The following is a 142,446-nucleotide window of genomic DNA, read 5'->3' on the forward strand; positions in this document are numbered from 1 at the left end:
GGTATCTCCTAAATGCATATCCGAGCTGGTAAAATGGGCTCATATGAATGGACACCTTCAGGAGGTGGCACTGATGTTCACTGTAGCCGAATGTCGAGAAATAGTCGACCATATGTGGGACTTTGTTATCTCCAAAAATAAGGAATACAAAATAAATACACTGAAGAATATGCAATCCGAGCGGCAGTTCGCTGCTGCTGTGGTACAAGCTCTATCCGAACCTAGTGCTCAGTCAAGGTCAGAACTTGACTCCCTGTTACCAGGAGTTTCGTACTCCGTTTGCTCATCAGCCTCACAAGTCAGGGCTGCCGCAGAAGCCCCGAATAATCCCCCGTCCTCGACCTCTTCAACGTCTCTGGCAGATCCGGTTTTGGCTGGTGAGGAAGGTGCGGTGGGGGGGGGGGCTGAGGGGTGTGCAGAGCAGCAAGAAGCTCCTGAGAGTGAAAGCGACTCGGATAATGGTGGGAATGAGAAAGCGTTGGAGGAACATAATAAAACATTAACTGAGGAGCTGCAGGACTTAGAACTGTGTATGAAGGAGGCATCAGTCTCTTTGAGCGTTTCACCGATGTCTTTACAGCCCCTGTCTATGCGATTCCCCCCCACATGTAGCGATCCTCCACCTTTGCGTTGGTCTGGAGTCATTAGAGACATGATATTGGAGGGACCGTGTCAAGCTGTGTTTCAGCTCGCTTGCCCGCTGATAGACGATCAGCAGGGAGCTGCTCGGTGGGAAGTGCATCATTGGAAATTGTTACAGCAGGCTGGTAAGACTGTGACTGACTATGGGATACGATCTGAAGCTTCTAAGCAAATCATTCAATGGATTTTCACTGAGGATACTCATATGACACTAGACACTTCTAATCTTGTGCAGTTGTTACTAACACCACCAGAATACGTTGTTGGTCTCATCTCAAGGCAGAAAATAGCATCCAGCCTTTATAATAACTGTGTTTGTGTGTTTCTTTCCTAGTGGAATTGCTTTGTAACTTGCGGTGTTATAAATAATATTAGTAATGGTTTGACATAGTGTGTGATTTTCTGTTACCAATGCAGTTCTAAGAATTAGAATTTTAGGCATTATCCATAGATCAAATGTGTGTTAAAGAAAGGATTTGATGTAATCAGTGCTGTAATCTATGGGAATAGCTCTTTTAGTATGTTAGTACTGCTCACTCATGATGTTATTAGCCTATTAATTAGCTTTTCTTAATTTGCAAAGACAAAACCTGGAAAGGAATCCCAGGCAAAGGGATGACCCTGTATTGTAGAATGGATACGTCTCTTACACCCAACTAATTGGGATTTTAAAAATATGACCATGCATCACTTGAGACAAAAGTGCATACTAATAGAACTAAATTTGATAGTTTATTCTGTTTTCCAGGCAGCTGTTCCACTTGGGCTCTGTATCACGCACTGGCCATGCGGATATGGTGTACAACTGGAAGAAATCCTTCAGACCCTGAATGCAGGAGAGAATCTGTGATGGGTGAGAGAGGAAAGGTGCACTTTGAAGCAGGGAAGGCCCTGCTGGCACCGCCTGTCGCAGCCACCACCAACACGGTTTGCTGTTTCTCAAGGGTCAATAAGTAATAATGCCCCTAGTGATACTCCAGCACATTTGTCCTCTAAAACTGGTTCTATCTGACATGCAACTTCATAAAGTTCAATTATCAATTATTAGCTCAAAGGCATGGTTATGAGCATCCTAAAAGCATTTGTTGCACAAATTTTAGTGGCCATTAAAAATCAATATATCAGAGTATATGAAAGTTGAAGACTTTTCCTAACTAGTTACATGTGAACACAATGGGACCCTCATGGATTTATTTCCAGGTTGCAGAAACTTAGGTTGCAGAGCAAACGAGTTTGTTCTTTTTAGTAGGTTTAACAGTAATGTTGTTATCTGTGTTTGACTTGTCTCTTTTTTCACTTCTAGAGGATTGTCAATCGAGGTCTTGATTGAGTTATAATGGTTATGTTATTAATATAAGTAGTGTTGTTATTCTATAGGCAGTAGCTTGCTAATTAATAAAAAAGGGGGGGTCGCCGCGCTCCGACCCCGCAGAGCTCCACTCCATGCGGTACTTGGAAATAGGGATGACGGATTCCGGCCCCGAGCAGCCCTGGTTCTTTGAAGTGGGGTACGTGGATGGCGAAATCTTCGTGCACTACAACAGCTCCGGTCGGAGGTACGTGCCCCGCACGGGGACAAGTACCAGTGCTGCGTGGAGCACGCCAGCCTGCCCCAGCCCAGCCTCTACTCATGAGGTGAGTGAGGGGATGTGGGGCTGGGGGGCTCTGGGCTGCCCCTTCCCCTGCTGACAGCCCTGCCTTCCCCCAGAGCAGTCACAGTCCAGCCTGGTGCCCAACGTGGTGGGGGTGGTTGTCGCCGTTGTGGCCATTGCCATCATGGCTGGCGTTGGATTCATCATCTACAGACGCCATGCAGGTAAAAGTGGAGGGGTGTAGGAGGACAGTGGGGGCTGTGGGGGGATTTGAGGCTCCCTCAGGAGCCCTCAGCCTGGCTGTGATGTGAACCTGTGCTGATGCATCTCTCTGTCTGCAGGGAAGAAGGAGAAAGGCTACAACACGGTGCCCAGTGAGTGATGAGGGCAGCGCTGTCCCCCACCTCTGCCCAGTGCCAGGGCAGCATTGAGGTCCCCGATTTCTCCCAGGGTTCCCCTTCCTGGTGCTCAAAGCTGCTCCATGCCCCACAGCATGAACAGGGCTGGGGCTCATGGCTGTGAGAGTCCTTCCTTGTTTTCTGGCTCCAAGCTTGCTTCCTGAGGTGTTTCTTGTGAGAAGACTCTCAATGATTTATTGAAGTGGCAAGTAATGGGTGCTACCGTGTGACAATCAATATCACTTTTTGGGTATTTGAATATTTGAAAGCACCTTCCTTCAGAGCTGTTTGCCTCCAGAAGAGTGCTCAGGACTGTTTATGAGCGGACGATCTGGCCCGGGACTAAATAGCTCCAGCTTGGTGTGGGAAATCTGGGTAATGAAGCCATCGTGCCCTGTGAAAAACAGGATGCGGATGGGTATCCCTGCTCCCTCTTATCTGCTGGCAAGGCTCAGAAGATGGGAACAAAGGAATTTCTGCTAAGATCCCAGAGCCAGAAGCTTCCATTCCAAGGAGTGCTGACTCAACTACTTTGGATTTGAGCTGTCACTCCAAAGAGCTGACTTGACCACTTTGGACATATAAATAAGTTGGTGCTACCATTGGAAATTGTCATCGTGGTCACCATTAACAGAACAACGCCTGACGACCCACCACGACTGAAGACCAATGACTGAACTACAAACCTCGATGGATCCATGGTGGTGAATATCTCCCTCTTGCTTCCTACAGAGACTCCTTGCTTCTATTTCATATTTTTACTGCATTCCCTTCCCCATCACCCTACACCATAATAGCGTCCGTCCTCCCCTTCCCCATCTCCCTGATAAAGTCTTGTAATAAACTGGTCGGACCAATGTTTGAACCGTTGTTTCTTACTCCCGCACCAGGTATACGCATATCAAAGAACCTTGCCTCCCTCCTACAAACTGGGCTGAGACAATGGCTCTTCTTACCTTACAGGCCAGGAAGGTGGAAGCAGCAACTCGAGCACAGCTGCGGTGTGGGGCTGGGGGTTGGAAGGGGTCCCTGTGCTCCTTGTGCTCCTTGTGGTGCTGCACCAGGGCTGGGCTGGGACTCTGCAGGGAGCTGAGGGCTGGGATGTGAACGTGGCCCTATGGGACACCATCTCTTCTTCTTCACACAGGAAGTAACCAAACCGTCTGAGTGCTGTGCTTCAGCCTGCAAGGGGCAAACTGGCCACACGAGCATTTGGGGTCGGTGATGAACACAGCCCCATCCCCTCTACCTCTCACATCTCCCTCTGCTTCCTATGCTGTTATGCTTTTCCTGTGCTGTTTCTTGTGAAATAAAGTGTCGGGCTGTTCTGTGCTCAGCCTGCCTGCATTCTGCTCTGTGCTGTGCTCAGGGTTGGGGTGGATGAGGGGACCTCTCCTCATCCCTCCTCCCCCCACCCCACACTCTTTGCCCATTGCTCCATTTCACACTGCTGCTCTCCTCCTCCCCTTTGCACTCCCTGTGCTATCTGCACCGCTTTGGCATGAAGACATGACTGGAAAGTTCATCTAGTATTGGGCTGAGCTGTGCTTCCCCCCCATAACCCACAGTGCTGCCACAGCCACATTCTGAGGGCAGACACCCAGCTTCCATAACCAACCATGCACTGAGGCTGAGCTGCCCACACCCCCCATCCCAACCTGCTCCTCTACAAAACATCTCCACTTTATTCCATACAAATCCCAGAGCATCCCACTCTTCCCATCCTGCAGCGGGGAGCGGAGACAGCCACAGCTCCCCATGTCCCATCGCATCCCACTCCAGCTGCCCTGTGGTCCTCAGTGCTGCAGCAGCCGGCTGTAGGGTTGTCTCGCTTCAATTTAGGAGTGAGGCAAAGGTTCTTTTGATATGTTATGCCCGGGTGAGATTAAGAAGAAGAACATTCAAATGTTGATCCGTTTATTGGAAATACATTCCAGTTTATTGGAAATAATAGACAGTTGATTCCAGTTTATTGGAAATAATAGACAGTTGATTCCAGTTTATTGGAAATAATAGACAGTTGAGGAGATGGGGAAGGGAGAGGGACAAATGCCAAAATTAGGGTGATGGGGAAGGGAAAGTAGGCGATAGAAAAAGGTAGAAAAGAGCAAGAATTACGTTACAGTGGGGAATAGTCACCTCCTGAATGCAGCAGCGTCCCATAGCACGTTGTTAACGTTGGTCCGGGGCAAAATAAGCGTAGGGGAGAGCAGCAGCGAAGTAGCAGGCCACAGATCGATGAAACGCAGAGAAGATGGTCAGAATAGCGAGGTCTGAGGAAGTGGAGTCTTGGGCAGCGAGGTCCCTCAGAGCAGAGTCTCGAGCAGCAATCCCAGAAGAGATAATAGGCAGCAGTAGGACAACGGTGGAGGAATCTGAGGTCAGATACCTAGATGCCCACAAAGGTCCTTCAGCATGCAGGCATCTTCTTCAGCATGCAGGCGCTCGCGTAGAGAGGCATCTGATGACAGAAAACATCCTTGTTTCCATAGTGAGGCATCTGGTGTCAAAAAACCTCAAATTTGGGGTTTGTCCGTGCCCTTTTTATCCTTCTTTCCAGCCTTCGAGACATTTCGGGACCGCTCAGGTCAGAGTCCTGTGATTTCCTCAGAGTTGTCAATCTTCCTTGAGATGGGCCAACATGGAAGACCACTTGAGGGACATTAGTCCTCAGAGATGGCCATCTTCCTTGAGATAGGCCAACACAAAAGACCACTTAAGGGCCATTAATCAGTATCTTATCTCCCTTTGGTAGCTCCCCGACTTGTCCATCTCCTAAACAAAGGGATTTCTCGAACCTTGGTTCCTGTGTGTCTCAGTCCTGGAACCTTGGTCAGGACTTGCCTGAACTTGTCCATTTCAGCAAACTTTGAGACAGTAATGTAAAAAGCATGGCCTCTTACAAGGGTCCATTGCGGGTCCTCAGTTCGGTGGGTGTCCCCATCTCAGCCATCGTGTCATGCTCCAGCACCACAACATGGTCTGCCTTCTCCAGCATCTGGGGTTGATGGCTGATGAGCAGCATTGACTAGTCCCCCCTGTTGGGCATTGGGTAGGTTTGTGGCGTGGCATTAAGCTGGTACATTCGGTGTTACACACTGTGTGTGAGTCCCGTCTGTTCCCGTGTGCGGAGGCACGGTACTTTCACACAGCAGCCTTGATTTGTCGCCGGATCGGGAGGCGACAGCCTTCATGTCAGAAATGTGGACAAATGCTTCTGTTGTCTGAACCGTCTCTTGGCCCTCAGCACAATGATGCGCTGCCTTTCCATCCCTTCACAGCACTGCTAGGTGCCAAGTGCTGTGCTTTAAGTCTGTTGTACGATGAGTGGCAGCAGAGACTTTCCAAGTGAAATGCTTCATGCTGTAGATAAACAACAACAACAAATACAGCTGGGTTAATGTGGTCGTCTTCCTGTGGCATATTAGTTGAACCAAAAAAGAAAATCCCCATCCCTTCTTGCTGGTGCTCTTGGCCACCCCCAGGAAGGGCTGAAAACCACTTCCAGGTCCTTTCCTTTGAGCCTTTGATGCAGAGGGTCCCCACAGATTCCATTCCAAGATCTCCCTAAGCCTCCCTGTTTCCTACAGCTGTAGGCACTGATCCTAAAACAGCTGGGCTCTGTTTCCAGCCTGTGGGGCCCCAGGAGTTCCTCACACCATCTTCTGCAAAGCCAGAGCTGCTCACAGTCCCCCACAGCCACTCTTCCCACTACATACGTCAGGGTGCGGATGCAGTGCGCTGAGTCCCGGATATCCCACACTTTGATGTACGACGTGGACACGGTGAACACCAACCCCGTGTGGCTGCAGTACTTGATGGAAACGACATTATTTGAGTGACCCTTGAGGGAAGCAATTTCCTGACCCGTCACCAAGTTCCACATCTTACAGCTCCGGTCTGTAGGAAGAAGAACGTGACTGAGAGAGTTGGGCTGGGGAGTTCCTCCGTGGCGTGGAGGCACCGACTCCTTCCCAAGCGCTGCCTCCCACCACCCACAGCTCCTCTCCAGGGCAATGGAGCCAGCCTGCTCCAGCACCTGGAAATCAGAAGGCAGGGACAGGGGAGCAGCCCAGAAGGAGCCATCCCTGCCATGCACCCCAATTCCACACGCCAGCCTGGGGAGATCTATGAGAATAGCGCATAAAAAGCCAGCAGCCCCCACACCTGTTCTGTCCAACATATACCTTTTTAGGCAGTGAAAAGCAGTTCATCGGTGGCATCCAGGCAGAGCACAGGCTTGGTGTGTCCTTCTGCCACAGAGACGCACTGCAGTGGGGCTGTCCTGGAAATCTGCTGCCACCCACTGGATTAATGATGCCCCCTGCATGGGAAAGAAAGAAGGTGGGGTAGGTATGTGGAAAGGCACAGCACTGTAAGGTCCTACAGGCATGGGAAAGCACGAGCTGCCTCACCTCCAAGCATCTTCCACTTCCTGGTAGGGCAATGGGCCCCTCCATCTGAACTCAGGCATATCTGAGCAATCATCTTCATGGAAATTTTGGCATCTCCCCACTGGCAGCCCCTGCCTAACGGCTCTGCCCAGGTGACACAGACTGTGAGACATGATGCTCACGGCCTCTGCTCTGAGCCAGGAAACTCAGCTCATTGGACCTCAGCTCAGTTGAGGACAAACTGCAATTTCTCCATCCTGAAGCTCTGCCAGGAACGCTTCATTAGACCAATTTCATGGCAGTTCCTTCAAGCTGCCAGCCAGCCTGTGGTTGGCAACGTTTGGAAACGGAGCTGTACTCCTTTTAAAACCAACAGGATGACAGGGGGCAGCACTGGCATTTGCACCCAGCACCCTGTGCCCGATGCTGGCTCAGAGGATCCATCCTCACCAAACCTTCTTCCAAGGGACGCCCTGCAGGCACCTCATCCCTCCGGCCACAGCATCTGCCAATCACTTCCACATCAGAGTGTTCAGAACACTGAGGTCCAGCAGCCCCACTGCTGCAGTCCTGAGCTTTGTGTACACCAGCAGCTCTTTCCTGCTGGCATTCCAAGCGCCGCCTGGGGCTCTGAGCTGTGCTAAATCTTTTCCTATGAGTAGGCAAAACAAGGCAGGAGGCTGGAGAAGGGCAGGCCCAGGGCTGCATGAGGTCTGCATTAGTCAGGAGGGTGAAGGTAAGCTCATTAATTCGGGTTTCGAAGTCACACGCCTGCGATCTCCTTCTCAATTAGCAGCTTTGCTCACACATTCAGCAGCTCTCCTCTGACCCCTAGTGTTGCTACTGGTCTCGAAGTGACACCGAGACCAAAGGGAAATCCCGGCTCCCCAGGGTGAGATGCGATCAGAGCAAACAGCTCAAGGTGACAAAGCACACACGCGCCTGGAGCCGTGTATCCAGTGGTTGCTGAGAGCAGAGAACCCATCAGCACCAGAGGTGCTCCTAAAGGGCAATGAGAAGGCTGTCCTTGCACTGGGACAAACTCAGGAGCACATTCACCCCGAGGCTGAGCTCTGCACAGCAGTGACTTGGCTTCTGGGGCAGAGAACTCTGATCACACAGGACCCAGCACTGCAGAGATACAGCCAAGAGTGGGGAACGCCTGCACGTATTTCCCTGGAAGATGCTTGCAAGAAAAACACACTGACAGTGCCCAGTGTTGCTCACCCCAGCATTACAGTCCTGCTGGAGAGCCAGGGATGGGACAGGACATGCTGACAAGAAATGACACAGAGTGTGTGATGAGGACCTCAATCTGCTTATTATGTGGATGATGCGGAGAGGTCTGGCTGATGGAGCTTCTCACTGTGTGAGTCGGTCAGCATTAGAGAAAGCCAGCATGGAGTTCTGTGAGCTTTTGCAGGGGACGAAGAGGCGCAGAAGCTGCTACCCACCCTTGGTGCTCTTAGAAAGGTAACTGAGAGAATTGGAAGGGAGACCATCAGCTGACCAAATGGACACCAATAGGTCAGGTCCTGATCAGACCCGACGGAGGGCCATGGCTCCCAGACCCTATGCCACTCCTTGTCAAGGGCAGGAAACACGTCTGTGTCGGGACCCCAAGTGGGCCCTGCTGGCTGCTGGCACGTTGGGTTAAGCCGGCACCAAATGATGAGCCATCCTGTGCACCGTGAGGATCCGAACATCTCAGCACCAGTTTTGGTCAACAACTCCTTGGTTAATGTCTCCAGTGCAGCCAGTGATTTGACGTCAGCACTGGGCAGCGGCTGCTGGTAAAGGCACATGAGACAGCGTTGCTCCCAATGTGCCTGAAGGTCCGAACTGGGAATCCAGCCTTCATGCCGGACTGATCGTTCGTGAGTGGGGGAGACCTTGTTCCTGGATAGTCCCCCAGTGGTGGACATTCAGAATGATTCTGCACAGCCAATATGTTTTTGTCTTCTTATTTGGTTATGGAGTGTGACATTATAATGCACACTGGACAGAACTGGATTGCCACGAAGATTCTGTACAATAGTGTTACATTGAACTTGGAGAAGTTGTAACTCCATTGTGTACTGTGCTGTTATCTTGAACTTGATTGCACCGTTCTCTACAAGTTGACTAAGTGTTGCCATACAGCATTTCACAATTTTTAGGCAGATTGCTGTTGTGTGCTTTCAGGTTTGTAGTCACTGCAGCTGCATCTCTTTGGTATGTTATTATGACAGTTTCATTGTTTTTCGCATATGTTTAATGATTGATTCATTTGCGGAATAGCCTTAAATGTGCAAATCACCTTTGGGGTTACAGGGAGTACGTGGGGGAACCTTTACAGGGGCTGGAGATGATAAAGAGGGGGGAGATGTTGGGTATTGGGCAGGTGGTGCCTGCGTGCACCAGAGCTGGAGTCATGGAGGTCATGGGTATCTGATAGGGGCGGTCACCTGCACCATTAAATAGGGTTTGTGGCATGGCATTAAACTGGTACTTTCGGTGTTACACACTGTGTGTTCTGGTTAGCATTTGGGCTGCTGTGCTAACAGATGTGTCTGGGCTTATCTTGTTTTAAAATGGAAGGGCTTGTAAGGAGCAGAGGGATGTGAGGTATTTCTAGTCCGCTTCATGCTCCCAATTCCAGAACCCTTCCAATTGTGAGGAAACAGAAGTGCTGAGCTGTGTGCGTGTTCCACGGTGCAGAGTCCAGTGACAGTTGGTGCCCGGTGTCTGTGCTGAGCAGCATTGAGTTCTTTAGGAACGTAGGAATCTGCCACTCTGTTGTGAAGGTACTAAAGGTAAAAGGCAGCATTTCTATCAGTACTGGAGGAGGGAAGGGAACTTTGTCCTTAAGTGCTGTTTTTGTTCCCTTTGTCATGCAGTCAATCCAGCAACTAACTTGAGAACTCGACTTCTCCTCTCTTTAGTTTAGATTTGGGGAAATTCCCTGGAAAAAAAAAAAAAAAAAAAAAAATTTCCTCGAAAATTCACTAGTGTCTGTGTGAGTAAAAGGTTCCAACCTTTATTGACTATCGGAAATGCTTAGCTCAGAAATGTGCAGCACTTTAATGAAAGAGTTCTGAATCACTTGAATTTGATCTTCTGTCTGGCCTGGTTGCAGGTTTTACTGCATTTGGTACCTTAAAAAATACAACAACAAAACAAATCTAAAATATCAAAATATTTGATTTTTACATCAGAAAAGAAAAAAAAAAATGAACCAACCCAAGCCCTTGTTGTGGCTGAGCAGATCGTGCTGCAGCTCCATGCAGTGCTGAGTTACAGTATACAGGCACATGTGTGTGGATTTGTGTATTGATACGCACTGTCATGCTTTTGCTGTACAGGTAATAAAGACGGAGGATGGTTTTTGTGGATTCTTCAAAGGTGAAGAATCCTTGAAGACCAGAAATTCCAACTTACAGAATTTGACATAGGCAAAGTGAGGAGGAAAATTCTTCCTAACCTGTTATAATTAATTAATTCACGGATTCAGTGTTGGTTCGGCCTACAGGAGAAGTGAACTGCAAAGCTTTGAAGATCACTGTATTTGCTGAGGTTGTCCAGGTGGTTGAGCTTGAAGACCTGCAGCGGTCAGACAAATGTGTTGGGGTTACTCACTGCTGTCACTCGTGGTGTTGAAGGAGGGGCTCCATTGGAGGGCTTGCAGCCGTGCAGCCCAGGGACTCCGTGCTGAGTCAGGGTGATGTTACTAGAGTTTGACCAGTGTTGAGGAGGGCAATGTTTTGAAACAACTGCTCCTGAGAGACTGATTGAATGAAGAGAACAAAGCTGGGAAGACGGGTGGGCATTCCTCATTCTTTTCTGCTTTTTGGTGTTTTGCTTAGGGTTCCTTTTCAAAAGAAGATTTCACTGATCAAGACTGTAGAAGACTTTCAGTCCAAGGAAGCACGAGCCAGCTCTTTGAGAAGCACAGGAAGAGCTGCACAGAGATCCCCGAGACCAGAACTGCTTCTGTGCGCTCATCCAGCATGTCGATTAAAGGAAATGATTGCTATTTCTACTTCTATTCCACTTGTAAAAAGGTCTGCTTGGGTTTTTTCCTTCATTTTTTCTTTCTTTCAGTTCTGAAGTTAAGAGGAATGGGTAGAATAAGTAGAAGTATTACTGGTCTTCAGCAAACTTCATAACTAATTGCATTGTACAATAGAGCAACTCGCTAAAAATGAGCTCAAAGCATGGCCAGTTCTCAGGCTGTACTATTTCATTTTCCTCTCTTGGTTTCCATTGGGTTACAGGGAGACAACTGTCCCTTCAGGCACTGTGAAGCCGCTTTGGGCAATGAAACCATCTGCACGCTGTGGAAGGAGGGCCGCTGCTTCAGGAATGTCTGCAGGTTCAGGCACATGGAGATCAGTGTGAGTGTTGGCTCCTCAGAGTTTATCACCAAACCCACTTCTCATTTCTTTAGGTGGGCTGAATGTGCTTTTGCAGATTAGGTTCATTTGCTTTGAAATGATGATGGTTCCTACGGTTAAGAATAGGGGAGGAAGCAGAGGGAAGAGAGCTCAATGGCATTGGTATATCATAGCAGAATATTCTTGTAGTTGATACCAACAGTGTTCTATCAACAGATACTAAAGAACCACATCAATCAGACAAGCATTCTGCAAGGTGTGTTAGTTTAACCCCTTCTAAACTGGTGTCCTCACCCACAGAATGCTAGGAAAGCTCAGTGAGCCTGGTGCTCCCAGCCTGCGCACGCTTCAGAGTGGTGTTTGAGTGCTGCTTTGTGGCAGTCTGCTCACTGGCACCATCTGGAGCTCAGTCTCCCTTTGCAGATCTTAGGTCCACATTACCATCAGCTCTTCTTCCTTTCTGTCTTCAGAAAAAACGCAGCATGATTTCCTGCTACTGGGAGAACCAGCCAGCAGGCTGCCAGAAATCCAACTGTGCCTTCCATCACACCAAGGGACGTTACCTCAATGGGGTTTTCTTTCCACCAAGCCAAAGTGAGTTTGTCTTTTTTAGGTACGAAAGATTAACTCTATTACTCACAGGTGGGTATAGTGTCATAAAGAACGCCAGGTAACGTTCACTTGTGAGCTGATAGATAGGTTCAGAGCTGAACTTTGTGCGCTTCTGATACCTCAGTTTATCTTGCATGCTCAGCTTCTCTCTGCTCCTGTGGCCTTTGCCTTGCAGGTTGTTCTCCTGCATTTAAGCTTTTTCTGGGTGTCAGGGAGATGAATGTTGTGTAGGGGGGGATTTCTTTGTTCACAGAGAAGCCATTTGGATGGGCAAGTGGAGACTCAGCATTTATCTGTGTGGGTTTTCAGCCTTGCCTGCCATCTTTGTGCAGTGGATAATCTGATTGAATTCCTACCGCATAACTGAAGAGACTGATTTTTTCTTTGCTTGTACAGACCAGCTTTCTAAGGAGGGAGAAGAAACAAAAACACCTGTCCAGCAACCAGCTGAAGAAAACCATCTTGGATTGCAGATAATTTCCACTACAAAATCTGATGCTGATACAAAACAAGGTATTCCAGGATTAATCAGAAGCACTTGCCAATTAACTCCAAAGCAATTCATTGTACAAACACAACAGAACATAGGGTTGCTGAATGGAATCAGCTATTTCCATGATCTTGTTCCTACCTTGTAACTTCATGTGCCTTTCAGATTAGGAAGGTAAACTCCTTTGTTTACATCATTAGAGCAAGACGAGGCCACAGCATGGAGTTTAAGTGCCTGTATGTGCATCTTTTCAACCAGTGGTGAAAGCCACATTTGCTGATAGAGGAATCTAATGTCATATGGATGGGATAAAGTAAGGGATAAAGCCTACTTTTAATATCCAGAAGGATGAAAGGAGGGCAGCAGACAGACATCAGGTCCATGGTGCTCTTAGCTGTGGGGAGAGCTGACAGGGTTTGTTCTGCATGCTTCTGAGCAGGAGGCAGTTTGCAGAGCTGTGGTCCTCAGCGTGTGCCTCTGTCCCTCAGTCTCATTTACTGCTCTGTGTTCCCAGATGACAGTTTGAATGCTGGAATAAAAACACTTGGATCAGAAGGACCTTCAGGAGCTCCTGCTCATCGGCTCAAATCTCAGATTGTTCGTGTGCCTAAGAAGGAGAATGTGCGGACACTGGTCAGCACTGTGATGCTGCCTGCAAAGCAGGGTAATGATGAGTACCTTTGCTTCCATTTGGTGGCTCCTAAGTGGAATGGATAAATTACAATTGGGACTTACCCTGAGTGCATTACAGTTGCAATATAATTTTGTGTCAGGGCTGTCAAAGTGGTGTCTTTTGGTTGTATTTGTTTTGGGTGGGAAATGGGCTCACAAGACAGTAATTCTGTTGGTTTCTGTCAAATAAGCACTTTGTTTTTCTTTGTTTTAGGGGAGTTGCCTGTGAGTCAACCGAATACTGCTGATAAACCTGGAAAACGGAAATCCTCTGTAGGTAAGGGCTGCTTGTGAGCTGCTGTTTGGCTGCCTCCACGTAAATGGGAGGGCACTGCTGAAGCAGGAGGGAGGAAAGTGTGTCGTGGGTCTGTGATGACTCCAAGTGGCACACAAGTGTAGCAGCTGAAAGGTGAATTTGAGAACATACACTTGGAGAAACCAAAGTTTGTGGTTGACTTGTAAAAATCTTTCTCCAAAGGAATTATCTTAGGAATGTTGTTGTTTTCTCTCTGTAGCTGATGTCAGTGGCCTTCCGCTGAAGCGCAGCCTCGTAGAAAGGCTGGGGAAGAAGATCGAGGTTGACAGAGCACCAAGGAGAGGTAAATGGTCATCGGTGTTTGCTGCACAGATTCTCTAGGCTTTCTGCTTATTCTTTCTCAGGAGCGTTGTTGTTGGGAACACGTATATTCTGTAATATTATGACAAATCTGGAAACTTGAGCTCTCGTTGTAATTTCTTGTAATCCTTATGCTTCTCCTTTCTTGATGATGACAGAGAAGGGTGCCAAGCCAGCAGGGGAGATCTGGAAGAAGAGACGACTGGAAGAAGAGAAGCAAAAAGTAGAAGAGGTTCTTACTGAGAAGAGATCTAAGGATAAGCGCAAGAAGAAGAGAATTTTCCCTCCACCTGAGCCTGGTAACGTGAAACTGGAAGAGCCACCGCGTAAAATCAAGCGATTGGAAGAAATGCATATTAAAAGCTTGGAAGAAATCAAGCAGGAGAAAGCCCTGCGGATGCAGCAGATCGCAAAGCCAGCAGGTAACGAGGTGTTTCACTGTCTGCTCTGCTGAAGTGCTTCCCCTGTCAAGCAAATGGAGTTTGCTTAGAATTGCCTGGGCTGTTTCTTACCAAATGCAAAGGCAGGAAGTGCCAGGATGTCCATCCATGTGTTTTTCCATTGAATCCGTGGTGTCTGCCTGCTTCATTCTGGAGAATTCATTCGCTGTGAGGTTTTGTAATTCAGTTTCTCCTGTACTTTCTTTCTGCCATGTTTTTGGTGTGGCATGTTCTGTGTGTTGACGCCAAGGTTATCTTCATCTTTGGCGTGTTGCTTGTTTTAATATGTAAATGTGTTTGTAAAGCATGGATTGAGTTTTTAACATGGGGGCCAACCTCTGTCAGAAAGGTCAGGGGGGTGAGTTATTCATTGGGGAGGTGAGAGAGGCTTCGTGAAGAGACAGCATGTGAAGGAGGGAAGAGCTTGGATACTGTATGGACTGCGAGATGTCGCCTCTCTCGTGTTCTTTGTTATTGAATGTGAGGAAATAAGCACATGGAGGAAACACTGGCACTCAGGTTTCTTTCTATGCTTGCTGTTGACCAAGTGATTTTCTTTTTCCTTGTTTTAAAGCACCTGGAAGAGAAGAGGAAAAGACTGTGGAATGGAGCAGGGCTGCTCCCAAAGCTGTCTCTGCACCCGCAGAGGTGAGTCCCTTCTGTAGATGGACACAGTGACACAATTTCTTCACATGTTCTTGTGTCTCACTGCTCACCATGTGCCACCATCATGAGTGCATTCCTACCTTCCTGCCTTTGGTGAAGAGCTGCAGCCATGTTTCACAATCCTGATACTTTCAATGGCTTTCCCAGACAGCTTTGCACTCCTCAAACTCAGAATTGATCTGATTGTATCTGGCAGTGAGGCAGTAACCCTGCTGGCACCAGGTACAACTTGTGAGGTTAACGTGGGAGCACTGGATACAAAAAGGTCACGATGGCTTCGTGTTCAATGAAATCAGACTGTGGGTGGATGTTGTGTAGGGGAACAGGAATGACTTTCTGTTGCTCAAATAAAATGTGGTATGTAACAGCTCTAGCACTGTGCTGATTTAAACGAGCACTGAAGAAGAGGAGCCTCCAGCTAAAAAAGCAGCTTTGGTAAGGAGGGGAAGAAGTGTCAGTGCTGTCCTGGTCAGGCTGATACTGAGATACAACTCCTGTAGAAAGTGTGGAGAACTGAAATGTTCTGCAGGTTTCCTTTCAAAGTAGTCACTGTGTGCAGGATGCTGGATGAATGACAGTGTGTGCACAATGCTCTGCAGCCCTGTGATTCCTCTGTAGTGTGAAGGAATTTGTCCATTAATGCTGCATTGTTAAAAAGACCTGAGGTGCTCTGCAGACTTCCCGTGGTTGTTAACATCCTTCAGGAGCCCCTTAGCCCCCGTGTTGGGTTCAGGATCAGCAGTGCTGAAGGAGAAGCACTGCAGAGGAAGGATCTCCTGAGCAATCATTGACTTTGTCTTCCTTCTTCCCAGACTGCTGCTCCAGCCCTGCCGGAGGTCAGCCTGCTCACCAAGGCTGTAGAAGATGACACTGAAAAGTTCATCTTGGAAATCTCAGGAGGGGAAATGGTAGCAGAAATTGACTTGGACCTGGAGAAGGATGAGGATGATCTCCTTCTTGAACTTTCTGAGATGATTGACAGTTGAACTGCATAGTAGTTATTATAGTATGTTTAAAAAAACAAAAAACAAAAAAAACAAAAAAAAAACCCTTTAATTTAATAAAAACCTTTTCTTTTTGGTTGGATACCCCAGGGTGGTACTTTACTAAAAGAGTCTTTGCAATAATGAGTCATAAAGCACAGCTGAACTGGTAAAAGATTGGCAGACTGCATTCCATTGTCCTGAGTTTTCCTGCTGGTCAGAGTTGAGGTCCTGTCCCTGATCCTGGTTGGCTCCTTTCAGCAGCAAGAGAAGAAAGCAGTGGGGATCTGTGCCCTGGGATGTGCCCAAGCCTCCAGCCTGGCACCCACCTGCCTGGTGCTGCCCCTGGCACGTGTGGTGCTGGGATGAGGGGGGAGCCCAGCGGGTTCTCCCTGCTGCTCCCTTCAAACCAGTGTGCGAGGTATGACCCACTGACGCCATCACCCCGGAGTGGGGCACAACGCGGTGCCAGCATCATCATCTCTGCGGGCACTGCAGCGCAGTCAGCGCGGCTCGGGGGCGGGGGGGGGCAGAAAGGAGTTGGGAGGGAGGGAGGAACCTCACAACATCCCGCAAACGGCCCCGGTGCCAACACCGCCCACCGCCCGCCGTCCCCGCACCGCAGCCCGCGCTGCCACCTGGCGGCTGTCCCCGCAGCGCTGCCGGGGGTTCCAGCAGCCGGGCCGCCCCCAGGATGGGACAAATGCGGGGGCAATTAAATTGGATGGAGGAGCCGGAAGGGACCGAGCGGGTCCTGAGCGCTTCAGGGCTGCCCTGAAGTTAAGCACCACATTCGGGGCATTGTCCAAACGCCACTCGGTCAGTGACGGGCTCGGGGCATCCACCACCCCCCAGAAGGGCCCGTGCCTGCGTTGGACCACCCCCACGGCAAAGACGCGTTTCTCAGCCCTCCCCCGCTTCCTTCATCAGTTACGGGCAGCTCTGTGCCATTCCCCTGCTTAGGAAGCCACAACGAGCAACGGGACGGATTCTCAGCCCCATCTCCTGCAGCTCGGACGAGCCGGGGGTCCTCAGCCTCTCCTACAGGATGAACCTCGTAGCCCTTACCAGCTTTGTCGCCTCCTTGCGATGCTTTCAAGGACCTTTTTGTAGGGTGGAGTGCCCCAAAATGCACTTTGCTCCCTGAGCTGGCTCACTGAGCCCAGGCAGCTGCTCAGGTACATCCCAGAGCCACGGGGACATCCCTGCAGTCCCTGAGGACCCTGTTCCCATGTGCTCACTTCCTCACAGCACCCACGGCACAGAAGGACAGGATGCACATCAGGACGGGCGGCTCCCAGCTCTGTTCTTCCCCATAACAGTCAGCACTGCTTTGTCTCTTCCTTTCAGTAACGCTTTATTTGTGAAGACAAAGAGGCGAGGAACAAACACATCCATCGGGAAACAATTCAAACCAACGTACATCATGAGAGCGAAATAAGTTACACTATTTACAGGAACACATCGAGGGATCAAATATTTGTACACACCTTGACAAACCCAGAGCGCAGTGCTGGGCTGCACCACCCAGCAGAGAAAAAAAGCCTTCACCAACAGGAGTTGGGCTCTGTACAACAGCTCTGAGCAAGAAAAGGCACCTGCTGCTGTGTGGGATGGGCTGATGGAGCAGGCAGTGCAGCACTGCAGAGCAGGGAGCAGAGTGCAGGGTGGTGGTGGGATGCAGAGCAGTGAGCAGCTAAAGGGGCAGAGCTGCTCCACTGGGAATGGGGACAAAGGCCCGGGGTGGCAGGAAGGTGAAGGGCAACGCTTTGCTGGAAAGGCCTGGGGGGGGAGTGGGACTGTGCTGGGATCCCTCACAGTTGGGGTGGGAGCAGCACGGGGAGAGAGGGGCAGCTGGTGGGAGCCCTGGGGAGGGTGATGCTGCCTGCAGGATGGAGCAAAGCAGGGGTGAGCACGCTGCAAGGCAAGGGGACAAGTGACAGGTGCTCTGTGGGATCGTACCTGGAGCCCATCCAGTGTGGGATGGGAGGGCATCCCTGGGAGCAGACTGCCCAGGCAGGGAGCCCAAAGCAGCTGTGCTTTTGGAGGCGCTGGGGAGGAACAACGCATCCTTGTGCTTCTCGCAGCTGGCCAGGCTGGGGACAGCCCTACAGCCTTGTCTTTTGTGCCGGGAGAGCTGCAGCTCCCTGGAGGGGCTCACAGTGGTTGGTTTGGGGGCCCAAACATTTGGACTTCTGGGTCAACTCCAGCCCTTGTGTGCAAAGCTCAGCTCCAGGCAGTGCAGTGCCCTTAGCAGAGCATGAAGCTGGCTCCTGTGTGCTGGGAGGAGGAGATCCAGGAGCAAGAGGCAGAAGCCAGGAAGAAGAAGTCCCCCAGCTCTCAGCAAAGGAAGGAGCTCCCTCCCTGGACAGCAGTTATTATCTCCATGCTTGACACCACCAAAGGCACCGAGGGAGAAGCAAAATTAGGTGCACAGAGGCTCAGAGACCACAAGAAAGCAGTGCAAGTCCTGAGCCCTAAAGGAGCACCCAGCACAGTGCGAAAGGACGGAGCCCATCTGCAGCCCAGCCCTGAACCTTCACCCTCTGTGGCCAAAGCCCTCAGCCCCAGCACGGGGCCTGCAGGCACCGTGCTCTGGGGCATGGAACAGATGGCAAAACAGGCAAGTGCAGCCCCAGGGCCTCCTGCTGCCTGCCCACAGGCAGAGGCAGGGCAGCAAGGGAAGGATCTGAAGAAGCAGAGGCCAAGAAGCCACGCTCACTGGACTGCAGCTGAGTTGGGACTTTGTGCTTTAGCATTTGGGGGACCTGCCCCCCCAACCTGACAGCATGGCTCAGAGCTGCCCCCCCACAGCTCCCCTGTGATGGGGAGCAGGGCAGAGCTCTGTGCCAGCTTCCTGGGGCTGTCCTCATCATGTTCAGTGCCTGGGACAGGATCTAGATTGAACTGCATTTTGGGGACAACAACTCTTAACAGCATTACGAGATTCAGTTTAACTCAGATTGCCTCGACCTCAGGCAGAGGCTGTTACAACACCAGAAACCCTTGAGCTCCCCAGCCCACCCCCAAAATGAAATCAATGACAACAGCACCCAGCTTGAACCGTGAGGTAGCTACACCAAATCAACACACACCCTCCATCTCCCCAGATCAACACCCCCCCACTCTTCCACATGGGAGATACCGACCCACACAGGTACTGAGACACCAGTACCTATGGTACACCCAGCTACAGCCACACGAACGCAGACATACACATCCCAATGGAAAAGAACAGGCTGAGAGGGCAGCATTGCCCCCACCTCCCAGTGCTGTGCGTCACAGGGCAACCATGGGGCCTGTGATCCATCCTGCCCAGCCCCACAGCACAGGGCTCAGCTGTGACCCAGGAGCAGCCACCATCCTGTCCATGGCAGGGTGACCCTGCGCATGCTTACATCCAACTAATTGGGACCTGAAAATATAACCATGCATCATTTTAGAGGAAAGTGCACGCTAATAGAACTAAATTTGATAGTTTATTCTGTTTTCCAAGCAGGTGTTCCACTTGGGCTCTATATCATGCACTGGCCATGCGGATGTGGTGTACAACTGGAAGAAATCCTTCAGACCCGGAATGCAGGAGAGAATCTGTGATGGGTGAGAGAGGAAATGTGCACCTTGAAGCAGGGAAGGCCCTGCTGGCACAGCCTGTCGCAACCACCACCAACACGGTTTGCTGTTTCTCAAGGGTCAGTAAGTAATAATGCCCCTAGTGATACTCTAGTACATTTGTCCTCTAAAATTGGTTCTATTTGACATGCTATTCCATTAAATTGCGCGATCATTAATCAATTATTAGCCCGGATAACTCAGTCAGTAGAGCATGGTTATGAGCATCTTAAAAGCATTTATTGCACAAATTTTAGTGGTCATTAAAAAATCAATGTATCAGAGTATATGAAAATTGAAGACTTTTCCAAATCAGGTACAGATTAACACAATGGGACCCTCACAGATTTATTTTCAGGTTGCAGAAACTTAGGTTGCAGTACAGACATATTTGTTCTTTTTAGTGGGTTTAACAGTAATGTTGTTATGTTGTATTTGACTTGTCTCTTTTTTCACTTTTAGAGTATTGTCAATCAAGGCCTTGATTGAGTTATCATAGTTATGTTATTAATATAAGTAGTGTTGTTATTCTATAGGCAGTATCTTGAAATTGTTGTAATACAAGAAGAATTTTATGGAGCAGCAGCCATGGATCAAGATAAGGAGTTCACAGAGCAGCAGCTACGGAGCAGGATAAAACTACATGAGAACTAATTGAACAAATGAACTGAATTGCTTGTTAAATATGGTTAGTCGGTCGGTAAACTGAGCCTTTTCAGCCTAAAAGAAAACGAGGGAAATGTAGAGAGTGTTTTTTACAGCTAGTTAGCTGAGAAGGGTCGTAAACACGGTGCAGTTAATCAAGCAGCCATAACACCTGCAAGGACAGTGAGAACAACAGGATGCCCTGGGATGGTGAGAAACTAGCCATGGTTCTGGGAACTCAGCAAGGGAGTAGCTTTCAGGATGATAACAAGAAGCTGCAAAGATACTTGGGGATGGTATGTAATTGGGAACCAATGATGAGCTCCACTTTTGCAATATGTATGAGCTAATTATCCGTATTATAAATGTACACGCAGCCAAGGAATAAACGAGATTAGCTGATCATATGTCAATGACAGGTGTGATCGTTTGCTTTTCTCCCGCCGTTCTGCAACAGGTGCTGTTCTTTAGAAAGCTCTGTCTGATTATGCACATCTCTCTGCATAGAGTTGGGCTTCTTTTGACAGAGGGCCCTATTACAATCTTGAAAAAAAACACAGAACATGATAACTGGAAAACTCACGTTGTAAAGCTAGATAACACCAATTTTTAACAAAGCTTGCAGCTGCACTTCCCCACAGAGAGCATGGCAAAGCTTTGATGACAGGGCTTAACAGACTTAGGAAAACTCACTGCAAGAGACTGAATGTGTCTCACTTTGTCCATTCTTCATAGGTGCCCTGCCCGCAGCAGGAGCAGAGCAAGAGGAAGACTGAATCTCCCCAGTACTCTGAGGTACTTTCTCTGAAGGATGTGCAGGGACCCCTGTTGGCTTGCTTACTTCTTGGCTTGCTTACTTCTAGGCTTGTCACCTCTGGACCCACCTCCCTCTGCTGCTGCCTCTGCCTTATGCTTCTGAACAATGAGACCTTGAAATACTTAAGCTCTAGGCCAGCTGTTCAAGGTACATAATGCTGCTAGCAGGCCTGGGTGCTTTTCACAAGCTGGAGAGGCAAAGCACTGTGTTAGAAACAGCCTTCTAGTGGATACACAGAAACACTTTGCTCCCCCTGCAGGTTTCTGCACGGAAGCTGACATGAACCTAACAGTGGATGAGCAATGGGTATTTCTGAATTCTCCCCATCCCTGATTCTAGGAGGAGCCCAAGCTCCTGCCTTCAATGCCCAACTGTGAATTGGCCCTTTTGCTAAGCTTGTGCCACATGAAAGACTGCAGCCATATTGGGGATGTTTAATGTAAACAGGCACCAAATTACACGACAACACAAGCCATATACTCACATCAAAGCTCTGGACTCTGAGGTTTCTCCATGTCCGTCCTAAGTTTCCACGTAGTTCCCAGAGAGTGGTGCTCAGGTCTTTGCTGTAACAACCCAGAGTGGAGAGCTGATTCCTTCTCTGGGACATTTCTGTAGCTCAGGATGCTTCAGCGTGCACTCAGCTATGACAGTGACTGGGAAGGAATGGGGCTGCTGCATTCCGTGTCTGCTCCTATGAGCAGCTTAAGGTTACAGTGGGGGCATGAGCTCAGGTTGCTGTAGCACACTGAGCATCGTTTCAGCAGGGTAGATTCAGTGATATGAAAGTTGGTTGCCTTGTTTTACTAACCTGTAATTAGGAGGGCTGCCAATCAAGAAGTTGCTTTTTCCATGCTGGGAGAATTGTGTGCATGTTCCTTTCAAAAAGCTATTTTTTGAATTCTAATAGAAGGGAATGCAATGAAGTAACGTGAGTTTTTGAAAGTAGAAGTTGTCAGTTTCCCTCCATAAAGACTGCTCTTTCAGAAGTTGTGCTCTTGTGAATGTCCACAGCAAGGCCTGTCTCTCTTTCAGGCTCAAGGCTGGAAGTGACAGACTGGAAACCACAGCTCAGCAACAAAGCAAAACGAATGAAGCCCCTCAGGACAACCTTCAAGCCTTTGCTTCAGTAAGCTAGTTAAAAACCTCTGTGGGTTTTGCAAGCTCCTGAGACTAGTTAAGTAATTCTGTGAGGAAAATGCATGATGACATTTTCCTGGAGGGCCTAGGAGAGCTGAATTCCCAAGCTGTGCTGACCATAGGCTACTCTGAAAATCCTGCCATTCGTTATTTCCCCACGTTTGTGGTTTTGAGACTTGCCACGATGCTATGGCAAGCCGTAGTTAACACTAGAGAAAGTAAGGGTTTACACTAACATGCTGGTGTAAGTATTTTCAGGTTTAGATCTGCTTTAGTTGTGGTATCGAAGACCTCAGGCTGCACGTTAGACATTCCTCCTGCATTAGAGGTATTTGCCAAGTTTGTAGAACTGCACAGCACTGCATTAAAGTGTCTCACTGTCCTTAACGTGGTTAGAGTTGTTATAAAATAGTATTTTCATCTGAGGCCTATGAGAAGCAAATGATTCATGGATTTGGTCTGGGGAGGTAGGGAGGTGACTGCAGGCCCTGTGCTGTACTGATACTGGCAAGAGTGGCAATAAGGTGTGAACTTCAGGAAGAAACACTGCATATACAAAATAACAAAACTTAATTTTTAGTCTTTATTATTAAAGCATGTAAAAAAGAGACCAAAAAACCCACAAAACTAGTGGGATATGTGATCTTGTTTCTGTGAAACAACCACATGAGGCTGCTTTAATGGCAGTGATTGCCATTCTCAGTGAGAACTCCAGGTTTTGATCACAGTTTTGATGAAATTTTACTCTTCCTGTGCTTCAGCCTTGAAAAACAGTCACTCACAAATGTATTTACTGCCAGAAGCGGTGACACAAGCAAGAAGGAGGATATTTCTCTCTGGTAAAATGAGACTTGTAGAGGTCTGGTAGAGAGACATGATCAAACTTTTAGTTGCAACTCCATATATTCCATTTGAAAATCTGCAAGTCATGTATTTATGTCAACTGAAAATGGAGTCATAAAGAAAGCAAATAAATGATATATTTTTTTTTTCAATCTTGAAACCTATTCTTAATTTTCATTGTTAAAATGGGAAGCATAGCTGCATCTTTTTCATTTAGAGTAAGCCAAAAGGAATTCTTTCAGCATTATCAATAGAAACTAGCTGTTAATCCAGCTGAGGATTAACAGACCATGTGCATGAGATACAGTGTGAGAGCTTCAGACTGGACCAGGAACAAGCAAAACTGTATTTAAGCATACACATTGGCTGCATAGGGAAGCAAGAGTGTAACATCAAAAGCACCACCTCAGCTCCAGCTCTCCAACCTAGACAGAGCTGGAGCTGCTATAGTCTCTACCTGCAACTGCCCAGTTCTCTTCAAAGCCCTGGAGCAAGCAATGCAGAAACATGCTATCTGCCCAGCCAGATTTCCCAGCTTGTAAACACATCAGCTGCAAATCAGGCGTAGTAAATCACCTGTGGATACTGATAGGACAAGGGGAATGGTTTGAAACTAAGGCAGGGGAGGTTTAGGTTAGATATTAGGAGGAAGTTTTTCACACAGAGGGTGGTAACTCACTGAAACAGGTTGCCCAAGGGGGTTGAGGATGCCCCATCCCTGGTGACATTCAAGGCCAGGCTGGATGTGGCTATATCCAGGGGGGTTGAAACTAGATGGTCATTGTGGGCCTTTTCAATCCAGGCCATTCCATTCTATGATTAAAAGATTCTATGACCAGACAACACGCAGCACACAAGCCTTTACTGCCATTGTTACTCTTCAATAAGCAAAATACACACAGTGATTTAATAGGGGAAAAATAAAGACTGCAGAAAGAGAGCTTCAGACTGCCATTTTGTACCTCAGAGCTGCAAGGATTGTGAGCTAAATTATCCAGCCGTATTGTTATGTCAAAGGAAAGGTGAGTCTTTAGCAGACTAACCCAAATGCCAATGCTTACGCAACACTTAAGCCACACGTAAGCCCTTACTTGAAAATCTTACTGTGCTACGTGGATCTAGTACTGGGTAAGAGAAGAGGAATCACCTCATGCAGACAGCAACAGGAATAGCAATTGCTCAATGGTTCTTAGAGAAAGCTCCAGATTATCAAAGAGAACACACTGAGAATATGAGGAACCGTGACAGGAAATACCAATTTCTGAAGAAAAATAAAAATTAAATGGAACTATTTGTTTTTAACAGGAATGAATTAAAAATATTATTCAAAATCACCCATATTAAAGATTTAATAAACAGTATGAACAAAGGTGGAGGGGGGGAGGGGAAGATGGGAAAACTGAAGACAGAAAGCTGACAACTGGTTTAGTAACAGGTTAAAAACGCGTGCTTTGAGATCCCTATTAAATAATACCCACAAGTAGGGCAAGAAATAACCCTGCAGACGGTTATCCCCGTGACTATTCCAAAGGCAACGGCCCCAGGACACACCGTTGCCAACCGCTTTCTGAGGCAGCCGAGCCTACAGACGCGCACACTCCTGCTCTCCGCGGGTGTGTATCCTCTTGATATCGCTTACTATCGCTTCATATCGCTTAGTATCGCTTAATATCGCACGTATAACGCATACGTGGGGCTCCCGGCTCCGGCTGGGAGCCTGAGGCTGCCCTGCAGCCTGTGGGTTGGGCCGCGGCTTCCCTGAGCGTGCGCCGTGTTTCCGCGTCCTGCTCGGGGCTCGGCCCGGCAGAGTTTTAAGACGACATGAAGAAGATACTCAGCTTCGTAAAGAAGAAAAAACGGGATCCGCCGCCCGGCAGCGCCGCCTCGGCGTGCTCCGCCGGTGCGTACGAGATCCGCCGGAAGGAGCTGACCAAGCTGCACCGGGGGGCCGCCGCCGGAGACCTGGCCCTGGTGCAGCAAGGACTGAAGAAGCACGACATCGACGAGCGCGACAAGGTGCAGCGGTAAGGGCGGCGGGCCGGGCCGGGATCCCCGCTGCATGACCTGGGCACAGAGGGCTGCTGTTAACGGGGGCCGCGCGTGGCTGGGACGGCCGGTAGAGGCCGCTCCGATGTGCCCTCCCGGCCTGGATCCCTCGTAGGGCTGCTCGGCATTCCTCCGAGCTGAGAGCTCTGTTGGGGGCTGGTGAGAAAGGGCAGCGATAAGGCTGCTGGCTTCATGAAGGCTTTCTTGCTTGCGAAGCTGATGGTGGTTCCTTTAGGTTGTCATATTCCCCAGTGCTTGGTAACGGCTGCTTTTGGGTGAGGAGGGGCTCCTGCACAAAGTTGTGTTTGTTACAGTTAAATTACTCATTCGAGCTCTTTGCGGTACACTGTGCTAAGTAAATAATAAATACAGTGCTCAGATCAATATTGTCAGGCTTCTATTCGGAGGTGAAGGATCTTGTATACTTATTTGGGAATTTCTCAGTGGGGACAGTCACCCTCGAGTTGTTCCATGTCTGTGACAAGGCATGATGAGTTATTTGACGTTCTGCCTGTTATTTCGTCCTCATCTTCTCTGCCTTGGAGGAAGCTGGTCTTATGGAGGGTACTCATCAGCCTGCCTGTGATGGGAGCTGTTAGGACAAGAGGGAACAGCCTCAGCTTGCACCAGGGGAGGTTCACGTTGGATGCTAGGATAAGCCTCTCCAGAGAGTGGTTGTGCACTGGAATGGGCTGCCCAGGTTGGTGGTAAAGTCACCGTCCCTGGAGGTGTTCAAGAAACATGTAGATGTTGTACTAAGCGACATGGTTTGGTGCACGCTGGTAATGGAATAAGCTTGTTTTTATTTTATTTTGTTTATTTTGGGAGGTAATTGGGATAAAGAAATGCAATTTGCCCTGTTCATGTACCACAGAGTGAAAATATTTATTTAGCTGTCTGTTTCAATTTACACGTTTCACTTTTAGGACACCACTGCATCTTGCTTGTGCAAATGGACGTGAGGATGTCGTTACGTTTCTAGTAGAAAACAAGTGTAAGCTAAATCTTTTTGACAGTGATAACAGATCTCCACTGATGAAGGTAAGTAGAACATACTATGTTGCTGCAAGTAGGAATTATTGATTATGTATTAAATGATGTCTTTCCAGATTCTTTAAGTAAGTCTGTGTAGAAGCATGCATGCTGTAATCAGTGTGGCTTTGGCATGTGCTAGCTAATCTTGGCAGATGCTTTTATATTCCAGGAATGGGAAGTTGTAGTAGTAGTGACACAGTGAAATATGACTGCTGGAAATTTTACCTTTTTTTTTTTTTGTGTGTGTGTGTGTGTTGTTTCCAGGCAGTACAATGCCAGAAAGAAAGATGTGCAGTGATCCTGCTAGAGCATGGTGCTGATCCGAACCTGGCAGATGCTGGTGGCAACACTGCCCTTCACTTGGCTGCTGTAACTCCTAACACATTTCTAGCAGGGATGTTAATTGAGCACAGTGCCCGTATCAATGCTCAGAATAAGGTACATTTCGAGATTCAATAGAGAAGTTCAAAAAGTTGCATTGATATTTTTATTGTAGATTTTTTGTTTGTTTCTTTTGATTTTTAACTTGAATTATTTCTGTTCTTTCAGGACGGATGTACTCCTCTTACTCTTGCTATCTCTGAAAATCACAAAGAAATGGTAGAGCTCCTTCTTAAAAAAGGAGCTGATGTTCACACTCGAGATCCGTGTGAAAGGTGAGGAGATGGTCTAAACTCTGCAGGTCACCTTAGTTGTCTTCAGGTTGGACTGATGGGAGGGATGGGAATGAGCATTGAAGTAGAAAGACACAGAGAAAGAGCTCGTTGAGTGACTGGCGAAAGCAGGTCTCAGCTTGGCAGGTGGCATGCATTATTGCATGTTTTCTGCATTGAGAACTGCAAGAAAACATTGTTTCTGGTAGCCGCTGTGGCAGGAAAATTGCTATTGTGCCAGCAACATTGCTGTTATGCCAGAGAGAGTTTTTCAAATTGATGCCAAGTTTGTATGCAAGTGTTGTTAATATGGAAGCTTTTTTTTCTGTTCATAAAGTGATTTTCTTTGAGATTGAGCAAATGGGAATTAAAATAATTACAATGTCTGACTAAATTGTATGGTTTGTCTTGTATTTTGGATGCTGTAGAACCCCACTTATGACTGCAGCAGCCAGTGGGGAGCTTAAGTTGGTAGAAATACTTCTTCGCTATGGTGCTGAAATTTTCCATAAAGACGTTAATGGATGGACAGCTGAGGACTATGCTATTCTTCATGGAAATGCTAGATAAACTTTTAAATTTATTGCTAGGTTTTTAGTTATCAGTGTTGAGTTTGAACCTTTTTGGTAACAGCACCAAGTTTAACGGTGCTATTTTGAAGATGTGTTCATTGACATCTTCTCACATATACTGTTCATGTGTCTGGTGTTAATTTGAAAGTTGAGAAAAGGGCTTCTGCTCAAAATTCTCTGTAAGATTTCAAGTGTTTGTTTCTAAGCTGATGTCTGCCTGCTATACACTATTAAAATGTGTCTGTAGCCCACAGACGCAGAAGTTCAACTTGAAAAACTGAAATGTTTGTAAATTCTTCTCAAAACAGAACCCTTGTTATTACTGTCTTCTGTTCCACTGACCAGGAACCACCTGTTTTGTTTCAGAGGAGATCTAGCTGTTATTTCTTTTGTTAAATTACTAAGCAGTTTAACTCCTCCTACACATAAGTATTTTACCCATGGGTGTTCATTCATAAGAGTGGTTGTATTTGTAAAAACTGGACTGCAGAGGGTACCGAGCAGAAGTAAATAACTTCATAGATCTGGATGTGCATCTATAAAATAGATGTGTCCATTATATTTGAGTATGTTACGGTTTGCAAAAAGTAGAGTATGTTACACTTACTGAATATGAAAATTGTTTTGGCTATGGTTATGTTTAGGATGGATAGTATAAGGCTCTTATTATCCCATTAAGTGTTTATGTAGCTATGGGATTATTTTTCCCAAATGCATTTCCTTTTTTGCTCTCCGTAGTCTTAGTAAAACACTGGCAGAATATGCAGACCATGAGAACGCAGGGGAAGCTTCTGCAGGTGCTAAAGGAGGCATCCCTGTGCCAGTGACTCCTCACCAGGCAAGAGCTGCTGGCTTTACGTTGGGTGCAGCTGCTTCGAGCAGAGGAGGTAGGATACTTAACTGTGGTAGAGCTAATGGGCAGAATCGTGGTGGCCCCTTCCTTAGGTTGGTTTGCATCTTTTAAATTCACCGTGCTCAGTGTGGACTTCAGTGGAAGCATCAGGTGGACTGTAATAAGAAGTGTTATGAATGTGTTTGCTTGCTGCTAGTTTACACTGCATCTCCACAGGCTGTGGGGACAGTTGTGATTTGTGTGCACTACATCCATCTGCTCATACAGTTGTCACTTTCAGCACATCAAGTTGCCCATTTATTTAAATTGTCCCTTTAGCAAGGGGGAGGAGGGAAGAGAAGAAACAAAATAGGTTAAAGTAGCCTTGTTTTATGGGTGTGCAATTTTTCTTAGAGATGCTCATTTAGATTGTTGTTCAGAAAATCCAATTGCAAAAGCTGTAGTTTCATCCCAAATAGTAGTTTTATCTTCTGTAGCAGCGAAGCAGCAGATAAATTGCAAGAAGATGCATCTTTTGTTGATTACCACTGGATTTCTGTCACTTTGTTTTAATTTTAATAGTTTCACCTGCATAAAGCTCCTTTTTTGGGAGACATAATTTCTCACCTTCAATTACAATTGCTTTTGTTTGTGTTGTGGAGACGTAACAAAAATTGTCTTGGAAAAATAACTTCATAAGCAACAACAGTACATTGTTTGTATATACCGTATCTTTTTGGACATGGTTTGATTTATAATCAAATAATGTTTTTTTCAATTACTTTTATTTAAAAAAGAAAAAAAACAAAACAACTGAGAAAGACTTTGTGATCCAGAAAAACTGTTACATTTTCTCATTGCCTTGTAAATAAAAGAAATACAATCCTTCAATGAATTTGTAAAATCCAGGCAGCGTTTATAAGCTCAAATTGCCCTAAATGAATCTTAGAAAGTTGCTATTTTAGTATGAATGAGATTGCCTTGCAGTTTACGTTTCAAGCCCCAACGTACGAGGTTTTATTTGTTCCTTATTTTTAAGGGTTTTGTGAGAATCATGTGTCAGATGGGCAGCAGACTGTTCAAACACAAGTCATTACTTTTTTATTATAAAGACTGAGAAATATGATCAAAGAATACATGGCATATTTTTTCTTCCTGGACTTATCCCAGATGGAAGTATAGATTTTAGACCCAAGTGATGTTGCCTTTGACTTAGGAGCAGTTACTTTGAACTAGAGAGTGGTTGAAAAAGTTTCTTCGTAGCTTGGTTTTGAAGTTTTGTTTGCTTGTTTTTCAGTGGGGCTCGATACAGTTGGTTTAATCATTGAAATACTTTTTTTTATCCAAATCCACTCAGTTGCTACCTTCCATGCACATAGATAGTTGCTCTGGTACCCCATTGTAAGGACTAACAGGCCTGGGTTAATTTAAAATATGTGATTTGAGGGTTTCTTCTTCCAAGTAGAGGGTACATTTAGACTAGATATCAGGAAGAAATTCTTTACTGTGAGGGGGATGAGACACTGGAACAGGTTGCCCAGAGAGGTTGTAAATGCTCCCTCCCTGCAAGCATTCAAAGCCAAAGGTGCATGGGGCTTTGAGCAACCTGGTCTAGAGGGAGGTGTCCCTGCCTATAGCAGGGAGTTGGATTTAGATGATATTAAAGGTCTGTTCCAACTCAAACCATTCTGTGATTCTCCCTGTGCTCAGTCTCTTAAAGATGACACCAGCATGAGGAGTAGGAGGGAGCAGAGAGAAAGTTCAGTAGCGTAGTAGAAACAATATTGGAATTAATTCTGCAGTCTCTGATTGCATCCACACCCTGAATCATGAGAGTCCTTTTAATATGCCACAGTAACAGTCTTAAAAGTGTCCTTTAGAGAAGCCGGGATGTTGAGAGAGAGACCAGAGAAATACCCACTTTGGAATTCTTTTATTGTCTTTTGCTCTTCTGTTTTATTTTTCTGCTATCTAAAATTTTGACCTTATCCTTTCTGCTACTTTTGTACTTTCTAATTAGAAGAGGAGATTCTGAAGAATGTTGAACAGGTCAGCATTTTTCAACAAGTTTGCTCATGATTATTTGGATGTCAGAACATGAACCCTTTTATTAATCACGTACAGATTGGCTTCCAGAACATATTGAATGACCGATCTCTTAGATTTTAAGTAACAATTTCTTTTTGAGGAAAACAGTAGTTGTGCTATTTCTGTTTCTAGTATGTTTGCAGTGACAGTATGTTTGGCCACTGCAGCACATACTAGTGTATTGTTCAGCGTTTCCCTGAGTCATTTGCAATTGGACTTGATAATCTTTTCCAACCTTAGTGTTTCTATGATTAGAGGAATTGTCTCAGCATTGTAAAACTCTTTACAAAAGTAAATTATCACTTCTGTGTGATTTTTATCTCCTGAGGTCAGATAAAACTTTTCCTGTATTCCCTCTTAAGGAAACAGAGAAAAGCCAGAAGGGATGAGAAATCATCTTGAGGTTCTTTTCAACCCAAGCCATCCTATGATTCTTTTAAACTTTCTCTTAAGTGTATGTTTCTGATAGTAGCTGTTTTTCCACAGCACTGCATGTGTATGTGATAAAATCCATGTAAGTAGGACAATCTTCTGCTCCAGAGAAAAGTAACAGATTTATTGTGAAAGAATTTGATGTCAAGGTAGTGTTCCACAGTTTCTCTTTTGACACACAGATGTACACATGCACACAAATGCATGTCATAGTCACAGCGCATTCTCCCAGTGCTGTAGCTTTGTGTGTGTGCTTTTTGTATTTTCCAAACTTGTGAGATTCCGCATTTATTCTGATGTCATTGTTGTCTGTCCTTTCCATGCCTTTCCCTTAATGGATATAGAAATGCAACGGTGCCCTGAGCAGACTCTGAGAACAGGAGAATCGAGTGAAGGTATTCATTCTGCACAGCAGTATTTTAAATACCACACATGTCTTGTGATACACAAATACTTATTCATCATAGGTGCTTATTATCTTGCAGATCTGTATCTTGATGATTTAAGATCTATGAGTTAGAGTGGATTTGGGGCAGCTTTTGTTTCTTTGCATGTTTTGCATGAGTCCCTTATTACTGAATTCAGCATTTGCTTTTATCACTTGTGATAGTGTTGGTTTTGGGGTTGTTTGTTTTGTAATCTGTTCTCCTCTTGCTCAGAAATGGTGATATAGGCTTCAGTTAAAGTGGAAACGGGTCCCTGGAGACTAGATCTCATTTCTGTGTCAGTGCATCATGGCTGTGGTTTTGGTCTAGCTGAAAGCTATCTCATCAAATTCCTGTCTCGCCTTCTAAAGGATAGCAGGATCATTGGCAGTATTTATATGTTGAAAGCAAAAGTGTAGGTAATTTAATGAGCTGTTTTCCTTACTTCTAGTGGTACTCATTGAAGATGTAACTGAAGTCGTTCGTCCAGAGTTTAACTGTTCCACACAGCAGCAATTTTCTGTTCTGCGTGGAAAGTTAGCAGATAGAGTCATAGTACTGAGTTAGTTATTTAGCTTTACATACAGCAGGATTCCATTAGCATTTAAGAATATTCTGTGTTTTCTGTAGTGGAAAACATCAAAAATCAGATTGTTAGCATTTGAACCATTTAAGATGCCCTCAGATGGGAAGTTTCAGCCTCTAGCTTTTTTCTCCATGAGATTTCTTTGAACATTTATACTGTACTGCATCTCAGAAAGCTGTGTTCAGATCAGGGAATATTCTCGCATACTGTGTTTAGGAAAGGCAAAATTTGTACACTCATTTGTAGGTTGTTAGTAGTAACCCTTCTTTTTGTTATAATATTTAACAATTCAGAAACTTCAGGAATTATGATTTCTATGTGGAGATCAGATATGTCTGTTTTCCCTTCTGTGCTGGGAATCAGAAAGTCCTTCTATTATGTTTTAGTTGTTAAGAGGTGTTAGCGCTTCAAAAATTGTGTTCCTAGACTGCAGTTTTCATTAGAACGGTGACCTGAAGGATTTACTGCAGGGCGCTCTCATCAGGGTTGCTAATGATCTGAAGTAAGAGCGATTGTTGGATATGCTTCAGCACAGAGCTGGCATTCAGAGGGACTTCAATGAGCCAGGGCAATAGACTGGCAGGCATCTTAAGAAATCCATCGGGGGCAAATACCAAGACCCATTTGGGGTGAAAAAGCCCCTTCCTACAAAACATGATGGGACTGCACGGCAGGGGAGCAGCTCTGCTGAGAAAGGACACAGACCTGTCAGAAGGCAAGCTGAGCATGAGGCAGCAGGGTGCTCTGGCAGCTAAGGGCTGCAGCTTGCACTGTGCTAAGAGTAGCAAAGCCAGGAGACTGAGAGAAGCGATTGTCAGCCCCTGTTTAGCACTCACTTGACTGTGCCTTGGCTGTAATTTTGAGTTCCTTCTACGTGAGAGGTCGATGGATCAATAGCAAGCTAATTCTCTAGGGAGCCATCATATTTGTGAAGGAGTATTTGCCCTGTGAGAGAGGGCTGAGAAAGTGGACTTACTCAGCCTGAAGAAGAGGCAGCTTTGAAGGGCCCTAACTGCAGCGTCCAATGCAGATGAGAAGACAAAGCCAGATGCTTCCCTGTGATACTTGACAGGAAGCGAAGATGGCAAGAGGTATAAATGGAAGCAAGATGGTTTCTAGCTGGAGATGAAAAGTGTTGCCATGATAAGGATGGCAAAATAGAGAAGTTGTGAACCTTCTCTTGGAGGTGTTCAAGACTAGACTGAATAAAACCCTGACCAACTTTTCCTGACCTCAAAGCTGAGCTGGCTTTAAGTAGTTGGTTGAGAGACTTCCAGAGATCCCTTTTGACCTGACCTATCCTATAGTCTTAGGTGTGAGTTACTACCTTCACTGAACTGATAAAAACTTGGGGGTGTAGTATAGCATGCCCTGCTAATGCTCCTTTTGTCTCAAGTATATCATTTTTTGATTCACTGTAGAGAAATGCTGGTGATTCTTCTAGCTAGGGATAACCTATAGCTCCTGAGTATGCTTTTTGATTTTCTTTGTATTTATAAATATACTTTATATTTATTTATAATCCATAGCAAGGTACGGCAGCAAAAAATGGTAGATATTGTAGATATGTCTGATTTGTTTTTCAGTATAATTTGAAAAAGCATTTGTTTTGTAAATACTTTCCTTCATGCTGTTCTTATTGAATTGGCCACTTCAGCTTCTGTACTCTTATGAGCTGTTTTCATGTTAAATGTCTGTATTGGTTAATTTTTAGTATGCAAAATCTAATCTCAACATGTCGATTTATATTTGAACAGCAATGGATGACTTTTTCGAAGGATACTCAACAAGGTGAGTCTTATAAAAATACCAAATGCTTATTTGAGGAATTATTTGAGAGGACCAGTACTTACTTTTCGTTGTTTTTGAAGTTCTGAAAAAGAGGGCAGTAATGGCACCTGGAATAATTCTGAGGAAGAAGAACTGGATTTTACAGCCAAGGTATGGTGCCTTTATGGGAAAATAGTTGTGTAAAATAAGTGATTTGAAGGCAATTTCCTATGAGATAGAAGGAAACTTTTTTTTCCAGCCAATTCTTTGGTTTTTTTTTTGTTTTTTTTTTTTTTCCTCCTTAAGAAGAGTCTCTCATCTGCCAACCTTTCTTCTGCTGTAAGTTTTTCCTAAAAATTGTTGCTTTGGCAGAACATGCAGTAGATTTGTGGTTTGAGGCAAAAGAGTAGATATTAAGATAAACTACCACATTGTATTAGTTGTTCATTGAGTGAGATTTGCCAACCCTAGGAATTGATAAGTTAATAAATAACCTGTTCTGTTCTCTTTCAAACTTCACAATTGTTTCCCCTAATTTACATGATAGGATGATTAATGAAAAAGAACACGATAATGAAAAAGAACATTTATTTATCAAAATCTAGTGAAATTGTTCATCACCTGGTTCTCTTTCCTTCCTCACTAGGTTCCTCAAGTGTTCGATACTTGAGTTGCTCAAATAATTATTTTTTCTTTCTTTTTTCCTTCTGTGGGATGACATTCCGTGCTTGTATATAATCTCACGCTGCATGACTGTCTTCATTTTTTGAATATTTGGACTTTTCTCTTTATAAGCTCCATGTGCTTATCCTGCTGTTTTTATGAATGTTCCAAAGGATTACCAGTTTTTTCAATGGCGTCTGGAGTATTTAGTCTGTTGCACTGGGATTCTGCAGTGATTAGGAACTTTAGTTTGTTAGTTCAGCACACTCTGTAATGCTGGAGATGTAAGCATGTGTACTTTAAAATTTTTTCTATTTTCTTACATTGATTTTAGGGGAAGTGATTGAAATTTCTAGCATTATTTTGAAATTTACAGATATTTCACTAAGTGGAGTTATATTAACTAATTTATTCTTCAAGCTTCAGGAACTTTAATTGATACTTGAGTTGTGCATACTTACAAGTAAGTAATCGCGAGTGTAGTTGTATTTTACCAATGGATTAAAATACCTTTTTAGAATTGTTACGCATTTACAGATAGTTTTGAATAGTCACTGACTTGTACACAAGAGGAGAGGAATGTTTGTGTAATTAAAGTTGAAGGATCTAGCAAGTATCTGAGTCCTTTCAAAAGGGGACAGCCTGGTTGTATTTACTGTTCAAGATTTGATGTAAGTAAAGGATTTGCTTTAAAACAAAAAAGCAAACAAAAACAGATCAAATAATTCTTTTAAAATGTGTTTTTATTTGCAGAAGCCACAGAAGCCAAACTTGACATCGTTAATGAATGTTCCCCAAAAGTTCAGAAATAATGGTAAGTTATTTGGAAAGTACTTCATAATACAATGACATACAAAAGTAAACTTACTAAGTAATTTCATTTCGGTTTTTGTTGTTGTTGTTTTCACTTGGCTGTAGTAATTGAGGAAAGTAGTGTTATAAGAACAGAACAGATGGTCATGTCAGAATAAAATAAGTAAGATAATGGAAATGACCATACTGAGTCCCCTCCTAAGCCTTTGTGTCTGATGTGTCCTTCTCCCATCCTGCCCTTACCTGGCTTCTTTTCCATACAGTCCCAGATGACTACTTTCCTGTGTTTTTAATGGGTAAAATGCCTGCTGCTATTTATATAACCCATTTGATTCATATTCCTCTTTCCCTTTCTCATGCTTTAAGGTGGTGGTGATAGTTCTAGAATTGAAATTCCTAAGTCACAGAAGAAAAGCCTCAAACAAAAAAAACCAACAGGTGCAAATCTGAGCAGAGGAGAATGTGGAGAGTTGTTGAAACAAGATGTCTCAGATTCAGGCAACCTTGAGGAAGATGAATTGGTGGAAGAGGAAGAAGGGCAGTGCAAAGAGGTACATAATAAATTCCATGAAACACTAAAACAAGAAAGTGAAAACCTGGGCCTAAATAGATATGAGGAAAATCTATGGGCAGCATTTCCCTCAAGCACAAAAGTAAGTGTACAGGGATGATTCAATTGGAAGAGTTTGTTAAGGGTAATACAGGTAAGCGACAGTAAACTATTTTCCTGTTAATACTCAATCACGTATCTGTATTCAATCATTGTATTTTGATACTGAAAACATCTTGTTTATAGCCAAACTCAGACATTATTTTCAATATTTTTATTATGAGATTGGAGAGTTTTGGAAGGAGAAAGACAGGAAACTTCATTCTTTCTGGAATCTGTGCACTTTCTGTTATGTAAAACTGAGGGAATGGATAATATCCATTAGAAGTTGTAGCCATTTAGTAGAATTCATGAGGTAATGACTGGAAATGAAGAAACAAAAGGAAGTTTTGAATGAAATTGAGGGCAGGAAACTAGTGAAATTGTGAGATATGTAGGCAGAAAGAAGACTTTCTGAATAATATCAATGAAACTGCATTTAGATTGACACAAGGAAGTGCTTCTCAGAGGTTTTGCATAGCCAGAGATGAGGTTTACAACATGAGGCACTGCAGTTTAATTGTGCAGATTCCCACTAAAAATTGTAGGCCTTTAGAAACCATGTTGCATATTGCTTCATTTAAGTCTTACCCAAGAAAACCGTTTTCCAAGTTGTTAATGGGTGGTGAAGTAGATATTGATTTCTGTGCTTTTCAGCTGTTTTGGTCAATCTGTTTTAGAAGGAGTCACCTAAATGGAAAGAAGAACAGGAGAAGGAAGATACTAGAAGGAAGCTGCAAACGACAGTTTTGGGGGATGTGAAACATTCTGTTTCTAGTAATAAACATCAAGTCCGTAAAGTTTCAGAAGACACAGCTTATGCGAGAAGTGAGTTTAAATATGATCCTGATTGCTCCTCTATAAGTATTAATGTTCAGTAAATAAAGTAAAATGATGATTATCCTCAAAGATGATAAACTTTCCTGTTACCTGTGAACCCTAGCCTGCTGTGGTAGAGAAGGTCTGCAGCTTTTGTTTTTTTTCGTTCTTACCTAACGGTCACAAATGGTGGTGCTGGATTCCTAATGATTACGTATGATGCAAGTTTCTTTATTAATTTTGTTGCTGTGTTCTCCTTGATGCCGTCTGAACAAAACAAGAAGCTAATCTAATCTATCTTCTGTGTGACAATATTGTTTCCCTTTCCGATGCTACTATCTGATTGAAAAGCTGTGGTTTTTCAGGGCTTCAGCCAAAAGCAGACCTGAGTCAAACTCAGAGAAGACTCTTCCAGTACCTCAACTTGTTCAGTTGTAGAATGTAGGAGATCTCTCCTTTGCTAAACCTTTGTGGGCTTGAGAGCATGACCAGCTCAGAGAGAGTTGGGTAATTTGGCATAGACCCCAGGGTGTGAAAACAGAAGATACTATTTCCATTGTCTGACTCCAGAGCACTGCTTGTTGCAGTAGACTTCTTCGGAGCATGTGTAGCTATTGGTCAGATGCTGCACAGAACATTGTCCAAACATGGTGAATGTAGCCATGTCAGCTGTCCTGCTTGGGCATCTTCTGCTGGAAAACAGATGAAGAGGAGTGAAGAGAATACTGTGATGTGACTGGATGTAAAGTTACCCTTGAGTGGGACTCACTGTTTGGTTTGTTCTTTGCTGTAGAATTACTGCTCGTCTTTCAGATCCTTTATTTGACTGATGGGGTATAAAAGTGTAGTGCAGTATATTTCTCAGTGTCTGTATTTCTCCTTTTTTTTTGTAGAAGCCCAACCCACAGTAGGAGCAGAGAAAAAGGAAGAGTCTGATTCTCCTTGGGATTCTGAGGTACTTTCTGTGAAATGTGCATCTCCCAGGACTGTGGGAGAGCCAGATGAGAACTACGTGAGAGCTTGCCTTTGCGTTGAGCCCTGCCCCTGGTGAGGCTTATTTACCCCATATTGCTGCTGCTCTATGTCCTGTATCTGAGGGTCAACGAAATACTTGTAGTGTAGGTTCTGTGTGGAGATAGTACTGGGACAAAGTTAGGTTAAGCTTCTTGTATCGGCCCTTTGGTTGCAGGCTTTTGAGTTGATTTTCTAGCACAGTAGTGAAACAGAATAACTACTTCCCCTCTAGTCTTTGTTGTTGGGAAAAAAACTAATTCCCCACTCCTTTCTTAAAAATACAAGACTTTCTAGATAGCTTAATCGCTATCAGCTTTGCCATTTTGGCCTTTAAGCAAATCAAATCTTGCTTTTGCAACGTAGTGATGCACTCACTCAACATTGTGGGACATGTGCCCCAGCAATGTAGGCTGATATTTGAATGCCAGGTGCAAATTTGATGCCAATGTTCAATCAACACAGAGCTGCAGCTTCTTGTTCACAATCAACATCTTGATTTCCTGTGTTAATTTCTTGTGTGGCTCTGTGATTTGCCAGCCTTAATCAACATTATGGAATAGTTTAGATGAATTGTGAGGATTTTTTTGCCCTTTTATTTAAAATGCAAAAGCCTTTGTTAGATTTTATTTTAAAAAAATTGTTTTGTACAAATTCTTACGCGTATGTACTGTATTATACAGCCGTGTTCTGAAGGTTCGAGGAAAGCATCTCCTCCTGTGTTTCTCCCACCTGCAGTTGAACATGGAGTACGCTTGCAGAGTGTTTCAGGGGAGCACAACAAGGGTAACTATCTCATAGATTGGATTTGTCTGTGTTTATAGACAAGTGAACTTTTTCTTTTGTTTTCCTTGTTAGTCCTGTTGTTCAGTGAGTATGTGCTGTAGCAATGAAGTGCTTGGCTGATGTTAATTAACAGCAGTGAACACTGAACTTGCTGGCCTGCTTGATTAGTCCAGGCGGTTCTTGCGTTCATTATGTATACTTTTTGGATATGTGTTTGTTCGGGTGTTTTTCTTTGCTTTAGGTGGTTGCTTAAAGTGGTGGGAGGTGTATCTGGTTTAAGATTTAGCTGTGAACCCTAGCCTGCTGTGGTAGAGAAGGTCTGCAGCTTTTGTTGCTTTTCGTTCTTTCCTAGAGGTCACAAATGGTGATGCTGGGTTCCTAATGATTATGTATGATGCAAGTTTCTTTATTAATTTTGTTGCTGTGTTCTCCTTGATCTGCACAAAACAAGTAGGTAGTCTAGTGTGCCTTGTGTGTGACACTATTGATTCCCTTTCTAATGGGTACTATCAGATTGAAAAGCTGTGGTTTTTCAGGGCTTCAGCCAAGAGCTGACCTGATTCAAAGTCAGAGAAGACTCTTCCAGTGCCTCACCTTGTTCAGTTGTAAAATGTAGGAGATCTCTCCTGTGCTACTCGTTTGTATGCTTGAGAGCATGACCTCAGAGAGAGGTGGGTGCTTAGGTACTCACCCCAGGGTCTCAGAGCAGAAGATAGTATGTCCGTCTCCAGAGGATATCTTGTTGCTGTAGATGTTTTCAGAGCTCGTGTAGCTATTGGTCAGTTGCTGCTCAGAAGGTGTGGAAGCAGCACTCACGGTGCATTCACTTTTCTCTTAGTGCATTTTATGTGCAAAGAGTTTATTTTGGAAAAGCATGAATAGTCAGCACTCAGGCTGTAATCAGCAGTTATGGTTTTCCAGAGTGGACGCCATTGCTCCTGTCTGGCTCATTCCTGTAAATTTTCCTTGCGTTTCTGTGTGAGTCAATGCTGAGTTTGTTTTATATAATGGAGTAGCTTAGAAGAGAGAACTGACTGTGGTCTGCTCTAGATGGGAGTTTGGTGGTCAGAAGATACTAGACTTTGAAGTGATAAGATTTAAAATGCTTGCAGTGTTCTGGACTGTATTGGAGCTGTGAGCTTCTGTTTCATTCCTAAATGTCAGTTTCTTATGTATGTACTGGTCAGAAGTTGCAGGATTATGAATCATGGTCAGGTGAGGTCTCCCTTGATAGCACTAAGCAAGGAGCCGTGTGTGTTGGCAGCTTCCTCTTAGTGTGAGGTTGTTTTGTATCGTGCTTTTGTGGTATGTCCTGTAGAGTGGAATGTGATAGTAAGTGCCAGATGATGGAGGTGTAGGCAAGAGGGAAGATGACTCAGGGTGTCCATATGCTGAGACTGAAGCATGCTGGAGTTTCTTCCTTAACGTTGTCCCAACACGAGGGACATTGTCATGTCAGCCACCATTCTTATGCATCTTTTGCTGGAAAAGAAATGAAGAGGAGAAAACAGAATACTGTGATGTGACTGGGTGTAAAGCTACCGTTGAGTGTAACTCATTTCTTGGTTTGTCCTTTGCTGTAGTACTGTTACTCATCTTTCAGATCCTTTGTTTGACTGATGGGGTATAAAAGTGGAGTGCAGTAAATTCTCAGTGTCTCTCTTTGTCCATTTTTTTGTAGGTGCTCTGCCAGCAGTAGGAACAGAGAAAAAGGAAGAGTCTGATTCTCCCTGGGATTCTGAGGTATTTCTGTGATATGTGCATCTCCCCGGTCTGTGGGAGAGCCAGATGAGAACTACGTGAGAGCTTGCCTTTGCGTTGAGCCCCGCCCCTGGTGAGGCTTATTTACCCCATGTTGCTGCTGCTCGATGTCCTGTATCTGAGGGTCATTGAAATACCTGTAGCGTAGGTTCTCTGTTGAGATAGTACTGGGACAAAGTTATGTCAGACTACTTACGTTGGCCTCCTGGCTGCAGGCTTTGGAGTTGATTTTCTAGCACAGTTTTAATACAGCAGTTTATTGCTGCTTTTAAACTTATGAACTTCTCAGGCATATTTTTGTGAGGATTTTTTTTTTTCCTACTATTCAGATCTATTCTGCTGATCCAGTCAGAGTTTAACGGATGCCAATACACTGAGCAACCCAGACATTTAGATTTTTCTGTATAGAACCTCTGTCTTCTCTAGATAGACTTAATCCGATTTTGAAAATCATGTTCAGCAGACACCAAGTGTGCTGGCTGTGTTTGTCCTTTCTGTCTGATAATTCTCAAGATGAGAGTGAGCAGGGTCTGTAGCTACTTCCCCTCTAGCCTTTGTTGTTGGGAAAAAAACTAATTCCCCACTCCTTTCTTAAAAATACAAGACTTTCTAGATAGCTTAATCGCTATCAGCTTTGCCTTTTTGGCCTTTAAGCAAATCAAATCTTGCTTTTGCAACGTAGTGATGCACTCACTCAACATTGTGGGACATGTGCCCCAGCAATGTAGGCTGATATTTGAATGCCAGGTGCAAATTTGATGCCAATGTTCAATCAACACAGAGCTGCAGCTTCTTGTTCACAATCAACATCTTGATTTCCTGTGTTAATTTCTTGTGTGGCTCTGTGATTTGCCAGCCTTAATCAACATTATGGAATAATTTAGATGAATTGTGAGGATTTTTTTGCCCTTTTATTTAAAATGCAAAAGCCTTTGTTAGATTTTATTTTAAAAAAATTGTTTTGTACAAATTCTTACGCGTATGTACTGTATTGTACAGCCGTGTTCTGAAGGTTCGAGGAAAGCATCTCCTCCTGTGTTTCTCCCACCTGCAGTTGAACATGGAGTACGCTTGCAGAGTGTTTCAGGGGAGCACAACAAGGGTAACTATCTCATAGATTGGATTTGTCTGTGTTTATAGACAAGTGAACTTTTTCTTTTGTTTTCCTTGTTAGTCCTGTTGTTCAGTGAGTATGTGCTGTAGCAATGAAGTGCTTGGCTGATGTTAATTAACAGCAGTGAACACTGAACTTGCTGGCCTGCTTGATTAGTCCAGGCGGTTCTTGCGTTCATTATGTATACTTTTTGGATATGTGTTTGTTCGGGTGTTTTTCTTTGCTTTAGGTGGTTGCTTAAAGTGGTGGGAGGTGTATCTGGTTTAAGATTTAGCTGTGAACCCTAGCCGGCTGTGGTAGAGAAGGTCTGCAGCTTTTGTTGCTTTTCGTTCTTTCCTAAAGGTCACAAATGGTGGTGCTGGGTTCCTAATGATTATGTATGATGCAAGTTTCTTTATTAATTTTGTTGCTGTGTTCTCCTTGATCTGCACAAAACAAGTAGGTAGTCTAGTGTGCCTTGTGTGTGACACTATTGATTCCCTTTCTAATGGGTACTATCAGATTGAAAAGCTGTGGTTTTTCAGGGCTTCAGCCAAGAGCTGACCTGATTCAAAGTCAGAGAAGACTCTTCCAGTGCCTCACCTTGTTCAGTTGTAAAATGTAGGAGATCTCTCCTGTGCTACTCGCTTGTATGCTTGAGAGCATGACCTCAGAGAGAGGTGGGTGCTTAGGTACTCACCCCAGGGTCTCAGAGCAGAAGATAGTATGTCCGTCTCCAGAGGATATCTTGTTGCTGTAGATGTTTTCAGAGCTCGTGTAGCTATTGGTCAGTTGCTGCTCAGAAGGTGTGGAAGCAGCACTCACGGTGCATTCACTTTTCTCTTAGTGCATTTTATGTGCAAAGAGTTTATTTTGGAAAAGCATGAATAGTCAGCACTCAGGCTGGAATCAGCAGTTACGGTTTTCCAGAGTGGACGCCATTGCTCCTGTCTGGCTCATTCCTGTAAATTTTCCTTGCGTTTCTGTGTGAGTCAATCCTGAGTTTGTTTTACATAATGGAGTAGCTTAGAAGAGAGAACTGACTGTGGTCTGCTCTAGATGGGAGTTTGGTGGTCAGAAGATACTAGACTTTGAAGTGATAAGATTTAAAATGCTTGCAGTGTTCTGGACTGTATTGGAGCTGTGAGCTTCTGTTTCATTCCTAAATGTCAGTCCTTATGTATGTACTGGTCAGAAGTTGCAGGATTATGAATCATGGTCAGGTGAGGTCTCCCTTGATAGCACTAAGCAAGGAGCCGTGTGTGTTGGCAGCTTCCTCTTAGTGTGAGGTTGTTTTGTATCGTGCTTTTGTGGTATGTCCTGTAGAGTGGAATGTGATAGTAAGTGCCAGATGATGGAGGTGTAGGCAAGAGGGAAGATGACTCAGGGTGTCCATATGCTGAGACTGAAGCATGCTGGAGTTTCTTCCTTAACGTTGTCCCAACACGAGGGACATTGTCATGTCAGCCACCATTCTTATGCATCTTTTGCTGGAAAAGAAATGAAGAGGAGAAAACAGAATACTGTGATGTGACTGGGTGTAAAGCTACCGTTGAGTGTAACTCATTTCTTGGTTTGTCCTTTGCTGTAGTACTGTTACTCATCTTTCAGATCCTTTGTTTGACTGATGGGGTATAAAAGTGGAGTGCAGTAAATTCTCAGTGTCTCTCTTTGTCCATTTTTTTGTAGGTGCTCTGCCAGCAGTAGGAACAGAGAAAAAGGAAGAGTCTGATTCTCCCTGGGATTCTGAGGTACTTTCTGTGATATGTGCATCTCCCCGGTCTGTGGGAGAGCCAGATGAGAACTACGTGAGAGCTTGCCTTTGCGTTGAGCCCCGCCCCTGGTGAGGCTTATTTACCCCATGTTGCTGCTGCTCGATGTCCTGTATCTGAGGGTCATTGAAATACCTGTAGCGTAGGTTCTCTGTTGAGATAGTACTGGGACAAAGTTATGTCAGACTACTTACGTTGGCCTCCTGGCTGCAGGCTTTGGAGTTGATTTTCTAGCACAGTTTTAATACAGCAGTTTATTGCTGCTTTTAAACTTATGAACTTCTCAGGCATATTTTTGTGAGGATTTTTTTTTTCCTACTATTCAGATCTATTCTGCTGATCCAGTCAGAGTTTAACGGATGCCAATACACTGAGCAACCCAGACATTTAGATTTTTCTGTATAGAACCTCTGTCTTCTCTAGATAGACTTAATCCGATTTTGAAAATCATGTTCAGCAGACACCAAGTGTGCTGGCTGTGTTTATCCTTTCTGTCTGATAATTCTCAAGATGAGAGTGAGCAGGGTCTGTAGCTACTTCCCCTCTAGCCTTTGTTGTTGGGAAAAAAACTAATTCCCCACTCCTTTCTTAAAAATACAAGACTTTCTAGATAGCTTAATCGCTATCAGCTTTGCCTTTTTGGCCTTTAAGCAAATCAAATCTTGCTTTTGCAACGTAGTGATGCACTCACTCAACATTGTGGGACATGTGCCCCAGCAATGTAGGCTGATATTTGAATGCCAGGTGCAAATTTGATGCCAATGTTCAATCAACACAGAGCTGCAGCTTCTTGTTCACAATCAACATCTTGATTTCCTGTGTTAATTTCTTGTGTGGCTCTGTGATTTGCCAGCCTTAATCAACATTATGGAATAGTTTAGATGAATTGTGAGGATTTTTTTGCCCTTTTATTTAAAATGCAAAAGCCTTTCTTAGATTTTATTTTAAAAAAATTGTTTTGTACAAATTCTTACGCGTATGTACTGTATTGTACAGCCGTGTTCTGAAGGTTCGAGGAAAGCATCTCCTCCTGTGTTTCTCCCACCTGCAGTTGAACATGGAGTACGCTTGCAGAGTGTTTCAGGGGAGCACAACAAGGGTAACTATCTCATAGATTGGATTTGTCTGTGTTTATAGACAAGTGAACTTTTTCTTTTGTTTTCCTTGTTAGTCCTGTTGTTCAGTGAGTATGTGCTGTAGCAATGAAGTGCTTGGCTGATGTTAATTAACAGCAGTGAACACTGAACTTGCTGGCCTGCTTGATTAGTCCAGGCGGTTCTTGCGTTCATTATGTATACTTTTTGGATATGTGTTTGTTCGGGTGTTTTTCTTTGCTTTAGGTGGTTGCTTAAAGTGGTGGGAGGTGTATCTGGTTTAAGATTTAGCTGTGAACCCTAGCCTGCTGTGGTAGAGAAGGTCTGCAGCTTTTGTTGCTTTTCGTTCTTTCCTAAAGGTCACAAATGGTGGTGCTGGGTTCCTAATGATTATGTATGATGCAAGTTTCTTTATTAATTTTGTTGCTGTGTTCTCCTTGATCTGCACAAAACAAGTAGGTAGTCTAGTGTGCCTTGTGTGTGACACTATTGATTCCCTTTCTAATGGGTACTATCAGATTGAAAAGCTGTGGTTTTTCAGGGCTTCAGCCAAGAGCTGACCTGATTCAAAGTCAGAGAAGACTCTTCCAGTGCCTCACCTTGTTCAGTTGTAAAATGTAGGAGATCTCTCCTGTGCTACTCGCTTGTATGCTTGAGAGCATGACCTCAGAGAGAGGTGGGTGCTTAGGTACTCACCCCAGGGTCTCAGAGCAGAAGATAGTATGTCCGTCTCCAGAGGATATCTTGTTGCTGTAGATGTTTTCAGAGCTCGTGTAGCTATTGGTCAGTTGCTGCTCAGAAGGTGTGGAAGCAGCACTCACGGTGCATTCACTTTTCTCTTAGTGCATTTTATGTGCAAAGAGTTTATTTTGGAAAAGCATGAATAGTCAGCACTCAGGCTGGAATCAGCAGTTACGGTTTTCCAGAGTGGACGCCATTGCTCCTGTCTGGCTCATTCCTGTAAATTTTCCTTGCGTTTCTGTGTGAGTCAATCCTGAGTTTGTTTTACATAATGGAGTAGCTTAGAAGAGAGAACTGACTGTGGTCTGCTCTAGATGGGAGTTTGGTGGTCAGAAGATACTAGACTTTGAAGTGATAAGATTTAAAATGCTTGCAGTGTTCTGGACTGTATTGGAGCTGTGAGCTTCTGTTTCATTCCTAAATGTCAGTCCTTATGTATGTACTGGTCAGAAGTTGCAGGATTATGAATCATGGTCAGGTGAGGTCTCCCTTGATAGCACTAAGCAAGGAGCCGTGTGTGTTGGCAGCTTCCTCTTAGTGTGAGGTTGTTTTGTATCGTGCTTTTGTGGTATGTCCTGTAGAGTGGAATGTGATAGTAAGTGCCAGATGATGGAGGTGTAGGCAAGAGGGAAGATGACTCAGGGTGTCCATATGCTGAGACTGAAGCATGCTGGAGTTTCTTCCTTAACGTTGTCCCAACACGAGGGACATTGTCATGTCAGCCACCATTCTTATGCATCTTTTGCTGGAAAAGAAATGAAGAGGAGAAAACAGAATACTGTGATGTGACTGGGTGTAAAGCTACCGTTGAGTGTAACTCATTTCTTGGTTTGTCCTTTGCTGTAGTACTGTTACTCATCTTTCAGATCCTTTGTTTGACTGATGGGGTATAAAAGTGGAGTGCAGTAAATTCTCAGTGTCTCTCTTTGTCCATTTTTTTGTAGGTGCTCTGCCAGCAGTAGGAACAGAGAAAAAGGAAGAGTCTGATTCTCCCTGGGATTCTGAGGTACTTTCTGTGATATGTGCATCTCCCCGGTCTGTGGGAGAGCCAGATGAGAACTACGTGAGAGCTTGCCTTTGCGTTGAGCCCCGCCCCTGGTGAGGCTTATTTACCCCATGTTGCTGCTGCTCGATGTCCTGTATCTGAGGGTCATTGAAATACCTGTAGCGTAGGTTCTCTGTTGAGATAGTACTGGGACAAAGTTATGTCAGACTACTTACGTTGGCCTCCTGGCTGCAGGCTTTGGAGTTGATTTTCTAGCACAGTTTTAATACAGCAGTTTATTGCTGCTTTTAAACTTATGAACTTCTCAGGCATATTTTTGTGAGGATTTTTTTTTTCCTACTATTCAGATCTATTCTGCTGATCCAGTCAGAGTTTAACGGATGCCAATACACTGAGCAACCCAGACATTTAGATTTTTCTGTATAGAACCTCTGTCTTCTCTAGATAGACTTAATCCGATTTTGAAAATCATGTTCAGCAGACACCAAGTGTGCTGGCTGTGTTTATCCTTTCTGTCTGATAATTCTCAAGATGAGAGTGAGCAGGGTCTGTAGCTACTTCCCCTCTAGCCTTTGTTGTTGGGAAAAAAACTAATTCCCCACTCCTTTCTTAAAAATACAAGACTTTCTAGATAGCTTAATCGCTATCAGCTTTGCCTTTTTGGCCTTTAAGCAAATCAAATCTTGCTTTTGCAACGTAGTGATGCACTCACTCAACATTGTGGGACATGTGCCCCAGCAATGTAGGCTGATATTTGAATGCCAGGTGCAAATTTGATGCCAATGTTCAATCAACACAGAGCTGCAGCTTCTTGTTCACAATCAACATCTTGATTTCCTGTGTTAATTTCTTGTGTGGCTCTGTGATTTGCCAGCCTTAATCAACATTATGGAATAGTTTAGATGAATTGTGAGGATTTTTTTGCCCTTTTATTTAAAATGCAAAAGCCTTTGTTAGATTTTATTTTAAAAAAATTGTTTTGTACAAATTCTTACGCGTATGTACTGTATTGTACAGCCGTGTTCTGAAGGTTCGAGGAAAGCATCTCCTCATGTGTTTCTCCCACCTGCAGTTGAACATGGAGTACGCTTGCAGAGTGTTTCAGGGGAGCACAACAAGGGTAACTATCTCATAGATTGGATTTGTCTGTGTTTATAGACAAGTGAACTTTTTCTTTTGTTTTCCTTGTTAGTCCTGTTGTTCAGTGAGTATGTGCTGTAGCAATGAAGTGCTTGGCTGATGTTAATTAACAGCAGTGAACACTGAACTTGCTGGCCTGCTTGATTAGTCCAGGCGGTTCTTGCGTTCATTATGTATACTTTTTGGATATGTGTTTGTTCGGGTGTTTTTCTTTGCTTTAGGTGGTTGCTTAAAGTGGTGGGAGGTGTATCTGGTTTAAGATTTAGCTGTGAACCCTAGCCTGCTGTGGTAGAGAAGGTCTGCAGCTTTTGTTGCTTTTCGTTCTTTCCTAAAGGTCACAAATGGTGGTGCTGGGTTCCTAATGATTATGTATGATGCAAGTTTCTTTATTAATTTTGTTGCTGTGTTCTCCTTGATCTGCACAAAACAAGTAGGTAGTCTAGTGTGCCTTGTGTGTGACACTATTGATTCCCTTTCTAATGGGTACTATCAGATTGAAAAGCTGTGGTTTTTCAGGGCTTCAGCCAAGAGCTGACCTGATTCAAAGTCAGAGAAGACTCTTCCAGTGCCTCACCTTGTTCAGTTGTAAAATGTAGGAGATCTCTCCTGTGCTACTCGCTTGTATGCTTGAGAGCATGACCTCAGAGAGAGGTGGGTGCTTAGGTACTCACCCCAGGGTCTCAGAGCAGAAGATAGTATGTCCGTCTCCAGAGGATATCTTGTTGCTGTAGATGTTTTCAGAGCTTGTGTAGCTATTGGTCAGTTGCTGCTCAGAAGGTGTGGAAGCAGCACTCACGGTGCATTCACTTTTCTCTTAGTGCATTTTATGTGCAAAGAGTTTATTTTGGAAAAGCATGAATAGTCAGCACTCAGGCTGGAATCAGCAGTTACGGTTTTCCAGAGTGGACGCCATTGCTCCTGTCTGGCTCATTCCTGTAAATTTTCCTTGCGTTTCTGTGTGAGTCAATCCTGAGTTTGTTTTACATAATGGAGTAGCTTAGAAGAGAGAACTGACTGTGGTCTGCTCTAGATGGGAGTTTGGTGGTCAGAAGATACTAGACTTTGAAGTGATAAGATTTAAAATGCTTGCAGTGTTCTGGACTGTATTGGAGCTGTGAGCTTCTGTTTCATTCCTAAATGTCAGTTTCTTATGTATGTACTGGTCAGAAGTTGCAGGATTATGAATCATGGTCAGGTGAGGTCTCCCTTGATAGCACTAAGCAAGGAGCCGTGTGTGTTGGCAGCTTCCTCTTAGTGTGAGGTTGTTTTGTATCGTGCTTTTGTGGTATGTCCTGTAGAGTGGAATGTGATAGTAAGTGCCAGATGATGGAGGTGTAGGCAAGAGGGAAGATGACTCAGGGTGTCCATATGCTGAGACTGAAGCATGCTGGAGTTTCTTCCTTAACGTTGTCCCAACACGAGGGACATTGTCATGTCAGCCACCATTCTTATGCATCTTTTGCTGGAAAAGAAATGAAGAGGAGAAAACAGAATACTGTGATGTGACTGGGTGTAAAGCTACCGTTGAGTGTAACTCATTTCTTGGTTTGTCCTTTGCTGTAGTACTGTTACTCATCTTTCAGATCCTTTGTTTGACTGATGGGGTATAAAAGTGGAGTGCAGTAAATTCTCAGTGTCTCTCTTTGTCCATTTTTTTGTAGGTGCTCTGCCAGCAGTAGGAACAGAGAAAAAGGAAGAGTCTGATTCTCCCTGGGATTCTGAGGTACTTTCTGTGATATGTGCATCTCCCCGGTCTGTGGGAGAGCCAGATGAGAACTACGTGAGAGCTTGCCTTTGCGTTGAGCCCCGCCCCTGGTGAGGCTTATTTACCCCATGTTGCTGCTGCTCGATGTCCTGTATCTGAGGGTCATTGAAATACCTGTAGCGTAGGTTCTCTGTTGAGATAGTACTGGGACAAAGTTATGTCAGACTACTTACGTTGGCCTCCTGGCTGCAGGCTTTGGAGTTGATTTTCTAGCACAGTTTTAATACAGCAGTTTATTGCTGCTTTTAAACTTACGAACTTCTCAGGCATATTTTTGTGAGGATTTTTTTTTTTCCTACTATTCAGATCTATTCTGCTGATCCAGTCAGAGTTTAACGGATGCCAATACACTGAGCGACCCAGACATTTAGATTTTTCTGTATAGAACCTCTGTCTTCTCTAGATAGATTTAATCCGATTTTGAAAATCATGTTCAGCAGACACCAAGTGTGCTGGCTGTGTTTATCCTTTCTGTCTGATAATTCTCAAGATGAGAGTGAGCAGGGTCTGTAGCTACTTCCCCTCTAGCCTTTGTTGTTGGGAAAAAAATAATTCCCCACTCCTTTCTTAAAAATACAAGACTTTCTAGATAGCTTAATCGCTATCAGCTTTGCCTTTTTGGCCTTTAAGCAAATCAAATCTTGCTTTTGCAACGTAGTGATGCACTCACTCAACATTGTGGGACATGTGCCCCAGCAATGTAGGCTGATATTTGAATGCCAGGTGCAAATTTGATGCCAATGTTCAATCAACACAGAGCTGCAGCTTCTTGTTCACAATCAACATCTTCCTGTGTTAATTTCTTGTGTGGCTCTGTGATTTGCCAGCCTTAATCAACATTATGGAATAGTTTAGATGAATTGTGAGGATTTTTTTGCCCTTTTATTTAAAATGCAAAAGCCTTTGTTAGATTTTATTTTAAAAAAATTGTTTTGTACAAATTCTTACGCGTATGTACTGTATTATACAGCCGTGTTCTGAAGGTTCGAGGAAAGCATCTCCTCCTGTGTTTCTCCCACCTGCAGTTGAACATGGAGTACGCTTGCAGAGTGTTTCAGGGGAGCACAACAAGGGTAACTATCTCATAGATTGGATTTTTCTGTGTTTATAGACAAGTGAACTTTTTCTTTTGTTTTCTTTGTTAGTCCTGTTGTTCAGTGAGTATGTGCTGTAGCAATGAAGTGCTTGGCTGATGTTAATTAACAGCAGTGAACACTGAACTTGCTGGCCTGCTTGATTAGTCTAGGCGGTTCTTGCGTTCATTATGTATACTTTTTGGATATGTGTTTGTTCGGGTGTTTTTCTTTGCTTTAGGTGGTTGCTTAAAGTGGTGGGAGGTGTATCTGGTTTAAGATTTATCTGTCTGAGGATTTGGATATTTCTGGATAATCAGCAGAAGAAAAATATCATTTGGTTGATCTTTTTGTTTGTTTATTTAATTTTTTTTAGTTTCCTGTTTTTCTTTAAAAACTAAAATATGTGGGCAAATTCTTGTTATGTTTCTGCGGGTTTCCACCTGCAGCTCATGGCATTTGCTTTATGACCATCCTGATTGATCATAAGTGTGCTGGAACGTTTTGCTATTGGAATAAAGCTTTTATCTTTTTGAGAGTGCTTTGGCAATGTGGCTTATAATATGGATTCAATGACATAGCCTAAAAGGCAAGTCCAATTTTATTTTTGTAAGCAGACACCAAATCTTAGCAAGCTTCTGGAATCCATAAATCAACTTACCAATTGTCTTTAATGTCTGCTTCATATGATTCTGCTAAGCTTGAAATCAGTGTGGGAGGGGGGAAGAGGTGACTGTGGTAGTCTTTCTAATGTATTTCCATGTTACTTGACCACCTAGTGTTCGAAAATCAAGTCTTGATGATTTGTTTTTAGTATTTATTTAAATCTAAAAATTATTTTGTGGAACAATTCGTAGAAGCATTTTGTATGCTTGTTTCATGAATGGAGTCGTAAAGTATAAGATGACTGCAGCACAGGGCAGTAGGTTGTGTGAGTTAGGAAATAAAATTTGACACTAAACTTGAAAAAGATTTGGAATAACGCACATGTTGTGCATTACAACCAAGCAATGTTTGTATCATTTATTTCCTTGCAAACTGATCCAGAGAGGTCAGTTGAGAACCAGATTGTTTTTACCTCATTGAATGATGTTTGTATGAGGTTGCTGTGTCTGTACCCTTGCTCTCCATAAGCTGTTAATGAGAAAGTAGCCTCAACATTATGCACTGCTAGAATAGAAGTAGTCATAGTTCTGCTGGGTTCTTTCTTGATTGGTCATTAAGAAGCCAAAGCTATCTGCTCTAATTAATTTTTCCAGAAAGCAGAATTCAGCTTCCAAAAGGAACAAAATATTTTAATCTTGTTCTCTTAATAGACATGACTTAATGCTTCACATGAATTGTTGTCATTCTGTGATTTGATTCTTTTTTTTTTTTAAATAAAAGTTGGATGATGGGAATTACTCTGTATTTCTTATATACTACTACAAGTTCTGTGTGATAAGATAATTGGATATTAGCTATTTCACTCTCAATGAAGTAATTTGTGCAAGAAACAATTACAGAGCTTACTAATGTTGTAAAGAATAAAAGATATCTTCAATTAAATAAAATAACGCTTTCATTTTTCATCTCCAGGCTTTTCAGAGAAACCCAGTAATTTGCAGGTAAATGCTTTTCATTGAAATCTACTTGTCCTGCTCATTAATGAATATGTGGTTACTTTGAATGTATGGGTGTTTATTTTTCATTGGTTTGTCTTTCATAGTTAAAGGTTTCTGCAGTTTTAGAGATGAATGAAACATCTTCAAAAACAGAAAAGAAAAAATCAGGTAATGATGTCTTTTATATTCTGATTTTAGCTTCAAAATCTTTCTGATAAGCATATTTAATTAAGCATTTGATTCATTTGTTTTGCAGATCCACAGGAGAAATTGAGTGTAGATGATATTGAAGGTATTTATAAATAGTTGTTGTTTTTTTTTTTGTCATGTCCCTTTGTGGGCAGATACATTGTAGTTGTAAATTCTTCATATTAAATTAATGTTTTGCTAGCAAGATGTTATTTCAGCAGCAGATTTAATGAAATATGGCTCTATCTTTGGGTGTTTTCTCCACTACAGCTCCATTCAACATTTCTAAACATCCTTCTACAGTGTAAGGTTCCTCCAGCATACCTGCTATCATCACCCCTTGTCAGGCAGTCCACATTTACTCATTTCCTTCTCATTGCCAAATATACCAATCTGCAGAGGAGCAATAGGGTCATGTCCTGTGTCTGATTCCTGGCTAGGGTCTGCAGGTGGAGCTGTCCAGGAGCTGCAGGTGGGACAGAATGGGTGATTCATAGGCTTATGCTTCATTAGCATGATTGATTATTTACCTGGCTTTTTCTTTGCCTCTCTGGCAGTTGTATGAAAACATGTATTACATATGCTCTTCCAAAGCCATCCTCTCATGTTTTGTTTAAACTGGCCACTGAGTTTAGAGCTAGTGGAAGGACATGGGAAAGAGAGTGTAGGTGGGAGGTAGTGAGTGGAAGTATGTTGGCAGGTATTCCTTTTGGTTGGGAAAGATAAATAAAAGTGAAGCAGCTAGATCATTTGTTATACATGGGAGGGAGTATATCTAACCTCAGTGGGTTCTTAGTTTCTTAATTCTGATATATGTGAATTTAAGTATTTGTTAGCGAGATACAAAACAGTTCCCTATTAAGGTCTTAGAATTTCTACAACGAGCCCTGAAAATTACAAATCAGGTGAAAACCTATATAAGCAAGCATATGAAGTAGATGATTAGATAAGAGTTCAGAAAACTATTGCAACTTCTAAGTATGGAATGGAAATTGCTCCAAGCTGTTTGACATCCATGTCTTGGGAAAAAAGGTACTGTTTCTTTTGATGACAATAGAGGTTAAACTTCTTTCTAGAAAAAAAATGTACGTGTGTTTGCATAAAGAAAAGGAGATTCTCTACTGCAGTGATATTGTTTCTGTAAGATGCACAAAAGGTGGTTAGAATCATTGAATTATAGAATTGGGCTGGAAAGGACCTTTAAAAATCACCTAATTGAAACTTCCCAGCTGTGGGTAACCTGTTGCAGTGCCTCATCACCCTCATCAAGAATTTATTCCTTATATCTAATCTGAACGATCTTTTAGTTTAAAACTGTTACCCTTTGCTCTGTCACTACAGGCCATAGTTAAAAATCTTTCGTGTAAGCCCCCATTAATTATTGAAAGGCCATCATATGGTCTCTGCAAACTCTTATATTCCCCAACTCTGTCAGCTTTCCTCATAGGAAAAGTGTTCCAGTCCTCAAATTGTTTTTTGAGACCCTTCCCTGGACCTGCTCTAGCCAGAGATTTTTTGTGCTGGGGGCCCCGGAGATGAACTCGGTGCTCCTGGTAGGGTTTTGAAAGAGTGGAGTAGAAGGGGACACCACCTCTCTTGGCCTGCTGGCCATGCAGTGCTTCTTTTTTTGTGGCCCAGGGTGCAATTGGCTTTTTGGACTGCAAGCATGCATTCTCAGCTTATATGTAATTCTTCATCCAGCATTATCCCCAAGTTCTTTTCCACAGGACTGCTCTCAGTCTGTTCATTGTCCAGCCTGTGCTGAAGCTGATGACTTCCCAACCCAGGTGCAGGATCTTGCGCTTGGCCTTGCTGAACATCATAAGACCTGCTTCTGTAGGCTGTCAGTATCTGTCTGAATGCGATCTCTTTTCACTAACATATCAGATACACCACTTGGCAGCACTTCCCTGTCTACCAAAGAATCCATCCATGATATTTCTCCAATTTAGAGAGATGAGCTCTCTAGGTAGCTAACATCAGTTGCTATTTCTTTATCCTCCACTCTAGTCACTCCATAATAGAAGGTTGTCTGGGCCTTGGAAAGTACCTCCTTTCTTAAACTCTTTAAAAACAAGTGTGATGTTTCCCTTTCTCCTGTCACTAAGGGTTTTACCTGACTGCCACAACTCTTTAAATATGGTGGATAGTGACTTAGCAACCTAATTTACCCATGATCTTGGAGGTCTTTTCCATCCTTTGTGTTTCTGTGATTCTGTGAGTTCTTATTTTGTCTGTTTTATGTAGTCATGTGAAATGTAGTCCAGTGATGGTGTGGGACGTGGCAAAGTTAGATAGGAAAAACAGTCTTTTCATAGCTCATTTTATGTCATCATTTCATGTATTTTCTGTTCATCCTTCCTCGTGTCTGTTTTTTTTCTATAATCCATGTATTTGCTCAAAGATCAGGTATTAAGAAATATATGTGAAAGTTTGTCTCAAACTCCTATGTTTGGGTTTCAGCAAGCTGTATTTCTTCTGCAGAGTGTTATAATTCCTATGGTACAAGTATTTCTAACTCTAAAAGGGTTAAACGAGACCCTTTGTGGCACAAAACAAGGAGAAATGAAAGTAGCTAGAGGAATCTAGCCGATTGCTGTCTAGCATACAGTGTGTCATGTATGTATAAATATAGTTCTACATGTAAACCATTTGAGATTCTTAAAGGTGTATTTCTGACTGATTTTCATCAAATTTCCCTTAGGAATGAAAGAGAAAATGCCCTGAGAGGGATTAGTTCGCACAGAGGCATCTTCAAACTGTTTTGTAATATTATGTTCAAATCGTAAATAATCATACGCTTGAGAGGCTGTGTTAGTTTGTGCTATTTTCTCACAAATGCAATGATTCAGGATGTACTCTAGGTATAATTAATTTGTAATAAGTCATGTTCGTTATAAAGATGTAATTTTTTCACTGTAGGTGAGCGCTCAGAATCTACCGTTCATGTGTCATCATCAGCTAAAAAAGAGATGGTCAAGGATGCCACTGAAAACTTTGGGAGGCAGGTATGTGAAACCAAATATTGTGTTTTTCCTTGCGTGCAATTCTGAGAAACAGTGCAGTCATGTGGTGGGTTTTTTGTTTTTTCCTATGCAAAATACATACTCATTTGGGAGCAAAATTTTATATCATGTGATTATTTCTTTGACAAAACACGCCAGATTTTCCTCTGTGTATTAGAAAGATTAAGTAAAAACCTGAAATATGATCTGTCAGTGCTTTCTCTGTCTCTGCAAAATATCTCCTTATCTGATCAAGTTAGTAAGTGTTCGAAAATATTTTTTGAAGGTCATTATGGAGGAATATAGGCTAGGCGTCCTGTTTGTATTGAGCATACAGGACTGGGTAGGGATCTTCATTGAGTGTCTGGAGTCTTCTGTAATACCTCAAGGGAAGTGGAGGAAGTAATATCATCATACATCCAAGGCACTGTGGAAGAGGGATGTGATTCATTTCAGCAGGTAGAGAGCGGAACTTAAGTATTGGAAGGTGGTAGCAGATGTGCAAAGTGAATGGAGCTTGGAAATGAAGTGGCTGAGGCAGGTGGTGACTGAGATGCTCTCCATTGTGAAAGATTTTTGTGGAGTTACGATGTAGAAGGAGAAAAGGGCCTCTATAACCAGAGTAAGAAGGACAATAGTTGTGGTTCCTTGGGATGCCAAGGCTGCAGACCTTGTTCAGAAGGGAACACAAACCAAGGGCAACTTTGCAGGGACTGTGAAGTCAGAGATAGTGAGAAGGCTGGAGAGAGGAGCTGGTCAGTGAGCTTGAGGCATGGTACCGTTTGGATAGATGTCTCAGTTCTTGATTTTGGGCTGAGGGCAGGAATGAACAGGTATTCCTTGTAAATATTTGTCTTGGGAGCTTGGAATAGAATTTAATAATTCTGACTCTGAGGAGCATAAGTGATTGTAATGTAGCCAGTCCCTTGTTGTGGTTAGTAAAAAAGCTTGTTATGATCACTCACGCTTGTTATGAACGCTCACCAGCAGGGGGTTTAAAGGGACAGTCAGTAGAAAGTTGAGTATGGGAAAATTTGGGCAGTTGTGTTTTCTGTTGTTACTGATTGGTTTTGATCTGTTTGATTGGTTTATGTTTCTAAACTAGATCCTTCTGTTTTGAGGAAAAAATAAATAAGGTATCTTTGTTTTGTTGTTGTTGTATGATGGGATGAGTTTGCAATGTAAATTATATGGCTTAACGGTAATTTCATTTTTCTTGGTAATTTTTCTGTCTTTACCTGCTTACTTAAGGATAAATATGTTTTAGAAACTTGATAGAAAATACAGCACATGAAAAGCAGACTGACAAAGCAGAAATTTCTCATCAGGAAGCCCTAGCAGAAAATGAGGAATCCCACAGTGCTGACAAGCAGTTAAGTCTAAAGCTGTGGGAAGAAAGATACAAAAAATGTGGATTGAAAAAGAGAAAAGGGAGTTGAAAAGAAATTTTACAAACATTACAGCAGAGCTGAAGCAGCTGTTTGGTGAAATTAATGAATCTGAGAAAGCTCCATCCCTTGTGGCAGAAGTGTCAGAAGATGACCTCATTGAAGAATTGAAGAGTCTTTGTGTTTCGTCTTGTGTGACAGAATCAAGTGATAAGTTAGAAAGTAAAGGTGAATTTGGAGATGTGAAACTTAATGTAGACCTAAAAGAACCCAAACCTGAAATAGTTATTCTGAGTCTCTGTGTCCTTCCTGATCACAATAACTTAAATGCGAGCATGGAAAATACCTGGAGAATACCAGATGAAGAAGGCTGCACTAATTACACAGATAATACAAAAGTACATCTATCAAAAGCAGAGGAAATGGAAGAGAATGAGAATGGGATTAGTAGAGATGTAGAGGGAAGTCCTGAGTATTCCCTGAGACATTGTTTAAAAACAAATATTTGGGATGACATTTCTAATAATCTTCCTAATATAAGACCTGTTTCCACAAATGGTGAAAGTACACTTGGCTTTATAAGTGAGAAGAAAATTGGCAAGGACATCTGTCTTAGTGACAGTGTTCCCAGAGACTGCCTTATCAAAAACAAGGAAATAGGAGAAACAGAAATCGAAAATCTTTTCCCGCATGCTCAGCAACCTTGTGGCATGCTGAAAAGGAATCTGGATGAAGAACTAAAACAAGATGTGGAAAGATTTAAGAGTAAGGTAGGAATGCTGCAAATGGTATTCCTGGCTTTGGAAAAAGAGAAGGTAGAGCTACAAAAAGAGGTAGAAGTTCACCTGCTTTTCCTTATTCTTTAGTCTTTCTCAGTATCGGTGGTCCTGTTCATGTTAGCTATTGATCATTAAAAGAAGGTGCTTTGTGCAAATTGGTTTTTTTGTCTTAAGAGAAGAACGTTACTCATAAATAAGGAAAGCAGTGGAGAACTGTGCTTTTCCCCATAATGTAATCAGAAGGTTTTGAGAAAGCAAAGTGTATTGTTTCAGTTTGACAATAGGTGGCAGTCATTTCCAGTGTAAGTAGTTATCACCTCATTACCATAAAAAGAAATTCATACAAGTACACCAGTTTTGATTGTCGATCAAGGAATGAAAATAGCTTCTGAACAGGGTCTTGATTTATCTCTTCATTTGCTGTGGTTTGTGCATGGTGTGCCTTCATTGCCTCTCACTAAAATTCCTGATTGCTGTGAAGCTGTTTCTGCTTTTGAGTTCAGTTTGCTTTTTTCCTCATCATTAAGGAAGTACAACATCATACATCCACTCATACTTTGTGTTTCTACAACTACTGTTGTGTAGTCCATCTGATTTCTTATCCATCAGTAATGCTTCTATTGTTTGTTTCCTTAGGGCTGCTTTGCTTTTTTGTTTTTGTTTGATTGTTATACTTCAAATCAAGAGTGAATTCAGAGTATATTTGTAGTCTTGGTACATTTTGTAGAGTAATTTTGGGGGAAAATCTTTTTTATTTTACATTATTTTAAAAGTCAAGCTTAGATTATTTGGTCTTGGATCTCCTTTAGAATCAGAAAATATATGAAGCTTAATTTTCTCTTCATAGGTTGAGAAGGAAAAAAGGAAGCAGAAACATTTCAAAATGCAAGCAGTGGAGAAACAGGAAAGTCTTGATAAATCAAATACACCAGTGGGCAATATTACCCATCAACCAGTAAAAGAAAAGCTTGCTCTAAGGAAGAATGAAAAAATGATAGAAGAAAAACACACAAAGAATTCTTCATCTGAGGAGAGACCAAAATTACTTGAAATGCCAGTAAAAGGGTAAGCTAATAAAATAATCCGTAGAATTAGATTGTTTTAAATCTTGTAATTGAAGCACTTTCCTCGGTATTGAAAGCTATGCTGAGTAGTCCCCTGCTCCCCAAACTGTTTTAAAAGTATATTTTTCAAAGAACTAAATGCGCAGTGGAGGTTCAGATTAATTTTGCTGGAGGTGATAGAGGTCTTAATCACAGAATCATAGAATGGCCCAGGTTCAAAAGGACCACAATGATCATCTAGTTTCAACCCCCCTGCTATGTGCAGGGTCACCAACCACCAGACCAGGCTTCCCAGAGAATTTCTTCCTTAACACTGACTCTAATCGTGTCTTTAGAATCTTACCTCCTATGCCTAATAAATTAATCAAGAACGAATTCAAAGCCCTTGCACGTGGGATGGAGGAACCCCTTGTGTACACAGTGAAATGCTCTGGCTGGTGAGCTGATTCGCTGAGAAGCCTCTGGGGGCTTTGGCAGAGATTAAGTGCAACATGAGTCAGAATGATCTTGCAGCTGAGAAGGCCAGCAGCATCCTGGGTTGCAGAGTCAAGAAGCTGAAGGGAGGAGTCCATCCCTACTTAGCATCTAGTTGGTCTGTGTCTGGAGCACTGGGTCCAACTTTTGGCCTCCAAGTACTTGTGTGCATTTCTTTTTATGGCCTTCAAGAGATCGTAGTCAACATGTGTGAGTTCAGTAGAGGCTTTCCAGGCTGATCACAGAGCATGAAACTCTGTGAGAATAAGCTGAGGGAAATAAACTTCAGGATGTGCCTGCAGTCTCCCAGTACGTGGAAGGGGATTGTAAGTAAGACAAAGCCGTTCCTGATTTGGCCTGGATTTGATTCTAAACATTTTTCAGAATTCCCAAACATCTGTAAATAGAAGGAATTAATTTTTTCTTCTATGTAAAATCTCAAAACAGTATTAGCTATACATGATAAAAGCTGTACTTTCTGGGAAGCTAAAGACTACATGTAAATCTTTCTCCTTTAGAATAAGCTGCTTCAATACTGATGTTACAGCCAATGTTTTGAACTACTTGTTAGTGGTTGCTGATATTCAAATCTTTTTTTGAACACTATCCTTATCCTTTAATTTATTAAAAGAAATGAAAGGTTCATCCGCACATGGTAAGCAGTTGTTATAGTCTTAGGGAAGGCTTCTTAAAAGTTTTTGATTTGTCTTAGATAAGTGATGTGATGTTTTATCGGTATTACTTGCAGTCATTATGAATCTGTACTATATAGGTGATGATCAACTTATTAAAAACAGTGTATTTTTGTTAGTAAAAGTTCGTGGTTTACTGTTCATGTTTACCTATGTCGACATGGAAATACATGATGAATTTTGTACATCACTTAAGGGCTTATTTGTCAGTCTTGTGCAGCTCATGTATAACGTGTCTTCCACCACTAATGGAATGAAATTAGAGTGATGTTAAAAGTTTAAAATTGCAGAAAAACTTCTATATTTGAAAAGGTGTGACATTTCTACAGTTTTAAGTTGTTTCTCCTGGTTCATGATGTGGCATATTTACTTTTTTGTCAGTGCTTTAATTCCTCAAATACTCTCTTTTAAATCCCAGATTTTTTGTGAAACAAGAAGAGGAAAAGAGACATAGAGCTGAAATGCGATATGAAAAAACAAGAAAGCAACTAAAGAGGGAAAAGGATCAATATTCTAGAGAGACAGAGGAAAAACAACAACTTGAGTTTCGTGTAAGGAATTTAGAAACAGAGTTAATAACGCTGAAACAGCTCAAGAAACAGGTATATTAAATATATATCTTCTGTTTTTCTGTTTCTTTCAAACTGATATTTTATGCTAGTATGTTCAACTTGTTGGTGAAAGAGACATTAGGTAATTATCTTGGTGCATTTTGAGGACCATTGTCATGAAACCAGCGTGAACAAACAAGTTCATGATACCTTTTCACATTTTTCAGAATTATAGTTTGGTTTGTGCTTCAGGCAAAGCTTCTCTTTGAGTTATTTTTCCTAATTACTACAGAACTCTGTGCGCGTGTGTGTATATGTATGTCTATATCTATATATCTATATATATATTATATGTGTATATATATATATATATATATAATGTTTTTATTATTATTGTTTTTTTTCTTCAGAAGGAAATTACAGTTACTGTTTGTAGTATTCTTTCAATTATACTTTATACATTTTTATTATACAGTTTTGAGGGTCTTTTCACTGGCCTTTACCTACTTTTCAGCATTCCTGTCATGGTTCTACGCAGTTTGAAATATACCTCGGAAATTCGGTCTGTTGTGTTGTATTTTTCCCCATAAATAGTAAGCCTCAAATTTTCAGAACTTGTATTTGCAAACATATTAAGAACATGTGAAAGTGGTCATTAAGGATCCTCAGTGGCCACGTTGCTCTGGCAGAAGCAGTAAGTAGTTAGCATCACCTCTTTCAGTCTGCCTGGATTTAACAGGGACATCATTGGCATTAGTTCACCTCCTGGTCTGCTGTTCAGCTGGTCAGTCCTCTTCTGTGTCTCACTTCATTAATAGCCTTTGGAAATCTCATACAACTCAATTTATCCAGCAGTATTGCTAGATTTTGGTAAACTGAAAATGGATTGGCACATTTTCTGAAGCATTTCTAAATATTAGTAGAAGAGATGTAGACTTAAGACCTTGCAGTGGGGTAAAGTAAGTGTAGTTATTGTGCTTTTGGAAATCTTAGTCATTTGTTTTGTGCAGTTCTTAGTGTTAGTGCTCATATTGATGAATAGATGTTTTTAAATCTTTGACTGTAAGCATATGAGTGTCCATCTCTGGTTTTAGTATGTATATATAGTTTGTTAGAAAGATAACTTGGGTTTCTACTTAAACTCTGTATGTTTCCAAGAATAGTAGTTCTAGTTTGTTTGTTTTTTTCTTGTGTTATAGAGGGAGATTCATTAAGTATAAAACTTCTATGATGCTGATTTGTGCAAAGGACTCACACTATCCTTATAACTTTCAATTCAGATAATTCTAAAGATGTTTGTTTGCAAACATGGAAAATTGATATGCAGGTCATTCTATGATTTTATGATAAATGACTCTTAATAGAATTAATAGAATGTAAGAATAAAAAGAATGAAATAGAAAGGTATTGCTAATTCTGATTTTGTTCAAGATTCACAAGTTCAACTATATTACTGTAGGTTGAAGAAGAGCGTGATGAAACACAGAGACAGCTCTCTAATGAAAGGAGTGCTAGAGCTCTGCAAGAAGGAATTTTGAGCAACCACCTGTGGAGACAGAAGGAGCTGGAAGAAGAGACAAGAAAAACTATTGGGAAAAATTCAGAGGTAAGCAGTTCCATTCCTAATTAATTTGGTTATACTTCACTGTGCTCATTCATTAAGAAAAATAACCTTTTGTGCCTTTTCGTGGATTATCTACAGTTTATCAATATAACCAAATTTTGTTACTGTTGTCTAAAAACTCTGAATAGCATCATCAATCCCACATAGACCTGAATTGCATGTGGAAGTAGGAAGCCACTGGAAAATAAGACATTGTGTTCCCAGTCTCTTAAACTGCCTGCTGTTCTTCACTGTATAGTTGTTACAATCATTTCTAAGGTTTCTACCCGTGAAATGTCCAGATATCTGGAGATTCACTAGGAAAGAAGCTGGCTGAGGCTGTTTGTGATCCTATTACTTGGCTTTTGAATTCGTTATTATACTGTCATCACTTTCTTGTTTCCATGTCCTTCATCTTTTTGCTTAATAAATTATTTTTATCACAGCCCATGAGTTCTGTTTTGTTTCCTGTTCTCTCCCTCATCCCACTTAGTGATGAGAGTGTGGTGCCTAGCTGCCTGATGGGTTAAACCTGAATTTATTTCCCAACTAACTATTCATTATTGTCCTTTATCACACAGAAATCTGACACTAATGTCAGAGAAAAGGATCTGCTACACAGAAATCAGTTACTGCAAGAAGAGATTGCTATGCTAAGACTAAAACTCGATCAAGTAAAACTTAAGCACCAGGAGGATGAAGGAAAATACTTAGAGGAAAATGAGTCTTTGAAAGAAAAGAATGATTCTCATCAGAAGGAACTTAAACTGAGTGAGGAAACCTCAACACAGACAGTATTTCAGTACAATGGACAGCTGAATTTACTCAAGACGGAATCTGCAATGCTAACTTCCAAGCTTGAACAGAAAAAAGAAAGCAAAGACAGACTGGAAACAGAGATTGAATCATTCTGTTCCCGCTTGAATGCAGTGGTTCAAGATCTCGAACGTCATCGGTCATTGAAAAGTGATGCCGAACGAACATTTCAGAGAGAACGTGATGAATGGCTTCGTTTACAAGACAAGCTCCATCATGAGCTCTCTGAGGTGCGAGAGAGCAACAAGAGCTTGTCTCAGCAGCTGAGTAAAACGGAAAGCAAAGTTAATAGTCTAGAAAACGAGCTTCACCAGTTGGAACAAACACTTCGAGAAAAAACACTGCTTTTAGAAATGACACAAAAAGACTTAAATCAAGCCCAGTGTCAAGCAAAAGAAAATGAGCATGCGTGGCAACTTGAGAAAGATCAAGTCAGTAAATTTATGATAAAGCATGAATCTATGCAGGAACAATTGGCCCAGCTCCAAAGTGAAAACCTTTTACTCCGTCAGCAGCTGGAAGATTTGCGGAACAAGGAGATCATCAAAGAAAAGGTTGTGAATGATGTCCAGGACAGATTTCATGATATGTTCAACAAACTCAGAGCTGACAGTGAAAAGCAGGTTTACCTCATGGAAGAGAGAAACAAGGAATTAAATACCAAGTGTACTGATTTAAAGGAACAAGTCTTTAAATATGAGACTGACAAAGTAGAAAGAGAGGTAAGCTATACAATTAGAATAAATTAAAATGTTTCAATTCATAAAATGATTTTGTATTTCTAAAATGCATCAGGTGTAAGTTTTACACATAGGACCAAATTGTGTTGTTTTGTTGTGGTTCATTGTTTTTTCTCTTAGAATTAAGGAGGACCGGTAAATGACTGAACTGTATAATATAGTCAGTTTAAAGGAGTAAAGTCAAGTTTCATGTTTTTCCTCATGTTTATCTGTTTCCTTAGGGTTTGGTCAGACAGCTGCAGCAGGAGCTTGCTGATGCTCTTAAAAAGCAGTCTATGTCAGAAGCTTCCCTTGTAGTTACTACATGCTACCGCAGTGACCTTGAGGAAGACAAATTGCACTTGCAGAAGGAACTGGACAGGATTAAAGCTAAGGTACAGAGAGGCTGTAACTTACACATAAAATCTGAGGGTGATTTTTCCCTGTTTCTGGTGAAGAAGAGAAAAATAATGTTCTGAGAGCAAGTACCAGAGAGAGCTAAGGAGGTTAGCAGTGATACCCTGTCATAATTCATGAAGCTGGTGAAATCTTTGCCAGCTGGCCTCCTCCTCTGTAGTGAAAGATAAGTGTTACTAGAATCATCAAAAAGCCAACTAGTTTCTTTTGCAAGTAGGAGCCGTTCTTCAGCCCCACAGCTAAAGTTCTTCTTGTGGCTCCAGGGTGTTGTAGCAGTGTTCTTTCTTTTCCCAACTTACTTCCCTCTCCTGGTGTCAAACACAATTAAGAATTTATTTGTGGATGGGATGTGTACAAACTACCAACTATCTGAAGCAACATTACACAGGTGCTCTGAATTTACAAATTGTTTTTCTGTGTCTTATAAGGTTGGTTGTAAACACTATAAGGTGGTCTTTATCCCCTTAGTCTTCTCAACTTGCCCCTTGTCATCTGTGATCACAGTCATGCCTGTGCCAAATCAGAGCAGAGAGTTCAAAGTATAAGCAAATGTCCTCCTATCCTAGAAATAAATTCAGGGGTATAGATTTAAAGACAAGTATATGAACTGCATTGTTCTGTGCACTTGGTGTCCATGACTGGGTGGTCTTCGACACGAAGTCATTATGTCTTTAACTGGAGAAGATCTGTATTTGATAAGCTGCTTTGCAAAATGACCTGGTGTCTCAGCAGGTTATCGCTTTTGGTTTGGCCAAGTTTGGTGTCTGATTTCTGAGAAAAAGTAGAAATACTGGACAGCTGAATTTGAGTTTTTCTTTTTTGCTCTCTGTGAGAGTTGTGGGTTTTTTCTGAAACATCTACCATAATAACATACTAATGAGCTGTGAAATCACTTTAGGAAAAGGATGAGGTTTTTTTGGTTAATATTTTCGATAGAATAGCAAACAAGTAATTTCAGGATGTCACAAGCCACTGAGAAGGTAGGATTGGCAGTGTCAATGCTCATAATGGTGTTATAGAAAATCCTTTGTGCAGATGGGAGAGGCCAGTGTCACAGATGATGAAATATCATCTGTTATTGTTCATTTGCTAAGAGAAATGAAGGCTTGAATGAATTGGAAACGATTCCAGTACTTTGGGTAGGGGGTGTATGTAGATACATGCAATATCCAAATTCTTCAGTGCTCACTGAGCTCTCTATACTGAACCTAACCGGGCTGCTGAGGATTCTCATTGCTACTTTACAGTTACATGACTCTGAAAAACAGCGTATTCAATATGAGCGTTGCATTCAAGATTTGAAGACTGACCTAGATAATAAGGAAAGACAAATATCAGCTTCTAACCAAAAAATGAAAGACCTTCTGTTAGCAGCTTCCAGAAGCAGTTCTACAATAAAGCAGCTGGAAGAACATGTCCAACGGTAAGAAAATAACAGAGTGAAGCAAGGTTTTGCTTTCTGGGATTCTCTGAAAACGTCAGAATTGCCTTGTTGCATCATCAGGGTAAAACATGATTTTAAAAGAAGCTCTTGCTTTAAATAGCATTCTTTCACACCATTCTTTTGCAGTGTGCGCTATTATGGATTTGTCTAATAAGATCTGTGCTTCTCTTTAAGGCTTGAAATGGAAAATGCCAGGGTGGAAGCTGCTGCGCAACACCAGGACAAGAGAACTGAAGCCTCAGTAAGCCAGTCATAAACTTCCCTTTTATTTATTTATTTTTTATTTTTTTATGTGAGCTTCTGAGCCTATTTAGATATTTTTCGTGGGGAAGTTATGTGGTTTTCCTGGGGATCATAGGGGAGCTGAGTCATCTGAGCTGTGGTGTGACTGTAGGGTACTCTGAAAATCCTGATGGTCTATTCTCCAGTTTTGAGAGTTTTCCCATAAGGTAAAGGTTGTAAATCTCCACCTTTCACTGCTGCCATTTCTGTCTTTGCAGTAGTATGAAAATGTTTGTGTTAATCAGCATGATTCTTTTGATGGATAGGACGGACAGTGTCAGCAGGAGGGAGATGTGTGGTTGAGATCTGGGAGGGGAAACCTGGATGTGAGAAATCTATTTTATCTTCAGAGCTTTGTCATAGTTTCCACCTGAGCTCATTAGGTTCTTTTTCCGTTTGTGAATATGTGTTGGTACTTTACTGCCCCGCAGGGGGCTGAGGTAAGGAAAGAACAACTAGGTGAAGTAATGCTGTGCAGTCAGTGGCAGGCAGCTGGGAAGTAGCTGGTGCGCATGCATGGCTTAGCATCTTGTGTAACCTTGGAATATTCTTTAATTAGTTTGCTGTTGGAAAATTAAGCTGCTATAGGGAGAATAAGAAGGATCTAGTGGAAGGGAAAAGCTGTTGATTATCTGCACCAGAAAAGTCTGAGTTCTTTTCCAGGTTCCTTTCCTGTCATCTTCTTTTGGTGATATACCAATTAGAAGGTTTTTAGCATTTTTAACACTTCTGTATTTTACCCATACATTGTCACATAGGGAGAACCGACATTTAACATATCCTGTAAAGACACATGAGGAAGTTTTATGAGTTTGTCATATAAGCCTTTAAGCTCAGGTTTTTATGTCCTTCTGTACGTCAGGGATGTCTCTCTTTTTCTTAAAATGTGCTATTCAAAGCATGTAGACAACTTTCATTCTTTACAAAGGGAACTGAATAAGCAAACTTGTTTACACACAAATGCATCTGTGATGCAAATCTTTGCTCCTTTGTGTAAAAGGATAAGTAACAGTGCTGTTCTGAAAACATTTTCTTGCTCTGAGGAGATCTGCAGTTATTTCACAGTCAGTAAGTGTAGGGAATTTTAAGAAAACTGTGAGTTAATGTTGTATGTGTGTCTTCTTATCTCCAAATGATGTAACCTCATTTTATCGTATAGAGAGCATTCACTTTTTCCACTAGCATTAAGTGCTATTCTTGATGGTGCTTCTCAAGCCATCTTTTATAAACTCAGTGTAACATTCACTATAGATCCTTAGTGGTGAGAGCTTAGCCCTGCCTCCATTTGAGTTAATAGTTTATAATGCAGTTTATGTGCAGTGTTGTCTCTCTGGTTATCTTGGCATTCCCTTTGTCATTGTTGTTTCCATAGATACAAAATCAGAATATGTTGGCTATGACATCCAGAGGCTCATGCATGATGTGCGAGGAAGATCGAAAGTCGAGAGCCCACCTTGAAGACCATATTGCTAAACTGAGTAGGGAAAATGCTGAGCTTTTAGAAGAAGTGAGCCCAGAAAACAGTCCCTAACACCTAGCCAATACCCAGAGCAATGCTGACATTTTCTTGAGTTCTTACATACTCTGATTTTATATCCCTGCTACTCAGGCCCTGAGTACTATTGTGATTTGGGTGTCATGAAGGAATTGAATAAAAGCCAAGAGAATATCTCGGAGTTGTGCTATCAGAAAGACGGTGTGGTTTGATACCAGTTGAGCACATGGAGCAAGGCAGCAGTTCCTGTGTTCTTTATTTGATTTCCTTCTGGTTATTGTCTGACCCCTTGATTTCCAAGCAGGATTAAAACACCCCTTATTTTCAGTGCAGTGTACGGAGGAACTGCTGCATGTTTTCAGAATAACAGGAGCTTAAAACCCTTGCAGAATAAATAAGGTGCAAATGCAAACTACAGAACTAGTTGCCAGTTCTCCTGTAGTTTGTCTGAAAAAACACCATGAGGAACAGCAACTAAATTAGTAAACACCCACAAATAAGATATGGAAGTAATGACTGAGAAGACACTGGTGAATTCCAGAAAAGCAGACTCTTCCACAAGAGCCTGCTGGTCATTGGAATGAATGCTGTAGAGTGTGCAGTGTTCTCCAGGGCTGTGGCTACCTGTGCAAGCTGACCTATTAGCAGAGGAACTGCGGAAGCTGTTCTCTAGCATCTTTTTTCCAGCTTTTTGGGACGAAGCCCAATAAGGGGGCAGAGGAGCATTTGCTTCAGCAGGGGCGTTAATTGGTATCCCTAGGTCTTGGCCCGCTTGTGTGAAGCCTGAAGTGATTTAAATGTTTACAAGAATCCTGTGCCTCAGTGTTCTGCTGAATGTGGCAAAAGGATGGATATGTGCTATCTGCAGTTGCTATGTGTACTGTCCTGTGCTGAGTGTATCATGTATTTTTGTTTGTTTGTTTTTTGAAAGTGTGAGAATGAAAGAAAGAATGTGAAGAAGCCGATAGAATTGAAACGACCACTTGAAGCATGTCTTGACCAGGAAAGGGAAAGAAATACTGAACTGCAGAAGGAATGTGACAGGTATGGTTCACTAGTACTTGAAAGAGAGCTCATGTAGGTTAGAAGTCAGGCTTTAAGGAACTTGCATGTAAAAGCAGGTGTGTTTAACTCTGAGCAAATTCAGATCTCACATCAGTTCTTGCAAGACAGTTCTGGTACATGAGCCTATGATTTTCTGTAGCTGCCATAAGAAGAGCAAATGTAGGCTGCCTTGCACTTCTGGGAGGGAAGTCTTTTTTTCCTCTGTTGAGGTGAAATTTGGACCCTCCAGGTGATCTATTGCATTGAAATGCTGGTTTTTCTTATTAACTTTTGGCCTGTTGAGCATGTTAAAAATGAAGCAAGCCATAGCTATGCTTTTCTTGTACAAGCGTGACAAATAGATACCTAGTTCCTTTGCTTATTTTCTTGACTGATTTGTTGTGCAGGTTCAAGAGCCTTTTGAAGAAAGCTGTGAAAAAACTAAAGATGCATGAAGCCAAAGAAAGAGACTCCCAGTTCAATTTCCAGGGAGAAATGAAGAACAGGTATTCTGAAATGGTGAATGAAGTTGAAAAATCAAGAACAAAGGCAAGTTCTTGTTGTTTCTTTTTGGTTTTTTTGGTGTTTTTTTTTTTGTTGTTGTTGTTTTTGTTGTTGTTTGTTTGCTTGGTTGTTGTTGTTTTGTTTGGGTCATGTTAATTTCTAGAGACTTGTAATATTCTTTTCAGTAGGTATGGAAAAGTTATATTTCTGGGAGAGAAAATTGGCTTCACAGTTGACCTTGGAAACTACTGAAACATCTCATATTTTGTACATATTCTTGCAACCAGACACTGGATTTGACCTAGAGAGAAAATACCTTCCTTTACCACTGCTGTGGAAGCTGCTTTTTGAAGCACTGTTTACAAAGCTTTCAAGAGCAATGGCAGGAGGAGTACTTGTTTCCTGTGCCCAGTTAACTCTGTACTGGAACATTCCCCCTGAAGCATGATAGGCATTCTTTCTGCTGTCTGGGTAGAGTGGTTTGATTTCCATCGAGCAGTAGAGCAGTGCACAAAAGAATGGCCCTAGTGCCTTTCAGCACACTCCCGTAAGTGAAATTCTGCTAGTTTGCTACTTGTTGATCTTTTACTTGCTGCAGAACTGAGGAAGGTTGTAAGTCAAGGAACCCTATTGGCAAGAACTTAAAAGTTGTTCTTCCCTTAAAAGATGATCTTGTCTTTCCTTTGACTCGGGTACTGAGTCAGCAGATGACAGTTACAGACTTGATGGTCTTCCCCTTCATAAATTTTCAGAGAATAATTTTACACCCCTCTAAGTTCATTTTATTACTGTCTGTAGGTTACTGAACTTTCTCATCAGCTGGATTTAGAGTGTAAAAAATGCGTCCAACTACAAGGACAAAACCATTATTTGCAAGAACTGCTGGCTCTAAACATGAAAAAACATGAAAAACTAGAGAAGACCAGATGCCAGCTGAAAGAAGAGGTGGCAAACCTGAGACAACATCTGGAGGCTGTCCACAATGTGCACATGATGACTTACAACCAAATCGAACGATACAAGAAAGAAGTGGAAGAGCGAGCTGCACAAGAAATAAATCAAAAACTTCAAGAAGTCAATTTGTTTTTGCAGGTAAGTGAATTTGTTGTGTATGTCTGTAGTTTTTATTATGTAACTTCTTTTTGCCATTTCTTGTTCGTACTTTGGTTTTTTGTGTTAGTGCCATACTTCTATATTTCCTGAAGGGAAGTGGAAGAATGGAAAATTGTTTGGCGAAAGTGCTTTTGTGTGTGTAATTTGCCTGCAGGTCCCCAAGCTAATAGCCGTCCCTTGACAGACTTCTGTTTTGCAGTTCTTAGAAGAAGCTATGGCCATCTGGTCATCTTGTTATTGCTGTTCATCACATGAATGCTATAACTTAGAGATGGCTTGGCCATACGTACAGGTTATGTTTTATCATTGTACAGGATAAAATGCTCAGGGAAGAAGTCACTGAAGTTACCGTGGGGCAGAAAGATTGGGGATGGGATTCTCATAATTTCTTTGTAGAATCCTTTTTGTGTGCCCTGTCCTTCAGCCATAGCATTCTTTTAGTAGCTGCTCCCATAAGTAATATTGCTAAGAGCAGATCTGTCTGGATGAAAACAGTTATTTAACGTGTTGGTTCCAGGGTTTTGCCTTGATTGCTGATAGTAGTGAAAAGGTCCAGTTGACTCAGTTGAGTAAAACTGGGCCCTTTAAATTGGTTATGGGCAACCGTATAGGGAGATGCAGTTCACTTTTTCTTTGCAATGGTTGAAATTGTATTATCTGCTTCAGGTCCAGGCAGCCTCACAAGACAAGATAGAACAAATCAGAGAAAATCATCATGCCTCGCTGAGAGACCAGCTGAAGTGCAGAATAAAAGAGGTTGAATGTGAGTTGGACAAAATAAAAGATACCAAAGACAGTATTTTTCAAAACGAATCTATGCTTGCGGAAGTGGAAAAATACAAAGAGCTGCATCGTGAAGAAATGAAAATGAGAATAAGGCTAGCAAATAAGCTGGAAAGGTAAGTGCGTGCTTTTTTGGAGTGGTAACAAGACGTGAAGTAGCAGTAGCTTGCATGAAAAACCTTGTACTGTTTCCTCCTAAAATCCTTTTTCTGTGTCTTGTCAGCACTATGGATGTAAGCGTAACCCTCTAAAACCTTTCCCCTTTATTTTTGGAACCACCATCATTTCACTTCAGTGTTCTAGCAGTCACACCACTAGTTATGGCATCACTGGCCCATGTTTGAAGTTGATAGCATTTTAACACATGGCCTTTGGGCCCCTCTCATTTTGGACTTCTAATGCCTTCTCTTTTCAAAAGCTGAATAGTAGTCAAAGACCTGGAAGAAGTGACTCTGCAAAAATATTATCAAAGATAATTCTTTGTGTGTTTTTAAATATTTCAGAACAACCAAGAGACTTGCAGAAGCCAATTGTAAGCTCTTTGAGGAACGCCAAAGAAACAAATCTTTAATTGCGAGCAGCACTGTCAGTGGTGGTCCTACTGCAAGTCCAGGAAAATATTCAGCTGAACTGGGAAATCTCAGAAACAATTCCACACTAAACAGAAGCTCCAGCCAAGGGGAATGCTTCCTAGATGCTGCTGGGACTGCATTATTGGCAAGAAAAAAAGTTGAAGTGTACATGGATAAGGTAATCATTGTGAAATACTCTTCAGTGATGAAGACTTTAGGTCATTAAGATTGTACAGAATTCCTAGAGTGCTCAGACACCAAAAATACTGACATCTAAATGATGAACTATCTAACTGTATATACACATAACTATGTACTTATGTAAGGTTTTTGTATTGTTTTTTTTTTCTTTTTTTTCAACTAGAGAAAATTTAATAAGCAGCTGCTGTGGCATTGGAAGTTCCCAGCTAAGCTATTTATTAAACTTTACTGTATAGAATGTGCATAAGTGTATGACATACTTGAAATGGATAACTTTGACATCTTTGCTCAGCCCATCAGACATCTCTGGTCAAGCCACGTTGTTTTTTTCCTTACTGATCTTCATTTTTAGTTTCTTTTAGTACATTAATACTAACAAAGACATCCTTTAAAACTAGGATGATGTGAGTATGATTGCTTTGCTTCTTCCTATGCAGTCTGCTGTGGGATGCATGCTGTGCCTAGTAAACATTTCTTTTTGTGCTTCCTGCTATGTATTATTACCTGAGAAAACAACAACCTACTCTTCAAGTCTTCACAGCTTTATAATATTTTGCAGCAATTTATACATGATTGCAACTTCTGCAATAGCTTTGAAGTACTTTGCCAGTTGTGCTGCTTAGTACTTGGCCTGTTCACCAGGCTACTTAAAAAGACAAGAGTTTACCTGACTCTGAGCCTTGTCTTTGCTTCAGTTATACCTCAGATTTTTCCAGTAATCTGTTTCCTTCTATTGGGAAAAAAAAAAAACAACAAAAAAAACCACCTCTGTATTGCCATTAAATTCAAACTAAGTGCTGCCTTCTTGGATGGAGGAGATTACAAGTTCTCCTGACAGTAAAGTTCATAATAACTGGAAACTAAGGAACTTAAATTGGAGTTTGCCTCGTGTAGTCATCTTGCACTTTTGTTTTTATGTAAAGCTCTCAGTGCACATTTGGTGTTTTTCAAAGTAAGAGAGGTTATCTGAAGTAGAGTGTGAGCATCTCCTGGGATGAGGAAGCTCGTGTAGATTTTGGCTTTGATTTTGCAAAAGCTTTGATAAAGCTTCAGGGATAAGAAGCTGAAAATACTTTACGCCGCTGTTATTCAAAATGCTGGTATCAATTACTTTGTCCATGCAACTGTTTGAAAAAACAAATTGCACTGATTACAAACAAGAGAAAGAAATGCAGCTCTGAAAAGTGGGTGCAGGAAATAATAGTGACTTCTGCTAGCTGCAACCAGCGTGAGTGCATGGATTCATGAAACCAGTTTTCCTACTGGTAGCATAAGAAAGGGAACACCTACTTCCCATTCCGTCTCTCAGTTTCTGTTTCCTTTCTGATTTTATTTCCTGTCTGCACTCCTGATTTTTAGCAGTCTTATAAATTTCCACTCTTTTGACTTCTGCCTGTTCCTCTTGTTCTTTTACTTGGCACCACCGAGAAATTTCTTGCTCTGTCTTCTTTATGCTGCATCCCACAGTCAGATAATTACACCTGTAGGTGAGACCACAAGCCTTCTGTTCTCCAGGCTTAACAGTCCTGATGCTCTCAGCCTCTCCACGTAAGCCACATGCTCCAAGCACTTAACTGTATTTGCTAATTACATGAGTCTGGAAGCTATATGCTGTCTGTTTTGACAATTACTTCTATGCGTTAAAGACCTGATGGAAAATAACACAGGAGTCGCAAATATCTTCAAATGTAAATGATCGCATACGGTGTTTGGACTGTGGCCCTTTAAAAGGTCTAATTTCTCCTTATGAAAACTTTGCATTCAGAATAAATGACAGTAAATAAACATCTCCTGGGAGAGCGAGGGGCAAATGCTCCTTTCTAGCGATCCAAGCTGGTTTCTGTTACTTAATAAAATGTGCAGTGTTATTTATAATGCATGTGTTATTTATAATTCTAGGTACAGAAGGAATTGGAGGAAGAAATCAATAAGGAACTTCAGCAAGGTAATATGCTACTCTGATATCAGTGTTTTTAAGGAAGGTGATGACTGTTCGTAACTTCTATGTAATTATTTTCAAAAGTTGTCAAGATTTGTGCTGTTTGAAGCACAGTGTGGGGCTGTTTTTAACTCTAACTTAGAGAGTTTTAATGGAAAACTTCCTGCTAACCAATATACTCTTCAGAATGTTCTGCAGCTACTTTTGAGAAGAAGCATGGAGAGCAAACCATCTCCCCCGCACAGATACACTTGGCTTAAGTTCAAGTCACCTTTCATCCTCAGGCACAAACATCAAATGTAAAAAAAAAAAAAAAAGCCCAGAAATAAGATTTTTATGGACTTCTGTCACTACTTCTCTTTCTGCATACATTCATTGCATTCAGCACTTCAAATATACCATATACATTTTCTGGTGTTCTTAATTTTTGCTCGCTCTTTTTCATTGCTTTTTTTTGTACCTGACATGTTGTCATACTTGTCTTTGGATAAAGAAGAATCAGTGGAAAAGATAGCCTTTCTTTAGGTAAAAATCATTCAGCAATATATAGGCAAACACAGCATGAACTGATTGCTTTTAATATGCAGTGTAAAGCCTGTTCTATAATAAAAGGCCAGGTCTTCAGAGAAGAATTCATACTGTTTCACAATTAGCATTCTGCCAGAGTCACTGCTGCTGTTCCTAGAGTTATTTTGAAGCAGGGAGCCCTTGAGAATCCAGCTGTTGCTTCACAGCTCTTCCAATTTCCCTGAATAGACAGAAACCCATTGCCATGTGCTCATTTGCATATTCAAACATAATTACATGTGTAGTAGGAGCCGTAGTATTTGCTTGGTCTGGGGATCTTGTCTGGAAAAGGCTGATGGATGGAAGTACTGAAAATCCTTTTCTGCTTCCATCGAAGATGTGTTTCCATGAACGAAAGAGGGTTTAGCCAGGGAAAGTTAAGACATCCCTGGCAGTTAAAGTTAAGGCTAAAACTTTCATATATATATATGGGCATGTAATAACAGGATGCGGAGAAATGGCTGTAAACTTGAAAGTAGGTAGATTTAGACTAGATATTAGGAAGAAACTCTTTACTTCCTAATGTAAGGGTGGTGAGACTCTGGAACAGGTTGCTTAGAGATGTTGTGCATAGCCCCCATCTTGCAGGCATTCAGAGCCAGTCCGGATGGGGCTCTGAGGAACCTGGTCTAGAGGGAGCTGTCCCTGCCTATAGAAGGGAGATTGGAACTGGGTGATCTTAAAAGGTCCCTTCCAGCCCAAACCATTCTGTGTTTCTAAAACCTGGAATTTCTTTAACTAGCTTTAAAAATTGTATTGGCTGATCATTGAATGTGAAAAAATGTTTCTTCCTTTATGCCTTCCTTTTTGATTTGTGTTTTCCTTGGAAGTTTTTAAATATCTCTCTAGAGCATAGCCTGATCAGTTATCAGTAATGTTTTTACAGTGACTGATTTGACTCAATCTACTGTAAAAGTAACATCGTCAATCTTGTTTCTTTTCTTTCCAGCCACCGCTGAGCTTGAAACTGCTAGAGCTTCTCTAATGAAATCTACTTATGGATCTTCAAAAAATCTCAATGTTGACCAGGATCCCCTTTGCAGAGCGGTACAGGAGTACCGGGATGTTTTAAACCAAAATTACCTGATCTAAATATATTTTTATTTAAAATGTAAAGGGAAAAGTACTGGAGATCATTTGTTTACATAGGAGGTCTGTGACTTCCCATCCTGCAGCTTAGTGTGGAAACATCTTTACTGCGGTTTGAATATAAATTTTAAATATATTAAATAGGTTGACACTCTGCACTTACCTGTTGGTCACCGAGGGGTAGTCAGTTTATTTTGCACTCAGGATAAGAACCATATCTATTTTTAATTACTGTCAGACTGAGTAAGGTTGGCTCTTGAACTTGACGGAACTGTCAAAATGTTTTTGACACATTATTTTGCTCCATGTTTTTTGTTAAAGGTTTTACCAGAAGCATTCCTTTGGTTCTATTTAACCCTTCCACTGTTTGTGGTAGAGTCTCCAGTGTTATTTTAACGCATAGGAGATTTTGATTGGATTCCTGCCAGCTGTTTCCGTCCTGATGCTGTGAATATTTCTGCTGGTTAAGTGGAAGTTTTAGCAGTGATTAAGCTGGAGAAGAATGCACTTTACATTGCTGTCACTTTCACGCACCTAGGGTTTAAAAATACTGTGCGTGTGTAGCAGTGCCAAGAAAGCTTTAATGTGACCTTTTTGATATTTCTGACTTGATATCCTTGTTGGATTTTGCATTAGAATTTGGCCCATCTTAAGACATTCACAGTTGGTAGATGAACACATGATGAACCTGAAGCGGTTCATAGTGGGAAGAAGGAAAATTAATGTTTCAACCTTCTGTCTAATTGGTACTGCACCTTTTTATATGAATGTATTTTATGACACTAATATGCTATATTTAATTCCAGATATTTATGTTCCAACTTGGTATTTAATAAACTTTCATATCTGGTACATCTTTGTTTTATTCTGTTGGCCTTCTTGACTTGCTTTCCACCTCATTCCTTGCCTCTATGACTTGCTACAGTCCTCCTCTGCTCACTTCCATCTCTCCTTCTGGTGCCTTCAGTCTGCCCTGAGATCAGACAAGTGGCCAGCATGCATTTGTGTTCTTTTCCTCCTGGGTACTTGAAGCAGTGGGGCAAACAGCTACTATATGTCATAAGGTTTGTCATCATAGAAATTAAGGGGTATATGCTTGAAACAAGTGTGGAGGGTTGTGATTTTAATGGGTGTGCTGAACCACTTTCAGGTCTTCGGTGGTGATTCATTAACAGGAAGCCGAGGGTAAAGTCTCTGTTGTAAACCTGGCCATGCTTGGGAGGGGGATCTTTGGAGCCTTTTCTGCAGGTTGGCCATTCCTTTATGAGATAACTTCTGGTGGCCCTTTGTGCTCTCTCCAGCTGGTACAAGCCAGGAGCCAGGTGGAAGAATATCTCCAGCAGAATCCAGACAGCAAAGCACTCATAGAGTACCTTGCGCTTCTCCATGTTGGTTAAAGCCAGTTCTCCCTCCTCATTTGTCAGAGGGAGTGCACTCTCCCAGGTCTGTCACTTCTGCCCAGTGCACCTGTAGGCTCCCTTCTGGTTATTTTTACATCCCTCGCCAAGTTCAGTTCCATCTGTGCCTCAGCCTTCCTGATCCCATGCATGTCCAGACAGCATACCTGGCCCCTTCCCAGCTACCTGTCCCTGCTTCCACTGCATACAACAAGCATGCGGGGCAGGGCCAACCAAGGAGTCCTATTAAAACTAGTGCCACCAAAAACAGCTGACGAGCCTTGGTAATTGAGACTCCTTGCTGGGAGGCACTGAGGCCCCGAATTTGCCACCAAAAATAACCTCTCCAGAGCAGTTTGCTGTTATCTGGGGGCACATGTCACAGATGTTAAGAAGACTCTACTGCCTCTGATAAAATAGAAGGCTACTACCCACTCAAGGTCTCATTCAAGTAGGGTCCCAGGAGGCTGCAAAAAAGGAAATTACAGAACATTAAAAGGGACTTTGAATCCCTTGGGAAGATGTTAAAGGGAGCAGGAACACAAGTAGTCTTCTCTGTACTGCTGACTGGGGGCTGAGAAATGAAGAGGGAGAATGGGCCAGGTAAATTACTGGCTCAGGTAATGGTGTCAGATCAAGGTTTTGGTTACTGTGATCTTGGGCAGGCCTTTGAGAGACCAGGTATGTGGACATCAGACAGAATGTGACAGAGCAGGTGGGGCAAAAGCATGCTGGGGAGCAAGCTGGTTGGATTGATTACCAGCACTTTAAACTAGATTCAGTGCAGGGAGTGGATAGTTCCTTGTGATAGAGAAGGGACAGGGAATGCTGTCATTTAAGGAAACTGCAGGGGAAATCCTCAATTTGTGAGGAGTCTTGTATTTCGATATCATATTTAGTAAAATAAGTTTTTCCTCCTTAGATTGCCGCTGTTTTTATCCCATTCCCCTTTTCCCCCCTCCTTTCTGGGCCCCTGGGGGGGCCCACGGGGTGGCTTCCCCTGTCACGGGCATAGGTAAATCTAAGTAACCCATGACAGATTTTTTAAAGACTAGTCAAATGCAGCAGTGGGTGTGGAGAAAGAACAAAGAAATCTGTAACGGACTGTGATCAATTATTATAATTTCCATTGCCATCGGACTAGCAGCTGCACCGAGCCCGGGACCGGACCGAGTTAGAGTTGGGCTGCCGGAGCAGTGAGGCGGAGCGTGTGTGGCCCCTTGGGGTTCGGTGCCTGCGGATATGATATCGAAATACAAGATAACACAGTATAATATAATTGAGGCTAACAAATCGAACAAACAGAGAGAGAGAGAGTCCCCGAAAAAAGAGAGGCCTACTGTGAACTCTATGCGACACGGCTGGAACGCTTCCCACTCTCCGAGAAGTCCGAGAGAAGGAGGAGGGCACTCCAGCCTGGGAACGAGATTATACAGCGTCCTGGTCCCGTGACTTATCATATCCCAGAGAACAACAGGGGTAACGTAGTCTTCTTCTGTGGACTGCACATTCAATAGAAGTATCCATACTTTACATGATGTTATGATGTGGAATACTGATAGCAAAATTACAAAATTACAAAACCATGACACACGGTGAACACCAACCCCGTGTGGCTGCAGTACTTGATGGAAACGACATTATTTGGGTGACCCTTGAGGGAAGCAATTTCCTGACCCGTCACCAAGTTCCACATCTTACAGCTCCGGTCTGTAGGAAGAAGAACGTGCCTGAGAGAGTTGGGCTAAGGAGTTCATCCGTGGCGTGGAGGCACCGACTCCTTCCCAAGCGCTGCCTCCCACCACCCACAGCTCCACTCCAGGGCAATGGAGCCAGCCTGCTCCAGCACCTGGACATCAGAAGGCAGGGACAGGGGAGCAGCCCAGAAGGAGCCATCCCTGCCATGCACCCCAATTCCCCACGCCAGCCTGGGGAGATCTATGAGAATAGCGCATAAAAAGCCAGCAGCCCCCACACCTGTTCTGTCCAATATATGCCTTTTTAGGCAGTGAAAAGCAGTTCATCGGTGGCATCCAGGCAGAGCACAGGCTTGGTGTGTCCTTATGACACAGAGACGCACTGCAGTGGGGCTGTCCGGGCATTCTTGGTGCCACCCACTGGATTAATGATGACCCCTGCATGGGAAAGAAAGAAGGTGGGGTAGGTATGTGGAAAGGCACAGCACTGTAAGGTCCTACAGGCATGGGAAAGCACGAGCTGCCTCACCCCCAAGCATCTTCCACTTCCTGGTAGGGCAATGGGCCCCTCCATCTGAACTCAGGCATATCTGAGTAATCATCTTCATGGAAAACCTTGGCATCTCCCCACTAGCAGCCCCTGCCTAACGGCTCTGCCCAGGTGACACAGACTGTGAGACATGATGCTCACGGCCTCTGCTCTGAGCCAGGAAACTCAGCTCATTGGACCTCAGCTCAGTTGAGGACAAACTGCACTTTCTCCATTCTGAAGCTCTGCCAGGAACGCTTCATTAGACCAATTTCATGGCAGTTCCTTCAAGCTGCCAGCCAGCCTGTGGTTGGCAAAGTTTGGAAACGGAGCTGTACTCCTTTTAAAACCAAAAGGATGACAGGGGGCAGCACTGGCATTTGCACCCAGCACCCTGTCCCCGATGCTGGCTCAGAGGATCCATCCTCACCAAACCTTCTTCCAAGGGATGCCCTGCAGGCACCTCATCCCTCCGGCCACAGCATCTGCCAATCACTTCCACATCAGAGTGTTCAGAACACTGAGGTCCAGCAGCCCCACTGCTGCAGTCCTGAGCTATGTGGACACCAGCAGCTCTTTCCTGCTGGCATTCCAAGCGCCGCCTGGGGCTCTGAGCTATGCTAAATCTTTTTCTATGAGTAGGCAAAACAAGGCAGGAGGCTGGAGAAGGGTTAGGGCTGCATGAGGTCTGCATTAGTCAGGAGGGTGAAGGTAAGCTCATTAATTCGGGTTTCGAAGTCACACGCCTGCGATCTCCTTCTCAATTAGCAGCTTTGCTCACACATTCAGCAGCTCTCCTCTGACCCCTAGTGTTGCTACTGGTCTCGAAGTGACACCGAGACCAAAGGGAAATCCCGGCTCCCCAGGGTGAGATGCGATCAGAGCAAACAGCTCAAGGCGACAAAGCACACACGCGCCTGGAGCCGTGTATCCAGTGGTTGCTGAGAGCAGAGCACCCATCAGCACCAGAGGTGCTCCTAAAGGGCAATGAGAAGGTTGTCCTTGCACTGGGACAAACTCAGGAGCACATTCACCCTGAGGCTGAGCTCTGCACAGCAGTGACTTGGCTTCTGGGGCAGAGAGCTCTGCTCACACAGGACCCAGCACTGCAGAGATACAGCCAAGAGTGGGGATCGCCTGCACGTATTTCCCTGGAAGATGCTTGCAAGAAAAACACACTGACAGTGCCCAGTGTTGCTCACCCCAGCATTACAGTCCTGCTGGAGAGCCAGGGATGGGACAGGACATGCTGACAAGAAATGACACAGAGTGTGTGATGAGGACCTCAATTTGCTTATTATGTGGATAATGCGGAGAGGTCTGGCTGACGGAGCTTCTCACTGTGTGAGTCGGTCAGCATTAGAGAAAGCCAGCATGGAGTTCTGTGAGCTTTTGCAGGGGACGAAGAGGCGCAGAAGCTGCTACCCACCTTTGGTACTCTTAGAAAGTTAACTGAGAGAATTGGAAGGGAGACCATCAGCTGACCAAATGGACACCAATAGGTCAGGTCCTGATCAGACCCGACGGAGGGCCATGGCTCCCAGACCCTATGCCACTCCTTGTCAAGGGCAGGAAACACGTCTGTGTCGGGACCCCAAGTGGGCCCTGCTGGCTGCCGGCACGTTGGGTTAAGCCGGCACCAAATGACGAGCCATCCTGTGCACCGTGAGGATCCGAACATCTCAGCACCAGTTTTGGTCAACAACTCCTTGATTAATGTCTCCAGTGCAGCCAGTGATTTGACGTCAGCACTGGGCAGCGGCTGCTGGTAACGGCACATGAGACAGCGTTGCTCCCAATGTGCCTGAAGGTCCGAACTGGGAATCCAGCCTTCATGCCGGACTGATAGTTCGTGAGCGGGGGAGACCTTGTTCCTGGATAGTCCCCCAGTGGTGGACATTCAGAACGATTCTGCACAGCCAATATGTTTTTGTCTTCTTATTTGGTTATGGAGTGTGACATTATAATGCACACTGGACAGAACTGGATTGCCATGAAGATTCTGTACAATAGTGTTACATTGAACTTGGAGAAGTTGTAACTCCATTGTGTACTGTGCTGTTATCTTGAACTTGAATGCACCGTTCTCTACAAGTTGACTAAGTGTTGCCATACAGCATTTCACAATTTTTAGGCAGATTGCTGTTGTGTGCTTTCAGGTTTGTAGTCACTGCAGCTGCATCTCTTTGGTATGTTATTATGACAGTTTCATTGTTTTTCGCATATGTTTAATGATTGATTCATTTGCGGAATAGCCTTAAATGTGCAAATCACCTTTGGGGTAACAAGGACTATGCAGGGGAACCTTTACAGGAGCTGCAGATAATAAAGAGGGGGGAGATGTTGGGTATTGGGCAGGTGGTGCCTGCATGCACCAGCAGTGGAGTCATGGAGGTCATGGGTATCTGATAGGGGTGGTCACCTGCACCACTATATAGGGTTTGTGGCGCGGCATTAAACTGGTACTTTCGGTGTTACACACTGTGTGTTCTGGTTAGCATTTGGGCTGCTGTGCTAACAGATGTGTCTGGGCTTATCTTGTTTTAAAATGGAAGGGCTCGTAAGGAGCAGAGGGATGTGAGGTATTTCTAGTCCGCTTCATGCTCCCGATTCCAGAACCCTTCCAATTGTGAGGAAACAGAAGTGCTGAGCTGTGTGCGTGTTCCATGGTGCAGAGTCCAGTGACAGTTGGTGCCCGGCGTCTGTGCAGGGCAGCACCGAGGTTGTTAGAAGCATAGGAATCTGCCAGAGAGGAATCTGATGTGAAGGTACTAAAGGTAAAAGGCAGCATTTCTATCAGTACTGGAGGAGGGTAGGAAACTTTGTCCTTAAGTGCTGTTTTTGTTCCCTTTGTCATGCAGTCAATCCAGCAACTAACTTGAGAACTCCACTTCTCCTCTCTTTAGTTTAGATTTGGGGAAATTCCCTGGGGAAAAAAAAAAAAAAAAATTCCTCGAAAATTCACTAGTGTCTGTGTGAGTAAAAGGTTCCAACCTTTATTGACTATCGGAAATGCTTAGCTCAGAAATGTGCAGCACTTTAATGAAAGAGTTCTGAATCACTTGAATTTGATCTTCTGTCTGGCCTGGTTGCAGGTTTTACTGCATTTGGTACCTTAAAAAATACAACAACAAAACAAATCTAAAATATCAAAATATTTGATTTTTACATCAGAAAAGAAAAAAAAAAATGAACCAACCCAAACCCTTGTTGTGGCTGAGCAGATCGTGCTGCAGCTCCATGCAGTGCTGAGTTACAGTATACAGGCACATGTGTGTGGATTTGTGTATTGATACGCACTGGCATGCTTTTGCTGTACAGGTAATAAAGACGGAGGATGGATTTTGTGGATTCTTCAAAGGTGAAAAATCCTTGAAGACCAGAAATTCCAACTTACAGAATTTGACATAGGCAAAGTGAGGAGGAAAATTCTTCCTAACCTGTTATAATTAATTAATTCACGGATTCAGTGTTGGTTCGGCCTACAGGAGAAGTGAACTGCAAAGCTTTGAAGATCACTGTATTTGCTGAGGTTGTCCAGGTGGTTGAGCTTGAAGACCTGCAGCGGTCAGACAAATGTGTTGGGGTTACTCACTGCTGTCACTCGTGGTGTTGAAGGAGGGGCTCCATTGGAGGGCTTGCAGCCGTGCAGCCCAGGGGCTCCGTGCTGAGTCAGGGTGATGTTACTAGAGTTTGACCAGTGTTGAGGAGGGCAATGTTTTGAAACAACTGCTCCTGAGAGACTGATTGAATGAAGAGAACAAAGCTGGGAAGACGGGTGGGCATTCCTCATTCTTTTCTGCTTTTTGGTGTTTTGCTTAGGGTTCCTTTTCAAAAGAAGATTTCACTGATCAAGACTGTAGAAGACTTTCAGTCCAAGGAAGCACGAGCCAGCTCTTTGAGAAGCACAGGAAGAGCTGCACAGAGATCCCCGAGACCAGAACTGCTTCTGTGCGCTCATCCAGCATGTCAATTAAAGGAAATGATTGCTATTTCTACTTCTATTCCACTTGTAAAAAGGTCTGCTTGGGTTTTTTCCTTCATTTTTTCTTTCTTTCAGTTCTGAAGTTAAGAGGAATGGGTAGAATAAGTAGAAGTATTACTGGTCTTCAGCAAACTTCATAACTAATTGCATTGTACAATAGAGCAACTCGCTAAAAATGAACTCAAAGCATGGCCAGTTCTCAGGCTGTACTATTTCATTTTCCTCTCTTGGTTTCCATTGGGTTACAGGAAGACAACTGTCCCTTCAGGCACTGTGAAGCCGCTTTGGGCAATGAAACCATCTGCACGCTGTGGAAGGAGGGCCGCTGCTTCAGGAATGTCTGCAGGTTCAGGCACATGGAGATCAGTGTGAGTGTTGGCTCCTCAGAGTTTATCACCAAACCCACTTCTCATTTCTTTAGGTGGGCTGAATGTGCTTTTGCAGATTAGGTTCATTTGCTTTGAAATGATGATGGTTCCTACGGTTAAGAATAGGGGAGGAAGCAGAGGGAAGAGAGCTCAATGGCATTGGTATATCATAGCAGAATATTCTTGTAGTTGATACCAACAGTGTTCTATCAACAGATACTAAAGAACCACATCAATCAGACAAGCATTCTGCAAGGTGTGTTAGTTTAACCCCTTCTAAACTGGTGTCCTCACCCACAGAATGCTAGGAAAGCTCAGTGAGCCTGGTGCTCCCAGCCTGCGCACTCTTCAGAGTGGTGTTTGAGTGCTGCTTTGTGGCAGTCTGCTCACTGGCACCATCTGGAGCTCAGTCTCCCTTTGCAGATCTTAGGTCCACGTTACCATCAGCTCTTCTTCCTTTCTGTCTTCAGAAAAAACGCAGCATGATTTCCTGCTACTGGGAGAACCAGCCAGGAGGCTGCCAGAAATCCAACTGTGCCTTCCATCACACCAAGGGACGTTACCTCAATGGGGTTTTCTTTCCACCAAGCCAAAGTGAGTTTGTCTTTTTTAGGTACGAAAGATTAACTCTATTACTCACAGGTGGGTATAGTGTCATAAAGAACGCCAGGTAACGTTCACTTGTGAGCTGATAGATAGGTTCAGAGCTGAACTTTGTGCGCTTCTGATACCTCAGTTTTATCTTGCATGCTCAGCTTCTCTCTGCTCCTGTGGCCTTTGCCTTGCAGGTTGTTCTCCTGCATTTAAGCTTTTTCTGGGTGTCAGGGAGATGAATGTTGTGTAGGGGGGGATTTCTTTGTTCACAGAGAAGCCATTTGGATGGGCAAGTGGAGACTCAGCATTTATCTGTGTGGGTTTCCAGCCTTGCCTGCCATCTTTGTGCAGTGGATAATCTGATTGAATTCCTACCGCATAACTGAAGAGACTGATTTTTTCTTTGCTTGTACAGACCAGCTTTCTAAGGAGGGAGAAGAAACAAAAACACCTGTCCAGCAACCAGCTGAAGAAAACCATCTTGGATTGCAGATAATTTCCACTACAAAATCTGATGCTGATACAAAACAAGGTATTCCAGGATTAATCAGAAGCACTTGCCAATTAACTCCAAAGCAATTCATTGTACAAACACAACAGAACATAGGGTTGCTGAATGGAATCAGCTATTTCCATGATCTTGTTCCTACCTTGTAACTTCATGTGCCTTTCAGATTAGGAAGGTAAACTCCTTTGTTTACATCATTAGAGCAAGACGAGGCCACAGCATGGAGTTTAAGTGCCTGTATGTGCATCTTTTCAACCAGTGGTGAAAGCCACATTTGCTGATAGAGGAATCTAATGTCATATGGATGGGATAAAGTAAGGGATAAAGCCTACTTTTAATATCCAGAAGGATGAAAGGAGGGCAGCAGACAGACATCAGGTCCATGGTGCTCTTAGCTGTGGGGAGAGCTGACAGGGTTTGTTCTGCATGCTTCTGAGCAGGAGGCAGTTTGCAGAGCTGTGGTCCTCAGCGTGTGCCTCTGTCCCTCAGTCTCATTTACTGCTCTGTGTTCCCAGATGACAGTTTGAATGCTGGAATAAAAACACTTGGATCAGAAGGACCTTCAGGAGCTCCTGCTCATCGGCTCAAATCTCAGATTGTTCGTGTGCCTAAGAAGGAGAATGTGCGGACACTGGTCAGCACTGTGATGCTGCCTTCAAAGCAGGGTAATGATGAGTACCTTTGCTTCCATTTGGTGGCTCCTAAGTGGAATGGATAAATTACAATTGGGACTTACCCTGAGTGCATTACAGTTGCAATATTATTTTGTGTCAGGGCTGTCAAAGTGGTGTCTTTTGGTTGTATTTGTTTTGGGTGGGAAATGGGCTCACAAGACAGTAATTCTGTTGGTTTCTGTCAAATAAGCACTTTGTTTTTCTTTGTTTTAGGGGAGTTGCCTGTGAGTCAACCGAATACTGCTGATAAACCTGGAAAACGGAAATCCTCTGTAGGTAAGGGCTGCTTGTGAGCTGCTGTTTGGCTGCCTCCACGTAAATGGGAGGGCACTGCTGAAGCAGGAGGGAGGAAAGTGTGTCGTGGGTCTGTGATGACTCCAAGTGGCACACAAGTGTAGCAGCTGAAAGGTGAATTTGAGAACATACACTTGGAGAAACCAAAGTTTGTGGTTGACTTGTAAAAATCTTTCTCCAAAGGAATTATCTTAGGAATGTTGTTGTTTTCTCTCTGTAGCTGATGTCAGTGGCCTTCCGCTGAAGCGCAGCCTCGTAGAAAGGCTGGGGACGAAGATCGAGGTTGACAGAGCACCAAGGAGAGGTAAATGGTCATCGGTGTTTGCTGCACAGATTCTCTAGGCTTTCTGCTTATTCTTTCTCAGGAGCGTTGTTGTTGGGAACACGTATATTCTGTAATATTATGACAAATCTGGAAACTTGAGCTCTCGTTGGAATTTCTTGTAATCCTTATGCTTCTCCTTTCTTGATGATGACAGAGAAGGGTGCCAAGCCAGCAGGGGAGATCTGGAAGAAGAGACGACTGGAAGAAGAGAAGCAAAAAGGAGAAGAGGTTCTTACTGAGAAGAGATCTAAGGATAAGCGCAAGAAGAAGAGAATTTTCCCTCCACCTGAGCCTGGTAACGTGAAACTGGAAGAGCCACCGCGTAAAATCAAGCGATTGGAAGAAATGCATATTAAAAGCTTGGAAGAAATCAAGCAGGAGAAAGCCCTGCGGATGCAGCAGATCGCAAAGCCAGCAGGTAACGAGGTGTTTCACTGTCTGCTCTGCTGAAGTGCTTCCCCTGTCAAGCAAATAGAGTTTGCTTAGAATTGCCTGGGCTGTTTCTTACCAAATGCAAAGGCAGGAAGTGCCAGGATGTCCATCCATGTGTTTTTCCATTGAATCCGTGGTGTCTGCCTGCTTCATTCTGGAGAATTCATTCGCTGTGAGGTTTTGTAATTCAGTTTCTCCTGTACTTTCTTTCTGCCATGGTTTTGGTGTGGCATGTTCTGTGTGTTGATGCCAAGGTTATCTTCATCTTTGGCGTGTTGCTTGTTTTAATATGTAAATGTGTTTGTAAAGCATGGATTGAGTTTTTAACATGGGGGCCAACCTCTGTCAGAAAGGTCAGGGGGGTGAGTTATTCATTGGGGAGGTGAGAGAGGCTTCGTGAAGAGACAGCATGTGAAGGAGGGAAGAGCTTGGATACTGTATGGACTGCGAGATGTCGCCTCTCTCGTTTTCTTTGTTAATGAATGTGAGGAAATAAGCACATGGAGGAAACACTGGCACTCAGGTTTCTTTCTATGCTTGCTGTTGACCAAGTGATTTTCTTTTTCCTTGTTTTAAAGCACCTGGAAGAGAAGAGGAAAAGACTGTGGAATGGAGCAGGGCTGCTCCCAAAGCTGTCTCTGCACCCGCAGAGGTGAGTCCCTTCTGTAGATGGACACAGTGACACAATTTCTTCACATGTTCTTGTGTCTCACTGCTCACCATGTGCCACCATCATGAGTGCATTCCTACCTTCCTGCCTTTGGTGAAGAGCTGCAGCCATGTATCACAATCCTGATACTTTCAATGGCTTTCCCAGACAGCTTTGCACTCCTCAAACTCAGAATTGATCTGATTGTATCTGGCAGTGAGGCAGTAACCCTGCTGGCACCAGGTACAACTTGTGAGGTTAACGTGGGAGCACTGGATACAAAAAGGCCACGATGGCTTCGTGTTCAATGAAATCAGACTGTGGGTGGATGTTGTGTAGGGGAACAGGAATGACTTTCTGTTGCTCAAATAGAATGTGGTATGTAACAGCTCTAGCACTGTACTGATTTAAACGAGCACTGAAGAAGAGGAGCCTCCAGCTAAAAAAGCAGCTTTGGTAAGGAGGGGAAGAAGTGTCAGTGCTGTCCTGGTCAGGCTGATACTGAGATACAACTGCTGCAGAAAGTGTGGAGAACTGAAATGTTCTGCAGGTTTCCTTTCAAAGCATTCGCTTTGTGCAGGATGCTGGATGAATGGCAGTGTGCGCACAATGCTCTGCAGCCCTGTGATTCCTTTGTGGTGTGAAGGAATTTGTCCATTAATGCTGCATTGTTAAAAAGACCTGAGGTGCTCTGCAGCCTTCACGTGGTTGTTAACATCCTTCAGGAGCCCCTTAGCCCCCGTGTTGGGTTCAGGATCAGCAGTGCTGAAGGAGAAGCACTGCAGAGGAAGGATCTCCTGAGCAATCTTTGTCTTTCTTTGACTTTGTCTTCCTTTCTTTGACTTTGTCTTCCTTCTTCCCAGACTGCTGCTCCAGCCCTGCCGGAGGTCAGCCTGCTCACCAAGGCTGTAGAAGATGACACTGAAAAGTTCATCTCGGAAATCTCAGGAGGGGAAATGGAAGCAGAAATTGACTTGGACCTGGAGAAGGATGAGGATGATTTCCTTCGTGAACTTTCTGAGATGACTGACTGTTGAACTGCGTAGTAGTTATTATAGTATGTTAAAAAAAAAAACAAAAAACACAAACAAACAAACAAAAAACCAAAAAAACAACAAAACAACAACAACAAAAAAAACCCCTTTAATTTAATAAAAACCTTTTCTTTTTGGTTGGATACCCCAGGGTGATACTTTACTAAAGGAGGCTTCACAATAATGAGTCTTAAAGCACAGCTGAACTGGTAAAAGATTGGCAGACTGCATTCCATTGTCCTGAGTTTTCCTGCTGGTCAGAGTTGAGGCCCTGTGCATCCATTCCCTGATCCTGGTTGGCTCCTTTCAGCAGCAAGAGGACAAAGCAGTTCTGTGACAGCCCAGAAGGACGTCCATCTGTGTGCTGCAGTGCCTGGCAATTGATCTCCTGATTCAGTGACGCTTTGAAGGCTTCAACCTCAAGCTCCTTCCTTCCTCCTCCCTTGGCCATGCTCAGCGTTGGGTGCAGCTGGAAGCTTCTTCGGTGCTCCCATTTCTCGGGCAGTCCCCATGTCTAGCCTGGAGTTCTGCCAGCTCTTGAGTTTTTTTGGTGTATGCTTTTGTTTATGACTTGAATCCTTTAAGGCAACTTAATGACAATGTGGGGGTGGGAGGGAGCAGAATTATTCTTTTGTTTTGGACCAAATGTGCCACCAAGGCGGGGGGTGCTCCCTGCCTTCCAGTTATCAGCAGTGATGCAGCAGCAGTGTGAGAAGCGGGAGCTGCATGCCACTGCTGCGTTATTCCCTCCTTTCCCTTTTTCTGGATTTCCAGTGCTGTTTGCTGGCAGAGCGCGATGCTGTGCTGATGATTTCTGGAAGCCAACACGTGTGCGCTTCGCTTGTCTCAGTTCAGAGTGCAGCCATCCCAGCCCTGCTGTGGGCACAGTGCAGCCCTGGCCCTGCTGGAGGACGTCGTGGTGACTCTGTGCTTCAGCAGGGTATTGAGTGGTTTTCTGCTGCCTCTGGGTGGGACTGTGCCCATGTCGTGTCTGCCACTGTTACTGTAAATATTTTATCTTTTCCTTTTGTATTTGCCTTCTATTTAAGATATTGTATGAACATAGTCAGGCTCCTCTGTTTATGCTGGCGGCTCTCAGCTGTGTTTTTAAATAAACCTGGCACAGGACAGCAGTGCTGTACGTCTGCCTGCAGCTCTTGGAGGGAGCAGGAGGGGAGGCAGGAGTGCTGCTCCAGCAACATCCTGGTGCTGCTGCCACCAGGGTTACTGCTGTGCTGCTGTTATGAGCTCCATGGAAGAGATGAGCTCCAGCACTGCCTCCTCACACTTATTTGGTTCTGAAGCCTTCAATTGCTATTGGCCGTGGCACATTCCATGCAGTGTGAATCTCTCTAACAGACGTAACTGTATCAGTGGAATTGTGGGGGCTGGGAGGGAGGACACAGTGCTGCTGAGAGCAGGGCCAGGCAGCCCAGCATGCTCAGCACCACAGCCAGGTGAGGCTGGCAGTTCAGTTACAGGTGTGTGTGCAGCTGGTCACCACTCAGCCTCCCCCATTGCAGCTCCCCGTGTCCCACAGTTCCCCCATCCCCGTTCTCCCGCTGTCCCATTGTCACCCTGCCACACCACTGCTGTGTGCACTAAACCTTTATTGCCCCCCGAAGAGGTCCTCATTGTACACCACCTGCGCCCGCTTGTCGCGGTGTGAGCCCTTGGCACTGTTCTTCACGGCTGTTGGGGCACAGGATGGGGGCAGGGACTCAGCACTGCTGGCACCCCCACACCGTCCCTGTGCCCCCCCAGTGCCCCCCAGCTCACCCAGGGATCCCCAGAGCCTGGTCAGCTGATTCCATCTTCTTGTAGGTGACAAAGGCACAGCTGTGGGGGGGTGAGGTCAGCACAGCTTCCACCCCATTCAGCACCACCCCACAACAGATGCACCCATACATCACTGACTCACCCACAGCTTTGCCCACGCCCCCTGCCCCTCTGCCCATCCTGCTCTCGCCTCCCCCGCTCCTCAGGCTCCGGCTCCTGCTCCCAGTTCAAGCGGCTGTCGCGCTCTCCCCTCTCAGGGGGGTCCCCACGTCCCCCACCAGCTTCAGGGTCCCGCAGGTGCTTGCTGGTGCAGACGAAGCTGGTTTGAAAAAATTGCGGGGGCGGAGGGGGGGTGAGCAAAATAAACACAGAGTGAGGGCACAAATATGGGGGAGAGAACAAAATAAAGGGATAGGAACCACAAATAATGAGGTGGGGGCAATAAAGGACTGGGGGGGGGGGGGGGGGGGATGGCACTCACTTCTCATCGGGGTACCATCCCGTTCTCTGCCATCCACGATGTTGTGGGAAGCTGTGGAGGAACTGCTCAAATGTATTCTCTCTAAGACAGGGGAGCAGCTATCTCCTAAATGCATATCCGAGCTGGTAAAATGGGCTCATATGAATGGACACCTTCAGGAGGTGGCACTGATGTTCACTGTAGCCGAATGTCGAGAAATAGTCGACCATATGTAGGACTTTGTTATCTCCAAAAATAAGGAATACAAAATAAATACACTGAAGAATATGCAAGCCGAGCGGCAGATTGCTGCTGCTGTGGTACAAGCTCTATCCGGACCTAGTGCTCAGTCAAGGTCAGAGCTTGACTCCCTGTTACCAGGAGGTTCGTACTCTGTTTGCTCATCAGCCTCACAAGTCAGGGCTGCCGCAGAAGCCCCGAATAATCCCCCGTCCTCCACCTCTTCAACGTCTCTGGCAGATCCGGTTTTGGCTGGTGAGGAAGGTGCGGTGGGGGGGGGCTGAGGGGTGTGCAGAGCAGCAAGAAGCTCCTGAGAGTGAAAGCGACTCGGATAATGGTGGGAATGAGAAAGCGTTGGAGGAACATAATAAAACATTAACTGAGGAGCTGCAGGACTTAGAACTGCGTATGAAGGAGGCATCAGTCTCTTCGAGCGTTTCACCGATGTCTTTACAGCCCCTGTCTATGCGATTCCCCCCCACACGTAGCGATCCTCCACCTTTGCGTTGGTCTGGAGTCATTAGAGACATGATATTGGAGGGACCGTGTCAAGCTGTGTTTCAGCTCGCTTGCCCGCTGATAGACGATCAGCAGGGAGCTGCTCGGTGGGAAGTGCATCATTGGAAATTGTTACAGCAGGCTGGTAAGACTGTGACTGACTATGGGATAGATCTGAAGCTTCTAAGCAAATCATTCAATGGATTTTCACTGAGGATACTCATATGACACTAGACACTTCTAATCTTGTGCGGTTGTTACTAACACCACCAGAATACGTTGTTGGTCTCATCTCAAGGCAGAAAATAGCATCCAGCCTTTATAGTAACTGTGTTGTGTGTTTCTTTCCTAGTGGAATTGCTTTGTAACTTGTGGTGTTATAAATAATATTAGTAATGGTTTGACATAGTGTGTGATTTTCTGTTACCAATGCAGTCTCAAGAATTAGAATTTTAGGCATTATCCATAGATCAAATGTGTGTTAAAGAAAGGATTTGATGTAATCAGTGCTGTAATCTATGGGAATAGCTCTTTTAGTATGTTAGTACTGCTCACTCATGATGTTATTAGCCTATTAATTAGCTTTTCTTAATTTGCAAAGACAAAACCTGGAAAGGAATCCCAGGCAAAGGGATGACCCTGTATTGTAGAATGGATACGTCTCTTACACCCAACTAATTGGGATTTTAAAAATATGACCATGCATCACTTGAGACAAAAGTGCATACTAATAGAACTAAATTTGATAGTTTATTCTGTTTTCCAGGCAGCTGTTCCACTTGGGCTCTGTATCACGCACTGGCCATGCAGATATGGTGTACAACTGGAAGAAATCCTTCAGACCCTGAATGCAGGAGAGAATCTGTGATGGGTGAGAGAGGAAAGGTGCACTTTGAAGCAGGGAAGGCCCTGCTGGCACCGCCTGTCGCAACCACCACCAACACGGTTTGCTGTTTCTCAAGGGTCAATAAGTAATAATGCCCCTAGTGATACTCCAGCACATTTGTCCTCTAAAACTGGTTCTATCTGACATGCAACTTCATAAAGTTCAATTATCAATTATTAGCTCAAAGGCATGGTTATGAGCATCCTAAAAGCATTTGTTGCACAATAGTTAGTGGCCATTAAAAATCAATATATCAGAGTATATGAAAGTTGAAGACTTTTCCTAACTAGTGACATGTGAACACAATGGGACCCTCATGGATTTATTTCCAGGTTGCAGAAACTTAGGTTGCAGAGCAAACGAGTTTGTTCTTTTTAGTAGGTTTAACAGTAATGTTGTTATGCTGTGTTTGACTTGTCTCTTTTTTCACTTCTAGAGGATTGTCAATCGAGGTCTTGATTGAGTTATAATGGTTATGTTATTAATATAAGTAGTGTTGTTATTCTATAGGCAGTAGCTTGCTAATTAATAAAAAAGGGGGGGTCGCCGCGCTCCGACCCCGCAGAGCTCCACTCCATGCGGTACTTGGAAATAGGGATGACGGATTCCGGCCCCGAGCAGCCCTGGTTCTTTGAAGTGGGGTACGTGGATGGCGAAATCTTCGTGCACTACAACAGCTCCGGTCGGAGGTACGTGCCCCGCACGGGGACAAGTACCAGTGCTGCGTGGAGCACGCCAGCCTGCCCCAGCCCAGCCTCTACTCATGAGGTGAGTGAGGGGATGTGGGGCTGGGGGGCTCTGGGCTGCCCCTTCCCCTGCTGACAGCCCTGCCTTCCCCCAGAGCAGTCACAGTCCAGCCTGGTGCCCAACGTGGTGGGGGTGGTTGTCGCCGTTGTGGCCATTGCCATCATGGCTGGCGTTGGATTCATCATCTACAGACGCCATGCAGGTAAAGGTGGAGGGGTGTAGGAGGACAGTGGGGGCTGTGGGGGGATTTGAGGCTCCCTCAGGAGCCCTCAGCCTGGCTGTGATGTGAACCTGTGCTGATGCATCTCTCTGTCTGCAGGGAAGAAGGAGAAAGGCTACAACACGGCGCCCAGTGAGTGATGAGGGCAGCGCTGTCCCCCACCTCTGCCCAGTGCCAGGGCAGCATTGGGGTCCCCGATTTCTCCCAGGGTTCCCCTTCCTGGTGCTCAAAGCTGCTCCATGCCCCACAGCAAGAACAGGGCTGGGGGTCATGGCTGTGAGAGTCCTTCCTTGTTTTCTGGCTCCAAGCTTGCTTCCTGAGGTGTTTCTTGTGAGAAGACTCTCAATGATTTATTGAAGTGGCAAGTAATGGGTGCTACCGTGTGACAATCAATATCACTTTTTGGGTATTTGAATATTTGAAAGCACCTTCCTTCAGAGCTGTTTGCCTCCAGAAGAGTGCTCAGGACTGTTTATGAGCGGAAGATCTGGCCCGGGACTAAATAGCTCCAGCTTGGTGTGGGAAATCTGGGTAATGAAGCCATCGTGCCCTGTGAAAAACAGGATGCGGATGGGTATCCCTGCTCCCTCTTATCTGCTGGCAAGGCTCAGAAGATGGGAACAAAGGAATTTCTGCTAAGATCCCAGAGCCAGAAGCTTCCATTCCAAGGAGTGCTGACTCAACTACTTTGGATTCGAGCTGTCACTCCAAAGAGAGCTGACTTGACCACTTTGGACATATAAATAAGTTGGTTCTACCATTGGAAATTGTCATCGTGGTCACCATTAACAGAACAACGCCTGACGACCCACCACGACTGAAGACCAATGACTGAACTACAAACCTCGATGGATCCATGGTGGTGAATATCTCCCTCTTGCTTCCTACAGAGACTCCTTGCTTCTATTTCATATTTTTACTGCATTCCCTTCCCCATCACCCTACACCATAATAGCGTCCGTCCTCCCCTTCCCCATCTCCCTGATAAAGTCTTGTAATAAACTGGTCGGACCAATGTTTGAACCGTTGTTTCTTACTCCCGCACGAGGTATATGTATATCAAAGAACCTTGCCTCCCTCCTACAAACTGGGCTGAGACAATGGCTCTTCTTACGTTACAGGCCAGGAAGGTGGAACCAGCAACTCGAGCACAGCTGCGGTGTGGGGCTGGGGGTTGGAAGGGGTCCCTGTGCTCCTTGTGCTCCTTGTGGTGCTGCACCAGGGCTGGGCTGGGACTCTGCAGGGAGCTGAGGGTTGGGATGTGAACATGGCCCTATGGGACACCATCTCTTCTTCTTCACACAGGAAGTAACCAAACCGTCTGAGTGCTGTGCTTCAGCCTGCAAGGGGCCAACTGGCCACACGAGCATTTGGGGTCGGTGATGAACACAGCCCCATCCCCTCTACCTCTCACATCTCCCTCTGCTTCCTATGCTGTTATGCTTTTCCTGTGCTGCTTCTTGTGAAATAAAGTGTTGGGCTGTTCTGTGCTCAGCCTGCCTGCATTCTGCTCTGTGCCGTGCTCAGGGTTGGGGTGGATGAGGGGACCTCTCCTCATCCCTCCTCCCCCCACCCCACACTCTTTGCCCATTGCTCCATTTCACACTGCTGCTCTCCTCCTCCCCTTTGCACTCCCTGTGCTATCTGCAACGCTTTGGCATGAAGACGTGACTGGAAAGTTCATCCAGTATTGGGCTGAGCTGTGCTTCCCCCCCATAACCCACAGTGCTGCCACAGCCACATTCTGAGGGCAGACAACCAGCTTCCATAACCAACCATGCACTGAGGCTGAGCTGCCCACACCCCATATCCCAACCTGCTCCTCTACAAAACATCTCCACTTTATTCCATACAAATCCCAGAGCATCCCACTCTTCCCATCCTGCAGCGGGGAGCGGAGACAGCCACAGCTCCCCATGTCCCATCGCATCCCACTCCAGCTGCCCTGTGGTCCTCAGTGCTGCAGCAGCCGGCTGTAGGATCCACAGCGGGTCCTCAGTTCGGTGGGTGTCCCCATCTCAGCCATGGTGTAATGCTCTGGCACCACAACATGGTCTGCCTTCTCCAGCATCCGGGGTTGATGGCTGATGAGCAGCATTGACTAGTCCCCCCTGTTGGGCATTGGGTAGGTTTGTGGCGTGGCATTAAGCTGGTACATTCGGTGTTACACACTGTGTGTGAGTCCCGTCTGATCCCATGTGCGGAGGCACGGTACTTTCACACAGCAGCCTTGATTTGTCGCCGGATCGGGAGGCGACAGCCTTCATGTCAGAAATGTGGACAAATGCTTCTGTTGTCTGAACCGTCTCTTGGCCCTCAGCACAATGATGCGCTGCCTTTCCAACCCTTCACAGCACTGCTAGGTGCCAAGTGCTGTGCTTTAAGTCTGTTGTACGATGAGTGGCAGCAGAGACTTTCCAAGTGAAATGCTTCATGCTGTAGATAAACAACAACAACAAATACAGCTGGGTTAATGTGGTTGTCTTCCTGTGGCATATTAGTTGAAGCAAAAAAGAAAATCCCCATCCCTTCTTGCTGGTGCTCTTGGCCACCCCCAGGAAGGGCTGAAAACCACTTCCAGGTCCTTTCCTTAGAGCCTTTGCTGCAGAGGGTCCCCACAGATTCCATTCCAAGATCTCCCTAAGCCTCCCTGTTTCCTACAGCTGTAGGCACTGATCCTAAAACAGCAGGGCTCTGTTTCCAGCCTGTGGGACCCCAGGAGTTCCTCACACCATCTTCTGCAAAGCCAGAGCTGCCCACAGTCCCCCACAGCCACTCTTCCCACTACATACGTCAGGGTGCGGATGCAGCGCGCTGAGTCCCGGATATCCCACACTTTGATGTACAACGTGGACACGGTGAACACCAACCCCGTGTGGCTGCAGTACTTGATGGAAACAACATTATTTGGGTGACCCTTGAGGGAAGCAATTTCCTGACCCGTCACCAAGTTCCACATCTTACAGCTCCGGTCTGTAGGAAGAAGAACGTGACTGAGAGAGTTGGGCTGGGGAGTTCCTCCGTGGCGTGGAGGCACCGACTCCTTCCCAAGCGCTGCCTCCCACCACCCACAGCTCCTCTCCAGGGCAATGGAGCCAGCCTGCTCCAGCACCTGGACATCAGAAGGCAGGGACAGGGGAGCAGCCCAGAAGGAGCCATCCCTGCCATGCACCCCAATTCCCCACGCCAGCCTGGGGAGATCTATGAGAATAGCACATAAAAAGCCAACAGCCCCCACACCTGTTTTGTCCAACCTATACCTTTTTAGGCAGTGAAAAGCAGTTCATCGGTGGCATCCAGGCAGAGCACAGGCTTGGTGTGTCCTTCTGCCACAGAGACGCACTGCAGTGGGGCTGTCCTGGAATTCTGCTGCCACCCACTGGATTAATGATGCCCCCTGCATGCGAAAGAAAGAAGGTGGGGTAGGTATGTGGAAAGGCACAGCACTGTAAGGTCCTACAGGCATGGGAAAGCACGAGCTGCCTCACCCCCAAGCATCTTCCACTTCCTGGTAGGGCAATGGGCCCCTCCATCTGAACTCAGGCATATCTGAGCAATCATCTTCATGGAAATTTTGGCATCTCCCCACTAGCAGCCCCTGCCTAACGGCTCTGCCCAGGTGACACAGACTGTGAGACGTGATGCTCACGGCCTCTGCTCTGAGCCAGGAAACTCAGCTCATTGGACCTCAGCTCAGTTGAGAACAAACTGCACTTTCTCCATCCTGAAGTTCTGCCAGGAACGCTTCATTAGACCAATTTCATGGCAGTTCCTTCAAGCTGCCAGCCAGCCCGTGGTTGGCAAAGTTTGGAAACGGAGCTGTACTCCTTTTAAAACCAACAGGATGACAGGGGGCAGCACTGGCATTTGCACCCAGCACCCTGTCCCCGATGCTGACTCAGAGGATCCATCCTCACCAAACGTTCTTCCAAGGGATGCCCTGCAGGCACCTCATCCCTCCGGCCACAGCATCTGCCAATCACTTCCACATCAGAGTGTTCAGAACACTGAGGTCCAGCAGCCCCACTGCTGCAGTCCTGAGCTATGTGGACACCAGCAGCTCTTTCCTGCTGGCATTCCAAGCGCCGCCTGGGGCTCTGAGCTGTGCTAAATCTTTTCCTATGAGTAGGCAAAACAAGGCAGGAGGCTGGAGAAGGGCAGGCCCAGGGCTGCATGAGGTCTGCATTAGTCAGGAGGGTGAAGGTAAGCTCATTAATTCGGGTTTCAAAGTCACACGCGTGCGATCTCCTTCTCAATTAGCAGCTTTGTTCACACATTCAGCAGCTCTCCTCTGACCCCTAGTGTTGCTACTGGTCTCGAAGTGACACCGAGACCAAAGGGAAATCCCGGCTCCCCAGGGTGAGATGCGATCAGAGCAAACAGCTCAAGGCGGCAAAGCACACACGCGTCTGGCGCCGTGTATCCAGTGGTTGCTGAGAGCAGAGCACCCATCAGCACCAGAGGTGCTCCTAAAGGGCAATGAGAAGGTTGTCCTTGCACTGGGACAAACTCAGGAGCACATTCACCCCGAGGCTGAGCTCTGCACAGCAGTGACTTGGCTTCTGGGGCAGAGAGCTCGGCTCACACAGGACCCAGCACTGCAGAGATACAGCCAAGAGTGGGGAACGCCTGCACGTATTTCCCTGGAAGATGCTTGCAAGAAAAACACACTGACAGTGCCCAGTGTTGCTCACCCCAGCATTACAGTCCTGCTGGAGAGCCAGGGATGCGACAGGACATGCTGACAAGAAATGACACAGAGTGTGTGATGAGGACCTCAATCTGCTTATTATGTGGATGATGCGGAGAGGTCTGGCTGACGGAGCTTCTCACTGTGTGAGTCAGTCAGCATTAGAGAAAGCCAGCATGGAGTTCTGTGAGCTTTTGCAGGGGACGAAGAGGCGCAGAAGCTGCTACCCACCTTTGGTGCTCTTAGAAAGTTAACTGAGAGAATTGGAAGGGAGACCATCAGCTGACCAAATGGACACCAATAGGTCAGGTCCTGATCAGACCCGACGGAGGGCCATGGCTCCCAGACCCTATGCCACTCCTTGTCAAGGGCAGGAAACACGTCTGTGTCAGGACCCCAAGTGGGCCCTGCTGGCTGCCGGCACGTTGGGTTAAGCCGGCACCAAATGACGAGCCATCCTGTGCACCGTGAGGATCTGAACATCTCAGCACCAGTTTTGGCCAACAACTCCTTGGTTAATGTCTCCAGTGCAGCCAGTGATTTGACGTCAGCACTGGGCAGCGGCTGCTGGTAATGGTACATGAGACAGCGTTGCTCCCAATGTGCCTGAAGGTCCGAACTGGGAATCCAGCCTTCATGCCGGACTGATAGTTCGTGAGCGGGGGAGACCTTGTTCCTGGATAGTCCCCCAGTGGTGGACATTCAGAACGATTCTGCACAGCCAATATGTTTTTGTCTTCTTATTTGGTTATGGAGTGTGACATTATAATGCACACTGGACAGAACTGGATTGCCATGAAGATTCTGTACAATAGTGTTACATTGAACTTGGAGAAGTTGTAACTCCATTGTGTACTGTGCTGTTATCTTGAACTTGAATGCACTGTTCTCTACAAGTTGACTAAGTGTTGCCATACAGCATTTCACAATTTTTAGGCAGATTGCTGTTGTGTGCTTTCAGGTTTGTAGTCACTGCAGCTGCATCTCTTTGGTATGTTATTATGACAGTTTCATTGTTTTTCGCATATGTTTAATGATTGATTCATTTGCGGAATAGCCTTAAATGTGCAAATCACCTTTGGGGTAACAGGGAGTATGCAGGGGAACCTTTACAGGGGCTGCAGATAATAAAGAGGGGGGAGATGTTGGGTATTGGGCAGGTGGTGCCTGCATGCACCAGCAGTGGAGTCATGGAGGTCATGGGTATCTGATAGGGGTGGTCACCTGTACCACTATATAGGGTTTGTGGTGCGGCATTAAACTGGTACTTTCAGCGTTACACACTGTGTGTTCTGGTTAGCATTTGGGCTGCTGTGCTAACAGATGTGTCTGGGCTTATCTTGTTTTAAAATGGAAGGGCTCGTAAGGAGCAGAGGGATGTGAGGTATTTCTAGTCCGCTTCATGCTCCCGATTCCAGAACCCTTCCAATTGTGAGGAAACAGAAGTGCTGAGCTGTGTGCGTGTTCCATGGTGCAGAGTCCAGTGACAGTTGGTGCCCGGCGTCTGTGCAGGGCAGCACTGAGGTTGTTAGAAGCATAGGAATCTGCCAGAGAGGAATCTGATGTGAAGGTACTAAAGGTAAAAGGCAGCATTTCTATCAGTACTGGAGGAGGGTAGGAAACTTTGTCCTTAAGTGCTGTTTTTGTTCCCTTTGTCATGCAGTCAATCCAGCAACTAACTTGAGAACCCGACTTCTCCTCTCTTTAGTTTAGATTTGGGGAAATTCCCTGAAAAAAAAAAAAAAAAAAAAAAAAAATCCTCGAAAATTCACTAGTGTCTGTGTGAGTAAAAGGTTCCAACCTTTATTGACTATCGGAAATGCTTAGCTCAGAAATGTGCAGCACTTTAATGAAAGAGTTCTGAATCACTTGAATTTGATCTTCTGTCTGGCCTGGTTGCAGGTTTTACTGCATTTGGTACCTTAAAAAAAAAAGCAACAAAACAAATCTAAAATATCAAAATATTTGATTTTTACATCAGAAAAGAAAAAAAAAAAAATGAACCAACCCAAACCCTTGTTGTGGCTGAGCAGAACGTGCTGCAGCTCCATGCAGTGCTGAGTTACAGTATACAGGCACATGTGTGTGGATTTGTGTATTGATACGCACTGTCATGCTTTTGCTGTACAGGTAATAAAGACGGAGGATGGTTTTTGTGGATTCTTCAAAGGTGAAGAATCCTTGAAGACCAGAAATTCCAACTTACAGAATTTGACATAGGCAAAGTGAGGAGGAATATTCTTCCTAACCTGTTATAATTAATTAATTCACGGATTCAGTGTTGGTTCGGCCTATAGGAGAAGTGAACTGCAAAGCTTTGAAGATCACTGTATTTGCTGAGGTTGTCCAGGTGGTTGAGCTTGAAGACCTGCAGCGGTCAGACAAATGTGTTGGGGTTACTCACTGCTGTCACTCGTGGTGTTGAAGGAGGGGCTCCATTGGAGGGCTTGCAGCCGTGCAGCCCAGGGACTCCGTGCTGAGTCAGGGTGATGTTACTAGAGTTTGACCAGTGTTGAGGAGGGCAATGTTTTGAAACAACTGCTCCTGAGAGACTGATTGAATGAAGAGAACAAAGCTGGGAAGACGGGTGGGCATTCCTCATCCTTTTCTGCTTTTTGGTGTTTTGCTTAGGGTTCCTTTTCAAAAGAAGATTTCACTGATCAAGACAGTAGAAGACTTTCAGTCCAAGGAAGCACGAGCCAGCTCTTTGAGAAGCACAGGAAGAGCTGCACAGAGATCCCCGAGACCAGAACTGCTTCTGTGCGCTCGTCCAGCATGTCGATTAAAGGAAATGATTGCTATTTCTACTTCTATTCCACTTGTAAAAAGGTCTGCTTGGGTTTTTTCCTTCATTTTTTCTTTCTTTCAGTTCTGAAGTTAAGAGGAATGGGTAGAATAAGTAGAAGTATTACTGGTCTTCAGCAAACTTCATAACTAATTGCATTGTACAATAGAGCAACTCGCTAAAAATGAGCTCAAAGCATGGCCAGTTCTCAGGCTGTACTATTTCATTTTCCTCTCTTGGTTTCCATTGGGTTACAGGGAGACAACTGTCCCTTCAGGCACTGTGAAGCCGCTTTGGGCAATGAAACCATCTGCACGCTGTGGAAGGAGGGCCGCTGCTTCAGGAATGTCTGCAGGTTCAGGCACATGGAGATCAGTGTGAGTGTTGGCTCCTCAGAGTTTATCACCAAACCCACTTCTCATTTCTTTAGGTGGGCTGAATGTGCTTTTGCAGATTAGGTTCATTTGCTTTGAAATGATGATGGTTCCTACGGTTAAGAATAGGGGAGGAAGCAGAGGGAAGAGAGCTCAATGGCATTGGTATATCATAGCAGAATATTCTTGTAGTTGATACCAACAGTGTTCTATCAACAGATACTAAAGAACCACATCAATCAGACAAGCATTCTGCAAGGTGTGTTAGTTTAACCCCTTCTAAACTGGTGTCCTCACCCACAGAATGCTAGGAAAGCTCAGTGAGCCTGGTGCTCCCAGCCTGCGCACGCTTCAGAGTGGTGTTTGAGTGCTGCTTTGTGGCAGTCTGCTCACTGGCACCATCTGGAGCTCAGTCTCCCTTTGCAGATCTTAGGTCCACGTTACCATCAGCTCTTCTTCCTTTCTGTCTTCAGAAAAAACGCAGCATGATTTCCTGCTACTGGGAGAACCAGCCAGGAGGCTGCCAGAAATCCAACTGTGCCTTCCATCACACCAAGGGACGTTACCTCAATGGGGTTTTCTTTCCACCAAGCCAAAGTGAGTTTGTCTTTTTTAGGTACGAAAGATTAACTCTATTACTCACAGGTGGGTATAGTGTCATAAAGAACGCCAGGTAACGTTCACTTGTGAGCTGATAGATAGGTTCAGAGCTGAACTTTGTGCGCTTCTGATACCTCAGTTTTATCTTGCATGCTCAGCTTCTCTCTGCTCCTGTGGCCTTTGCCTTGCAGGTTGTTCTCCTGCATTTAAGCTTTTTCTGGGTGTCAGGGAGATGAATGTTGTGTAGGGGGGGATTTCTTTGTTCACAGAGAAGCCATTTGGATGGGCAAGTGGAGACTCAGCATTTATCTGTGTGGGTTTTCAGCCTTGCCTGCCATCTTTGTGCAGTGGATAATCTGATTGAATTCCTACCGCATAACTGAAGAGACTGATTTTTTCTTTGCTTGTACAGACCAGCTTTCTAAGGAGGGAGAAGAAACAAAAACACCTGTCCAGCAACCAGCTGAAGAAAACCATCATGGATTGCAGATAATTTCCACTACAAAATCTGATGCTGATACAAAACAAGGTATTCCAGGATTAATCAGAAGCACTTGCCAATTAACTCCAAAGCAATTCATTGTACAAACACAACAGAACATAGGGTTGCTGAATGGAATCAGCTATTTCCATGATCTTGTTCCTACCTTGTAACTTCATGTGCCTTTCAGATTAGGAAGGTAAACTCCTTTGTTTACATCATTAGAGCAAGACGAGGCCACAGCATGGAGTTTAAGTGCCTGTATGTGCATCTTTTCAACCAGTGGTGAAAGCCACATTTGCTGATAGAGGAATCTAATGTCATATGGATGGGATAAAGTAAGGGATAAAGCCTACTTTTAATATCCAGAAGGATGAAAGGAGGGCAGCAGACAGACATCAGGTCCATGGTGCTCTTAGCTGTGGGGAGGGCTGACAGGGTTTGTTCTGCATGCTTCTGAGCAGGAGGCAGTTTGCAGAGCTGTGGTCCTCAGCGTGTGCCTCTGTCCCTCAGTCTCATTTACTGCTCTGTGTTCCCAGATGACAGTTTGATTGCTGGAATAAAAACACTTGGATCAGAAGGACCTTCAGGAGCTCCTGCTCATCGGCTCAAATCTCAGATTGTTCGTGTGCCTAAGAAGGAGAATGTGCGGACACTGGTCAGCACTGTGATGCTGCCTGCAAAGCAGGGTAATGATGAGTACCTTTGCTTCCATTTGGTGGCTCCTAAGTGGAATGGATAAATTACAATTGGGACTTACCCTGAGTGCATTACAGTTGCAATATTATTTTGTGTCAGGGCTGTCAAAGTGGTGTCTTTTGGTTGTATTTGTTTTGGGTGGGAAATGGGCTCACAAGACAGTAATTCTGTTGGTTTCTGTCAAATAAGCACTTTGTTTTTCTTTGTTTTAGGGGAGGTGCCTGTGAGTCAACCGAATACTGCTGATAAACCTGGAAAACGGAAATCCTCTGTAGGTAAGGGCTGCTTGTGAGCTGCTGTTTGGCTGCCTCCACGTAAATGGGAGGGCACTGCTGAAGCAGGAGGGAGGAAAGTGTGTCGTGGGTCTGTGATGACTCCAAGTGGCACACAAGTGTAGCAGCTGAAAGGTGAATTTGAGAATATACACTTGGAGAAACCAAAGTTTGTGGTTGACATGTAAAAATCTTTCTCCAAAGGAATTATCTTAGGAATGTTGTTGTTTTCTCTCTGTAGCTGATGTCAGTGGCCTTCCGCTGAAGCGCAGCCTCGTAGAAAGGCTGGGGAAGAAGATCGAGGTTGACAGAGCACCAAGGAGAGGTAAATGGTCATCGGTGTTTGCTGCACAGATTCTCTAGGCTTTCTGCTTATTCTTTCTCAGGAGCGTTGTAGTTGGGAACACGTATATTCTGTAATATTATGACAAATCTGGAAACTTGAGCTCTCGTTGTAATTTCTTGTAATCCTTATGCTTCTCCTTTCTTGATGATGACAGAGAAGGGTGCCAAGCCAGCAGGGGAGATCTGGAAGAAGAGACGACTGGAAGAAGAGAAGCAAAAAGTAGAAGAGGTTCTTACTGAGAAGAGATCTAAGGATAAGCGCAAGAAGAAGAGAATTTTCCCTCCACCTGAGCCTGGTAACGTGAAACTGGAAGAGCCACCGCGTAAAATCAAGCGATTGGAAGAAATGCATATTAAAAGCTTATAAGAAATCAAGCAGGAGAAAGCCCTGCGGATGCAGCAGATCGCAAAGCCAGCAGGTAACGAGGTGTTTCACTGTCTGCTCTGCTGAAGTGCTTCCCCTGTCAAGCAAATGGAGTTTGCTTAGAATTGCCTGGGCTGTTTCTTACCAAATGCAAAGGCAGGAAGTGCCAGGATGTCCATCCATGTGTTTTTCCATTGAATCCGTGGTGTCTGCCTGCTTCATTCTGGAAAATTCATTCGCTGTGAGGTTTTGTAATTCAGTTTCTCCTGTACTTTCTTTCTGCCGTGTTTTTGGTGTGGCATGTTCTGTGTGTTGACGCCAAGGTTATCTTCATCTTTGGCGTGTTGCTTGTTTTAATATGTAAATGTGTTTGTAAAGCATGGATTGAGTTTTTAACATGGGGGCCAACCTCTGTCAGAAAGGTCAGGGGGGTGAGTTATTCATTGGGGAGGTGAGAGAGGCTTCGTGAAGAGACAGCATGTGAAGGAGGGAAGAGCTTGGATACTGTATGGACTGCGAGATGTCGCCTCTCTCGTGTTCTTTGTTATTGAATGTGAGGAAATAAGCACATGGAGGAAACACTGGCACTCAGGTTTCTTTCTATGCTTGCTGTTGACCAAGTGATTTTCTTTTTCCTTGTTTTAAAGCACCTGGAAGAGAAGAGGAAAAGACTGTGGAATGGAGCAGGGCTGCTCCCAAAGCTGTCTCTGCACCCGCAGAGGTGAGTCCCTTCTGTAGATGACACAGTGACACAATTTCTTCACATGTTCTTGCGTCTCACTGCTCACCATGTGCCACCATTATGTGTGCATTCCTACCTTCCTGCCTTTGGTGAAGAGCTGCAGCCATGTTTCACAATCCTGATACTTTCAATGGCTTTCCCAGACAGCTTTGCACTCCTCAAACTCAGAATTGATCTGATTGTATCTGGCAGTGAGGCAGTAACCCTGCTGGCACCAGGTACAACTTGTGAGGTTAACGTGGGAGCACTGGATACAAAAAGGTCACGATGGCTTCGTGTTCAATGAAATCAGACTGTGGGTGGATGTTGTGTAGGGGAACAGGAATGACTTTCTGTTGCTCAAATAGAATGTGGTATGTAACAGCTCTAGCACTGTGCTGATTTAAACGAGCACTGAAGAAGAGGAGCCTCCAGCTAAAAAAGCAGCTTTGGTAAGGAGGGGAAGAAGTGTCAGTGCTGTCCTCGTCAGGCTGATACTGAGATACAACTCCTGTAGTAAGTGTGGAGAACTGAAATGTTCTGCAGGTTTCCTTTCAAAGTAGTCACTGTGTGCAGGATGCTGGATGAATGGCAGTGTGTGCACAATGCTCTGCAGCCCTGTGATCCCTCTGTAGTGTGAAGGAATTTTTCCATTACTGCTGCATTGTTAAAAAGACCTGAGGTGCTCTGCAGCCTTCACGTGGTTGTTAACATCCTTCAGGAGCCCCTTAGCCCGCGTGTTGGGTTAAGGCTCAGCAGTGCTGAAGGAGAAGCGCTGCAGAGGAAGGATCTCCTGAGCAATCATTGACTTTGTCTTCCTTCTTCCCAGACTGCTGCTCCAGCCCTGCCGGAGGTCAGCCTGCTCACCAAGGCTGTAGAAGATGACACTGAAAAGTTCATCTCGGAAATCTCAGGAGGGGAAATGGAAGCAGAAATTGACTTGGACCTGGAGAAGGATGAGGATGATTTCCTTCGTGAACTTTCTGAGATGACTGACTGTTGAACTGCGTAGTAGTTATTATAGTATGTTAAAAAAAAAAAACAAAAAACACAAACAAACAAACAAAAAACCAAAAAAACAACAAAACAACAACAACAACAACAAAAAACCCCTTTAATTTAATAAAAACCTTTTCTTTTTGGTTGGATACCCCAGGGTGATACTTTACTAAAGGAGGCTTCACAATAATGAGTCTTAAAGCACAGCTGAACTGGTAAAAGATTGGCAGACTGCATTCCATTGTCCTGAGTTTTCCTGCTGGTCAGAGTTGAGGCCCTGTGCATCCATTCCCTGATCCTGGTTGGCTCCTTTCAGCAGCAAGAGGACAAAGCAGTTCTGTGACAGCCCAGAAGGACGTCCATCTGTGTGCTGCAGTGCCTGGCAATTGATCTCCTGATTCAGTGACGCTCTGAAGGCTTCAACCTCAAGCTCCTTCCTTCCCCCTCCCTTGGCCATGCTCAGCGTTGGGTGCAGCTGGAAGCTTCTTCGGTGCTCCCATTTCTCGGGCAGTCCCCATGTCTAGCCTGGAGTTCTGCCAGCTCTTGAGTATTTTTGGTGTATGCTTTTGTTTATGACTTGAATCCTTTAAGGCAACTTAATGACAATGTGGGGGTGGGAGGGAGCAGAATTATTCTTTTGTTTTGGACCAAATGTGCCACCAAGGCGGGGGGGTGCTCCCTGCCTTCCAGTTATCAGCAGTGATGCAGCAGCAGTGTGAGAAGCGGGAGCTGCACGCCACTGCTGCGTTATTCCCTCCTTTCCCTTTTGCTGGATTTCCAGTGCTGTTTGCTGGCAGAGCGCGATGCTGTGCTGATGATTTCTGGAAGCCAACACGTGTGCGCTTCGCTTGTCTCAGTTCAGAGTGCAGCCATCCCAGCCCTGCTGTGGGCACAGTGCAGCCCTGGCCCTGCTGGAGGACGTCGTGGTGACTCTGTGCTTCAGCAGGGTATTGAGTGGTTTTCTGCTGACTCTGGGTGGGACTGTGCCCATGTCGTGTCTGCCACTGTTACTGTAAATATTTTATCTTTTCCTTTTGTATTTGCCTTCTATTTAAGATATTGTATGAACGTAGTCAGGCTCCTCTGTTTATGCTGGCGGCTCTCAGCTGTGTTTTGAAATAAACCTGGCACAGGACAGCAGTGCTGTACGTCTGCCTGCAGCTCTTGGAGGGAGCAGGAGGGGAGCCAGGAGTGCTGCTCCAGCAACATCCTGGTGCTGCTGCCACCAGGGTTACTGCTGTGCTGCTGTTATGAGCTCCATGGAAGAGATGAGCTCCAGCACGGCCTCCTCACACTAATTTGGCTCTGAAGCCTTCAGTTGCTATTGGCCGTGGCACATTCCATGCAGTGTGAATCTCTCTAACAGACATAACTGTATCAGTGGAATTGTGGGGGCTGGGAGGGAGGACACAGTGCTGCTGAGAGCAGGGCCAGGCAGCCCAGCATGCTCAGCACCACAGCCAGGTGAGGCTGGCAGTTCAGTTACAGGTGTGTGTGCAGCTGGTCACCACTCAGCCTCCCCCATTGCAGCTCCCCGTGTCCCACAGTTCCCCCATCCCCGTTCTCCCGCTGTCCCATTGTCACCCTGCCACACCACTGCTGTGTGCACTAAACCTTTATTGCCCCCCGAAGAGGTCCTCATTGTACACCACCTGTGCCCGCTTGTCGCGGTGTGAGCCCTTGGCACTGTTCTTTACGGCTGTTGGGGCACAGGATGGGGGCAGGGACTCAGCACTGCTGGCACCCCCACACCGTCCCTATGCCCCCCCAGTGCCCCCCTGCTCACCCAGGGATCCCCAGAGCCTGGTCAGCTGATTCCATCTTCTTGTAGGTGACAAAGGCACAGCTGTGGGGGGGTGAGGTCAGCACAGCTTCCACCCCATTCAGCACCACCCCACAACAGATGCACCCATACATCACTGACTCACCCACAGCTTTGCCCACGCCCCCTGCCCCTCTGCCCATCCTGCTCTCGCCTCCCCCACTCCTCAGGCTCCGGCTCCTGCTCCCAGTCCAAGCGGCTGTCGTGCTCTCCTCTCTCAGGGGGGTCCCCACGTCCCCCACCAGCTTCAGGGTCCCGCAGGTGCTTGCTGGTGCAGACGAAGCTGGTTTGAAAAAATTGCGGGGGCGGAGGGGGGGTGAGCAAAATAAACACAGAGTGAGGGCACAAACATGGGGGAGAGAACAAAATAAAGAGATAGGAACCACAAATAATGAGGTGGGGGCAATAAAGAACTGGGGGGGGGGGGGATGGCACTCACCTCTCATCGGGGTACCATCCCGTTCTCTGCCATCCACGATGTTGTGGGAAGCTGTGGAGGAACTGCTCAAATGTATTCTCTCTAAGACAGGGGAGCAGGTATCTCCTAAATGCATATCCGAGCTGGTAAAATGGGCTCATATGAATGGAAACCTTCAGGAGATGGCACTGATGTTCACTGTAGCCGAATGTTGAGAAATAGTCGACCATATGTGGGACTTTGTTATCTCCAAAAATAAGGAATACTAAATAAATACACTGAAGAATATGCAATCCGAGCGGCAGATTGCTGCTGCTGTGGTACAAGCTCTATCCGGACGTAGTGCTCAGTCAAGGTCAGAGCTTGACTCCCTGTTACCAGGAGGTTCGTACTCTGTTTGCTCATCAGCCTCACAAGTCAGGGCTGCCGCAGAAGCCCCGAATAATCCCCCGTCCTCGACCTCTTCAACGTCTCTGGCAGATCCGGTTTTGGCTGGTGAGGAAGGTGCGGTGGGGGGGGGCTGAGGGGTGTGCAGAGCAGCAAGAAGCTCCTGAGAGTGAAAGCGACTCGGATAATGGTGGGAATGAGAAAGCGTTGGAGGAACATAATAAAACATTAACTGAGGAGCTGCAGGACTTAGAACTGCGTACGAAGGAGGCATCAGTCTCTTCGAGCGTTTCACCGATGTCTTTACAGCCCCTGTCTATGCGATTCCCCCCCACATGTAGCGATCCTCCACCTTTGCGTTGGTCTGGAGTCATTAGAGACATGATATTGGAGGGACCGTGTCAAGCTGTGTTTCAGCTCGCTTGCCCGCTGATAGACGATCAGCAGGGAGCTGCTCGGTGGGAAGTGCATCATTGGAAATTGTTACAGCAGGCTGGTAAGACTGTGACTGACTATGGGAAACGATCTGAAGCTTCTAAGCAAATCATTCAATGGATTTTCACTGAGGATACTCATATGACACTAGACACTTCTAATCTTGTGCGGTTGTTACTAACACCACCAGAATACGTTGTTGGTCTCATCTCAAGGCAGAAAATAGCATCCAGCCTTTATAGTAACTGTGTTGTGTGTTTCTTTCCTAGTGGAATTGCTTTGTAACTTGCGGTGTTATAAATAATATTAGTAATGGTTTGACATAGTGTGTGATTTTCAGTGTTACCAATGCAGTCTCAAGAATTAGAATTTTAGGCATTATCCATAGATCAAATGTGTGTTAAAGAAAGGATTTGATGTAATCAGTGCTGTAATCTATGGGAATAGCTCTTTTAGTATGTTAGTACTGCTCACTCATGATGTTATTAGCCTATTAATTAGCTTTTCTTAATTTGCAAAGACAAAACCTGGAAAGGAATCCCAGGCAAAGGGATGACCCTGTATCGTAGAATGGATACGTCTCTTACACCCAACTAATTGGGATTTTAAAAATATGACCATGCATCACTTGAGACAAAAGTGCATACTAATAGAACTAAATTTGATAGTTTATTCTGTTTTCCAGGCAGCTGTTCCACTTGGGCTCTGTATCACGCACTGGCCATGCGGATATGGTGTACAACTGGTAGAAATCCTTCAGACCCTGAATGCAGGAGAGAATCTGTGATGGGTCGGAGAGGAAAGGTGCACTTTGAAGCAGGGAAGGCCCTGCTGGCACCGCCTGTCGCAGCCACTACCAACACGGTTTGCTGTTTCTCAAGGGTCAATAAGTAATAATGCCCCTAGTGATACTCCAGCACATTTGTCCTCTAAAACTGGTTCTATCTGACATGCAACTTCATAAAGTTCAATTATCAATTATTAGCTCAAAGGCATGGTTATGAGCATCCTAAAAGCATTTGTTGCACAATAGTTAGTGGCCATTAAAAATCAATATATCAGAGTATATGAAAGTTGAAGACTTTTCCTAACTAGTGACATGTGAACACAATGGGACCCTCATGGATTTATTTCCAGGTTGCAGAAACTTAGGTTGCAGAGCAAACGTGTTTGTTCTTTTTAGTAGGTTTAACAGTAATGTTGTTATGCTGTGTTTGACTTGTCTCTTTTTTCACATCTAGAGTATTGTCAATCGAGGCCTTGATTGAGTTATAATGGTTATGTTATTAATATAAGTAGTGTTGTTATTCTATAGGCAGTAGCTTGCTAATTAATAAAAAAGGGGGGGTCGCCGCGCTCCGACCCCGCAGAGCTCCACTCCATGCGGTACTTGGAAATAGGGATGACGGATTCCGGCCCCGAGCAGCCCTGGTTCTTTGAAGTGGGGTACGTGGATGGCGAAATCTTCGTGCACTACAACAGCTCTGGTTGGAGCTACGTGCCCTGCACCGAGTGGATGAAGGCACCTGGAGCTGTGGATCCCGAGTACTGGGACAGGAACACCCAGAGAGCACTGAGCAATGAGCAGAATAGCCGCGTGAGCCTGGTCAATGCGGCACGGCGCCACAACCAGAGCGGCGGTGAGCACAGCTGGCACCGCGGCTCCATGCTGTGGGATGGGGCTCCATGGTGCATTGCTGCCTGCACCCCCCAGGGCTGGTCCTGCCCGGCGGCACCATCCCGCGGCTGCCCGTCACAGCCCCACCGAGCTCGACCCTGGGGGACCCCAACCCCATCCCCAGTACAGTGGGTCCCCTGGAGCTGGAGGGGCCCATCAACCCCTGCCTGGCTGTGTTTCAGGGTCTCACACATGGCAGCGGATGTTGGGCTGTGACATCCTCGAGGACGGCACCACCCGGGGCTATCATCAGTATGGCTATGATGGGAGAGACTTCATTGCCTTCGACAAAGACACGATGATGTTTACTGCAGCGGTTCCAGAGGCAGTTCCTACCAAGAGAGCGTGGGAGGAACCTGGTTATGCTGAGAGACGGAAACATTACCTGGAGCAAACCTGTGTGCAGTGGCTGCAGAGACATGTAGAGAACGGGAAGGTAGAGCTGGGGAGGACAGGTGAGGGGGGGCCTGCGGTGTGAGACTGCAGGTGGGGCGGGGGCTCAGCGTGGGGAGCTCAGCCCGGCCCTCACTGCCGCCCACCTTCAGAGCAACCCGAGGTGTGAGTGTGGGGGAAGAAGGCCGACGGGATCCTGACCTTGTCCTGCCACGCTCACGGCTTCTACCCACAGCCTATCGCCGTCAGTTGGATGAAGGACAGCATGGTGCTGGGCCAGGACACCCACTCGGGGGGCATCGTGCCCAACAGCTACGGCACCTACCACACCTTGGTCACCATCGACGCGGTGCCTGGGGACGGGGACAAGTACCAGTGCTGCGTGGAGCACGCCAGCCTGCCCCAACCCAGCCTCTACTCATAGGGTGAGTGAGGGGATGTGGGGCTGGGGGGCTCTGGGCTGCCCCTTCCGCTGCTGACAGCCCTGCCTTCCCCCAGAGCGGTCACAGTCCAGCCTGGTGCCCAACGTGGTGGGGGTGGTTGTCACCGTTGTGGCCATTGCCATCATGGCTGGCGTTGGATTCATCATCTACAGACGCCATGCAGGTAAAAGTGGAGGGGTGTAGGAGGACAGTGGGGGCTGTGGGGGGATTTGAGGCTCCCTCAGGAGCCCTCAGCCTGGCTGTGATGTGAACCTGTGCTGATGCATCTCTCTGTCTGCAGGGAAGAAGGAGAAAGGCTACAACACGGCGCCCAGTGAGTGATGAGGGCAGCGCTGTCCCCCACCTCTGCCCAGTGCCAGGGCAGCATTGAGGTCCCCGATTTCTCCCAGGGTTCCCCTTCCTGGTGCTCAAAGCTGCTCCATGCCCCACAGCATGAACAGGGCTGGGGCTCATGGCTGTGAGAGTCCTTCCTTGTTTTCTGGCTCCAAGCTTGCTTCCTGAGGTGTTTCTTGTGAGAAGACTCTCAATGATTTATTGAAGTGGCAAGTAATGGGTGCTACCGTGTGACAATCAATATCACTTTTTGGGTATTTGAATATTTGAAAGCACCTTCCTTCAGAGCTGTTTGCCTCCAGAAGAGTGCTCAGGACTGTTTATGAGTGGAAGATCTGGCCCGGGACTAAATAGCTCCAGCTCGGTGTGGGAAAACTGGGTAATGAAGCCATCGTGCCCTGTGAAAAACAGGATGCGGATGGGTATCCCTGCTCCCTCTTATCTGCTGGCAAGGCTCAGAAGATGGGAACAAAGGAATTTCTGCTAAGATCCCAGAGCCAGAAGCTTCCATTCCAAGGAGTGCTGACTCAACTACTTTGGATTCGAGCTGTCACTCCAAAGAGAGCTGACTTGACCACTTTGGACATATAAATAAGTTGGTGCTACCATTGGAAATTGTCATCGTGGTCACCATTAACAGAACAACGCCTGACGACCCACCACGACTGAAGACCAATGACTGAACTACAAACCTCGATGGATCCATGGTGGTGAATATCTCCCTCTTGCTTCCTACAGAAACTCCTTGCTTCTATTTCATATTTTTACTGCATTCCCTTCCCCATCACCCTACACCATAATAGCATCCGTCCTCCCCTTCCCCATCTCCCTGATAAAGTCTTGTAATAAACTGGTCGGACCAATGTTTGAACCGTTGTTTCTTACTCCCGCACCAGGTATATGTATATCAAAGAACCTTGCCTCCCTCCTACAAACTGGGCTGAGACAATGGCTCTTCTTACCTTACAGGCCAGGAAGGTGGAACCAGCAACTCGAGCACAGCTGCGGTGTGGGGCTGGGGGTTGGAAGGGGTCCCTGTGCTCCTTGTGCTCCTTGTGGTGCTGCACCAGGGCTGGGCTGGGACTCTGCAGGGAGCTGAGGGTTGGGATGTGAACGTGGCCCTATGGGACACCATCTCTTCTTCTTCACACAGGAAGTAACCAAACCGTCTGAGTGCTGTGCTTCAGCCTGCAAGGGGCCAACTGGCCACACGAGCATTTGGGGTCGGTGATGAACACAGCCCCATCCCCTCTACCTCTCACATCTCCCTCTGCTTCCTATGCTGTTATGCTTTTCCTGTGCTGCTTCTTGTGAAATAAAGTGTTGGGCTGTTCTGTGCTCAGCCTGCCTGCATTCTGCTCTGTGCCGTGCTTGGTTTTGGGGTGGATGAGGGGACCTCCCCTCATCCCTCCTCCCCCCACCCCACACTCTTTGCCCATTGCTCCATTTCACACTGCTGCTCTCCTCCTCCCCTTTGCACTCCCTGTGCTATCTGCACCGCTTTGGCATGAAGACATGACTGGAAAGTTCATCCAGTATTGGGCTGAGCTGTGCTTCCCCCCCATAACCCACAGTGCTGCCACAGCCACATTCTGAGGGAAGACACCCAGCTTCCATAACCAACCATGCACTGAGGCTGAGCTGCCCACACCCCACATCCCAACCTGCTCCTCTACAAAACATCTCCACTTTATTCCATACAAATCCCAGAGCATCCCACTCTTCCCATCCTGCAGCGGGGAGCGGAGACAGCCACAGCTCCCCATGTCCCATCGCATCCCACTCCAGGTGCACTGTGGTCCTCAGTGCTGCAGCAGCCGGCTGTAGGGTCCACCGCGGGTCCTCAGTTCGGTGGGTGTCCCCATCTCAGCCATGGTGTCATGCTCCAGCACCACAACATGGTCTGCCTTCTCCAGCATCCGGGGTTGATGGCGGATGAGCAGCATTGACTGGTCCCCCCTGTTGGGCATTGGGTAGGTTTGTGGCGTGGCATTAAGCTGGTACATTCGGTGTTACACACTGTGTGTGAGTCCTGTCCGTTCCCGTGTGCGGAGGCACGGTACTTTCACACAGCAGCCTTGATTTGTCGCCGGATTGGGAGGCGACAGCCTTCATGTCAGAAATGTGGACAAATGCTTCTGTTGTCTGAACCGTCTCTTGGCCCTCAGCACAATGATGCTCTGCCTTTCCAACCCTTCACAGCACTGCTAGGTGCCAAGTGCTGTGCTTACATCTGTTGTACGATGAGTGGCAGCAGAGACTTTCCAAGGGAAAGGCTTCATGCTGTAGATAAACAACAACAACAAATACAGCTGGGTTAATGTGGTCGTCTTCCTGTGGCATATTAGTTGAAGCAAAAAAGAGAATCCCCATCCCTTCTGGCTGGTGCTCTTGGCCACCCCCAGGATGGGCTAAAAAGCTCTTCCAGGTCCTTTCCTTTGAGCCTTTGCTGCAGAGGGTCCCCACAGATTCCATTCCAAGATCTCCCTAAGCCTCCCTGTTTCCTACAGCTGTAGGAACTGATCCTAAAACAGCTGGGCTCTGTTTCCAGCCTGTGGGACCCCAGGAGTTCCTCACACCATCTTCTGCAAAGCCAGAGCTGCCCACAGTCCCCCACAGCCGCTCTTTCCACTACATACATCAGGGTGCGGATGCAGCGCGCTGAGTCCCGGATGTCCCAAACTTTGATGTACGACGTGGTGAACACCAACCCCATGTGGCTGCAGTATTTGATGGAAACAACATTATTTGGGTGGTTGCTGAGAGCAGAGCACCCATCAGCACCAGAGGTGCTCCTAAAGGGCAAAGAGAAGGTTGTCCTTGCACTTGGACAAACTCAGGAGCACGTTCACCCGAGGCTGAGCTCTGCACAGCAGTGACTTGGCTTCTGGGGCAGAGAACTCTGCTCACACAGGACCCAGCACTGCAGAGATACGGCCAGGAGTGGGGAACGCCTGCACGTGTTTCCCTGGAAGATGCTTGCAAGAAAAACACACTGACAGTGCCCAGTGTTGCTCACCCCAGCATTACAGTCCTGGTGGAGAGCCAGGAATGGGACAGGACATGCTGACAAGAGATGGCACAGAGTGTGTGATGAGGACCTCAATCTGCTTATTATGTGGATAATGCGGAGAGGTCTGGCTGACGGAGCTTCTCACTGTGTGAGTTGGTCAGCATTAGAGAAAGCCAGCATGGAGTTCTGTGAGCTTTTGCAGGGGACAAAGAAGCGCAGAAGCTGCTACCCACCCTTGGTGCTCTTAGTTAACTGAATTGGCCAAGGAGGAGCGGGAGTTATGGCTAACCTGTTTCCTGCAGGGGTGAACCCCAGAGGTTTGAGACCAAATGAGGTTTGGCAGATGGATGTCACAGACTTCCCAGAGTTTGGGTGTTTCCGTCACTTGCATGTCACAACTGACACATGCAGTGGTTTTCTCTGGGCTGTGGCACAATCTGGACAGACCGCCATGCATTACATAAAAGCGTTGTGCATGGCCATCGCTGTCATGGGTGCACCTCATGAGTTTAAGACTGACAATGACCCAGCATATAGAAATGCATGTTTTGGACGCTGGTGCACAGCTTGGGGCATTAAGCATACCTTCGGTATTCCTGGCAGCAGCACCTGCCAGGCTATTATGGAGTGTGCACATCAGACCTTGAAGGGGCGTATTTGTGCGCTTAAAGAGGGGGGAGGGCTGGAGGGGCCTGAGCTGTGCCCACACGCTCTCCTCCTGCGTAAGAGAATCGGATGGGAGACCATCAGCTGACCGAATGGACACCAATAGGTCAGGTCCTGATCAGACCCGACGGAGGGCCATGGCTCCCAGACCCTATGCCACTCCTTGTCAAGGGCAGGAAACACGTCTGTGTCGGGACCCCAAGTGGGCCCTGCTGGCTGCCGGCACGTTGGGTTAAGCCGGCACCAAATGACGAGCCATCCTGAGCACAGTGAGGATCCGAACATCTCAGCACCGGTTTTGGTCAATGTCTCCTTGGTTAATGTCTCCAGTGCAGCCAGTGATTTGACGTCAGCACTGGGCAGCGGCTGCTGGTAACGGCACATGAGACAGCGTTGCTCCCAATGTGCCTGAAGGTCCGAACTGGGAATCCAGCCTTCATGCCGGACTGATAGTTCGTGAGCGGGGGAGACCTTGTTCCTGGATAGTCCCCCAGTGGTGGACATTCAGAACGATTCTGCACAGCCAATATGTTTTTGTCTTCTTATTTGGTTATGGAGTGTGACATTATAATGCACACTGGACAGAACTGGATTGCCACGAAGATTCTGTACAATAGTGTTACATTGAACTTGGAGAAGTTGTAACTCCATTGTGTACTGTGCTGTTATCTTGAACTTGAATGCACCGTTCTCTACAAGTTGACTAAGTGTTGCCATACAGCATTTCACAATTTTTAGGCAGATTGCTGTTGTGTGCTTTCAGGTTTGTAGTCACTGCAGCTGCATCTCTTTGGTATGTTATTATGACAGTTTCATTGTTTTTCGCATATGTTTAATGATTGATTCATTTGCGGAATAGCCTTAAATGTGCAAATAACCTTTGGGGTAACAGGGAGTATGCAGGGGAACCTTTACAGGGGCTGGAGATGATAAAGAGGGGGGAGATGTTGGGTATTGGGCAGGTGGTGCCTGCGTGCACCAGAGCTGGAGTCATGGAGGTCATGGGTATCTGATAGGGGCGGTCACCTGCACCATTAAATAGGGTTTGTGGCATGGAATTAAACTGGTACTTTCGGTGTTACACACTGTGTGTACTGGTTAGCATTTGGGCTGCTGTGCTAACAGATGTGTCTGGGCTTATCTTGTTTTAAAATGGAAGGGCTTGTAAGGAGCAGAGGGATGTGAGGTATTTCTAGTCCGCTTCATGCTCCCAATTCCAGAACCCTTCCAATTGTGAGGAAACAGAAGTGCTGAGCTGTGTGCGTGTTCCACGGTGCAGAGTCCAGTGACAGTTGGTGCCCGGTGTCTGTGCTGAGCAGCATTGAGGTCTTTAGGAACGTAGGAATCTGCCAATCCCTTGTGAAGGTACTAAAGGTAAAAAGGCAGCATTTCTATCAGTATTGGAGGAGGGAAGGGAACTTTGTCCTTAAGTGCTGTTTTTGTTCCCTTTGTCATGCAGTCAATCCAGCAACTAACTTGAGAACCCGACTTCTCCTCTCTTTAGTTTAGATTTGGGGAAATTCCCTGAAAAAAAAAAAAAAAAAAAAAAAATTCCTCGAAAATTCACTAGTGCCTGTGTGACTAAAAGGTTCCAACCTTTATTGACTATCGGAAATGCTTAGCTCAGAAATGTGCAGCACTTTAATGAAAGAGTTCTGAATCACTTGAATTTGATCTTCTGTCTGGCCTGGTTGCAGGTTTTACTGCATTTGGTACCTTAAAAAATACAACAACAAAACAAATCTAAAATATCAAAATATTTGATTTTTACATCAGAAAAGAAAAAAAAAATGAACCAACCCAAACCCTTGTTGTGGCTGAGCAGATCGTGCTGCAGCTCCATGCAGTGCTGAGTTACAGTATACAGGCACATGTGTGTGGATTTGTGTATTGATACGCACTGGCATGCTTTTGCTGTACAGGTAATAAAGACGGAGGATGGTTTTTGTGGATTCTTCAAAGGTGAAGAATCCTTGAAGACCAGAAATTCCAACTTACAGAATTTGACATAGGCAAAGTGAGGAGGAAAATTCTTCCTAACCTGTTATAATTAATTAATTCACGGATTCAGTGTTGGTTCGGCCTACAGGAGAAGTGAACTGCAAAGCTTTGAAGATCACTGTATTTGCTGAGGTTGTCCAGGTGGTTGAGCTTGAAGACCTGCAGCGGTCAGACAAATGTGTTGGGGTTACTCACTGCTGTCACTCGTGGTGTTGAAGGAGGGGCTCCATTGGAGGGCTTGCAGCCGTGCAGCCCAGGGACTCCGTGCTGAGTCAGGGTGATGTTACTAGAGTTTGACCAGTGTTGAGGAGGGCAATGTTTTGAAACAACTGCTCCTGAGAGACTGATTGAATGAAGAGAACAAAGCTGGGAAGACGGGTGGGCATTCCTCATTCTTTTCTGCTTTTTGGTGTTTTGCTTAGGGTTCCTTTTCAAAAGAAGATTTCACTGATCAAGACTGTAGAAGACTTTCAGTCCAAGGAAGCACGAGCCAGCTCTTTGAGAAGCACAGGAAGAGCTGCAAAGAGATCCCCGAGACCAGAACTGCTTCTGTGCGCTGGTCCAGCATGTCGATTAAAGGAAATGATTGCTATTTCTACTTCTATTCCACTTGTAAAAAGGTCTGCTTGGGTTTTTTCCTTCATTTTTTCTTTCTTTCAGTTCTGAAGTTAAGAGGAATGGGTAGAATAAGTAGAAGTATTACTGGTCTTCAGCAAACTTCATAACTAATTGCATTGTACAATAGAGCAACTCGCTAAAAATGAGCTGAAAGCATGGCCAGTTCTCAGGCTGTACTATTTCATTTTCCTCTCTTGGTTTCCATTGGGTTACAGGGAGACAACTGTCCCTTCAGGCACTGTGAAGCCGCTTTGGGCAATGAAACCATCTGCACGCTGTGGAAGGAGGGCCGCTGCTTCAGGAATGTCTGCAGGTTCAGGCACATGGAGATCAGTGTGAGTGTTGGCTCCTCAGAGTTTATCACCAAACCCACTTCTCATTTCTTTAGGTGGGCTGAATGTGCTTTTGCAGATTAGGTTCATTTGCTTTGAAATGATGATGGTTCCTACGGTTAAGAATAGGGGAGGAAGCAGAGGGAAGAGAGCTCAATGGCATTGGTATATCATAGCAGAATATTCTTGTAGTTGATACCGACAGTGTTCTATCAACAGATACTAAAGAACCACATCATTCAGACAAGCATTCTGCAAGGTGTGTTAGTTTAACCCCTTCTAAACTGGTGTCCTCACCCACAGAATGCTAGGAAAGCTCAGTGAGCCTGGTGCTTCCAGCCTGCGCACTCTTCAGAGTGGTGTTTGAGTGCTGCTTTGTGGCAGTCTGCTCACTGGCACCATCTGGAGCTCAGTCTCCCTTTGCAGATCTTAAGTCCACGTTACCATCAGCTCTTCTTCCTTTCTGTCTTCAGAAAAAACGCAGCATGATTTCCTGCTACTGGGAGAACCAGCCAGGAGGCTGCCAGAAATCCAACTGTGCCTTCCATCACACCAAGGGACGTTACCTCAATGGGGTTTTCTTTCCACCAAGCCAAAGTGAGTTTGTCTTTTTTAGGTACGAAAGATTAACTCTATTACTCACAGGTGGGTATAGTGTCATAAAGAACGCCAGGTAACGTTCACTTGTGAGCTGATAGATAGGTTCAGAGCTGAACTTTGTGCGCTTCTGATACCTCAGTTTTATCTTGCATGCTCAGCTTCTCTCTGCTCCTGTGGCCTTTGCCTTGCAGGTTGTTCTCCTGCATTTAAGCTTTTTCTGGGTGTCAGGGAGATGAATGTTGTGTAGGGGGGGATTTCTTTGTTCACAGAGAAGCCATTTGGATGGGCAAGTGGAGACTCAGCATTTATCTGTGTGGGTTTTCAGCCTTGCCTGCCATCTTTGTGCAGTGGATAATCTGATTGAATTCCTACCGCATAACTGAAGAGACTGATTTTTTCTTTGCTTGTACAGACCAGCTTTCTAAGGAGGGAGAAGAAACAAAAACACCTGTCCAGCAATCAGCTGAAGAAAACCATCTTGGATTGCAGATAATTTCCACTACAAAATCTGATGCTGATACAAAACAAGGTATTCCAGGATTAATCAGAAGCACTTGCCAATTAACTCCAAAGCAATTCATTGTACAAACACAACAGAACATAGGGTTGCTGAATGGAATCAGCTATTTCCATGATCTTGTTCCTACCTTGTAACTTCATGTGCCTTTCAGATTAGGAAGGTAAACTCCTTTGTTTACATCATTAGAGCAAGACGAGGCCACAGCATGGAGTTTAAGTGCCTGTATGTGCATCTTTTCAACCACTGGTGAAAGCCACATTTGCTGATAGAGGAATCTAATGTCATATGGATGGGATAAAGTAAGGGATAAAGCCTACTTTTAATATCCAGAAGGATGAAAGGAGGGCAGCAGACAGACATCAGGTCCATGGTGCTCTTAGCTGTGGGGAGAGCTGACAGGGTTTGTTCTGCATGCTTCTGAGCAGGAGGCAGTTTGCAGAGCTGTGGTCCTCAGCGTGTGCCTCTGTCCCTCAGTCTCATTTACTGCTCTGTGTTCCCAGATGACAGTTTGAATGCTGGAATAAAAACACTTGGATCAGAAGGACCTTCAGGAGCTCCTGCTCATCGGCTCAAATCTCAGATTGTTCGTGTGCCTAAGAAGGAGAATGTGCGGACACTGGTCAGCACTGTGATGCTGCCTGCAAAGCAGGGTAATGATGAGTACCTTTGCTTCCATTTGGTGGCTCCTAAGTGGAATGGATAAATTACAATTGGGACTTACCCTGAGTGCATTACAGTTGCAATATTATTTTGTGTCAGGGCTGTCAAAGTGGTGTCTTTTGGTTGTATTTGTTTTGGGTGGGAAATGGGCTCACAAGACAGTAATTCTGTTGGTTTCTGTCAAATAAGCACTTTGTTTTTCTTTGTTTTAGGGGAGGTGCCTGTGAGTCAACCGAATACTGCTGATAAACCTGGAAAACGGAAATCCTCTGTAGGTAAGGGCTGCTTGTGAGCTGCTGTTTGGCTGCCTCCACGTAAATGGGAGGGCACTGCTGAAGCAGGAGGGAGGAAAGTGTGTCGTGGGTCTGTGATGACTCCAAGTGGCACACAAGTGTAGCAGCTGAAAGGTGAATTTGAGAACATACACTTGGAGAAACCAAAGTTTGTGGTTGACTTGTAAAAATCTTTCTCCAAAGGAATTATCTTAGGAATGTTGTTGTTTTCTCTCTGTAGCTGATGTCAGTGGCCTTCCGCTGAAGCGCAGCCTCGTAGAAAGGCTGGGGAAGAAGATCGAGGTTGACAGAGCACCAAGGAGAGGTAAATGGTCATTGGTGTTTGCTGCACAGATTCTCTAGGCTTTCTGCTTATTCTTTCTCAGGAGCGTTGTTGTTGGGAACACGTATATTCTGTAATATTATGACAAATCTGGAAACTTGAGCTCTCGTTGGAATTTCTTGTAATCCTTATGCTTCTCCTTTCTTGATGATGACAGAGAAGGGTGCCAAGCCAGCAGGGGAGATCTGGAAGAAGAGACGACTGGAAGAAGAGAAGCAAAAAGTAGAAGAGGTTCTTACTGAGAAGAGATCTAAGGATAAGCGCAAGAAGAAGAGAATTTTCCCTCCACCTGAGCCTGGTAACGTGAAACTGGAAGAGCCACCGCGTAAAATCAAGCGATTGGAAGAAATGCATATTAAAAGCTTAGAAGAAATCAAGCAGGAGAAAGCCCTGCGGATGCAGCAGATCGCAAAGCCAGCAGGTAACGAGGTGTTTCACTGTCTGCTCTGCTGAAGTGCTTCCCCTGTCAAGCAAATGGAGTTTGCTTAGAATTGCCTGGGCTGTTTCTTACAACATGCAAAGGCAGGAAGTGCCAGGATGTCCATCCATGTGTTTTTCCATTGAATCCGTGGTGTCTGCCTGCTTCATTCTGGAAAATTCATTCGCTGTGAGGTTTTGTAATTCAGTTTCTCCTGTACTTTCTTTCTGCCATGGTTTTGGTGTGGCATGTTCTGTGTGTTGACGCCAAGGTTATCTTCATCTTTGGCGTGTTGCTTGTTTTAATATGTAAATGTGTTTGTAAAGCATGGATTGAGTCCTTAACATGGGGGCCAACCTCTGTCAGAAAAGTCAGGGGGGTGAGTTATTCATTGGGCAGGTGAGAGAGGCTTCGTGAAGAGACAGCATGTGAAGGAGGGAAGAGCTTGGATACTGTATGGACTGCGAGATGTCGCCTCTCTCGTGTTCTTTGTTATTGAATGTGAGGAAATAAGCACATGGAGGAAACACTGGCACTCAGGTTTCTTTCTATGCTTGCTGTTGACCAATTGATTTTCTTTTTCCTTGTTTTAAAGCACCTGGAAGAGAAGAGGAAAAGACTGTGGAATGGAGCAGGGCTGCTCCCAAAGCTGTCTCTGCACCCGCAGAGGTGAGTCCCTTCTGTAGATGGACACAGTGACACAATTTCTTCACATGTTCTCATGTCTCACTGCTCACCATGTGCCACCATCATGAGTGCATTCCTACCTTCCTGCCTTTGGTGAAGAGCTGCAGCCATGTTTCACAATCCTGATACTTTCAATGGCTTTCCCAGACAGCTTTGCACTCCTCAAACTCAGAATTGATCTGATTGTATCTGGCAGTGAGGCAGTAACCCTGCTGGCACCAGGTACAACTTGTGAGGTTAAGGTGGGAGCACTGGCTACAAAAAGGTCACGATGGCTTCGTGTTCAATGAAATCAGACTGTGGGTGGATGTTGTGTAGGGGAACAGGAATGACTTTCTGTTGCTCAAATAGAATGTGGTATGTAACAGCTCTAGCACTGTGCTGATTTAAACGAGCACTGAAGAAGAGGAGCCTCCAGCTAAAAAAGCAGCTTTGGTAAGGAGGGGAAGAAGTGTCAGTGCTGTCCTGGTCAGGCTGATACTGAGATACAACTCCTGTAGAAAGTGTGGAGAACTGAAATGTTCTGCAGGTTTCCTTTCAAAGCAGTCGCTTTGTGCAGGATGCTGGATGAATGGCAGTGTGCGCACAATGCTCTGCAGCCCTGTGATTCCTTTGTGGTGTGAAGGAATTTGTCCATTAATGCTGCATTGTTAAAAAGACCTGAGGTGCTCTGCAGCCTTCACGTGGTTGTTAACATCCTTCAGGAGCCCCTTAGCCCCCGTGTTGGGTTCAGGATCAGCAGTGCTGAAGGAGAAGCACTGCAGAGGAAGGATCTCCTGAGCAATCTTTGTCTTTCTTTGACTTTGTCTTCCTTTCTTTGACTTTGTCTTCCTTCTTCCCAGACTGCTGCTCCAGCCCTGCCGGAGGTCAGCCTGCTCACCAAGGCTGTAGAAGATGACACTGAAAAGTTCATCTCGGAAATCTCAGGAGGGGAAATGGAAGCAGAAATTGACTTGGACCTGGAGAAGGATGAGGATGATTTCCTTCGTGAACTTTCTGAGATGACTGACTGTTGAACTGCGTAGTAGTTATTATAGTATGTTAAAAAAAAAAAAACAAAAAACACAAACAAACAAACAAAAAACCAAAAAAACAAAAAAACAACAACAACAAAAAAAAACCCTTTAATTTAATAAAAACCTTTTCTTTTTGGTTGGATACCCCAGGGTGATACTTTACTAAAGGAGGCTTCACAATAATGAGTCTTAAAGCACAGCTGAAATGGTAAAAGATTGGCAGACTGCATTCCATTGTCCTGAGTTTTCCTGCTGGTCAGAGTTGAGGCCCTGTGCATCCATTCCCTGATCCTGGTTGGCTCCTTTCAGCAGCAAGAGGACAAAGCAGTTCTGTGACAGCCCAGAAGGACGTCCATCTGTGTGCTGCAGTGCCTGGCAATTGATCTCCTGATTCAGTGATGCTCTGAAGGCTTCAACCTCAAGCTCCTTCCTTCCTCCTCCCTTGGCCATGCTCAGCGTTGGGTGCAGCTGGAAGCTTCTTCGGTGCTCCCATTTCTCGGGCAGTCCCCATGTCTAGCCTGGAGTTCTGCCAGCTCTTGAGTTTTTTTGGTGTATGCTTTTGTTTATGACTTGAATCCTTTAAGGCAACTTAATGACAGTGTGGGGGTGGGAGGGAGCAGAATTATTCTTTTGTTTTGGACCAAATGTGCCACCAAGGCGGGGGGTGCTCCCTGCCTTCCAGTTATCAGCAGTGATGTAGCAGCAGTGTGAGAAGCGGGAGCTGCACGCCACTGCTGCGTTATTCCCCCCTTTCCCTTTTGCTGGATTTCCAGTGCTGTTTGCTGGCAGAGCGCGATGCTGTGCTGATGATTTCTGGAAGCCAACACGTGTGCGCTTCGCTTGTCTCAGTTCAGAGTGCAGCCATCCCAGCCCTGCTGTGGGCACAGTGCAGCCCTGGCCCTGCTGGAGGACGCCGTGGTGACTCTGTGCTTCAGCAGGGTATTGAGTGGTTTTCTGCTGCCTCTGGGTGGGACTGTGCCCATGTCGTGTCTGCCACTGTTACTGTAAATATTTTATGTTTTCCTTTTGTATTTGCCTTCTATTTAAGATATTGTATGAACGTAGTCAGGCTCCTCTGTTTATGCCGGCGGCTCTCAGCTGTGTTTTGAAATAAACCTGGCACAGGACAGCAGTGCTGTACGTCTGCCTGCAGCTCTTGGAGGGAGCAGGAGGGGAGCCAGGAGTGCTGCTCCAGCAACATCCTGGTGCTGCTGCCACCAGGGTTACTGCTGTGCTGCTGTTATGAGCTCCATGGAAGAGATGAGCTCCAGCACGGCCTCCTCACACTTATTTGGCTCTGAAGCCTTCAGTTGCTATTGGCCGTGGCACATTCCATGCAGTGTGAATCTCTCTAACAGACATAACTGTATCAGTGGAATTGTGGGGGCTGGGAGGGAGGACACAGTGCTGCTGAGAGCAGGGCCAGGCAGCCCAGCATGCTCAGCACCACAGCCAGGTGAGGCTGGCAGTTCAGTTACAGGTGTGTGTGCAGCTGGTCACCACTCAGCCTCCCCCATTGCAGCTCCCCGTGTCCCACAGTTCCCCCATCCCCGTTCTCCCGCTGTCCCATTGTCACCCTGCCACACCACTGCTGTGTGCACTAAACCTTTATTGCCCCCCGAAGAGGACCTCATTGTACACCACCTGCGCCCGCTTGTCGCGGTGTGAGCCCTTGGCACTGTTCTTTACGGCTGTTGGGGCACAGGATGGGGGCAGGGACTCAGCACTGCTGGCACCCCCACACCGTCCCTGTGCCCCCCCAGTGCCCCCCAGCTCACCCAGGGATCCCCAGAGCCTGGTCAGCTGATTCCATCTTCTTGTAGGTGACAAAGGCACAGCTGTGGGGGGGTGAGGTCAGCACAGCTTCCACCCCATTCAGCACCACCCCACAACAGATGCACCCATACATCACTGACTCACCCACAGCTTTGCCCACGCCCCCTCCTGTGGGAATACAAGAAAAGCTGTTCAGAGCAGCAGCTGTGGAGCAAGATAAACAGCATGAGAACCAAGGACACCTCTGCAAGGAGAAGAAGAGTCTCACAGCTCTGATTGGTTATGTGCCTGCATGGACAGTTGAAAAGTGTTCTGTAGAATGCTTTGTTGACATGTAAGATGTTTGGGAAAGTTGTAAGGGCGGATGGGAAAGTTAGAAAATAACAACTTGTGAAGGTATATAAGGGATGTGAGAACTTGTAATAAACGATTTGGATCGTTCACCTCTGAGTCCGTGCCGAGTCGCTGCAAATGGCGCCCACAACGTGGAGCAAATCAACCCGCGGCTGAGCGAGCCCGGTCCGGCAGCGTCGCCCGACTGAACTTCGGAGAGACTGTTTCGCGCGCACCCGCCCCGTTCTGCAGGACAGAAGGTGAGCAGTCGGGAACTATGGGGAGCTCACTAACGAGGGAGCAACGAGTACATCTCGAAGTATTGCGTTCAGTGTTACTGTATCAGGATGAGACTGTGTCTACTTCAGCATTAGCTACTCTTCTTAAATGGATAAGCAAAAATGTCCCTGAATTTCCAAAAACTGAGTTCTCTCTAGATGGAGAACTTTGGGACAAAATCGGCTCAAAACTCTACGAGGCTTCTCTCGCTAAAGACAGAACGGCTGCTAAGCTGTTGCCCGTTTGGAGCCGGATAATGGAAGGGATTAAGCAATCACGACGGGAAAGAATTTATTCCGACCATTCCCTGCCGCCCTCCGTCCCAACCCCGCCGCTGCCTCTCGCTGCGGGAAGCGGCCCGTGCCCGGATCCGACCGGCGGCTCCGACCCCCCCGCGATTCGGGGAGACGAAAAGCCGCAACCGCCCCCCCTCGCGCTCCCGCCGTTCGCTGCTCCCCAGACGTTCGCCGCGTTGCCGCCCTCTATGGCGCCCCCGCCCTTCGCCCCGCCTACGACGTTCGTCGCTCCGCCCCCCGCTCCGCCTACGACGCTCGCCGCGCCTCCGCCCTCCGCTCCGCCCATGACGTTCTCTGCGCCGCTGCCCTCCGCCCCCCCCACGTCGTGCGCTGCAGCGTCTGTGCAGCCGGAGTGTAACGTGATTAAAGACACGGACGTATCGAAACCAGGGGATCGTTGTGACCCAGGTCCAGTATATCCGGAATGCGAATCGGGCGCATTTCTTCCTGATGATAATTTGAAGGGAGCAGAAACGACGAATTTCCCTACAGCGTACTGTGGTGTCTTAGAGCAGTGCAGAAAAGAAGCAATATTAAGGGGTGATGGTGACACATTGCAAGCCTTTCCTGTGTTGTATCAGCCGAATCAGGTCCCCCGTTGGGAACCCCTGCCTTATGAGGCAGTGAAAGAGCTAAGGAAGTCAGTGAGAACATACGGAGTTCAGTCTACCTTTACATATAATCTTTTGGTTGCAATTGGTGATAGTTATGTTATGACCCCTCATGACTGGAAAAGTGTGTTACGAATGATCCTCTCTCCCATGCAATACACCGTGTTCATGACTGAATACCGGGATCAGGCTGCTGTCCAGGCCTTGAATAATTTGAACAATCTAAATCACATTGGCCTAGAGGAACTCATGGGGGAGGGGGTCCGGGCAACACGTCAGGCACAGGCACAGCTGGACAGGCAATGCCTGGAACAAGTTAAGACTTTGGTGTTGCGTGCTGTCCGTCGGGTTCCTGATATTAATTCACCCGATGCTTCATTTACTTCAATTAGGCAAGAGGCTACTGAGCCTTACATTAAATTTCTTGACCGTTTACAAAATTCATTAGAGAGACAAGTAGAAAATGAAGCTGCCCGAAATGTCTTGCTTAAGCAATTAGCAGTAGAAAACGCAAATGCAGACTGTCGAAAGGTTTTAAAGTCCCTAAGGAATGCAGATCCATCAATTACTGACTTGATTAAAGCCTGTCAAGATGTAGGCACAGAAAGTCATAAAATGGCCCTGCTAGCAGATTCATTGGCCACCCAACTTGATGCAGGGACAGCTCAAAAAGTAAAGTGTTACAATTGTGGAGAACCAGGTCATGTCCAACGGGACTGTAAAAAGCCCAAGCGAGTAAATAAAAATGCTTCTGCTGTTCCAACTCGACCCTGTCCACGGTGCAGGAAGGGGCTACACTTGGCTAGAGACTGCCGATCCAAACTTCCTGTTGCTGCACAGCCCTGCGATCTGCCGGGAAACGGCAAGAGGAGCGCGAGACCGCGCGCTATGACAGCAAATACGGTCCCGACTCAGCCAGACGCTGTCTGGCCAGCTCACTCAGACCAGCCACCATTGGCAGCGCAGGAGTGGATTTGTCCACTGCCCAGTCAGTGACGCTGACTGATAGCACCGTGACTCTCATTCCAACAGGGGTAATGGGTCCCCTTGGGGACGGGCGTAGCGCCCTCTTGTTAGGACGTTCTTCTGTTACAAGGATGGGACTTTTTGTTTTACCTGGAGTTATAGATGCTGACCATACCGGGGAAATTAAGATAATGGCATGGACACCCTCACCACCCTGTTTTATTCCAAAAGGCCAAAAAATAGCACAATTAGTCCCTTTTCATTCTATGACCAAACCTGGTATTAGAGATCGAACCGGTGGATTTGGGAGCACAGATAAACCTGTTGTGCTATGGACCACACAACTGTCAAAAGACAAACAATTATTACCATGCTTAGTAAATGGCAGGCAGTTATTAGGACTAGTGGATACTGGAGCTGATGTTACCATCATTAAGTCCAGTGATTGGCCCTCTGAGTGGCCACTAAGAGACCCTAATTCTGCTATTGTGGGGGTTGGGGGCCTACAGCAGCCAAAACAAAGTGCCCGAATTTTATCTTTTGAAGGGCCTGATGGTCGCATTGCTCACGCTGCTCCTTACATTTTACCAATTCCCTGTACTTTGTGGGGTCGTGATCTCTTAAGTCAGTGGGGTATGATTTTGCAGACAAATTTTCAGTAAGGGCCATTGATCGGCAGCAACCTATACCCTTAGCTTGGAAAACAGAACAACCTATTTGGGTAGATCAGTGGCCCTTAAAAAGAGAAAAGTTGCTGCACTTACATGAGTTAGTTCAAGAACAGCTAGCTGCTGGTCACATAGTGCCTACTACCAGCCCTTGGAATACTCCGGTTTTTGTTATCCTCAAGAAGAGTGGAAAATGGAGACTTTTACAGGACTTGCGTGCTGTCAATGCAGTAATTGAGCCTATGGGAGCGTTGCAGCCTGGCCTTCCTTCACCCTCAATGTTACCTTCGGATTGGCCTATAGCAGTCATTGATTTGAAAGACTGTTTTTTTACCATTCAGCTTCATCCAAAAGATGCACCACAATTTGCTTTCTCAGTGCCCTCTATCAACCTACAAAGCCCTGTTCAGCGGTATCATTGGACAGTGTTACCACAAGGAATGCTTAATAGTCCAACGATATGTCAATTGACTGTAGCAAATGCATTACAACCAGTACGAAAGGCTAGACTTCATGTCCTTATTTATCATTACATGGATGATATTTTAATAGCAGCAGAACAAGAAGAGGGTCTAAAGGACGCTTTACTGCTCGTCCGGGAGGCAGTCCAATCTATTGGCTTACAAATAGCAGAAGAAAAAGTGCAACTTAGTTCCCCATGGAAATATTTAGGATGGAAAATTGCATCTCACACTATTCAGCCACAAATCCTCAAAATAGTACCTCACGTACGGACATTAAACGATCTGCAAAAGTTATTAGGAACCGTCAATTGGTTGCGGCCACTTTTGGGAATTACTACTCAAGAGCTGCATCCTTTATTCAAACTACTGAAAGGAGACCCAGATCTAACTTCTAAAAGACAATTAACACCAGAAGCACAACAATGCTTAGACTCTGTAATAACATCAGTGCAAAATCAATATAGCCATCGTGTTTGTTTATCACTTCCAGTACATCTCATAATAATATCCAACTTCTATCAGCCATATAGCTTGTTATGTCAATGGGATACCTCAAGAAAGGATCCTCTCATTATTCTCGAATGGGTATTTTTACCTCATACATTTTCAAAAACTATTACATCACGAGTGGAAATGTTTGCTATGCTAATACAGCGAGGTCGTCATCGTCTACAAATTCTACGAGCTCTTGACCCTGAGTGCATATACGTACCTGCTACTAAAAAAGATTTAGATTGGATGCTTGCGCAGTCACTTCCTTTTCAGACTGCTATGGCAGACTATACCGGACAATTGTCCACTCATCCTCCCAAACATCAGTTACTACATAATTTGGCTGATATCCCCATTGCTACTAATACTTTACTTTCACATGTTCCAATACCTAATGCTGTTACTGTATTTACAGATGGCTCTGGCAAGACACACCAAGCAGTGGTTCTCTGGCGTGCGACTGCTACACAATGGCAGTCAGACGTACATGTTGTTGATGGATCACCTCAAGTTGTAGAACTCGCTGCAGTAGCTCGAGCTTTCCAAATTTTTTCAGACCAAAAGCTTAATATAATAACTGACTCTTTGTATGTTACAGGTATCATTCAGCGGATTGAAGGATCCTTTCTTAAGGAAGTTAATAATCCGGTTTTGTTTGTACAGCTCAAAAGAGTCTTGCATTATGTTTCTCACCGTACTCTTCCTTATTTTATTATGCACATTCGATCGCATACTACATTGCCTGGTCCTTTAACTGAGGGCAACCGTAAGGCTGATCAAGCCACAGTCGCTTTTGCTACTCCTCAATTATTTGAGCAAGCACGACTCTCCCATCAATTTTTCCATCAGAACAGGAGAGCCTTACAAAAACAATTCCAACTGACAGTAGATCAAGCCCGTAACATTATTTTAACATGCCCAGACTGCCAGGCAATTGCCCCTTTGCCTCAAACTGGGACAAATCCACGTGGAACAGCCCCTCTTCAACTCTGGCAGACAGATGTCACTCACGTTCCTGAATTCGGCCGTCTAAAATACGTACATGTAACGATAGATACTCATTCTTCTTACATATTTGCCACAGCACATACAGGTGAATGCAGTCGTGACGCCCGTAAACACTGGTTATCTGCTTATGCTGCTATGGGAATCCCTCATACAATAAAAACAGATAATGGGCCCGCTTATACTTCTAAGGCCACTCAAACTTTCCTTCAAGAATGGGGAGTTAGACATATTACAGGCATCCCTCATTCTCCCACTGGACAAGCTATCATTGAGCGTACTCATCAAACACTGAAATCTGTTCTTAATAAACAAAAAAGGGGGAATACGGGAGACACACCACAAGAAAGATTATGTAAGGCTTTGTTTGTGCTGAATTTTTTGAATCGTGATCATACAAATACAACTCGTGTGGATCGTCATTTTGGGGGCTCCCTAGTGCTCAAGGAACAGCCAATGGTTAACATTCGAAATATGGCCACAGGGCACTGGGAAGGTCCCTTACCATTGATAACCTGGGGTCGAGGATATGCTTGTGTTTCTACAAGGACTGGCCCTACATGGGTTCCGGCAAGATATGTTCGGCCTCATCTCAAGGCAGAAAATAACACCCAGCCTTAATAATGATTGTGATTATACGCCTCTTACTTCATTGATATTGCTTTGTAATTTGTTGTATTGCAAATAATAATTTTAGTAATGGTAAGACATAGTAGGTAACTCTTCCACATTACTGGTATAAATTTAAGAATTAGAATTATTAAGCATTATTTAGATTATTGTGTGTCTTTCCTATTTTGGCAGTAGATAGAATATAAGTTAAATAGGATTTGATGTTACCAATGCTGGAAATTATGGGAATAGCTCTTCTAGTGTATTAGTAATGTTCAGTTATGATTTTATTAGCCTATCAACTAGCCTCTTCTTAGTTTGTAAAAATAAGACCCTGGAAAAGAATCCTGGACAAACGGATGATTCTTAAACATAACAGTTATTAACTCTTTTTCATCTCACTAATTGGGATTTTCAAAATATGACCATGCATCAATTGAAACAAAGGTGCTTGCAAAAAAAGCTAACCTCGGCAATTTATTCTGTTTTGTAAGCAGGTGTTCCACTTGGGCTCTGTACCACGCACTGGCCATGCGGATGCAGTGTACAAATGGAAAATACCATTCAGACCCTGAGTAGGAAAAGAGCAAGAGAGAATCCGTGGTGGATGAGAAAGGGAAAGTGCACCTTGAAGCAGGGGACGCCCTGCTGGCGCTGCCTATCGCATCCACCGCCAACATAATCCTTCTCTCTCCTTTTCTGCAGTTTTCTGCCTCTCCAGGGACAATAAGTAATAATGTGCTAGCTTAGGGAGTATTTGCTTCATGCTGACGGGATGGTTTAAAATGGATAACACGAAATTGAAGTCTTTTCTAACCTATTTCAAATTTACACAGAATTGGATTCTCAGGGGTTCTTTTCCAGGTTGTAGGAACTTAGGCCGCAGGCAAAATGCGTCTGATATTTTAGTGGATTTAACCATATATTTTGTCATTTGCCATATCTCCTTTTTCATTTTCAGAATATTGTCAATCGAGGCCTTGATTGAGTTATAATGATTATGTTATTAATATAATTAGTGTTATTATATTACAGTATGGTAGTAGCTTGTCAATAAACAAAAAAGGGGGAATTGTGGGAATACAAGAAAAGCTGTTCAGAGCAGCAGCTGTGGAGCAAGATAAACAGCATGAGAACCAAGGACACCTCTGCAAGGAGAAGAAGAGTCTCACAGCTCTGATTGGTTATGTGCCTGCATGGACAGTTGAAAAGTGTTTTGTAGAATGCTTTGTTGACATGTAAGATGTTTGGGAAAGTTGTAAGGGCGGATGGGAAAGTTGGAAAATAACAACTTGTGAAGGTATATAAGGGATGTGAGAACTTGTAATAAACGATTTGGATCGTTCACATCTGAGTCCGTGCCGAGTCCCTGCACAAAACCACCTCCCTTCCCACTACAGCACTTATCTGGCAGAACTGGTTGGATTGCTTCTGTTCTCTTAGCTCTTGGGGCTGTTGTTTTGCCACTCATAGAACTGCTTCCCATGAGTTTATGTTGTATTTGCACTGGAGGGGTTGAGAAGCAGCTGAAACTGTCAGCTTCATTCTTGTCCTGCATCCCACTGAATGTGAGCTGTGTATGAACTCAATAAGCAAATACGATTTTTGGTATTGCATTAAGTATATTCCTGTGCTGTGCTCTGGTGGTATGTAACTGTTCAGGCTTTGACATTATTAATGGAAGCATGCCTGACTTCAGCATGTGCAAGGCTTAATCATGAGCATCTAACCCATCTTTTAACAATGAGGCAGAGTTCAAGTAGATTTGCAGGTGATCAGTTGTGCCAGACAAAACTGAATTCCTTCTTTGATAGAACGACCAATTCCTTTTTTCCTCCAGACAAAGAGAAGAGATGTAGTCCCATATGTCATACTTCACTTGTGCTCTTGAGGCTGTGCCAGACAGTAAACAGCTAATTCATGTAAAAGAGATGATCGTTGCGAGAGTTGGTGTTTACTGAAGGAAACAACTGCTTGTGGTTCTTTTTTTTATTTAGGGCAACCACCTCAAAAGCCATAAGCAACAACAAAAATTCCTGCAGGAGTGATTGGAACGAGAAATGTTGGCAATAAGGGGATTTTCCAAGGGCTCAAATTGAGGGCTAGTCTTGCACTGTTTGCAGTAATGACCTTGGCACCAAAAACTCATTGGGATTTTCTTATGAGAATTTGTGGTGTGTTGTCAGTAGGTGACAACTGAGGAAACGCATGTGCAGCAGAACACATGCGTTTGGGACATGGTACAGATACAGAAAAACCAGTGAGACTGGGCATGTCAAGGCCAATAACAACCCTCCTGGGAGACAGTAGAAATCCTTACTGTTGCAGCATGAATAACTGGAGAGAAGTGAACATGAGAGTGGAAGATGTATAGGGAAAGATATTCTGTGGAGAATAAGCTGCAATTAAGGCATTGTACAATGTTCTTCCAGCTGGAATATTACTTGCAGTCCTGGCTACTATATTCAAGAAACATTGATTGAAGCTGCTTGGAATTCAATGAAGGGAATATTATGGGAATAAAGAGCCTGTTATGAAAGGACAGTAGAGAAATTTTTCAGTCTGTGGGTAAGATCTAATGGCTGGATAAAATAAATGTAAATGAATGGAAAAGCTCTTGCCTCTTAAGGTGGGATCCTGGAAGAGCCTCTGTGGTCATTTGTCCAGTGTGTTTTCCCCCAACTCTTTCTGTACAGGGAGTGATATTCTTTAAACCTACCTTTATAAATGAATCACTTGGGTATCTTACATGAGTTATTGCCTTTGTTTATAAACAGTATTGGACAGTATTGATTTATGTAATTGGAAATGAAAAATCATCGTTATGAAGATTTTGTTTGGGACCTGAGCAAGGTCAGTTGAGCTCCCAACACGCTGTGGAAGAAAACTTGTTTTTATTCTTGTGAATTATTTTTTTAATCTCTAATGTTGTTCTGGGAACACTGTTACATCCCTAAAAGGCAGCAGCATATTTAAATTATCCCAGTAATGAATAATAATATACAGTAAGGAATAATAATAGTTTCATTATAAGTGTTAAAATTTTCACTGATAGTTTAAAAAAAGGAAATGCTATTTGTCAGATGTCAAAAACAGGATAATTTACCAAATGCAGAAATTAAGGATTTAGTGAAATTAATTCAGGTGTAAGAATATTGGTGGCCTGTATTTGACTCCTGCATAGTTTGCAAGGTTCTTGCACATAAAACCTAGTTTTGTGGTATTTTTGCTTCTAATTCTACCCTCTTGTTAGCAATTTGTGGGTCAGGCTGGGTCACATCACACTTCATTTCAGTTTTCAGTTTCTTCTTACTTCATCTACTTTTATTTCTCCATCATACAGGTAGTTAGGGCAGTCGATATATGAATCATTGTGGAGATGACTGTTCCTGTAACATTTGAAAGAAAAAATTGTTTTTTGATCAAGCGTTCCCAGTAAAAGATAAATAATTCTATGTGAACCAAAAAACTCTGAGTAACTAGTGAAATAAGTTGACCTTTTTCTTTCCAGTTTTGCAGGTAGGAAGACAAACCTGATGAGCTGAATGAGTTTTCTGTTTAGCTGCTGTGTCTGAAATAAAACTAGTTCATAGACTGCATGCAATTTCAGTTATTCATTGGTGGGGTATTTCTTGTTTTGCTTGTAGTTGCCTTGTGGTCACCGGTGTGAAGAGATTTGCCATTCAGGTGATTGTCCTCTGAACTGCAGCCAGAAGGTTAAACTCAAGTGTCCTTGTAAGCGACTGAAAAAGGTAAGTTTTGAAGTTGCAGTTCTGAGAGTGACACATTTTCTTTGTATGTTCCTAGGCTTGTGTACATGGATTGTCTCTGGTCAAGACTGGAATAAAATCAGTTACTTGAGCAGAGCAGCAACAGCAGCTGAAAGTCTGGGTGGAACAATCAAAATATTCACTAAGGAACATAAAATTCATTGTAGAAAATGTTAGCTCCCAGATTTGCAATACCTTTCTCTTCAAGCACACTTCAATTTTTGTAGTTCCATTAGGAAAATAATCAGATGATCTGGAGTGATTTAAGAAGTCAAAGCACATTTTCCTCATTAGGAACTGAGAAGTTTATGATTACATAGATTGGAACAGTCACAGATGTTTTGAATTCCTAATTGATGGTTGTCTGAGGCCCTTAAAGCAAACAGAGGCATCAGCATCCTTAGCTTTCAGCAGAGATAAAGGACAAATCTTATAGCTATCAAGTATGATGAGGGGAAAACCAGAGGCTGCTGTGACCTCTTGACAAGTGTTAACTTAATGAAAAATTCACTATCTGGCTTGAACAAAGCATGCTTAAATTGTTTTCAAGACCCGGTTAACATCTGAGCTTTCCACACAGATGCAGTTTCCCCAGAGTTCTTAGCTTCTCCAAGAAATGTCTTCAGAAATCTCAGATCTTGCAGGGCGCATGAAAGGATGGTAATGCCCAGAGTACGTGCTTCAAATTGAGCAGTCTCTGCTTATAAATAACTACTTTGTTTATTTGTAAGTTGAAATGTTGACTTCTGCTGAGGATAAATTATTTTGTTGTGACTAAGTGCTCTTACTAATTTCAGTTTATCTTACTCTACTGTGTTCAGTAAAATCAATAATATCATTGGTTGCGTGTATACTTCTGCTTCTTGTTCCTTAAGATATAGGTTTATGTTGTATTAGGCGAAATACGGGGATGTTATCGGGCTGTGACGTGACAGGCCCTTCCCCATATTCTGGAAGAATCTTGCTACGTGTAATACAGTAGGCGTAGACGAAGTGGACAAAGGTTATATAAGGTCATGTGTGCTTCAATAAATCGCCATTTTACCACGCTACCACCTTGGTGTCACTTGGTAATTGGTCTAACTACTGCTTCAGTTGGAGGCGAGAGATCGTAAAGCCATTAACGATCATAAAGCCTTCAGGTTTACAGTTGGACTTGATGATCTTTGAGGTCTTGTTTCTTATGCCAGACTTAATTGAATAAGGAAGATGGGTATTTCCATGATAGCTCTCTTACGTCTAGTTGTTGCTGTCCCTAATTTTCATACTGTTTTTGGAAAACTGAAATGTGTCATCATTTTCTGCTGAGTTCTGACGCTGTATAGCTATTTCAGACCAGTTCAGATTTTATTGTCCCAGAGTTCCGGGATGTCTTCAGTGATTATGTGGATGTCCAACTGAAATGTGGTAGCAAGAAGCAATGAAATTAATGTTTAGGATGCTCACTTTTCACTTCTACAGTGGCCTGAAATGGAACATTCCAGATCTGCTATTCTGAAAGTTTTATGGTCCTTAAATATGATGACGGTTACTTTTTTTCCCCCCCTCAATCTTGTAAATTTGATTTTAATAAGGTGGAAAGGTTGTTATGAGTTAATTATATAATTAATAAAAATTAATTCTTATATGATGACAGCCCACTTATTTAAATAGCCACGAAGTTGTCCTTCTGATTCCTAGTGAAATGGTGTTTCCCTTCAGAAAGAGAAGAAAACACTATCCCCACCTTAAATATCATCTCACTGTTTCCAGGTCAAGCCCCAAATCCATGCTCTCTTTTGTACAGAGAGCTACAGTGTAGAGGGTAAATGATGGTAGAACCAATAAGCCACTGATAATTGGACTGTGTATTAGTTGCAGCTAATCTGACTGCAGAAATATGACTCGTTTCTGTAGTGTGAAAGATGATGTCTTTTAACGTTTGCTTTATGCATCTGCCCTTGCCTGAGATTGTAATTAGGTTATCTTTGATTCCAGAAGGTCCTTATGCATATTTGCTTGGAGCTGCATACTTACAGCAGATAGTGTACTTCTTTCTTAGCTTGGATAGGATAGTGTACCTGTATATTTAGTCTTCTGTGCCTGCAGCCTGTGATCTTGAAGATAAGGAGAAACAGAATTGAGTATTTAATATTTGCAGTTGAATTCTCCTCTACCAGTCTTCTGTCTGTGTATACTACTGGTGAAGCTGGGAGTTGACAGGACACGTATTCCAAGCTGCTCTGTAAATATGCCTCATCTGAACCATCACAATTAATATCAAATGTAGGAGCTCATAATATGAGTGCAAAACAGGAGGATTTTTTCTTCCTTTTCTGGTGTTGAAGTTAACTGTTGCATCATGAGGCTATGCATGTAAACATGCAAGGTCGTATAAACCACTTGAATTTGTAACCCACAACTTGTAGTGGACCATATTCTTAACCATCTAGGCAGGTGGTTTATCTTAGCGTGCTGGAATTGCTCTGAAGAAGTTAGTTTTTGGATTTTGCTGTATGCTATGAAAATTGTTCTGCATATTGTCAGAAAGCATGAAAACCAGAATAGCTTCTGGCTATGTTACTGTGCTTTCCTGACAAAATTCTTCATAGCCTAGTAGTATAGATTATAAGATTATAACTTTCTCTCTGTGCTGGTATTCTGTTTTGGTTTTGTTGGTGGTTTTTTTTGGTTTTTTTTTTTCTGTTGTTGTTGTTTGTTTGTTTGTTTGTTTTGGCCTTCAATGTAAGGGGGAGGAAGGAGAAGGAAGTAGGGGAGATCTTCCCATGACCAGACCTTGCCCTGTAGTTTCAGCCAGTTTAGAGAATTGATACGAAGTTTCAGAAGAGTTACTTATTAGCTACTTTGCATGGTATCTTTTGTAACAGTTCACAAGGTTATATTGCTTTGTCTTAAATAAATAAGTGAAAAAAAAAAGACAAGAAAAATTAAACTGAACCACTTGATTTATTCTTGATTCAGTTTAGCTTATCAGAAAGAAGGAAAATAGAAAAGGATGCTTGAATACAGTTACAGTTTCAAATAATATTTATTTATTAGCTTCATTCTGTAAATATACCGAATAAAATTGTTTTACAATTTTCCCAACAAAATGAACGTTATAATTAAATTTTTATATAGGGAAATGAATTACAAACAATTCAATTTATACTTAACAGGAAGTACAGTGCAGCAAGATACAAGAAGGCCAAGTTTCACTGGAGTGTGATGCGTTATGCAAGGAAATGAAACGGAAGGCGTCTGAGGTGGTGTATCCATTTTAGTTATGTTATCTTCATTGCCTTGAGAAAAGTTGGAAAAAACAGGCAGATTGTTATTTTTTCAAGACAGTAATAGCAAGAAATGCAGTGTAACTCAGCGTACAGTTTAATTGCACATTTAATTTTTGGACTATTGAATCTGGCTTATTACTGAGAATTGCACTACTTGTAGATAGTGTCAACTCACTTGATGAAACACTGTTTTAAGGTAATGCTCTATTACCTCTTTATTTTTAATGTACATTGGAACTGGAGATTTCCTCTTCAGCCAAGAAGTGCTAATCAATGATAATAAAATCATTACTGCTAGTGAGAGCTATAGAAGCACTTCATTTAGGCCTTACTTTTACTTTGAAGGTTAGCAAAGTGTTATCTTGTGTGTTCCTGTCACACAGTATTAGGTGACTGCCACAATTACAGAGAGCTTTCAGCAACTGCATGTGCTTTTCAGCCCATTGTAAACATGGATGCTCTCCAATAATTTTGTTTGAAGTAAAGAAACTGCTGCATGATCTCACCTAAAGAGACAGAATATCCACATTGTTTTTCTAGGCCTTTTATGGAAACATGAGGAAGTGGTGCATGAGCTGGTTAACTTTTATCAACTTAGTAGTATATGTAATATACTGATATATATAATTTAAATATTCAACCCAAAACCTCGTTCTGTAAAAGCTACATCTGTCTGTTTCTGCTCAGAATTTCAGGATTGTCAGGCAAGTTCTAAGACGTACTCTGTAAATCAAATTCTACACCTTTGCAATCAGCTTGAACACCAAGACTCTTGGAATATACTTCTAGAAAAACCAGCAGTAACATATCATCCTAGTGAAGTGTGGAAGTGAGTTTATTGGGCATGGAGTGCATTGAAGGGGGGTGAATTCATAGAAGTCTGCATCAACAAAGGAGCACATTTCAGTGGGGTGCAGCATCAGCTGCAGTTTCACTTCAGCAGATATTTCCTAGTTTTTATCTGTACCATTGAATTCAACTGGGAAAATATTCTAATGCATCAAGCAAATGACTACAGGTTCCTGTGAGCATAGGAAGTTCCGCACAAACGTGTGCAGGAATCTTACACAAATACGACAACAGCAGCGTACAAAAGAAGCTACATTCTGTGTTCACTGGCCGATTTCTCTTTTGGAACTGATGTTCTGCCATTAGATGGCAGTGAAATACCAGGAGGGATAGGGCTGCAGTTTTTGCAAACCAAACTTTCCTATTTCAGGTATTCATGACTAAAAAGACCTTTGTGTGTTTTTCTGATGAGACACTCTGACATTATCTAGGTGAAATGAAATTGTTAGTGATATTTCATATATGGTTTAACAATTTAAAAAAAAAATAATCTGAAAATCCACAAATGTAACTGCTTGCACAGAGCACGCTCTTTGAGCTGCGGTGTTCTTAAGCACGAGCTGGTGTGCCTTCTGCTTACTCTTCAACAGCTCTTAAGTTTGTAGGAACAAATTCCATCTGTGCATACCTTACTTAGTTAATTACCATTTTTACTGTGCAAAATGTGATACATAAATATATATATCTACATATATAGACTGGTTATTGAGATCAAGATGGTTTTTAACTTCAAGTTGTCAATCATATCGTTACATCTTAGGGCATTCTATTACTCTGAGATCTAATTTTACTAAGGTAGTGTTAAGTGGCTGCAGAGTTGGAGGTCCAAGAAACATGTACAAGCAGCAGATACGCATACACTGACCCAGCACACTGGTACTGCCGTCACTGTAGTGATGCCTGACTGAGGGAATTTCAGAGATAGAGCTGGTGTCTTAATGTTTGATGGCTTTGCTGCATCTATATGCCTTTTTGTGTAATGAAAAATACTATTTGGCACTTTCACTGTCTTCAGGATTTTGTGTCCTGTCAATCACCTGCTTTTTACCTGATGAATCAAGTTAAACATCTCTTAGCAGCTTCCCCTGGGAAACCAACTTTAAGGGCAGGGGTATAGAACAGAGCTGGCAGCTCTTTAAGGACACCCTTCTGAAAGCACAGCGGCTCTCCATCCCCCTGCAGAAGAAGTCAAGCAGGGAAGGCAGGCAGCTATCATGGATGTGCAAGGACCTGCAGCTTAAACTTGAGGGAAAAGAGGGAAATGTTCAGAAAGTGGAAGCAGTGTTGTATAGCCTGGGAGGAATACAGAGCTGTTGTCCATGTGTGAAGAGACAGGATTAGGAAAGTCAAGGCACAGATGGAGCTGAACTTGGCAAGGGGAGTGAAAGATAACAAGAAGGGCTTCTGCAGGTACATAGGCTGTTCGGTGGATTAGGAATTGGTTGGCTGGATGCAGCCAAAAGGTTATGATCAACGGTTCTGTGTCTGGGTGGAGGCTGGTCGCAAGTGGTGTCCCTTAGGGGTTGGTCTTGAGACAGGTGCTCTTCAACATCTTCATCAATGACAGACAGTGGCATCGAGTGCACCCTCAGCAAGTTTGCAGATGTCACCAAACTGAGTGGTGCTGTCGATACATTGGAAGGAAGGGAAGCCATCCAGAGGGACCTGGACAGGCTGGAGAAGTGGGCCCATGGAAACCTAATGAGGTTCAATAAGGCCAAGTACAGGGTGCTGCACTCGGGTTGGGGCGATCCCAGATATTTGTACAAACTGGGGGAAGATCTCTTTGAGAGATGACCTGTGGAGAGGGACTTGGGGGTCCTGGTGAACGAGAAGCTGGACATGAGCCAGCAGTGTGTGCTTGCAGCACAGAAGGCCAACTGTGTTCTGGGCTGCATTTAAAAAGGGGCGGCCAGCAAGGAGAGCGAGATGCCCTCTACTTGGCTCTTGTGAGGCCCCATCTGGAGTACTGCATCCAGGCCTGGGGCCACCAGCACAAGAAGGGGGGGGTTAGGATAGATATTAGAAGGAAGTTTTTTACACAGAGGGTGCTGATGTGCTGGAACAGGTTGCCCAGAGAGGTTGTGGTTGTTCCATTCCTGGAGGCATTCAAGGCCAGGCTGGATGTGGCTCTGGGCAGCCTGGTCTGGTGGTTGGTGACCCTGCATACAGCAGTGGGGTTGAAACTCCATGGTTATTGTGGTCCTTTTCAACCCAGGCCATTCTGTGATTCAGGACCCAGTCCATCCCATTGTTCTTTATGTATGTTAGGCGTTGCATTCTTTAGTTATTGTAGGATGAAAATAATGCAGGAACTGTGATTCAGATGCATTGTATGTTTATGTTTTAATATTTTCTGTGCCATTCTTTTTCCTTTAAGTTTCTGGCATTTAATTTGCTGTCTTGAATGCTATGTAACAGTTCTGTAGAGTGATCAGTTGCAGTTCCAGGTTTTATTTTTCATAAAACTTTCTGATGGTGAAGCAAATGTAATTGCATTGACAGTTTCCATTACAACAAGAGCAGTAGAACAATATGAGTATGCATTATCCAATATGTCATTTGGTACAAAAGTGGAGATTTCCTTTTGCTCTAGCAGTCAGGGCATATTTAACTACTTGGAATGAAGTGTGTGAGTGTAAATTACATACATATATAAGGATTTACCCATCAGTGTACAGTGTGCTGAATTGAGGACTGAGTTACTGAAAGCTTAGAGTGACTTTATTAAGGAATTTTTCCCTGGTATTAATGAATATATATATATTTATATTTTCCCCAGGTTTTATATTTGTCATTTGAATTTTCCAGTTAGTCAGAAGTTTAGTTTTATAACATGGTAGCGTCTCTTATGTTCCATGTTTTTCAAACATGAATTGATAGAGGTTTTTCACAGAATGTTTTAGAATCTGAGTAAGCTCACAGCTCACTTGGTGAAGGTTTTGCTCGCTTTTCTGAGAACTGTTCTATAAATTATGGCTCTGTAAGATAATAGTTTTACCTGCTTTTACAACAGTTACTTATCACTTTGTATGTCTGGACAGATAAAAGAGGCAGAAGCCAAAGCTGTTATTGAAGAGGAGAAACGAAGACAACAGGTATCAAACTTAATTCTTCTTCCCCCCCAACCTCGTTGTGTTAATAAATCACTTGACGCACGTGCAGCCCAATCTGTATACTTTGTACAGTGTTTCTCCCAGTTACTGCTTTCAGCTGTTATGTTGTCCTTAGGTATGTGCCATGGGTGATCTACAGTGGTTAAAAGCAAGTATATTTTCTCTTAACAGTTCTCACATCTGTGGGCAAAATGGTAATCATTTGATGTCGCATTAGAATAACTGTATAATGTATACATATATTTAAATACAAAATACTTCTGATTTTTATCCATCATTTTATAATTCCTTAAATTCACAGAATTACTAAGTAGCCTCTGTAAGGTTGAATTACTGAGTGAACCTTCTTACTTACTCCCCTTCGTGAGAGTGAAGAAACCTAAATTGGTCTCTGTCCTTCAAGGTCTGGTGGGAGTGGGGAATTTTTTTGTAATTGCTGGCTCTGGTGAATGTGTGTTGTCAGCACTGTAATCCAAGAAGCTTCTGTGCCAGCTGCGTGGAAATACTATCACTAATCTTGTTTCAGAAATTAACCGTAAGCTTGGTTGCTGGTGACAGCAAACTCAGGTTTATTATCTGGGCGCTGCAGCCTCAATGCACTCCTTCCAACAGGCTTGTATGCCTGTGACAGAGCACAGACCCCCCCGGTTGTACGCCCCCCATCGGACCCCCCCCCCCATTGTATCCCCCCCCCCCATTGAATCCCCCCGCCCTCCATTGGATCCCCCCGTTGTACCCCCCCCCCCTCCCCCACTGAACCCCCCCCATCGGACCCCCACCCCATTATATCCCCCCCATTGGACCCCCCCCGGTCTATCACCCCCCCTATTGGACCCCGCCGTTCGATCCCCCCCCATCGGACCCCCCCGGTCCCGGTCTGTCCCCACTCACCGCTTCCTCCTACGGGGCTGCCAACACCTCCGCACTTTACGGCGACGCTGTCGCAAAAGCGCCGCACCCCGCTGCGCTTTACGGCGCGCCGCGAACTGCAACTCCCAGTGTCCCCCGCGCTGCGCCGCGGTACGTCTCTCCGGGGACTGCAACTCCCAGCGTCCCCCGCGCGGCGCAGGCGCAGAGCGCGCGGTGTGAAAAAGGCGGGAAGGCGTTGGGCGGGAGCTGAGGTGAAGCAAAATGGTGGCGGGGCCGGGAAGGGCCTTGGGGCGGGATGGGCGCCATTGGGCCTCGTTATAGCGGGATAACGGTGTTATTCTGGGACGTGGAGTGAGAGAGACCGGGCGGCCAGGGGGGATTTGAGGGGAAATAGTGAGGAAATAATGCTCAATGGGCGTGTGTTCCCCTCAGGTGAGCGGCGCCATGGGCAAAAGGAGGAGCAGCCAGGTGACAGGTAATGACTTAAAATGGCCTCAAAATGGCCAAAAAATGGGCTTAAAATGGTCTCAAAATGTCCTCCAATGGGCCTCCAAGCGGTCTCAAAATGGCCACCAAATGGCCTCCAAGCAGCCGCAAAATGGCCTCAAAATGGCCACCAAATGCTCACAAAATGGTTTCCAAAGGGCCTCAAAATGGCCACAAAATGGCGTCCAAGCAGCTGCTGTTCCTCTTGCAGGTGTTGACCCCCATGATGGCCCCAATGTCAAAGTCAGGGCAGGACTGAGGGGAGACAACAAGGGGGGGGACGACTATAGTGGGGACAACAATATGGTGGACAGCAAGGGGGGGACATCAATGGAGGGGGCACAAATGGAGGGGACACTAATAGAGGGGACACCAATATGGGGGACAGCAATATGGTGGGCAGCAATATGGTGGACAGCAATATGGAGGACACTAATGGGGGGGACACTAATATGGGGGACAGCAAGGGGGGGACATCAATGGAGGGTATACTAATAGAGGGGACACCAATGAGGGGGGAAACAATGGAGGGGACACCAATATGGCGGACAGCAAGGGGGGGGACATGATTGGATGGGGCACCAATGGGGAGGACAACAATAGAGGGGACACCAAGGGGGGGGACACCAATATGGCAAACGCCAATATGGCGGACACCAATATGGTGGACACCAATGGAGGGGACAAAAATGGAGGGGACAGGGACACCAAGGGGAGGGACAGCAAGGGAGGGGACACCAGTATGGTGGACACCAATATGGCAGACACTAATGGAGTGGATACCAAGGGGGAGGACATCAATAGAGGGGACACCAAGGGGGGGGATACTAATATGGGGGGCACCGAGGAAGAGGAAACCAATGGAGGGGGCAGCAATATGGGGGACACCAATGAGGGGGACATCAATGGAGGGGACATCAAGGAGAGGGACAGAAATGGGGGGGACACCAATAGAGGGGGCAGCAATGAGGGGTATGTAAGTGGAGGGGACACTAATATGGGGGACACCAAGGGGGGAGACAGCAATATGGGGGACAGCAATGGGGGAGACATAAATGGGGGGGACACCAATATGGAGGACATCAGTATGGGGGCCATGATTGGAGGCGACGCTCTGGACAATGGCGGAGGGATGGACTCAGTGCATGGAGATGGAACAGAGAGGTAATGGGGGGAAATGGGAGGGTGGGGGGCAGAGGGGGGGCTGGAGGTGGAAATGGGGGCAGAAATGGGGCTTGGGGGTAGGAATGGGGCCTGGGGCCAGCAATGGGTCCTGGTGCCCCCCAGCTGATGGGGTTTGGGGTCTGTTTGGTTCCCAGCCGCTCTGATAACGGAGGCCCAGCAGCCGCCCCACAGCTCAGCGTGATGGAGGAGCTCAGCCCCACAGCGGCCCCATTGGCACAGGTAGGACAGGGCCTCTGCCCCCCCAGCGTCACCCCACAGCTCCCCATGGCTATGGGGCAGGGAGCACACAGGTTATGGGGGGGGTTGTTCCAGGATGGGATGGATGGCTGCGAGCAGCAGGAGGACCAGAACAGCCCTGAGATGGGGGACATACAGCCCCATAGCACCCCACAGCCCCATAGTGACACCGATGGGGGCACAGAATGCATTGAGGCCACCAAAGAGCCATTGGAGGGGGAGTGGGCAGCCAAAGCGGAGCCCACTTGTGGGGCAGAGCATGAGGAGCGCTATGGGGCTGGCACTGTGGGGCTGCCCCACATCTCAGCACCGGAGCACAGTGGGGTGCCAGGGGGGGACACCGAGCTGCTGCAGGTAATGCCAGAGTACTATGAGAACCCATAGGGAACAGCCCCATAGCGCCCCACTGCACCCCACATTGTCCCACTTCACCCCATAGAGCTCCAGTTCACCCCAGTTTACCCCCCATTCCACTCTAGATTGTCCCAATTTACCCCAGTTCACCCCAAATCACTCCAACTTACCCCAGTTAACCCCAGTTCTCCGCCATTCACCCCCAAA

At 44.8% G+C, this 142,446-nt stretch overlaps 3 protein-coding genes, 1 long non-coding RNA gene and 1 pseudogene across 10 annotated transcripts in view; 4 read left to right on the plus strand and 1 right to left on the minus strand.

Annotated features, from left to right (window-relative positions):
* Positions 1-24,345: 24,345 nt before the first annotated feature.
* On the plus strand, positions 24,346-74,749 carry LOC107306747 (ankyrin repeat domain-containing protein 26-like). Of its 2 annotated transcripts, XM_085524195.1 has the most exons (39): positions 24,346-24,962; positions 25,911-26,025; positions 26,284-26,457; positions 26,569-26,675; positions 27,983-28,131; positions 30,941-30,991; positions 33,365-33,398; positions 33,479-33,548; positions 34,794-34,854; positions 35,220-35,404; positions 36,183-36,330; positions 37,215-37,276; positions 38,016-38,118; positions 39,800-39,861; positions 40,879-40,981; positions 42,662-42,723; positions 43,741-43,843; positions 45,524-45,585; positions 46,603-46,705; positions 48,387-48,448; positions 49,461-49,563; positions 51,142-51,170; positions 51,272-51,335; positions 51,424-51,459; positions 54,279-54,364; positions 57,376-57,593; positions 59,177-59,360; positions 60,769-60,915; positions 61,494-62,450; positions 62,690-62,842; positions 64,112-64,287; positions 64,483-64,549; positions 67,017-67,129; positions 67,537-67,678; positions 68,432-68,725; positions 69,413-69,645; positions 70,033-70,279; positions 72,202-72,247; positions 73,758-74,749. In XM_085524195.1, exons 1-39 carry the CDS (start codon positions 24,760-24,762, stop codon positions 73,898-73,900), a joined length of 5,457 nt encoding a protein of 1,818 aa, XP_085380321.1. In that variant the 5' UTR covers positions 24,346-24,759; the 3' UTR covers positions 73,901-74,749. The 2 variants fall into 2 exon arrangements, with proteins under 2 accessions (XP_085380321.1, XP_085380322.1); XM_085524196.1 differs by lacking the exons at positions 24,346-24,962; positions 25,911-26,025; positions 26,284-26,457; ... (1 more) ...; positions 30,941-30,991; positions 33,479-33,548.
* On the plus strand, positions 55,395-57,219 carry LOC146756789 (uncharacterized). Its single transcript, XM_085524197.1, has one exon. The coding sequence runs from the start codon at positions 55,770-55,772 to the stop codon at positions 56,613-56,615; it is 846 nt and encodes a 281-aa protein (XP_085380323.1). The 5' UTR covers positions 55,395-55,769; the 3' UTR covers positions 56,616-57,219.
* Positions 74,750-108,415: 33,666 nt separating the features above from the next.
* On the plus strand, positions 108,416-109,100 carry LOC146756790 (class I histocompatibility antigen, F10 alpha chain-like; annotated as a pseudogene).
* Positions 109,101-134,879: 25,779 nt separating this feature from the next.
* On the minus strand, positions 134,880-139,733 carry LOC146756791 (uncharacterized). The gene is made up of 2 exons (XR_014937346.1): positions 139,463-139,733; positions 134,880-135,151 (listed from the first exon to the last, which is right to left on the minus strand). It is a non-coding gene; the product is annotated as an uncharacterized LOC146756791 (long non-coding RNA).
* Positions 139,734-140,001: 268 nt separating this feature from the next.
* The window catches only part of LOC146756792 (uncharacterized), a 3,719-nt gene continuing 1,274 nt past the window's right edge, over positions 140,002-142,446 (plus strand). For 2 of the 6 annotated variants that reach the window (XM_085524198.1, XM_085524199.1), the window contains exons 1-3: positions 140,969-141,627; positions 141,783-141,867; positions 141,961-142,239. In XM_085524198.1, the coding sequence (XP_085380324.1) occupies positions 141,005-141,627; positions 141,783-141,867; positions 141,961-142,239 (987 nt within the window). In that variant the 5' untranslated portion in view covers positions 140,969-141,004. Of the gene's footprint in view, positions 140,229-140,252; positions 140,453-140,968; positions 141,628-141,782; positions 141,868-141,960; positions 142,240-142,446 lie in introns of those variants that run through there. The other 4 variants (XM_085524200.1, XM_085524201.1, XM_085524203.1 and 1 more) reach the window with 3 other exon arrangements.

This window comes from Coturnix japonica, chromosome 26, assembly GCF_054131305.1.
Source record: "Coturnix japonica strain WE chromosome 26, WE-NBRP24, whole genome shotgun sequence".
In the NCBI taxonomy this organism is placed as follows: domain Eukaryota; kingdom Metazoa; phylum Chordata; class Aves; order Galliformes; family Phasianidae; genus Coturnix; species Coturnix japonica.

Coding starts and splice junctions, on each gene's coding strand:
- LOC107306747 (XM_085524195.1), top strand. CDS start 24,760: ATGAAGAAGATACTCAGCTTCGTAAAGAAGAAAAAACGGGATCCGCCG. Junction 26,026..26,283: donor ACAGATCTCCACTGATGAAG/GTAAGTAGAACA, acceptor TGTTGTTTCCAG/GCAGTACAATGCCAGAAAGA. Junction 62,451..62,689: donor CTGACAAAGTAGAAAGAGAG/GTAAGCTATACA, acceptor CTGTTTCCTTAG/GGTTTGGTCAGACAGCTGCA.
- LOC146756789 (XM_085524197.1), top strand. CDS start 55,770: ATGTGGATTGAAAAAGAGAAAAGGGAGTTGAAAAGAAATTTTACAAAC.